The sequence below is a fragment of the Staurois parvus genome, unplaced genomic scaffold (assembly GCF_062004578.1).
Source record: "Staurois parvus isolate SC_StPar_1 unplaced genomic scaffold, SC_StPar_1.0 ptg000422l, whole genome shotgun sequence".
NCBI lineage: Eukaryota > Metazoa > Chordata > Amphibia > Anura > Ranidae > Staurois > Staurois parvus.
The window spans coordinates 3,338,097-3,459,992 of NW_028318218.1; the positions used below are offsets into that span (position 1 = coordinate 3,338,097).

The following is a 121,896-nucleotide window of genomic DNA, read 5'->3' on the forward strand; positions in this document are numbered from 1 at the left end:
AGAGAAGACTTCACCAGAGTGAATACAGAGGGTTCACCACAAGATGGAAACCATTGGTGAGCCTCAAAAACAGGAAGGCCAGATTAGCGTTTGCCAAACATCTAAAAAAGCCTTCACAGTTCTGGAACAACATCCTATGGACAGATGAGACCAAGATCAACTTGTACCAGAGTGATGGGAAGAGAAGAGTATGGAGAAGGAAAGGAACTGCTCATGATTCTAAGCATACCACCTCATCAGTGAAGCATGGTGGTGGTAGTGTCATAGCGTGGGCATGTATGGTTGCCAATGGAACTGGTTCTCTTGTATTTATTGATGATGTGACTGCTGACAAAAGCAGCAGGATGAATTCTGAAGTGTTTCGGGCAATGTTATCTGCTCATATTCAGCCAAATGCTTCACAACTCATTGGACGCCGCTTCACAGTGCAGATGGACAATGACCCAAAGCATACTGCAAAAGCAACCAAAGAGTTTTTTAAGGGAAAGAAGTGGAATGTTATGCAATGGCCAAGTCAATCACCTGACCTGAATCCGATTGAGCATGCATTTCACTTGCTGAAGACAAAACTGAAGGGAAAATGCCCCAAGAACAAGCAGGAACTGAAGACAGTTGCAGTAGAGGAGCATCACCAGGGATGAAACCCAGCGTCTGGTGATGTCTATGTGTTCCAGACTTCAGGCTGTAATTCACTGCAAAGGATTTGCAACCAAGTATTAAAAAGTGAAAGTTTGATTTATGATTATTATTCTGTCCCATTACTTTTGGTCCCTTAACAAGTGGGAGGCACATATGCAAACTGTTGTATTTCCTACACTGTTCACCTGATTTGGATGTAAATACCCTCAAATTAAAGCTGACAGTCTGCAGTTAAAGCACATCTTGTTCATTTCATTTCAAATTCATTGTGGTGGTGTATAGAGCCAAAAATGTTAGAATTGTGTCGATGTCCCAATATTTATGGACCTGACTGTAAGTTGTACCTGTCTATCTCTTCTCTACATCTATTTAAAATGCTGAATTTATAAAGCTTGTCTAAGAGTTCAGAAAAAAGGGGGTGGAGAGCTGAAATTACACTCTGCAGAGCTCAAGGAAGGAGAGCTGATTGGAGAGAAGAAACACCCCCTCCACACAGCATACTGGAACAGAGCTGAGGCTGTCAATCTGCTGGAGGTCCCTCCCCTGTCACAATTTTGATCAGTTTTTTCAATGGAGCAGTGATAAAATAGCCTTAATGTTCTTTAACAAAAAAACAAACATTCCACATTTAATAATTACGATTCCAAAACCAGTGTGCGCTGTAAATTGCCTCCAGCATTGCTCCTGTTTCTTCTTGCTGGAGGCTGCCACTTTGTTGAAGACCAGAGCTGTCACTTCCTTACTAAGAACACTCCCCCCCTTTCCTTGGTCTTAAAAACTACTGTATATGTCACTTTCTGTAATTAAAATGTGTGCATTTCCAGCCTTGATTGTATGTCTAGGCCCAGTTAAAGAGGAAGGCTGAAAGAAGCGTTACAGTGCTGAAGCTCACAGGCTGCTGGCCAGAGAGAAAGAAGAGACTATCAGGAAGATAAGATGCTATCATTGTAAGTTTAATGCTGGGTTCACACTATAAGAAAATCGGGTAAGCGATCGTCCGGTTTGCCTCGATGTTTTACAGCAAGTCAAACCCAAGGATGGTACTAATTGTATGAAAATTCTTGTTCATCAAAGGCTTTTGTTTTTGTTTGACGTAGAAACATTGTGTCCTAAATTATTGTTGTTTATGGGTTTCCGATCATGCAGTCTTATGTATCCAATTTTTCTCGTACAAAAACAGTACTCATTAACCACTTGCCCTCCTGAGGATTCCCCCCAACCCCCCCCTTCCTGACCAGGCCATTTTTTATGCTACGGAGTTGAGTTAATTCAACTGACAATGGCGCGGTCATGCAATGCTGCACCCAAATGAAATTTACGTCCTTTTTTCCCCACTAATTGAGCTTTCTTTTGGTGGTATTTGATTGCCTGTGCATTTATTATTTTTTGTGCTATGAAAAAAAAAAAAAGTGACAATTTTGAGAAAAAAAAAACAATAATTTTGACTTTTTGCTATTAAACATGTCCAGTAAAAAAATTAAAAATCAAATTTTGTCATATATTTATGCCAAAATGTATTCTGCTAAGTCTTTGCTGAAAAAAAAATCCCAATACATGTAAATTAATTGGTTTACATGAAAGTTATAGCGTTTACAAATGGCGGTATATTTACACTCGGATTTAGTTTTTTAATTTTTACTAGTAATGGTGGCAATCAGTGACTTATAGCAGGACTGTGGTGCACATTCTGACACTGGGGGGAACTGACTTGGTGTCACTGACATCCCCAGTGACAACAATACAGTGATCAGTGCTAATAAAAAAACTCTGACACTGTACTATGGCACTGGGCAGGAAGGGGTAAACATGAGGGGTGATCAAAGGGTTGTGTGCAGAGAGTGTTTTACTAGGGGGCGGTGTCAGTGTGCTTCACTGTAATCACACTGCTCTGGATGGCTGTGCTGTGCACAGCTATCCACAGCAGTGTGCCCGAGCTGACAGGGAGGAGAACTGTTAACAAAACAATTCTCCTCCACATTGGAGATCATCGGAAATGACTTGGTGCCAGCGAGTAATCACCGGCCGGGACCTAGTGATTGACAGCCGCGGCTGCGAATGGTGGCGCGGGTACGGTGCTCACGTGGTCCGCACACGCCCCCTATGCAGAAATGCAAAATCACGTATATGTATATGTGATTTTGCACACTTGTGCCACCCTGTAGCAGTATTTCTGCTATAGGGTGGTTGGGAAGCAGTTAAACTAATACCAATAGTTCTCTTCACGTATGAGAAAAATGTTGGAGTTTGCCCCTTTGGAAATTTTTGTTTGGAAAGTCTGAATCGGATGTTAAAAAGTTGTGTACACAGTATACGAAGTCCTCACACTGATTTTGTTTCTTCCAATTTTCTCATAGGGTGTGCCACTTTTACTCTTTTATGTCTCACTGCCAGCAGAGTTTGTCCTGTCGCCTCTTCTGCTTTTCTCCCTCCCTAATCTGTGTTCCCTCCGCACTGTGTCATTCCTGTTGCTTTTTTCCCCTTCAGCAACAGTAAATCTTAAAGCTGTCAGCTAATTGGCCTCTAATGGCTCTGATATTGTGCACATTGCCAAGAATAGAGAGCAACTGAGCATGTGCAAAGCAGGGTGAGAAAATGCATTACTGGATTTTAAACAATACCAAAGGCATTTATTTTGAATGTTTTACAGCGATTTTTAAGTCTTGCCACAGATTCTCAATTGGATTTAGGTCTGGACTTTGACTGGGCCATTCGAACACATCAATATGCTTTGATCTAAACCATTCCATTGTAGCTCTGGCTGTATGTTTAGGGTCGTTGTCCTGCTGGAAGGTGAACCTCTGCCCCAGTCTCAAGTCTTTTGCAGGTTTTCGTCTACGACTGCCCTGTATTTGGCTCCATCCATCTTCCCATCAACTCTGACCAGCTTCCCTGTCCTTGCTGAATAAAAGCATCCCCACAACATGATGCTGCCACCACCATGTTTCACAGTGTGGATGGTGTGCTCAGGGTGATGTGCAGTGTTAGTTTTCCGCCTCACATAGAGTTTTGGTTTTAGGCCAAAAAGTTCCATTTTGGTCTCATCGGACCAGAGCACCTTCTTCCACGTTTGTTGTGTCCCCCACATGGCTTCTCGCAAACTGCAAATGGGACTTCTTATGGCTTTCTTTAAACAATGGCTTTCTTCTTGCCACTCTTCCATAAAGGCCAGATTTGTAGAGTGCATGACTAATAGTTGTCCTGTGGTCAGATTCTCCCACCTGAACTGTGGATCTCTGCAGCTCCTCCAGAGTTACCAAGGGCCTCCTGGCTGCTTCTTCTGATTAATGCTGTCCTTGCCCAACCTGTCAGTTTAGGTGGACGGCCATGTTCTCGTAGGTTTGCAGTTGTGCTATACTTTTTTGTTTAATAAAATAACCCTGCTTTAAACCTCTCCACAATTTTATCCCTAACCTGTCCAGTGTGTTCTTTGGCCTTCATGATGCTGTTTGATCACTAATGTTCCCTAGCAAACCTCTGAGGGCTTCAAAGAACAACTGTATTTATACTGAGATTAAATTACACACAGGTGGACTCTATTTACTAATTAGGTGACTTCTGAAAGCAAATGGTTCCACTAGACTTTAGTTAGGGGTATCAGAGTAAAGGGGATTAAATACAAATGCACACCACACTTTTCAGATATTGTAAGACATTGTGAAAACCATTTATCATTTTCCTTCCACTTCACAATTATGTGCCACTTTGTGTTGGTCTATCACATAAAATCCCACTAAAATACATTTATTTTGTGGGTGGAACATGACAAAATGTGTAAAAACTTTCAAAGTGTCATGTTTCACATGACTGTCATATGCCTTTAAGTGTTCTTGGTATTTTGTCTCTGCTCCTCCCCTTCCTTTGGTTTAGTTCATGCTGTATAGATAGCTCCACCTCTTTGTTCATATTCCCAGTAATGCAGCTCAGCTTCAAGCCTCATGTCTCATGGAGTAGATCACATTATGATCTTATGACCTATCCCATGTTCATTGTTGTAAGATTCCCTCAGTTTATGGAATAAACTTCACAAGATCTACAAGGTGTTGTCTGAATCGAGTCACTGCCTGTTTATTCAAATAAGATTGGAGTTATCGCTATCTCATCAAAGCTCTAAGTTACAGAGATCACACTTTCAATGCTTAAACTGGAAAGACAGAACAGTCAAAAGATCTGTGAAAGGTCTTCATAGGATCCTTGCTAACTTTGGATACACAGTGCAATGTTATATGGACACTGGAAATAGCAACTAACACAGTGCAGCCATCTCTACACAAGCCTGTACATATCTGCAAGTATATCTCAGCATAACACTCATCAGTATCATGACAAATTATTGATGTGAATGTCTTACAACTGCAAGTTTATTCACTGCATCTGTATGCAGTAGCACATGGCTTTGTCTGTGAAATATTATAAGAAAGTGAATGAAAACTTTTCTGCAACCGTTGCTTAGGAAACCTGAGCTCACCCACAGAAAAATCAATACATTTTTCTGCTGGTTGGAAGTGTCACGATCGCGGCTTCAGACCCCAGCCCTTCTCACCAAACTCGTGACCGAAGGACTAGCCGATCTAATACCGTGATGTCACATGCGTAAAAATGCCACACCCAGCTGCACCCTGCACAACGATTTTCCAGCTAATTGGACCACAATCGATGTACCGGCAGCCTGAGCGATTGTTACTGGGTCAGGTTAATTACGCAATTAACCCTTCACACTGCCACCACGTCCTTTTTGTACCGAGAAAGAGGAAACTCGGCAATCTCAGCAATAACACTATAATGGTTGAGGTAATCGTCTGCATAACACGGTTATACAGAGGGTTACACACACAGTAATGTCTCTTTAGAGGCAGGAATTCGTAAATTGCAATAAAGCGCTATAGAAACAGTTCAACACTTCCAGAAGGAAAGATTTATTACTAAAAGGTCAAACGGGTGCAATAAAAATATTTACAGAAAAGATGCAACTGATATAGATTATATATATATATATATAAATAAAAACATACAGAGACCAACAGCACAGCAAAGAGATATCAGAGAGAGGTGAAAGGGTTAAGGTACTTGCCAAAGGCCTGGGTTAGCAGATCCAAGTTTCAGAGCAAAAGGGAACGAGTCTCCCCAGGTGGTATTGATGTTAAAATGGGAGACGTCTTCAACTTCCTCTTCTCAGGCCTGACAGCCTAATTTGTAGTCCCCAGCAGGGGTTTCCCTGAAGTCAAGGACCAATACCCCACTTAGGGCATGGAGATATGGGTGGATACCTCAACTAGAGCCAAAATCTCCCATAACTCATATTTTGGCTCATAATTTTCCATCTGCACAAGTGACATTCCACCCGCGGGTAGATTATTATGCAGACAAGTCTGAGAATTGATTAGATATGAATTATGAAATTATACACTGGTTCACGAGATCTATTTTTCTGCTTTCCTATGTGTCCGAGACAAGGCAAGTGACCCATCAAACTGTTCGCCTGCTCATTGCCCATCTGAAGATATGCCTGGTTTTTATGTAAGTCTCTCATATTCCAAGATATAAGACATAGGGGAAAGATGGATTTTAACAAAGTTTATCTGATTCTGTCACCTACGCTGAGTTAGGTTTATTAGGTTGGAATCTCTCAACTCCTGGGAAAGCTTGCCTTATCTCTTCCGAGGTGTTACAATTTGCAGGTTCTTTGGACAGGGAGGCCCCAGCTCCCTTGGGGGTCTTTATAGCTCCTATGTCCCTCCTGTGACATTCCTAACTCACACACATCTGGCCAAATGTCGCTGGGCCTCTCCAATAGGGAGGGGGGAAGAATGAGGAATATGAAGATTCTTAAAATGGAGGCTGCGTCAGTCTCTGGGTATACACTTGTTACAGGAAGAACTTTCTATCAACCCCTTTCCTTGCTAACAATGTTTCAGGAAAGTAATATACAGTCTGGGGAAACTAATACAAAACCAGAATCAGAACTTCTTCCAGATCAGGAATTAAACCCTGAATCAGACAAAGGAGAAAAACTCTTAACAAAACCAACCTGGAAGATGCAAGAGAATCTTAATGCGGACAAGGAAGAACTGCTGTCTAATATTAATGAACTATGGTCCAATACTGTTAAATGCATATCTGCTCTCTCCCAACAATCTCATGAGCCAATACAACTAGAGAGTGCTATCCAGCAATTGAATGTTGCTTATGAGAATTATCAAAGACTGTGTGTTAAATATATTGCTCTCTTAAAGCGGTACAACACTCAAGGGTCATTGGAAGAATTAATGGGTTTTGAGGAGCTCAAAATTGAAAGAGACAATTTAGTGGGGCAAACAAAGACAAAGGCAGAAGTGAGAATAACACAGCTCCATGAGTCCAGATATTATCGCTCTGCAGCTACTAGACGCTTCTCAAGATCTTCCAAATCCCTACAATCAAGGTCTTCTACATTCAGTCAACAACTAATAAAAGCCCGTGCTGATGCTGAAGCTTCTAAAACTCAAGCAGCTTTCACCCAAAAGAAAGCAGAAAAGGAGGCTCAGGCCGCACATCAGAAAGCAGAGAAAGAAGCTGAAGCCAAAAGGCAGAAGTTGAAGTTTTGGAATAAAAATGTGAGCATGCCATAGCCATGGCAAGGTTAAGAGTCTTAGAACAAGCCGCTAGTGAAAACGAAAGGAGACAACAGTTCCAGACACTCAGTTGTATCTTATGTCTCAGATTATTCCACACCTCTCCAGAACGTCAACTCCCTGTCACAGCAGCCAAGGTACCCAAAGTCTCTTCTCTGCACCTACTGTACCTCAAGATGATTTGCCTTTATATCCTCCAATACATCAGACTACAACATCTCAGCTAGCCGCTGACACTGGTATGTATTTAATAGACCATCCACCTCCTTTTGGCACCAACAGAGTACCTCCTAGCAAAACGCACTACTCTACAAACCAACATGCCAATGGACATTAAACCAGTTACGGCATTGAATGTCTTAGCAGCAACATATGTTCCCAAGTCACTCCACGTAAGTCCACCAACAGTCACAACCAACTCTGTTCCACCTGCAGTAATGCACCCAAAATCTGAAAACACGGACATGTCACAGTTTGCTAAATACATGCTCTGCAGAGAGCTTGTTAAGACAGGCCTCACCAAGTTTGATGACAAGCCTGAAAATTACAAAGGCTGGAAATCCACTTTTAAGGCCACAATGAGTGGCCTAGACATCAATGCCACAGAGTAATTAGATCTACTCATCAGATGGCTAGGTTCCCTGTCTACTGAACGCATCAAGAGGCTCAAAGTAATTCATATTGACAATCCTGCTGCAGGCCTTAAAGCTGCTTGGGGCAGACTTGAACATACCTTTGGCAGCCCAGAGGCCATTGAAGAAGCTTTATTCAAAAGGTTGCAAAGCTTCCCAAGGATTTCTGCTAGCGACAATCTAAAGTTTCAAGAACTCAGCAATGTTCTATTAGAGCTTCAACTTGCTAAGGCTGACATCAACTTACCTGGTCTCAGTTACCTTGACACCTCTCATGGTATCAATCTATTGTTCTGAAGCTACCATATGGAATTCAAAAAAGATGGGCATCGATTGGATCAAAGTATAAGGAAGAACATATAGTTGCCTTTCCTCCTTTTTCCGACTTCTGCGAGTTCATCAAAAGAATTGCAGACACTAAGAATGACCCAAGTTTCAGCCACCATAGAAGACAAAGAATTCTTGAAAACCACGAGTAAAAAGTTCTACCAAGATGATTCCAACAGTTGGGTAGCACCTCTACCATTTCGTACCCCAAGAAAGACTACCAAACAACAGGGTACACGCAGAATCACGGTTTGCTTCTTTAAATCGCAGTTTGAACCTGAAGCCCGAGATGAAAAAGCACTTTGTGAACTTTATGCAGAAGGTGTTTGAGAGAGAGAGCATGCTGAGCCTGCACCTCCTCTTATGGAAGGAGAAGAATGTTGGTAACTACCATGTGAGGATGGTAACAGTCTACTATCCTTGCAAGCCTGATCAGATTAGGGTGGTCTTTGACTCAAGTGCTCATCATGAAGGCGTCTCCCTCAAAGACAATCTTCTCATTGGGCCTAATCTGAACAATCTCATAGGAGTTTTACTTCACTTCAGAAAAGAGCCAATTGCCGTTATGGCTGACATTCAGCAGATGTTCATCGTCCGTGAAGACTACAGAAACTTCCTCAGGTTCCGATGGTACCGCAATAATGATATCAGTGATGAAGTCATAGACTACCGGATGAAGGTACATGTTTTCGGTAACAGTCCTTTTCCTGCAGTAGCAATTTATGGACTAAGGAAAACAGCTCAAGAGGGTGAGAAAGAATTTGGATCTGATGCAAGACAGTTCGTCGAAAGGAATTTCTATGTAGACAACGGACTCAAATCTCTGCTCAAGGAAGAAGCCATTGACCTTCTTCTTACTAGAACCCAGAACATGCTTGCCACTGCAAACCTCAGACTTCACAAAATCATCTCTAACAGCGACAAGGTCATGATAGCCTTTCCTTCAGATGACCATGCTGTCAGTGTGAAGAAATTCCAACTAGGATCTGACCTTTCTGTTACACAACGTAGTCTTGGATTGCTTTGGAGTGTTAAACAAGACACATTTAAAGGATCAGCCTGTGACAAGCCCTTCACAAAGCGAGGAGTTTTGTCTACAGTGAACAGCATTTATGATCCCTTAGGTTTCATTACACCTCTCACCATTCAGGGTAAGATACTCCTGAGACAACTTACTTCTGAAAGTTCAGACTGGGATACCCCCTTACCCAAGGAGAAACAACAAAGGTGGGAATCCTGGAAACAGTCTCTAAAAGCATTAGAACAACTCCAGATACCACACTTACACCCAAGCATCCTTAAAGAATGCCACTAGAAGAGAGATTCATGTCTTCTCTGATGCATCCAACGAAGCCATTGCTGCAGGGTCTTATCTTCGAGCTGCGGATCCTAGCAGTGAAGTGGGTGTAGGATTTATCATGGGAAAGACCAAGCTCACACCAAACCCTGTACATACTATTCCAAGGCTTGAACTTTGTGCAGTTGTGTTAGCTGTGGAAATTGCTGAGCTTATAGAACTTGAAACAGATGTTGAAATAGACTCCTTTGACTTTTATACAGACAGCAAAATAATGCTAGGATATATACACAATCAAACAAGACAGTTCTACGTGTATGTTGGCAACAGAGTGGAACGCATAAGGAAGTTCTCTACGCCTGAACAATGGCACTATGTTCCCACTAGCCTCAACCCTGCTGACTGCGGCAGTCGTGTTGTACCTACTACTGCATTTCTGGACACATCTTGGCTACATCCACCATGAAAGAAGGTTCTGGACACCTTTACGTCAGGCCTATAAAAGGAACTAGTACTTCTTTTGCCCACAGAGGAAGCCAAGTCATCAACTTGATTTAAAGGGAGGTAAGAAGGAATGGTGCATGTTGCTGTCTTCCCCTTTGAATATAGATTTCCATGTCTCAGCCTGGACTTTCGAGACCAACATCTGCAAGTATTATCCTAAATGTTTGCATTGTTTTCCTTTGTTCTTCCCTTCCCTCTTGTTTTGCAGATGTTCCTGGAAAGAATTTGCATTACTTGTATTGGACTTGGACTAAAGTTTGTTATAATAGAAATCATAGATTTCGAAGGGGAGTGTTATGTTTCACATGACTGTCATACGCCTTTAAGTGTTCTTTGTATTTTGTCTCTGTTCCTCCCATTCCTTTGGTTTAGTTCATGCTGTATAGATAGCTCCCCCTCTTTGTTCATGTTCCCAGTAATGCACCTCAGATTCAAGCCTAATGGAGTAGATCACATTATGATCTTTTGACCTATCCGATGTTCATTGTTGTAAGATTCTCCCAGGTTTATGGAATAAACTTCACAAGATCTACAAGGTGTCATCTGGATCGAGTCACTGCCTGTGTTATTCAAATAAGATTGGAGTTATCGTTCGCTATCTCATCACAACTGTAAATTACAGAGATCACACTTTCAATGCTTAGATTGGAGTGAGAGAACACAGAGTATGAATACTTTTTAAAGGCACTGTAGCTGTACCTTCAAAAGGGAAGGGCCTGAAGTAATCTATCAGGACTTAATTTCCTGACTAAAGTTTCACTTTGACCACTTGCCCTCCAGAGGATTTACCCCCCCCCCCCCCCCGATCAGGCCATTTTCTCCAATACGGCACTGTGTTACTTTAACAGACATTTGCGTGGTTATGCAACGCTGCACCCAAATGAAATTTATGGCCTTTTTTCCCCCCATGAATAGAGCTTTCTTTCGATGGTAATTGATCCCCTGTGCATTTTTTTTTTTGCACTATAAAAAAAAAAAATACCGACAATTTTGAGAAAAAAAACAAACAATATTTTTTACTTTTCTGTTACGTTTTTGCTTAAAAAAATTCCAATATTTGTAAATTAATTGGTTTATGTGAAAAGTTATAGTGTCTACAAATGGTGGTATATATACATTTTTTTTTTTACTAGTAATGGCAGCGATCAGCGATTTACAGTGGGACTGCGGAGGGCATTCTGACACTGGGGGAACTGACTTCGTGTCCAGTGACACCAATACAGTGATTAGTGCTAATAAAAAGCATTAACACTGTACTAATGGCACTGGGCAGGAAGGGGAGATCAAAGCGTTAACGGTGTGCTGTTTCACATTATGTGCCATTTGTGTACAGGAGCCGACATGGGAGAAAACTGTATTGTTTACATACAGTTCTCTCCCCCGTCGGTATTACGTGAAGATCACGGCGGTTGACAGCCAAGGCCGCAAATGGCGTCACGGTTAGGGCACGCGCCCCCTACCCAGAACTGCATAATCACAAGTAGATATATATATATATATACACACACACATATACATACATACATACATACATACAGTCATGGCCGAAATTGTTGGCACCCTTGATATTTTTCCTGAAAATCAAGTATTTCACACAAAAAAGGTATTGCATTAACACATGTTTTGCTATACACATGTTTATTCCCTTTGTATGTATTGGAACAAATATAAAACAGAGGCAGAAAAGCAAATATGACATAATGTCACACAAAACCCCAAAAATGGGCTGGACAAAAGTATTGGCACCCTTAACTTAATATTTGGTTGCACACCCTTTGGAAAACATAACTGAAATCAGTCGCTTCCTATAACCATCAATAAGCTTCTGACACCTCTCACCCGGAATTTTGGACCACTCTTCCTTTGCAAACAGCTCCAGGTCTCTCTTATTGGAAGGACACCTTTTCCCAACAGCAATTTTAAGATCTCTCCACAGGTGTTCAATGGGATTTAGATCTGGGCTCATTGCTGGCCACTTCAGAACTCTCCAGCGCTTCTTTGCCATCCATTTCTGAGTGCTTTTTGACGTATGTTTGGGGTCATTGTCCTGCTGGAAGACCCAGGATCTTGGACGCAAACCCAGCTTTCTGACACTGGGCCCTACAGTGCGACCCAAAATCCTTTGGTAATCCTCAGATTTCATGATGCCTTGCACACAGTCAAGGCACCCAGTGCCAGAGGCAGCAAAACAACCCCAAAACATCATTGAACCTCCACCATATTTTACCGTAGGTACTGTGTTTTGTTCTTTGTAGGCCTCATTCCGTTTTCGGTAAACAGTAGAATGATGTGCTTTACCGAAAAGCTCTATCTTGGTCTCATCTGTCCACAAGACGTTTTCCCAGAAGGCTTTTGGCTTACTCAAGTACATTTTGGCAAACTGTAGTCTTGCTTTTTTATGTCTCTGTGTCAGCAGTGGGGTCCTCCTGGGTCTCCTGCCATAGCGTTTCATTTCATTTAAATGTCGACGGATAGTTCGCGCTGACACTGATGCTCCCTGAGCCTGCAGGACAGCTTGAATGTCTTTGGAACATGTTTGGGGCTGCTTATCCACCATCCGGACTATTCTGCGTTGCAATCTTTCATCAATTTTCCTCATCCGTCCACGACCAGGGAGATTAGCTACAGTGCCATGGGTTGCAAACTTCTTGATAATGTTGCGCACTGTGGACAAAGGCAAATCTAGTTCTCTGGAGATGGACTTGTAACCTTGAGATTGTTGATATTTTGCCACAATTTTGGTTCTCAGGTCCTCAGACAGTTCTCGTCTCCTCTTTCTGTTGTCCATGCTTAGTGTGGCACAGACAGACACACAATGCAAAGGTTAAGTGAACGTCTCTCCTTTTTATCTGCTTTCAGGTGTGATTTCTATATTGCCCACACCTGTTACTTGCCCCAGGTGAGTTTACAGGAGCATCACATGCTTGTAACATTCTTATTTATCCGCAGTTGTGAAAGGGTGCCAATACTTTTGTCCAGCCCATTTTTGGAGGTTTGTGTGACATTATGTCGAATTTGCTTTCTTTCCTCCCTTTTTTTGTTTTGTCCCAATACACACAAAGGGAATAAACATGTGTATAGCAAAACATGTGTTAATGCAATACGTTTCGTGAGAAATACATGATTTCCTGGAGAAATATCAAGGGTGCCAACAATTTCGGCCATGACTGTACATACACACACACACACACACACACACGATTTTGTACACCCCTACCGCCCTGTAGCAGTATTTCTGCTATAGGGCAGATGACAAGCGGGTAACCACTTCCCTACTGGGCAATTTCACCCCCTTCCTGCCCAGGACAATTTTCAGCTTTCAGCACTGTTGCACTTTGAATGATAATTTTAGCCGGCTGTTCAATGTGGAAATCGGAACAAACATCCCAGTTATAAACAATACATGTAAGAGAAAGATTAAGGGATGTTCAAGGCACCAATGAAAAGTCACAATGTACTTACAGTGTAATATGAATTAATAGCTGTTATTTGAAGTTATGAAATTGTGTAAACCGAGCCCAATACAACAAGATTGGCACATAGTAAAATATCTTAATGACACCACCATGACCATGGTGCCTGTTTAATATTCTAATTAATGAGAACACCATCTTCTACGAGAACATTGTCTACAGAATAAGCCCAACATTATTGGAAATAGAGGTGAGCAACTGACGCATTTTGCTGCATTCTTCCAGCCTCTTCAGGAGTTAACAGAGGGGTAGTAGCTACAAAAATCAGCTGATGCTTACTTCAGAGCCAAGACACTTTCAGTTATATGATGTAACACCAGCAATGGAGGTGATGTGACCCACAGCATGTGACACCATCAGCAGATTAATCACACTTCGCAGACATCAAAGGCCTAACATAGGTGGTGAGTAAGCAATAGAGTGCTTCCTCACGGTCAAATGCCTTCTGAAAAGTGATCCACCAAGGGTCACTTTTCAAAGGGTGACAAGTGTACACCCTTCCAAAGCAATAGTGCCCCCCCCCCCCCCCCCATAAGGTCTAATTCCAAGAAAGCAGTCATCAGGCTCTGACAGTCGCTGGACTCCCTGCAGTGAACAGGAGGCAGAATTTAGCAAATAAGCAAATTTTCTTCTTCACTGATGGGCAATGACAGGCTGCACTGATGGGCAATGACAGGCTGCACTGATGGGCAATGACAGGCTGCACTGATGCAGAGGGGACTCCCTACTTGTGGAAGACTAATCCAACAGTGTGCAGCACCCATTGCTGCCATCAGTGAGAACAGTACCCCATCGTCGGTGTCAGTGAGAGGAACAGTGCCATGTCGTCGGTGTCAGTGGAAGAAATAGTGCCCCATTGTCAGGGGGGGAAAATCGTAAATCTGTAGCAGGAATAGTGCCCCATCGCTGGCATCAGTGATATCAGTACCGTCATTCGTGTCAGTGAGAGGAATAGTGCCCTGTCATTAGTGTCAGTGGGAAAAATAGTGCCCCATTGTTGGGGGGGTTGGGCCAATAGTAAATCTGTGGCAGGAATAGTGCCCCGTCGCTGGTGTCAGTGAGAACACTACCCCGTCATTGGTGTCAGTGAGAGGAATAGTGCCGTTGTCGGTGTTAGTGGGAGAAACAGTGCCCCATTGTCGGGGGGATTAGTATAACTATGGCAGGAATAGTGCTCCATTGCTGGCTTCAGTGAGAACAGTACCCTGTCATTGGTGTCAGTGAGAGGAATAGTGCCCTGTTATTGGTGTCAGTGGGAGAAATAGTGCCCCATTGTCAAGGGGGGAGGGGGGGCGTTGGGAGGGATTAGTAAATCTTGGCAGGAATAATGCCCCATCGCTGGCATCAGTGAGAACAGTACCCCGTCGTTGGTGTCAGTGAGAGGAATAGTGCCCTGTCATTGGTGTCAATGGGAGAAAAAAAAAAATAGTGCCCCATTGTCGGGAGAGGGGGGGGGGGGGGATTAGTATATCTGTGGCAGGAATAATGCCCCATTGCTGGCATCAGTGAGATTAGTACCCCGACATTGGTGTCAGTGAGAGGAATAGTGCCCTGTCATTGGTGTCAGCAGGAGAAATAGTGCCCCATTGTGGGGGGGGGGGGGGGGGGGGGGGGGGGGGGGGGGGAGTGGGGGAGGGAGGAATAGTATATCTGTGACAGGAAAGTGCCCCAAGGGCAAAATAAAGGCAATCAAGGGGCTGCATCTGGCCCCCAGGCCACAGTTTGGAGACCACTGACTTATTGCGTAGAATGCCCTTATGTAAAAAAAAAAAATTAAAGGGTTAGTTCACCTTTGTGGGAAAAAAAAAAAAAGTGAATCCCGGACACCCATCCTCCCCGGTCCCTGGAGTGCTCACCTGTGGGGTCGCCATGCTGTCAGTACAGCCACTGCGGGGATTTGGAACCCCCACTCTTCACTATCAGCGCTGTCAGGACAGACCGGATGGGTTCCGATTGCTCAATGCCATCACTGTGACGGTGCCGACTAATCAGGACTCATCTGGTCTGTCCTGGCAGCGCTGATAGAGAAGAGTGGGGGTTGCAAATCCCCGCAGTGGCTGTACTGACAGCATGGCGACCCCACAAGTGAGCACTCCGGAGCCCTGGTGCCTGCCACTTGTTGGTGGCTCTGCATGTGGACATAAATGCACCAATGTCTGGCCTCCACGCATTTCAGCCAGACGCGGCATTGGACAGCCCGACGCGGCATTGGACAGTCGGACGCGGCATTGGACAGTCGGACGCGGCATTGGACAGCCCGACGCGGCATTGGACAGCCCGACGCGGCATTGGACAGCCCGACGGGGCATTGGACAGCCCGACGCGGCATTGGACAGCCCGACGCGGCATTGGACAGCCCGACGCGGCATTGGACAGTCGGACGGGGCATTGGACAGCCCGACGCGGCATTGGACAGCCCGACGCGGCATTGGACAGCCCGACGCGGCATTGGACAGTCGGACGGGGCATTGGACAGTCGGACGGGGCATTGGACAGCCCGACGCGGCATTGGACAGTCGGACGGGGCATTGGACAGCCCGACGCGGCACCTTTGCATCCTGGGAGACCAGAAATTCCAGGATATAATACATGCAGGCCAAAGGTAGACGGGTCAGCAGAAAGAAACCCCCCACTTCACTTCTGAATTCCCCTATAGTCATGACTTCTGGGAAATGCTAGGAAGCGTTTGTTATTAATAGGCGGAAAAGAATCGGGGACTTTTCTGGGCGTGTCTGTGGTTACACAATACCAAGCTGGTACTTTCCACTGTATATGTTTCGCCACGCTCGCATTCCTTATCGCGGGTTAGGTTTCGTTACGCTTCGCACGCCAACACCTCGTCTATAACATTAGAAAAACACCGAAATATGGCGAATGAAGATTTCCATTGCAATAAAAAATTAGAATACAAAAAAAAATAACACCCCTTCCCTCCGTTCAGTTGAGCTTTCCCGGTGTCGGCTATTGGCTGAACAGAGACTGAGGTCTCGGATAAGCTTCAGGCAGAGGAGCGCCATGTCGCGGTCCCGGTAAGTATCCGAGCGGTGAGGAGAGCGGGAGATACCACCATGAGAGCCGGAGATGGGGGGGGATACTCCTGAGGTGGGAGAAGTGTCTTCCTCTCTGCCACAGTGCAGTCTGAGCCATTTGTCTCCGCTACAGAGCAGTCATTTGTTAATAACCACTTCACAGCTGAATGTGACGCCCTGTGGGGGGTGGGACTTTGTACGTAATATCAACGTCACGGGACTTTTTTTTAAAGTGGCGTGTCTTGGAGATCTATCTTTATAAGTAGCACCATAGAGGACGGCAGATCCTTCTACTTGTTCAATGCTGGAGGAGGGGATGCTGGAGGAGTCACTGAGCTGGCTGTGTGGCCGAGGACAGCTGTAAAGGTAGGAGACCTGCGAGATGGCAGGGGCTGGACATGATGCAATCTGATTGTACAATCTCCTCTAAGATGGCCGTACACTGTGCAATCCGGTTGTACAATCTCCTCTGAGATGGACATACACTGTGCAATCTGATTGCACAATCTCCTCTAAGATGGATGTATACTATACAATCTGATTGCACAATCTCCTCTGAGATGGACATACAGTACAATCTCCTATAAGATGGACATACACTATACAATCTCCTCTGAGATGGTCATACCGTACAATCTCCTATAAGATGGACATACACTATACAATCTGGTTGTACAATCTTCTTTAAGCTCATCACATAGAAATCGAGATGAATGAAAAAAGATCAAGTAGTCCATTGTGTGTGTGTATATATATATAAATGGTTAGCACTTCTGCCTGGCAGTACTAGGGTCGTTGGTTTGAATCCCAACCACAGCACTGCCTGCCTGAAGTTTGCATGTTCTCCCTGTGCCTGCTTGGGTTTCCTCCGGGTACTCCAGTTTCCTCCCACACTACAAAGACATGCTGGTAGGTTAATTGGCTCCTGTATAAATTGTCCCTAGTATGTATATGTATGAATGTGAATTAGGAACCTTAGATTGTACGCCCCTTGAGGGTTAGGGACTGATGTGAATGTACAATATATATGTAAAGCGCTGTGAAAATTGATGGCGCTATATAAGTACCTGAAATAAATAAAATAAAAACAAAATGGAGCTGACAGGCAAAGCATTTGTGTCTATAATATTCATATATTCTTGATCACATTCCCTTTGTTCTCAGAGGTGAGGGAGCAGAAACAAAAGCTCACTGATCTCCCCAGTGAATGCCTGTGCACAAGCCTGACCTTTGGTTTAGCTCCCAGCACAGCTAGAAAACTGACCATGCTGTGCTCTCATGCCTAGTGTGGTCAGTGTTTAATAGGAAAGCGGAGGGACTGGCAGGGATTTCACACAAAGGAAGCAATACAAAGAACAGGAGCCTGTTTCATTCCAGTACATGGTACAACAGGCACAGATCGGGAACTGTTGGGTGTACATGTTCTGTAACCGACTCACTAGCTCTGCTGGAAGTGTAATCCAAGCTTCAGGGTCCAATCTGATTGTACAATTTCCTTTACCAAATACGGTGTAATCGAGGACCAATCTAAACCATGCTTTCCGTTTGCCTCCTGTCAGGCAGACTCTCACACTTCATAGATGGTGGATCTAAAGTGGATTGTATAGAGTGTATGATCTGCCTGAAGGAGATTCGAGATTGCCTAGGTTTAGTCTGGCCATACATTCTACAATCTGGTTGTACAGTGTCTTCTGCTAATGGGAGGACACACCTGAACACATCCAACAAGCGCCTGTCCCACAACCACAGGTGACCTGTCAGCTGGGAAGATCTAATTTGGTGCGTGTATGTGATTGTATGTGAGGGTGTGGGATCTCTGGGTGTGTATGGTGCTAGAAGGGATAGGCCCTGTACACGAGATCTCCACCCCATGATTGACCTTTGGTCTCTTTAATGGAAATGAGAGGGTTAAAGAAGGGGTTTGCATACCAGAAACCATGGGGGAGGGGAGGCTGTGGGTTGCACCTCTCCAGTGCAGTGACTGAGATCTTCTTGTTCTGCTGAGAGATGTGTATGGGATTTACAAAGAGTCTGGGATGGCCGTGCATAGTGACTACGTCTACTAGATTGCATTTCATAGATGACCTGAACAACCTGATTGGTTACTGTCAACAGCTGCTCCAGTTATAGTAATCCCACCCCCCCCATGTACAAAGTACAATGTTTAGAAACTGAACCTTGCACCATATTGGAGATTGCTGTGTCATGCATGCATGTATGTGGTGGGGGGATGGGTACTCGATGCCCAGCTGCTGTACATACACCATGGGCACCTGAGGTTGTGGTCATGCTCCCTGAACACGGATTGAGCTGTCACTGACAGCTCGTGGGATGGGCTTCTGTGAGCCAATCACAGCAATCATGTAGTCAGGACACCACATCCCTGCTTCCTAGCGCTAACACCCACCTTAAGTCTAGGTTCACATCTCTGCGATTTGCAGAAACACACAGCAGTCCATTTCACTTGATTTCCTATAAGACAGGTTCATATCTTGACCCACTTAACCCACTTGCCTACCGGGCACTTATACCCCCTTCCTTACCAGGCCAATTTTCAGCTTTCAGCGCTGCTGCACTTTGACAATTGTGCAGTCATGCAACATTCTTTATTTTGGTGGTATTTACATGCGCTGGGTGTTTTTTACTTTTTGTGCTATAAACAAAAAAAAGAGCAAAACAAAAAAAAAGTTTGTTTCTATTATAAAATTTTGCAGACAGGTAATTTTTATCCTTCACTCATGTGCATTGATGAGGCTGCACTGACTAGCGCAACTGCTGGGTGCAGGTGGGTGGCACTGCTGGGTGCAGGTGGGTGGCACTGCTGGGCGCAGGTGGGCGGCACTGGTGGGTGGCACTGCTGGGTGCAGGTGGGTGGCACTGCTGGGCACAATTGGGTGGCACTGCTGGGTGCCGATCCCTGCTTGGATAACTGCCGGTTCTCGGCAGTACTTTCCTCACACTCTGACAGCATGAGGAAAGTGCAGCCGAGAATCTGCAATTGCATTTCACGGTGATCAGTGTGTCATTGGGCCTGGGCTTTTACCACATCACGTGATCAGCTGTGCCCGTAGGACACAGGGATCAGAGATCGCTGGGGGTGCGAGTTCACCAAATTCTGATCATGTCTGATGGCCAGTATGGTGGCCCCCTCATAGTGATAAGACAAGAGGAATGTGTGTGCTTCATGGAAATGTGATAAGGGGGAGAGCAGAGTGGTGTTTTAGTCTGCTGCTCCTTCACTGACCAGCCACAGGCCTTTTACATTCTTTAAAAGCTTAGGGGGAACTTCACCCAAAGGGGTATGTTCTGCTTGATTGCATCCGCCACCACATTTGACTTTTTTTTTTTTTTTTTTTTTTTTTTTTTTGGGGGGGGGGGGGGGTGTCTGGTTTTGAAAAGTACCCACTCCCATCTCTGGGTCAGGTGGCGGCAGCATCTGTAAGGAAGTCCAGCCTCCTCCCCCCTGCAGCCTTCTGGGACACATCACCACTGTGACAGTAGACTGGCTTCACTGGCACTTTCCCTTACCTAAGATGCTGGCGTCTGCACTCAAAGCTGATTGGGTGAGGACATCAGTGGATGCCTGGACAGGTAAATGTCCTTTTGTTAAGTCAGCAGCTACAGTATGTTCACTGGTAGCCTATCGGCTTGTTCAATAAGCTTTGACAATAAAACCTGGAAGCTGATTGGTTTCTATGCAGAGCTGCACCAGATTTTGCATCAGGAAGTTTTAGTAAATGACCCTACGGGGTCACTAATGTCACACATATCCACACCTTTGTGTACATCCAGCTGCAGGGTGGGGATTCCCCTGCCTGCAGCACATTGGCCCAGCACTGACAGCTGGTTTCTGGGTTTGGCTGAATCCAAGCTCATCCTGAAATCTCCTGCGGTAGCCATGTTGCATGTCAGAGGTCATCCGCTTCTCCACAGCGGCCAGAGAAGGAAGAACCTGGTGGGCTTCATCAGGGGTGCAACTGCAGGAAGAGACAGTCGGCTCCCAATGACATAAGGAAGAAAAATGGCCTCATGGGACCCGGCATGTGGTGGATTACAGCAGAGCAATGCTGGACTTGCTAGGCATGAGAGTCGGGGAGGGTTTATATTTGCAGTACAGGTTGTAATATTTGGGATCCTGAGTAATGAGGGCATTCTGGGCTGCTTCCTGGTCTCTGAGCTCTCTAGATGAGGAAGGAAATGGGTGCATCATTCAAATTCATTGTTTCATATGGTACATCCCCACAGCCAGTATTAACAGATGGTGGGTGTGGACTCCATGAACTACCCACCTCTTTGGAATATGATCTTTGGTTGCTGTGAGCAAACATAAAGTTCAGCAAACAAAGACAGTAAGGTGAGCCCATCACAAGCCTAATAAAGCAGCCATTATCTTAGAGCAGAACCTAACAGTGCCCCCACCCCCACCCAGAATCCTACGCCACATAGGGAAGGGAGGGACAACATAACAAACATTACAAACTTGTTTTACTGAGCTGAGTTCTGTTTTGTCTATGACCAGAGCTGACGTTTATTATTTTCTAATACTTGGTTCCTCTTTTTTTTTTCTTTTTTATGCTTACCATCTCATCAGCGTGCTAATGAAATGTTTGTTTTTTTTAAATAAAACCTTTCAATTTTCATTACAAGCCTTTTTTAGACACATTGACATTATCACTGGGTCTCTATGCTTCTCTATGAAATACAAGCAGATCATGGCTGGTGGGTGGGGTTGCTATACATGGCTTCCTGAAAACATCCGAGCACCCTGCCTCAGTACTCTACTCAATAGCCCTCAGCCCTGATGCAAGCAGCAGGCCGGCTCTTGGGAGGAGTTTTGCAAACCATAAAATGCTTTGATGGGGGGGATGTTAGTCTGGAGGAGGGGGTGTCTTGAGGAAGGGTGTATATGAATGCCGACAGTCCTAGGTAACTCCTATGTGGGATTTTTAGACGCCCTGATTGAAAGACCTTAAATCCAGTGAATGATAGGAGGGAGACAGGGACAGCAGAGCTGGGGAAGAAAGGACTAGATGATGCTGGACATCCAGTCTGGAAGTGAGGAGGGATCGATCTGACTTTTCTGCAGCTTCTAATGTACATTGTGAGAAGCTCAGAATAAGCAGTTTTGGTACAAGAGAGGAGCCTGAACCATGCAAGACTGAAGGAAAGGCCGGAGTTCTGCTTTAAGCCGATTCCCAACACCGACTCACTGCACTGTTGGTGATGCTGAGTTGGAGCTTCACCACTTGTGGTTTATGGACAATGGCAGCCTGTAATATACATGTTGTGCTGCAGCTCATTCCAATATGTATAGCACTGGTACCCAACACGTGACTCGCCAGCACCCTGTGTGGCCTGCGGCATCTGCTTATTGGGCACCTCTAACAGGAATATGTGACAACCACATGGGAGTGGAGGAACCGCAATGGCTTGTACTTGATTCCAGGGTCCCCCGATCACCCGGCTGCAATATAATAATACTGGACTGATAGTGGGGTACAGACTGGTGAACCATATCTTGTGTCCACCGATTAGTGTGTGTACACATTTGTACATGATTTGGGAGCACATTGGAGGGGGAGCAGTATTTGTAAGTGATATGGAAGCACACTAGAGGGGGACAGGGTGAATGGGTTTGTAGGTGATTGTGGGGGGGGGAGTGGTATAATGTCCAAAAAAAAAAAAACACGGCTAAATTTTTCTGCAGTGAACTGGATGGCTCTGAATGTCACCTGAGACATGACTGGAGTGTCACTTCAAATAAAGTTAGGAAAAAAGTAAACCATGTGCTGCGCTTTAACACTGCAGGGCAAAAGAACTATAGGCAAAACTTTTTCTCTTTTTTTTTTTTTTTTCCCGTTTTCATTATGGATAGAGTGGGGGGGGGGGGGTGTATATAACACCTGTCAGATTTTATTTATTTTTGCCCTTGTCTCATTGTGGAGATTTCCCTTCACTTCCTGTCCCATAGTCAAAACAAAGTGAGAGGAAATCCCTGAAAATTCCTTTGGTCCCCAGAACTAGTGTCCCCATTGGCAGATTTCCCCACTATTACTTTTCTGGACACAATCCAAAATTTGGTATTTACTTTCACTTTCAATGATGATGGTAAACAGGACAAATAGAGGGTGAATCTTCCTAACGGGGACACTGACCGCAATAAACCCTGACAGGTGCTCTAGTCTCTCGGCTCTCTATCCAAAACAAAAAAAAGTTTTGCGTTTTAGTTTACTTCAAGGTCTGATCTCCTGCAGCCCCACTTAGACATTGGGGATTCTGCGTTTGAATGCTGATGAGGATTTTAATACATTGATCTGTATGGAGTCCTGCATTCTCTTGATGAAGTGGATTATCGGTCTAAATGCGTAGTGCTCAGTGTCCCTGACAGCAGTGTGCAGCAGCACAGATGACATCTCACCGACATGACACATCCCCTCCTGAGTCAGTGACAATCTCTCTCCACTGGTTTCTTCAGTGCAAACAGCACTGACAGTCCCACTCCTGACTGCCTTGCTCCCATCCTGCAGACCCCCACACGAGGCTTCCTCCACTCAGTTCCCTGCACAATGACATCACACAACACACAGACCCACCCCCTGCTGGTGCCACCTGAATACACTGTAGCAGGCACTCAGATGGTCCTGGCTGGCTCTGGACTGGAACTGTGCATGCGCAGTTCTGAGCCAAGGGTCACAGCCATATTTTTACCTGGCAACCTTTTCCTTTTAATGGCAGGAGAAAAGTGCCCTTTTTTGACTGGCTGTCAGTAAAATTACAACACTGGTATCTGTAAACATTGTGTACAAAAATCATCAGCATATTCTATGTTTGTAACAATGACTTGTAATAAAATCCAGACAGATTTAATGACTGTTTGGTAACCATCTTTGGTACCCCAAAGTCCTTTTTTTTTTTTTTTTTTTTTTTTTTTTTTTTTTTTGTCTTTCTAGGTGTTAGTTTGTGCCAATTAGAATGCATTACCTAGAACTATTTTTTGTATAAGTTGTAAACAAAAAAAAAAATGTAGCTGTGGAGAATGACTTTTGTAAATTTTTTCTTTTCTCTTAGATTGTGACACCTTGCAGCTTCTCTTCTGACCGTCTTAATAGAATTTTTCTTTTTTTTTTCGTTTTGTCTACTCGCTCATCATGCAAGGCTAAGCACCCCAGGAGGGGAAGTCTTTCTCTAGGAGGTAGTTTTTGCAGCCATAGTTTTGTAGAAAGTAAAATGTTCAGCCAAGTATCCTCTATGGAGTCATTCCATTCAATGCCTAACATCTGTACGAAAACAACTAATGTACAGACTAATTTGGAATTTCCCCTGCAAAATCTGTATGGAAGTCTTTTACACCAAGCTATTCACATCTCGCCAGGATAAGTTTTTAGATGCAGGATAGTTACTTTACTGCCTTGTGGTTTGAGTTTTTATTTTAGCCACTTAGATTCCAGCCCTGTGCTGTGACTTCATGTGCCAGCGGGCATTGAAAGGTTGGAGAATACGAGCCTGCATTCACTATAGCAAAGGCCTGTAAGTGTTAGGTGCCAGCTGTTGCTGTTAAGGCCATTGGTCCATTACTCTGAAAGTGTCATCCTCCATGCTTTGAATAGGTGGAGTGATCCTAAATTTTAATGCTTTTAATTGTAGAACACCACAAGAATAACAGCAGAAAGGCAGCAATTTCACAACTGAATTTCAGTATCGCAAAGGGTATTGGTCTTTATGTGACCTGTAACATCCTATTTTACTGGCAGCTTGAATTTGTGAATTGGTTTTTAGTAAGGGCTTTAGTACAGGGCTACCTCCTAGAGAAGGACTTCCCCGACTTTTTTTTAAGCTCCTATAATGGAAGAATTAAACAGCAGTGCCTATTTGGCAAAGCTGCTGAATTCCAGCCCATCCGTGGGCTTGATTACCTTGGAATTGTCATGTGAACTTTACCGCATGTCGACGTTTTCTAAATTTCCTGCTAATCCGCCTGTTTCCGAGCGAAGTCTTGCTAAAGCTGGTTTTTACTATACTGGTGTGGATGACAAAGTCAAATGCTTCACATGTGGACTAATGCTAGATAACTGGAAAAGGGGAGACAGTGCATTTGATAAACACAAGCGGTTATATCCAAGCTGCAGCTTCATCCAGAACGCATCTCCTGTCAATCTTGGAGCATCCTTATATTCTGCATTCTCGCCTCCAAGTTCTCTGAGCAGTCAGACACAGTCATCGTCTTCTGAAGAAAGTGTTATAAGTAAATCCTACACAAGTATTCCTCATGATTCAGTTACATCAAGGGCCGTGGAAGACCTGTCTCATCTAAGGAGCAATGACAACTCTTGCATGTACACCGAAGAAGCCAGGCTTCACACGTTCTCAAACTGGACTGTGACCTTTCTTAGTCCTAGTGATCTTGCTAAAGCTGGATTCTACTACATAGGTCCAGGAGATAAAGTTGCTTGTTTTGCCTGTGATGGAAAGTTAAATAATTGGGAACCAAATGATAATGCCTTAGCAGAACATCGCAGACACTTCCCAGATTGTTCCTTTGTGGGTGCTAGTGCCAAGCTGTCATTGAGATCCAACGTTTCTAATGTCTGCATGCAAACCACATCATCTCGACTAAAAACTTTCATAAATTGGCCCTCCAGGATCCCGGTGACACCCAAAAAACTAGCAGAAGCTGGCTTTTACTATGTTGGTAAGTGTAGTAGGTTTACTTGGGTAAAAATGGCTTGAAGTGGAACTTTATCCATAACAATTTAATGAAATAAAAGTTCTTTAGCAAGGAATATACATCCCACATTAATAATTATGCTACCAAAATGTAGTGTGTGCAGTAAATTGCCTCTGGTATGAATCCTGTTTCTTCTTCCTGGAGGCTGCCATTTGGTTGAAGCCCAGAGCACTGAGCAGCATTAAATCTTTAGGCTGTCAGCAGATCAGCCTCTACAAATTTTGGCACAGTGCCAAAAAATAGAGCAACTGAGCATGTGGAGAGTTGGGGAAACCGTGTATTACTGGATTTTAAAGTGGGTTTTAAAGGCTCAAGGTTTTTTATTTTCATGCATTCTTTGCATGAAGGTAAAACCTGTGTGCAGCAGCACCGTGAGCCCCCTCTTGATGCTCTCCAGGGACTCTTAACTCCTACTTGGCTGAGGCAGCAGTGGGAGTCATTGGCTTTTTATTTTTTAATGTCTTGCATAGCTCTACCTTCAAAAGGGGCCAGCCTGAAGTGATCTTGCAGAACTCTTTAATAGAGTTGCAGACTAAATAAAACTGTACCAGAAGGAGTTGCGCTGGTGCAATCTATAATCCGAATCAATTGACATTTAACGTGGAATTTCCACCCCCTCCCCTTGTGCATGGGCAGATGTGCCACAGGGCTCAGACATTGAGAGCCCTGTGACACATCTGCAAAACCTCCAGGCCCCCCAGGCATCTGTGCCATGGTCACTGTTCACTCCTGTTGATGGCTTGGCACTCCTTTTTATTAATAGTATACAGGATTTATATAGCGCCAACAGTTTGCTCAGCACTTTACAATCTAACGGGAGACAATACAGCAACAATACAGTTCAATACAAGAGGGATAGGAGGGCCCTGCTCCATGGAGCTTACAATCTAGGATGTACAGATTTATCCATAGATATGAATGTGGTGTGCAGATTTTTTTTCAGTATTTCAGTTTTTCTAGTGATCTGTAAATAGGCCACTAGAAGAAGAGAGAGATGCAATTACTTGCAGTCACTGTAGTAACTAACGTTTTGGGTATCTGGCACACACGGGGTATGTTTTATTGAGTTGGTTGACAGTAGACTTGCATTGAGAAGGAGCAGTAAAGCACAACCTTTGGCAATTTTTTTACAAAAGAATACTATTATACAGTCATTTAAAATAACAGCATTTTTTTTTTTCTTTTTTAATCAGTCTGCTTGTTTTATTACAGGACGGAATGATGACGTAAAGTGCTTTTGTTGTGATGGTGGTTTGAGGTGCTGGGAGTCTGGAGATGACCCCTGGGTTGAACATGCAAAATGGTTTCCAAGGTACAATATTTCTTGTGGTTTATGTAGTATTTAGGCAAAAGAGAGGATAGCTAGTTAAACTTGCAACCAAAACTGCAAAACATTTTTTGAACAAGGAAATGTGCACATTTTTATATGCTTCTGCCAGTCCATTGTTCTAATCTGCAGACTTCTTAGTCTCTTATCTTTGCCATTCCCAACTGTCCTAGTGTCATGTTACTGCTTTCTAATGTCAACAAAGCAGTGATAGGCGCAGAAAGAACAAGATGTTGGTAGGGAAGTATCCTAATCGGGTCTAAATTATATAGATTATTACACACTTAAACTAACCTGTATGAAATTAGTTCTTGTCCATGATATTCTCAATGATCGTCTTGCCAGGCACACCAGGTGCCAGTGTCTCTGGGGCCCATCCACATTCCCTGAGAAGGCAGTGACAGAAAAGAAACTACACAATAATAATGTCACAAACTCCAAACTATGTGTTTAGCCATACAGGCTATGTTGCATGTTGAGGTATGGAGGCCCTTACTGACGTGCTTCACTCATATGACCCTAATTGTAAAGATAGCAATTTTGACCCATTTTTGATTGAAGTGGATCCACAGCTAGCATGGTTCTCTATCAGAGCAACATGGTCAACAGCATGAAGCTGCTGACTGCTCCTGAAAATGCTGTTTGCCTGGCTGTCATACTGCCCCTTTGTACTTCATTGCCTAAATCAGGCTTGCATATCGGGAATTCTAACTTCACTGACTTTCCTGGTCTGCTTACTTGTTTCAAGCCTGTGGTTTGGAAATCTGAAGCTTTTGGGTAAGCATAATGGACCCTTTCTGAATCATGTTTAGAGTCCGTGATAGTATGAAGCCACATAGAAAACTGCAAGCACTGATATACCCAAAACCAGTTCTTTATGCCCTGTATACTACTTTATTAAACTTGAATAAAATGTTTTGATGTGCTTTGGATTCTAAGAAGCTTGTTTGCTGCTATTACACATGTGCAAAGTGCTGCTTTTAATACCAGAGATTACACTTGTTCTGGTTGGACCCATGAACTGAATATCACAGCTGCCGGTAACCCTCCTCTGGGGGTGAGTTGTCTGTATTCATCTACACATGGTTGCCTGGACAGAGGATAATGGTGGCACCTGTATTCCCCCTCAGATTTACTTTAGGTTAGGGTCTTTACTGGAGGCTTTTGTCACACTACTTGTGAACACGCTACTTTCTTTACTTGTATGATTTCTTCTATTTTTAACCTTCTTTTTTTTTTTTTTCTTTTTCTTTTTTTCTTTCCTCCTAGGTGCGAATATTTATTACACATTAAAGGTCAAAGTTTTGTCCAGAACATTCAAGAGCGGTATCCACATCTTCTAGATCAGGTGGGTTGGGGAAAATTGTGATTGTTATGGAAATCATTCTTCTTTCTAGGTGGGAAAGATTAGAACCTTTTTTGTTTGGTTTTAATACTGTTTCTGGTTTTGTTCGGATGAGTAATTTGGGCATCTTCTGAGTATTGGATATCAATAGCAAGACCCACACCAAGCATGGACAGTTTTGGGTGGAGGCTCTCTTCTAAAGGGATGATTATTACCCCCTTGGAGAGCCTCTACTCAAAACTATACATGATTTGTGTGGGTATTACATGCAGGCAATTAGGTTTGCAGCCTTGCTTTTTCATATCTAATATCCAGAAGATGCCCATGTGACTCCCTGGGGTCAGAAACTTAAGGTTTGGCACTACAGAGAAATCTCTAAATGATAGTGTTAGAAGATGTAAATGACCTTTTCGGTTGTTGTATTATACATGGGTTATAAGTGATTAGATCAATGAAAGACTGTTGTCTTGAAGTAACTTAAGTGAAGGCAGACCAGGCCTTGAAACGGTGTGCTTCATGGTTGTGGTGTCTTGGACTTCATTTAGCTTTTCCCATCCTGCGGAAGTGCCCCAGGATTTTCTTCTGCACTTGTATGCCCATGGTACCATCATCTGAACAGTTGTTCAGCTGATGTATCATTAGAAGGTAATACATATTTCTTGTACGTCTGGATAGGCAGGGCATTGATAGTTCAAAGCTGAACCAGTTCAGCAGGGATCGGCTGAGATCCGAACCATCTATGGGCAGGTTGATTGAACCCAATTCGATTGTTGTAAGATTTCAGTACAACCAGCCTGTCCAATTGTTGCATGCGACTTTTGCCAGCAGCTGTAGCCGCTAGCAACAATCGCTGTTCGCCCAGCAGGGATGCCTCCCCTCTGGGAGAACACAATGGCTCGGCTGAAGGGAATCCCCTATCAACACTAACTGTATTGATGGGAGAATAGACTAATTTTTCTTTTCTGCAGGAAAGAAAATTGCATAGTCTGTGGCCTGCCTTAGGCAGATTCAGTTAAGACTAATGAATGTCTTGAGGGGGAAAAAGTCTTTTTAGGGGAGACGACAATAAAATAAGGGCTAGAAATGGTGAATTGGCTACATTTGGTCAGCATATATTGCATCTGCTAATAACTTTATTTTCTTTATATTTCTAGTTGCTGTCAAATTCAGAATCTCAAAATAATGAAGCCCAGTATCCACCTAGTGAGTATATTTTATCATTTAAAAAAAAAAAAAAAAAACGGCGAGAGATTAAAAAAAGTAAAAGCATGACATACACACAATCCATTGTAATCTGTTAGGATTACATTATTGTATCAAACCATTTCACATACATCTTGTCCTGTGCCCTGCCTGCACTTTTTACCGTTCTTTCTGCTTGGAAAGTTGAACGGCCATGGCATCCAAAAAGCGTCCCTTTTTTTTTTTTTTTTTTGGTTAAAAGCAGTTTTAGACCAGCTAGAAAACAGATGGTGCATTAGAATCACTTGCAGAATTGAGCGACAGTGATTCTTGGGGAATTTTGTCATCACACTGAAAGTGACGACCGCAACGATTCTGTGACTGAGCTCAGTGATGTGCAAACTTTGTGTTCTATTTCAAATTTCAGTGTTTTTGGTTTGATTACATTATTGAATTTTATTATAATATTTATGATTTCGTGTTTCAAACTTTAACATACCCGGGATGTTTACTAGACTTGTTTTGGACAGATTTAAGTGAGTTATTCCTAAGAATTACAGGCCTACAATATAAAACAACAAATTTTACCGCTTTGACATTCAAAAATATTGACATAATCAGACCGCCAAAGAGGTTAAACTTAGTCCTTCTGGCTGTACAAGGATACTTCCCAGCTGTGGTACAAACATTACTGTACCTTTTGTTATTACATGTAATGGCATTCTTATTCATATGATACAAAATCGCCATTTTCCATAATAAATGGCATTCGTTTATTACAGCAGGGCAGCTGTTCTATCATCCACAGGCTAAAACATAGCCCTGGTTCAGATGTGGTTTGTGTCTTTTGCAGAAATGAACTACAGTTATTTAACATGGTTTCCTATGGGATATGTTCACATTTTTTATTATAGCGCCAACAGTTTGCACAGCGCTCTACAAAATGAAGGTAGACATTACAGTTACAATACAAGTTGGTAAAAGAGGAAACAGGGCCCTGCTCCTTAGAGCTTACAATCTAGGAGGAAATCAATATATTTTCAGCCACTGCATTTTTGAAAAGGGTTGGACTTTTTTTTTCCCACAGCGTTTTATGGTTCAATAGACTTCAATGGAACTGCACCAAAAAAGCAAATGTTGCGTTTTTTTTTTGCATTTATTTATATTTTTGCCCAATAGGAAAGTACTGCGTGCAACTTTGATGCAACTTTACGCTTTCTGGGACTCGGGTTGCATCAAAGTAGTGCAGGAGCATTTTCAAAGTCAATGCGATTTTGAAAAGGTTCCTGCACTACCGTGATGCAACTTTGAAAGCCAGAGTGTGTACAGTCACATTCAATACTTTCCTACTGGGGAAAAAAACACACAATATGTGCCAAACGTATGTTCAAAAAAACACAACGCTCAGGGAAAAAACGCAGCAGTTGCAACATGCATAGGTGTGAGCCAGGCCTCTTGGTGCTTGGAATCAGATGATTAGAACATTGCAAGCAGGTGTTCAGATTAAATTTACTGTGTTTTTGGTAAACTGTTTCAAGAAAGGAAGTCAAATATCATGTTCTAATACTGTGGGGGTTTTTTTTTTTTCAGTTATTCGCTTGGATAAGGAGTGTAACCAGGATGATGAGACTTGCATGAACACCACAGTGGTCCAAGATGTTCTATCTATGGGCTTCTTGCGCAGATTGGTCAAAGAAACCATTTTTAATAAAATACTGACCACGGGGGAGAATTACAAGGAAACTGCTGACTTGGTGAATGATTTAGTGACTGCCCAGAAAGAGCAGACCGAAGAGGAGAGAGACCGACAGTCAGAGCAAAATTCAGCAGGTAACTCTTAAGGTGCAGTTAGCATGTGAATTGTTACCTATTACAGAGGATGCAGCAGGCTAAATAGTGAGTTTTGCCTATACTGACACTTTTTATCTTAAAATTTTGGATGGTAAAAGGAAGGGTTAATACCTCTGCTGTTTTATCCCCCCCCCCCCCCACTCGCCAAGATCCTTTTGATCTGAAAATCTATGCAGCAAGCTGGAAAATTTGGCCGTAGTACATCCAATCAGATGCAGCCGCTGTTTGGATATTCTGACAGCCGCAAGTACTGGCTGTCAGAATACAATAGCTGGCAGGGGAGATTTGCTAGATTCTGCATTCCAGTATTTTTCAGCTTATTCAGCAGATATAATGCAAGTTAAATCTGAGACCAATGAGTCTAATAAAGCCACAGATACAAAGTACGTTTGATAACAACTTGCACAAGTTAAATCTGAGACCAATGAGTCTAATAAAGCCACAGATACAAAGTACGTTTGATAACCACTTGCACATTTATCTTCTGTAACCTACTGTATGCCTGGACATGTTTTTTTCATTTGGCCTAAAGTTGGCGTGTATGCAGTCTTTAACTGCCTCTCTCCCGCTATATAGTCCAATGATGAGCGCAAGGCGGTTCTCTTGTATGACGTCCTCCCATTCTCAATGCGCATGCGCGGCTCTGGGAGCGTGCAGCAATCTGCTGTGCACTGTCCCTCGGACACAGCAGATCACCGATCCACGGAAAGAGCTGAAGATGTCTGCTCGGTCATGTGATCAGCTGTGTCCAATCACAGCTGATGGCATGTAAACACGCTGACAGCTCGTGAGGAGAGGAGAGCCGGTAATCGGCATTCCTCGGAGGGGACGTGCACTGATCATCAGGGCACTGATGATCAGTGTAGCCCCAGCAGTAGTACCACCTATCAGTTTCAGCAGTTTATCACATCAATAGCACAGCGCTTTGCTTCAACGCTAAGCATACGAAATGAATGTTGGTTCATAATGCAATGATCCTGTTTTAATAGTTTGGCAGACAACTTGAGAAATGTCACTAAAATTGACTTTTTTTTTTTTTCTTTGCAGATGAGATCAATATAATAAAGAGAAGCTGCCCTGTGCTTTTACAGCAAATGACATCTGTTCTCTGCATGGCAATTATGGATGATCTTCATGTTGCACAAGGTTTAAGTTATGAGGAATGTGAGATGATAAAGAACAAGAAAACCTCTATTCTACAAGCCCAGGATCTGATTGATAAAGTTCTGACCAAGGGAAAAAATGTACCAGAAATGTTCAAACAGAGCCTTAATGTCCACGACCCAGTGCTTTACAAAGAGTTATTCAGTAAGTGTTTAAGTGGACTGTGCTTACTATAAGAAAAATGTCAGGAGCTAATGCGGATCTTAAAAATAGTGGGTGACTTCTGGACACCCATATGTATTGAGTTCAGTTTTTTATGGGAGCACTATATTTTAGGGAGCAGGATACAGGGGGAGCACTTGATTTATGTATACATTAGTGGGTGAAGGTATGTGGTACTAAAGAATGTATGTAGTTTCAGCAGCATAGCAGTGAGTGACCAGCAGGCCATGTCTGGGTCCACTTTTTAGTGCAGATGGGGGAATCTTACTTGTGCAAATGAAAAGAAACAAAAGTGATATCAGAAGTGAACATTAATCTATATATGGCACTGACCACATTCTTCTGAATGTTGAGTGTGAGATCTGTGGCGTTGTGACCTCATGTATGTGTTCTTACTTTGGGCATTAAGATCATATCTCTTCATCCTGCAATCACTGCCTCTCTGTGGGCCTTCATCTCTTAATATGGGATGCATCAGCACAGGTTCACGAATCCTTGGCCAGGAGCAAAGTTTTCTGCAATTTGGATTTGTGGACCTTCTGAAATGTGGTATGTGGTGGCCACAGATTGTTACACACTTTCTATGAGCCCTGTGAAAGTTTTTTTGCTTTTAATTATTTTAGACTTTCGGTCAGCTTTTTAATGCGGTCTGTGTCCCCATTGGTGAGGATGACAATCCTATTTGTACTGGTGACTTTGTCACCAAGGAACAACATTTTTAAAGTTGTCACCAGAATAAGCTGCGAGGCAAAAGCTCTCATTGTGGGGACATATGTCTAAGAGGAGAATTCCCCTCACTTTGGGAGATTTCCTGTTGGACCTCCAGGACAGCAAATGTAGAGACATTTCCCCAATAGTACATAGGCAGCAAAAAAGTAACCTGGCAGGAATTTTAATTTTTGTTCTTTCAATCTGAAGGGGAAAAAAAAATTGGTTATACATAAGTGTGTAGTGTACAAAGTTAATGTCGACATCCCCTTCCTTTTTGTTGTGATAAAACTCATTGACTTTTTCCCTTTTTTCAGTTGAACAATCTTTGGGAAGTCAAGCATCAGATGACTATTCAGGTAAACATTTATGACTCTACACTTGAAGATTAATTTTCTGAAGTGTAAAATGCACAGTATGTTCTATCTACAAACTCAAGTGACACATTAACAAAATAGAAAAGTGTTACTACATGAGTCTAAATTTCAAGCTATTCTATTGGTCTGGCACAGTGGATTGTTTGACTCAGTATGAATAAGTACCATACTTATTGAACAATTTACACACCCATGACTGGATTATCAGGATATGACTAATGTTACCACTGGACTTGGGTTTTAGCTGTAGAAACACATCTTTCTTTGATTAGATTATGGAAAAATTAGTACTACTATAAGGCTTTTATTGCAGTTTGTATTCCCACTGGGGAGGTTCTGTTTGTCTTGGTGACCATTGTCTCTGGGACAGGAAGTGATGGTGGGGAAATTCCAAATTTCCAATTGTCACCTGAACAAAAGATGAGGGGAAATCTTCCAATGGGTGCACCCATTTTGGATGACCAATAAGAGGGGATTTCTTTTCTGTGTCCTGGATAGGAAGTAAAGTGGACTTAAAAGAATAAATAAAAGGGGGTTTGAACCATTTCATACTCTTTACAAAAGAAGAGAAACTATTCTTGGCAACTTTCTTGCATTACAGATATGTGCAATTATTCTTAGATTAAAACATTTGCCTTGAAATCCTCAATTTCTTTGGACTGTTTTTTTTGGAGGAAATCTGTCAGGATAAAAGTATAGGAGCTGCCATTACTGACCAGTTTAGGGCACAGGTTCCAATGCTGTTTGTGGTTTTCCTTCCTTTACAAACAATTTTAAATGTGAACTGGACAAGCCTGAGCATATCCAAGTCCAGGTCACTGCTCACAAAGTAGTGAAGAAAGTATACAGTTGCAAGAAAAAGTATGTGAACCCCTTGGGATTACGTGGAGTTTTGCATGAATTGGGCATAAAATGTGCTCTGAACGTCATCTAAGTCACAACAATAGAAGAACACAGTCTGCTGAACATAATACTACACAAACATTGGATGTTGCCATGGTTTAATTGCACATAACATGTAAACATTCACAGTGCAGGGAGGAAAAAGTATGTGAACCTTTGGACTTAATAACTGGTTGACCCTCCTTTGGCAGCAATAACCTCAACCAAACGTTTCCTGTAGTTGCAGATCAGACCTGCACAACGATCTGGAGTCATTTTGGACCACTCCTCTTCACAAAACTGTTTCAGTGTAGCAATATTCTTGGGATGTCTGGTGTGAATCGCTCTCTTAAGGTCATGCCACAGCATTTCAATCGGGTTGCGGTCAGGACTCTGACTGGGCCACTCCAGAAGGCGTATTCTGTGCTGTTGCAGCCATTTTGTTGAATTACTTGTATGCTTTGGGTCATTGTCCTGTTGCATCCCCCATCCTCTGCGGAGCTTCAGTTGGCGGACAGATGGTCGTACGTTTTCCTGCAAAATGTCTTGATAAACTCTGGAATTCATTTTCCCATCAATGACAACAATCCGTCCAGGCCCTGAGGCAGCAAAGCAGCCCCAAACCATGATGCTCCCTCCGCCATGTTTTACAGTGGGGATGAGGTTTTGATGTTGGTGTGCTGTGCCTTTTTTTTCTCCACACATAGTGTTGTGTGTTCTTCCCAAACAACTCAATCTTGGTTTCATCTGTCCACAGTATATTTTGCCAGTAGTGCTGTGGAACATCCAGGTGCTCTTTTGCAAACTTTAAACGTGCTGCAATATTCTTTTTGGACAGCAATGGCTTCCTCCGTGGTGTCCTCCCATGTACTCCATTCTTGTTTAATGTTTTCCTTATTGTAGATGTGTCAACAAAAATGTTAGCATGTGCCAGAGATTTCTGTAGGTCTTTAGCTGACACTCTGGGATTCTTCTTTACCTCGTGCAGCATTCTGCGCTGTGCTCTTGCAGTCATTTTTACAGGACGACCAAGCCTAGGGAGAGTAGCAACAGTGCTAAACTTTCTCCATTTGTAGACAGTCTGTCTTACCGTGGACACATGAACATCAAGGTTTTTGGAGATACTTTTGTAACCCTTTCCAGCTTCATGTAAGTCAACAATTCTTGATCGTAGGTCTTCTGAGAGCTCTTTTCTGCGAGGCATGGTTCACATCAGACAGTGCTTCTTGAAACCAGTAAACCCAAAACAGGTGTGTGTTTTTTAAGGGCAGGACAGCTGTCAGCAACACATCCAATGTCATCACACTGATTGGAGTTAAGGTTGGCTCACTCCTGGCTCCAATTAGCTCTGGGAGAAGTCCTTAAGCTAGGGCCTCACATACTTTTTCCACCCTGCACTGTGAATGTTTACATGTTATGTGCAATTAAACCATGGCAACATCTAATGTTTGTGTAGTATTATGTTCAGCAGACTGTGTTCTTCTATTGTTGTGACTTAGATGACATTCAGAGGACATTTTATGCCCAATTCATGCAAAACTCCACGTAATCCCAAGGGGTTCACATACTTTTTCTTGCAACTGTAACTAGTTATAAATGACACGTTCAGTATAACCACACCTGATACTTTTTAACAAACGCCTCCACTAATATTTTTCATTTTTTTTCTTTTTTTCAGATTTGCCAATGGAAGAGCAGTTAAGAAGGTTGCAAGAAGAGCGGACTTGTAAAATTTGCATGGACCAAGAAGTGTCCATCGTCTTTATCCCATGTGGGCATCTGGTAGTATGCAAGGATTGTGCACCATCCCTACGGAAATGTCCCATTTGCAGAGGAATAATTAAAGGCACAGTTCGCACATTTCTTTCATGAAGTTGGAGAAGAAAAATTTAAACAAGCTATGTTTACTGTCTCACTTTATGTGCACTATGTATGAATAAAGTTTCAGTTGACTCATATTTTGTATGGTTGTCTTCCTGGGCTGCTCGATCTGTTCCCCAGTGAAATAGGCCTTCCATTGCTGGGTGTTCAATCTGCCTTTTTTTTTTTTTTTTTTTGGTGCATGGAGCATTTACATTTGTTTGTGGTTAGTGTGAATAGCATTTGGAACTGATGCTGTATGATTTTCCTGTTCTCCCCACCTCCATCACTTCAAGGCCAAATGGATTATATCTTTTCCATGCTAAATTAAAGGGAACCTATTAAGTCGCTGACTTGATGGGAGTTCAAGCTTTTCAGACCTCATTGACGTAGGCTGGACTTGCGCATGCTTTGGTTTGAAGGTCAATTTTCACAGCAAATTAGCAAACCGTTGTTCAGGACAGAATTTTGAAGCAAGAACTGCTTAAAGCTTCTTTCAGGTCTGGCTTACTAGGTAATCAGATTAAAATGTGGATAACCGCCCCAATCCCTGTGCAAAAAAATCAGCTCCTATGCTTTATGGTTGCCATCCTTTGCTTCCACATTTTGGTGGATCTTTGACCTGGAACAAGTGATGCATATCAGGTGGTGATGAGCACGTGCTTATTATAATTAACTACTTCAAGTCTGGACACTTTTACTCCCTTCCTGTCCAGGCCAATTTTCAGCTTTCAGTGCTATCACATTTTGAATGACAATTGTGTGGTCATGCAACACTACCCATATGATTTTTTTTTTTTTTTTTTTTTTTTGAGACTGATAAAGGTTTATTTTGGTGGTATTTATTCACCACTGGGATTTTTATATTTTTTTGCTATGTAAATGAAAGTCCAAATTCTGAAAATTTTTTTCTTATAAAATTTTGAAAATATTTCATCAAATCTTGGCCAAAATTTATTCCATTATCTTTTTAGTAAAAAAAAATAACCCAAATTAGTTTAACCAAAAATTTTATTTTTTAAATATTTTTTTTTTATTACTTTTTATATTTTTTTACCTACTGTCACCCTAGCAGTACAGTCACCATGGTGACACTGTACTACTTGTGGGGGGTGATGAAGATTTTTTTTTTTTTTTACACTGATTGCTTTTACACCCATAAGGGTTGTAAAAGCAATCAATTCTACTCTCTGGCTGCATTCTTGCAGCCATTGAGAACTACTGTGTGAGCTGTGATTTGTCACATGGTACAAGGCTGTTGTGAATAGCCTTGTACTATGTGACCTCTGATCATTCACAGATTTCACACGTAGTAAACAATGATGTCAGAAGTGACATCTTGCTTTACTACTCTGCATGTGATTACTGATTGGCCAGTCAGTGATCACATGATTGGGAACTCACACAGAGGTCCTGCATGACGATCTGTGTTCCACTGTGTCTGGATCACGGTGCTGCATGCTCCCAGGGAGCGCACACAAGCAGGGGGCGGGGAGGCGTTTATAAACAGCCACCCGCCCTTGCACTGCCACCCACCCCTGCACTGCCACCGTCCGGCCGTTTTATATACAACGGCCGGATGGGAGGTGATTAAGGAAGGGGTATTCAGCATAAGCCTCTTTTTACAATTAAACCATAGACTAGGCTTGATTTTCTGTTTTCTCACACCTGGGGTTCAAGTTGGCTGCACAAACTAGCATTTTCTACCATCAGATAGTTTGGCATTTTGTGAAGGTCAGCATTGGCGGTAGACCTCATTTACACTTGTGCGACTTGTCATGCAACTTTGGACATCAAAGTTGCATGTTAAGTCGTACCCCATGTTTTCCAATTATAACCATTCATATACACTCACTGGACACTTATTAGGTACACTTGTTCAATTGCTAGGTAACACAAATTGCTAATCAGTCAATCATATGGCAGCAACTCTGTGAATTGGGTATCTAGATGTGGTGAAGACTTGCTGAAGATCAAACCAAGCATCAGAATGGGGAAGAAAGGGGATTTAGGTGACTTTGAACATGGCATGGCTGTTGGTGCCAGACAAATGGTCTGAGTATTTAAAAAAATTGCTGATCTACTGGGATTTTCACGCACAACCATCTCTAGGGTTTACAGAGCATGGTCTAAAAAAGAGAAAATATACAGTGAGTGGCAGTTGTGTGGACGAAAATGCCTTCAAAAGAATGGTCAGATTGGTTGCTGCAACCATTCAGATGGTAGGGTCAGATTTTGGCATAAACATGAAAGCATGGATCCATTCTGCCTTGTATCAACGGTTCAGGCTGGTGGTGATGTAATGGTGTGGGGGATATTTTCTTGGCATTTGCAAGCTGTATCTAAAAGTGGCCGGTGAGTGTGTGTGAAACCTCTTGGTACTCTTCCATAAAGGCCAGATTTGTGGAGTGCACGACTACTAGTTGTCCTGTGGACAGATTCTCCCACCTGAGCTGGGGATCTCTGCAGCTCCTCCAGAGTTACCATGGGCCTCTTGGCTGCTTCTCTGATTAATGCTCTCCTTGCCTGGTCTGTCAGTTTAGGTGGACGGCCATGTCTTGGTAGGTTTGCCATTGTGTCATACGCTTTCCATTTTCAGATGATGGATTGAACAGTGCTCTGTGATATGTTCAAAACTTGGGAGATTTTTTTTTTTAATAACAACCCTGCTTTAAACTTCTCCACGACTTTATCCCTGACCTGTCTGTGTTCCTTGACCTTCATGATGCTGTGTTTTCACTAATGTTCTCTAACCTCCAAGGCCTTCACAGAACAGCTATATTTGTACCAAGTTGTATTGTAATTTATGTCTCTACCTTAATTCTGTAAAGTGCTGAGCAAACTGGTGCTATATAAATCCTGTATAATAATAATATTTATACTGAGATTAACCAATTGCCTACTGGACACTTTTACTCCCTTTGTGCCGAGGCCAATTTTCAGCTTTCAGTGCCGTTGCACTTTGACAATTGCGTGGTCATGCAACATTGTGTACACATGAAATTTTTTATTTTTTCACACAGAGCTATCTTGGCGGTATTTTTGTTTTTTGCACAATAAACAAATTGCAAAATGTTATATTATACAGTATATAGCACCAACAGTTTGCTCAGCGCTGTACATTACAATAGACCATACATGAGACAGTACAATAACAATACAGTGCGATACACGAGGGATTTGAGGGCCCTGCTCCTTTGGAGCTTACAATGTAGGAGGGAGGGGATAGTGGTACGGGAGGAAAAGCTGTGGGGGGGATGGAGTGGTAGGAAGAGATCGGCAGTTAGCAGAGGGTGGGGTAGGCTTCCCTGAAGAGGTGGGTTTTTAGGGTGCACCTAAAGGAGAGGAGAGTGGATAATAGTCTGATGGATTGGGGTAGGGAGTTCCAGAGGATGGGTGATGTCCTGGAGGTGGGCATGGGAGGAGGAGATCAGGGAACTAGAGAGAAGGAGGTCTTGTGAAGAGCGGAGAGTGCATTTTGGGTGGTATTTGGATATTGGGTCGGTGAGGTAGTTTGGGGCAGAATTATGGACAGCTTTGTATGTCAGTGTTAGCAGTTTGAATTTGATCCGTTGGGCAATCGGAAGCCAGTGGAGGGATCGGCAGAGGGGGGTAGTGGATACGGAGCAGGTGGTAAGGTGGATGAGTCTGGCCAGCGTATTCAGGATCGACTGAAGCGGGGATAGCCTGTGGTGAGGCAGGCCAGTGAGGAGGGAGTTGCAGTAATCGAGTCGTGATATGATGAGGGAGTGCATGAGCTGCTTAGTAGTTTCTGGGGTTAGGAACGTGCGTATTTTGGTGATGTTGCGGAGGTGGAGTCTGCATGAGTTTGTTAGCGATTGGATAATAGAAACAAAACTGCCTATCCATGCACTGATGAGGTGGCATGGATAGGCAGCACTGACTGGTGGCACTGATGATTGTGCAGATGTCTTTGTGTCATTTGCCGGTTATCGGCAGCACTTTCCTCATGCTGTGACAGCGTGAGGAAAGTGCTGCCGATAACTGGCAACTGTATTTACATTGTGATCTGCTGTGTTATTGGACACAGCTGATCACATGCTATAAGGCCACTGTGATTTGGCCATTTACCTCGGCATATGATCAGCTGTGTCCATAGGATCATGAAGAGCGCTGGGGGCAGACGGGAGGGCGCGTTCTGGGAGGACATCATATGACGCCCTCCCAGAACTGGACAACCATTCTGTTGCCAACCACGCTATAGCCAAATTATGGCAAGTGGTTACAGGTGGACTTTACTTAATAGGTGACTTCTGAAGGCAATTTGTTCCACTAGATTTTAGTTAGGGGTATCAGAGTAAAGTGATATGAATACAAATGCACACTACACTTTTCAGATATTTATTTGTAAAAAATTGTGAAAACCATTTATCATCTTTCTTCCATTTGTGCCACTTTATATTGGTCTATCACATAAAATCAATTTACGTTTTTGGTTGTAACATGACAAAGTGTGGAAACTTTCAAGGGGGTATGAATACTTTTTCAAGACACTGTATATTCACACAGAAAAGCTCTAGTCTGAATACAATCAAGGTTCTTATTTTAACTGAAGCGCTGATGAAGGTTTTTTCCTGACCCCTGAAATGTGTTGGATTTTTTTTTTTTTGTATTTGCTAATAAACTTGGACTCTTATCCTTTGGTCTGGTGTTCCTTTCATTAGTGCGTAAATTTTTATTTTTTTTTCCTCTTTTCTGGTAACCTGCTGGTATACCCACTGGCAGGTAGCCTTGTGTGTTGTGAGCAGCCTAACCTGAGCCAGTGAGCTTTCCAAATGTTTTTGTCAAAGTACCAGCACTTCCTGGATGTTTTGTTTTTTTTTTCTTTTTTTTTTTTCCCCCCCCCCCCTTCATTATTGTCCAGCAAAAGGCATGGAAAGGTGGGCATTTACCAATGCAAATTAAACAAAAAAAAATAAAATCTTGGGAACCTGGAACTTGTCCATTATACCTAATACTCCTCTGATATAAAAGTGATTGTAAATAAGAAATACTTACCTGCTCTGTGCAATAGTTTTGCACAGAGCAGCCCTGATCATCCTTTTTTTGGGTCCCCCACCAGCACTCCTGGTCCCTCCTTCCTGCCACATTCCCCCATAATACCAAGCCGCTGCTCTGTGTCCATTCACACAAAGAGGTGGCTCAACCCCACCCCCACTCACTTATTGACTCACTGCTGTGATTGACAGTAGCGGGAGCCAATGACTCTTGCTGCTTTCTCAGCCAATAAGGAGGGAGAGACCTGGGGGAGCCGAGGCTCTCATGCACCTTGCTGGATTAACATGGGCCTCAGGTAAGTATTAGGGGATCTGGAGGGGCTGCTGCACACAGGAGAATGCATAAGGGTGAAAAACCTTGAGCCTTTACAACCACTTAAAGGAAACTATTCAAGAGAGAAACATGAAGGTTACAATTGGTTTCATTCTGCAAACGTTTGAGTCATTTACCCAATTCAAGGAAGATCTTGCTTTTAAACTCCTGATCAGCAAAGTCTAGTGACTCTAATGCCCCTTTCACACTGACAGTCCGATCGGATCTGCCTGTCAGTTTTTCAGGTGGACCCAATCGGATCATCCATAGACCTCTATGGATCGGCAGGTGTCAGCTGACACCTGCTAGCATCTGATCCAATGCTGTATGCCAAAAACAGATGGACGGAGATCCGTTCCCCATCCGTGTGGTAGATCGGATGGAAACGGACAGGTGGTCCATTTCCATCTGACTGCCCCATAGAAGACAGTGGGAAGTGTCTGTGTTCACCCTGCAGTAGCAGACTGGACACAGACCTATCATCCGCCTGCTCAGTGGGGATCAGATAGATAGATCCCCCCACTGAGCAGGCGGATCAACTGACGGGTTTGCCTTGTCTGAAAGGGGCCTAAAAGCAGTGCGTCTGAGGTCATTGCGTAACTTATTGTCGAAAATTACGGTCTGTTGAAATGCTGTTGCAATTCATCTGCATCCTGCCTCCAATTTACACAACCTGTATAACTGCAGCCAAAACCAGCCATCATTTTTGAAAGTGAGGAAGAAGTTGATTATCTTTGGGAAGATTTCTCTTGACTTTCGGGGCCAATTAATCTCTCCAACAGGAACATAGACAGCAATGGAACCTTCTGTACCATAGAAAGAAAGACCAGTGAGAGGTACTCACTGGGAAAGAAGTCCTCAAGAGAACAAACTGCGGCTTAAAACATCATGTTTATTGACATTGTAATAGCACATGACACACAGTAAAAACACCCAATACTCGTAAAAACAATGACAACGTTGCCATGAAAATTAAAACACCCGTACCGGGGTCCCGGTCACTCCACGCACATGCATGCAGACAACACACACTGAACAGATAGGCCTACATCAAATGTCAAGAGACCATGGAGGTCATGTTGTCATGGAAAAATCAGAACAACTGGCATGACATGCTGTAGATGTCGGTGGGCCTGATAGACCTGGATGGCAGGATCAACAGTGTGAGCTGTGGATAATGAGACCCAACCTGCGGAATGATCCAAAATTGCAATAAATCAAAAAAAGAAATCAAAAACCAAAACGGTTTGGTTTTTGCTTTCTTTGATTTTGTGATTTATTGCAATTTTAGATCATGGTCTTGGTCTCTTGATATTTGATGTAGGCCTATCTGTTCAGTGTGTGTTGTCTGCATTCATGTGCGTGGAGTGACCGGGACCCCGGCACGGGTGTTTTCATGGCAACGTTGTCATTGTTTTTACAAGTATCTGGTGCTTCTACTGTGGGTCGTTTGTTATTACAATGGCAATAAACATGATGTTTTAAGCCGCAATTTGTTCTCTTGGGGACTTCTTTCCCAGTGAGCACCTCTCACTGGTCATTCTTTCTACTATATGTGTCTGGACCTGAGAGCACCACCGTTATTTATGGTGAGTCGGCATTATTAGAGGTATTGATACAATTTTTGTGCCACGGGATCCCAATTGTAACTGTTGTACAATTGTAATTGTAACCTTCTGTACCCTTCTAAATACTACCGCCCCCCAAAAATGGATTTGTCTTGGTGAAAAATGTCACTGGGACATATGCCAGACAGCAATAAAAACTTTACAAAGGTTCTAATCCCTTCTTAAATAATGTAGCTGGAGTGTGTTTTGTCTCCATGCCCTGTAGATTATTTTTATTATTATACAGGATTTATATAGTCCCTACAGTTTGCGCAGTGCTTTAGTATATGTATAATTACTAATATCTTGTACATAGTGACTTGCTAATTTTTAAGGTCACATGAGTAAGGTGAAGTCAGTGACATGTGCCTATTGTGACAAAGCATTGTGACAAAGCATGAGGGTGTTTACAACATACATGTGACATACTGCTGGCAATAACTTGAACTATGCAGTATGACATTGCATTTGTGTATATTAATGACTGTAGATTTCTTCATCTCATTACTGCCCACACATAAACATAAAGGTCAGTTGTGTGTATTAGACATTTTAAGGGTTCATTTAAAGGGTTAGTTCACCTTTGCAGAAAAAATGTAAAGGCACCAGACATCCTTCTGGCCAGTGTTAGTTTGCCTTCACATTTTTTATGTAACCCTTTAAAATGTCTAATGTCTGGGGTTGCCAAGCTGTTAGATTCCATCTGGTCTGTCCTGGAAATGTTGACTGAAAAGAGAGAGAAAAGCAGGGATTTCAACTCCCTGCACCCCTGGAGCAGCTGCGGGATTGTTGACAGCTAGACAACCCCAGAGGTGGGTGTCAGGGGGGTGGGGAGGGTGTCTGGTGATTTCTGTTAATTTTTTTTCTGTACAGGTGACCTAACACTTTAAAACAATTTCTTGTTCCTTCAGACTCCAGGAACTGTAAGTTGCTGCACTGGTGATTGCTTGGGTTTCCCCCATCAAAGCCACATGGGCAATCCACTAGTATGTCATCACGGGTTACAGGAATTACAGTATTAAGCAGAAAAAACTTTCCCTTTCCTTTTATATTATATTAAAAAAAGAATAGAACTATAGAAATGATGTCGTACAGAACAAGTGGGAAGGTTCATGGAAATAATGCAGCATAAAAAGAAGAAGGTGCAGCATGATGGATTAGTAGTTAGAACTGGTTTAACAGGTTAGTGGGGGATGGGGAAAGTTACGTCAAAGGGAAGAGCTTCCGGGTAGTTAGTTAGGTCTCCTATGGAGGCAGTTGTTATGGAGGCAGCAAGGGGGGTATGCTCTGGGGTATGTGTCCTGGCTTTACAGTCAGGCAGGTACCCTAACTAGAACTAGACCAATATCTGCCATACTGTATATTCCAATGGGACACTTGTCTAGCTAGTGAGACAGTGCTTTATAGGAAGAGAGGCTGCCCAGATCAAGTTGAGTTACCAAATAGCCCAAAGATACATATTGCTTTGTATCCTTGAGAGGCTATTTTTTGCTGATCCTTAGATTATGCACTTCCTAAACATGTAGAAATAAAGATAATTACTTCTTTTTTTTGTTTCATTTATTGTGATTATGTGACCTCTTCCAGTAAGCCGGCCATAGATGGATCGAATCTCAGCTGATTCAGCAGGGACCAGCCAAATTTCGATCCAAGTATGGGCAGACTGGTTGTACTGAAGTCGATCCATCGATTAAATTCTATACAACCAGCCTGTCAGATTTTTTGCATGCGATCACTTTAGCCTTCAGCAGCTATCATTGTGTTGTGCCATCCAGGAAGGCTCACTACTGGCAAAACACAATAGTGCTGCAGGAGGCATTTCCCCATCAGCTTTGTGTTGATAGGGGAATCAAGCAGTTTTCTTTTCTTCAACCCATGGTGGAAGGAAAGAAAATTGTATCATCTACGGCTCGCTTTAGCCTCTGTTTCGTTCTCTTCCTGCAGGGCTGGTGGGCAGGCACTTGTGCCACAAACCCCACTAGAAAGATTCACCATCCATCCTGATGGATCTAGCTCTTGAAGTGAAATGAACAAAGGATTGACACCAGGCTTTAGCTCCTATGGAGTAGATTTATTTGGCCAGCTAGGAACAAGTAATTTTGGCAAGCTCAAAGAAAATTGGCTCACAGGTCCAATTTATAATAAATTTAACAATAGATCAGTGTTACCTGGAATGATCTCCAAAAATCAGATAGTAACGCCTCCATGAGCCTGTAGTAGGCTGGGTACACACATACTGAAAATAGGCCAGTTCAGCAGGAATCGTTCACATTTTGATACATATGCACCACTGTCTGTTCAACAGAAGCTGGTATAATGAATGGCTTCTGTCAAACAGTCCTGGAAAACCAGCATTTGATCAACGCTTGCTGCCAATAGCTGCAGCGCTGATCAGTGTATTATGATGGGGGAGGGGAGTCAGAATACAATAGCACAACAGGACAGATCCCTGCATGCACATCACTTTTTTGGATACAGGGCTTGGATACAGAGTTTTTTTGTTCAATCCACTGGTTGAGGGAGAAAACACTCATGTATACCCTGCTTTAAACTTTGTCAAGAACAGTATAGTTTTTCTTGCTTTGACTCGACTTTCCTATATCAGGGTTTGAAGACGGCTGTCTTGACATTGGACCTATTGCTTTGTATGCACGAGTCAGAAAATATGTTAAAGAATATGTAAACCCAACATTTTTCTATTCTTGATATGTGCCCGCTGTACCATGTACTTGTATGAAAATGTATGCTGTTCTCTTTGTATTGCTTCCTTTGTGTGATCCATGCTGTTCCTGCCAGTCCTTCTGCTTTCTTATTCAAAACTGACCACATTAGGCAGGAGCGCAAATCATGGTCAGTTTTCTAGCTATTGTGGGAACTCAGCCTGCTCTTCTCCAGTGATCAGACTTTTGCCCACACCCCCCCTTTCACAGCCATTCACTGGGAAGTTCAGTGTTCTGCTGTTTCCCCTCCCCCAGCTCTCTGTTGTCAGCTGCATAAGGAGCTTAGAGGGTACTGTTTGTGATCATTTATAAAATGGAAAAAAAAGGTTTTTGTGGTTTTTTTAATATCTATACATAAATGTTTTGCTTTTCATTTCTATTTTAAACTGAAAACTGGGTTTATTTACAAGGTGAGGGTTTACATTTTGTGTCATTAAATCCTTGTTACCTTGACCCACACAAGATGTGCTTATGACTTTCTGTCACCGAATTATTGTTACCTCTAATAAGATACACCATGCAGTAATATGTAAGGGTAATGCAATACATTGGTAAAATATTAATATCTCCCTACACTCTCATTTGACTATAGTGATTCATGGGGTAGTGTTTTCGGGTGAAGATGAAAACACTGCTGCAAGATGACAAGCGCTTGGTGACCCTCTTTGGTTTTACATTGGCCATCCTATGTCATTAGAGATGGTGGGACCCTACAGCAGTGAGTCAGTGTGAGAGAGCAAGTAGACGTTTGCTAGAAAATGGCAGCATGGAATAAACGTGTTTGTAGAAAACCACCACGGTAGATGACACATGGAATAAATGTGTGTGTAGGAAGCCACCACGGTAGATGACACATGGAATAAATGTGTGTGTAGGAAGCCACCACGGTAGATGACACATGGAATAAATGTGTGTGTAGGAAGCCACCATGGTAGATGACACATGGAATAAATGGTTGTGTAGGATGACTCTAAAGTGGTTGACAATTTATAAGGTAAAGCAAGCCCTGACAGCACCAAGGAGCCACACATAATAGTTAAAGTGATATCAAAGGTTCATTTTTTTTTCTTTTTAAATAACAAACACATCATACTTACCTGTTCTGCAGTGGTTTTTCACAGAGCAGACCCAATCCTCCTTTTCTCAGGTCCCCCGCTAGCACTTCTGCCCCCCCCCCCTTGACCAGTGCCCCCTATATCAAGCCACTTACTATGGGGGCACTGGTGCATGCAGTGGGAGCCAATCGCTCCCGCTGGTGTGTCTCAGCCAACAAGGAGAGAGAGACCCAGAACATCCAAGGCTCCCTTGCAGATCACTGGATCGAGAGGGGGCTCAGGTGAGTATTGGGGGGGGGGCTGTGGCAGGAGTAGCACACAGAAGGGTTTTTATCTTCATACATCGAATGCAGGAAGGTAAAACACCTTCAGCCTCTATAACCACTTTAATGTAATGCTGCAGAAGACTGGATACATACCACAGGAGACTGTCAATAGACACGCATGTTACAGGTGTGGTTGTAGACTGGAGACATGATACACAAGACAGTAAGAGACTAAGGACCTGTTACATGGGACTGCTAAAGATCACAGCTCATTCACAATTCAATGCTCTCATGTCCACTGCTGAGGTCTGCAAAAGGCATGTAGCAAATACCAAGGGGTTACAGGTTGACATCAGTTGTCCTGTCCCCTTAGCAGAAAAAACACCCCCAAAGCAGAATGTTTCCACCACCATGTTTGACAGTTGGGATGGTGTTCTTGGGGTCATAGGCAGCATTCCTCCTCCTCCTCCTCCTCCAAACATGGTGAGTTGAGTTGATGCCAAAGAGCTTGATTTTGGTCTCATCTGACCACAGCACTTTCAACCAGTTCTCCTCTGCATCATTCAGATGTTCAGTGGCAAACTTCAGACAGGCCTGGACATGTGCTTTCTTGAGCAGAGGGACCTTGAAGGCACTGCGGGATTTCAATCCTTGTCGGCGTAGTGTGTTATCAATTGTTTGCTTGGTGACTGTGGTCCCAGCTGCCTGGAGATCATTGACAAGATCCTCACGTGTAGTTCTGGGATGATTCCTCACTGTTCTCATGATCATTGACACTCCATGTGGTGAGATCTTGCATGGTGCACCAGACCTAGGGAGACTGACAGTTGTTTCGTGTTTCTTCCCTTTGCGAATGATTGCACCAACTGTTGTCACCTTCTCACCAAGCTGCTTGGCGATAGTTTGGTAGCCCAGTCCAGCCTTGTGTAGGTCTACAATCTTATCCCTGACATGCTTGGACAGCTCTTTGGTCTTTGCCATGGTGGAGAGTTTGGAATCTGATTGCTCCTGTGGACAGGTGTCTTTTATACAGGTAACAAAATGAGATTAGCAGCACTCCCTTCAAGAGACTGCTTTTAATCTCAGCTTGTTACCTGTATGAAAGACAACTGGTAGCCAGAAATCCTGCTGAATGATAGGGGATCAAATACTTATTTCCCTCATGAACATGCAAATCAGTGCATCATTTGTTAAACATGCATTTCTTTTGAATTTTTTGTTGCTATTCTGTCTCTCAGTGTTACAATACACCTGCCATTCAATTTTTAGACTGATCATTTCTTTGTGAGTGGGCAAACATTCAAAATCAGCAGAGGATCAAATACTTATTTCCTTCACTGTATGAGCTCTACTGGGTATAACATAACATCTTGCAATAAATTTATAATTCATCACCACTGTGTTCATATCAACAACCCCAAGTGCAAGCCTAAAAAATTTCTGCTGCTCACTCAACTGTCTTCAGCTATTTTTCCCATATACAGTGGTACAATCGGTTCAGCTATTACAGAAAGTTTCCTATAAATGCGCAAAGTGCAATGTTTTTGTGTTCCCTTTAAATTCAATAATTGCTCTAGTGGATACAAATGTTTAACCTTTCTCAATGGCTGTGGGAGTGATACATCGAAATCTCTTAGTTGACAATACCGCCATTCATCCATAGTCTGAAACATTTCCTTTTTCAGTTTCAATTCTTGTAAAGTGATTAACTCCCCTTCCTTTACAATATCCTTTAACTGCATTCCCATCTATAATCGGTGTTCCTGCAATAAAGCTCATCCCTGGTGGGAAATAGTTTGCTCCCACCAATGGTATTAATGGACAATTACATCCCATATCCTAAATACATTTAAAGTGCTAGTATTTTCAGAAAGCATTCAATACGGTTGTAGAACCCAAATAACTTTGTCTAATTGTGCTTCACGCAGCTGTGCTGGGTTTTTTTTTTTGCCTTCCTCTGGATCAACTGTGGGTGTAGAATTTTAACTTTTTTTTTATGGTTGAACTGGATGGACTTTTGTCTTTTTTCAGCCAGACTAACTATGTAACTATGTTAGTTCAATCTCTACCCTACTTTTCCCTTGTGGATTATACACCCATTCCATTATTCGTGACATAATTACTGCACAGTAGTAGCTTTTAATCTCTGGCATATTTAGTCCCCCATTTATTTTATCCTTACATAGGACCTCATATTTCACCCTTGGTTTTTTATTTGCCCATAGATAGATCTATCTATATATATATCATATATATAGATATCCATCTCTATCTCATTATCATTCCTTTTAATACCCAGAAATATGCTTGCAGCAAATAAATTGGAATTTGAAATTTATACAAGATTTAAGGGAGTATCACCATTTTAACCATATTAATTCAGCCTATCCAGGATAATGATCCTTTTGAAATTTTCTTCAACTCCTCTTTTATTTCATTCAATAGTGGTATATAGTTCGCTGGGTATACACTCTTAATTGACTGGGTTAACTTTACTCCTAAATACTTTCTTTATCCTGCAATTTAACAGGAAATTTTTCTTGTAATACTTGTCTTTCTACTTCCAATATATTGGTATCTAAAATCTCTGATTTTACAAGAATCATTTTGAAATTTGATAATTCTCCATAATATTTTACCCCTTTGTGCCCAGGCCAATTTTCAGCTTTCCGGCTGCTTGCCTGCCACCCTATAGTAGAAGTACTGCACAGCATAGAAACACATAGCACACAGTTAACCCTTTGATTGCCCCAGATGTTAACCCCTTCCTTCCCAGTGTCATTAATACAGTGATCAGTGCTAATAAAAAGCATTGATGCTGTATTAGTGTCATTGGGATGTCAGTGGCAGCTAGTCCGTTCCCACCCAGCGTCAGAATGCCCATCGCAGTCCCACTAGAAGTACCTGATCACTGCCATTACTAGAATAAAAAAAGTAAAAACAATTCCAGTATATATACACCGCCATTTGTAAACGCTATAACTATCATGTAAACTAAATAATTTACATGTACTGGAAATTATTTTTTGTTTAGCAAAGACATGTAGCAGAATACATTTTGGCCTAAATTTATGATTTTTTATTTTTTTATTTTTTTGTACTAGATATGTTTTATAGCAAAAAGTCAAAAATGGTTTTTTTCAAAATGGTCAGTCTTTTTGTTTATAGCTCAAATAACACCAAAAGAAAGCACTATTTGCGGGGGGAAAAAAAAAAAAAAAAAGAAAAGACAAATCGCATTTATATATCCAGCGTTGCATGACCATGCAATTGTCAGTTGAAGTTACGCAGCACTGTAACACAAAAAAATGGCCTGGTCAGGAAGGGGGGGGGTAAATCCTCTGGAGGGCAAGTGGTTAATGGTATGTTTTACATTAACAGTGTACCCTAACCAAATCCCTGAAGAAGCCTACCCTGGGAAACACATTGGAAGGCACCTTCCTGTTTTGCTTATGCTCATCAATACAATATACTATGTGAAGTATTTGAGGAAGGTGCTATGGGGTTCTCTGTACTGATTGTTTCATGAGATACTGTACAGTATATTCAGTTTTATGGATGTAATTCTGGGTTTTAATATTTTGTAATAAAACCATTATGTTTTATAAACGTATGCACATGTATTTATTCCTGAGGGAGAAATAGCCCCCCAAAAACCCTTTATTTCTTGTATCATTGGGAGGAATAGTGCGCCATTATTGTTGTCAGTGGGAGGAATAATGCCTCATTGCCGGTGTCAGTGGTAGAAATGGTGCCCCATTCTTGGTGTCAGTTGGCAGAATAGTGCCTCATATCAGGAGGAGGAATTGTGCCCCAAGGGCCAGATAAAGGCAAGCAAAGGGCAGCATCTGGCCCCCAGGCTCCAGTTTGGAGACCACTGTCATAGGGAAGCTTGCACATCATGCAATGCACAACTGAGACTGTTAATTACAGGCTGTGTGCACTTCTCCCTGTTCCTCTTAATCTCTTGGAGTGGCTTTGGATTGAGCAAGGTACAACCCTATAAAAGTTAACAACCACTATAATTACTAGCAGTTGTCAGGATCATTGCACAAGTACTCATATTTCAGAAATCCCAGACTAATGCAATAGATCAGATTAAATGTCCGCATTGCTTTGTTATCGATACTGCAGGACTAACGCTGTTTCAGTTGGCTTGCTCAGATCTTACATACCAAAAACACCCTCACACCAAACATTCAGAATTCATGAGGCATGCATCCTTGAAATATCTGAGGCGAGTCTGTTTGGGCTTTAAAGTGATTTTTTTTTTAATTTTGACACAGAAAAGTCCCTTAACGAGTACCCGCCAGCGTCCTCTGCTGCTCTAGGTGCCTCCTTAGGGCCCTTTCACATTGATCAATTTTTGGCCTCTTTATTACGGACCAGATCCAATGTGCTCATCAGGGATTCTGTCCGCTGATCCCCTGCCGTGTTGAGTGGCCAGCTGACAGATCTAGGTCTGCTTATGCAGAGCAGACATGATCACAGCTCACTCTGCTATATGGGAAGTAGGATGTAAATGGCTCCGGCTGTCCACAGATCCAATCAGATAGAGGGGAACAGATCTCCCTTACATTTGTTTTTGCCTGACTGGAGGTAGTTAGGTGTAAACGGACACAAGTCTTTTTACATGTGGCAACCCATAGAGAACGGAGAGTTCAATTGGGTCCACCTGACAGATAGGCAGACCTGACCGAACTGCTCATGTGAAAGAGGCCTTTGAGTTAAAAAGAAGCAGAAAAAAAATGCATCCCTTTAAAATCCTATGGAACTCTTCACACTGGTCAATTGTTTATTTTTTTTTTTATTGAAACACTGATCAAAAACAGATTAGGGTGTTAAGGAGGCACCTATGCACATGCTCCTGAGCAAGGCTGTGTGCATCCATAGACACACACACACACACACACACACACACACACAAATACTGGCAAGCCACGCCCCTTCCTCCTCTCAGGAGTTTGACTGACAGCAGCAGTAACATACAGCTACCACTGTCCTCAGTGTCTCCAGTGAAAGCAGGACGTGAGGAGAGAGGTGCTGCAGCTGAGGCAGCACTGGAGCAATGACAAGAGGCAGGTAAGTCCTTTAGGATGGGGGTGAGTAGAGCAGGTAGTGGGGCGGTCTATGGTAAAAAATAAATAAATAAAAAAAATAAATAAAAACAAAATTTGACTTTAGAACCACTTTAAGGACAATTCTTACTGTATTATATTCACATGCCAACACTTTTACTTTACCTGCCACAAAAAAAACTTGTCCAATAAAAATGTACTACAACAGAGAAATGGTAACTCTGCACAAGAGAGCAAAGAATACAACAAAATCAGAATTAAAATAGTGCAAATCATTCTTTTTATTTGTACAGAAAATTCAGATCAACAATGTATTTGAAACATTTCTAGCAATTTAAAGGCACATTAAAAATATAAATTTTTAAACATAAGCAAAAGGTCATGAGAGTTTATTACAATGTATGTGACCTGACCGATATTTTCAGTGTAACCATACACTTTACAACAGTAACAAAAGCACTTTAAAAACAGCATTACATTCCCATATAAAAACAACCTACTCCCTAAAATCAGTACGGTTCTTAGAAATTTTCACAACGGTGTTTTGGCATCAGCTGGAAAGCTTTTTAAATGCAGCCATAACTAGTAAATAGATTCATCCTGAAGTTACTTTATTTTGGCATTGGGCAGTGTAAGAACCAGGTACGGTACCTAAGTTAGGAAGGAAAAGGAGTAAATGACACCTACCAAGCAGATTCCTTGTCCAAGGTCTACCAGAAATGGCTTGAAGAATTCCACATATGGATATTTTATGTATATTTCCATTGCTACTGTTTGGATCAATGTAACGATGTATATACCATACCTGCAGGATCCCTCTGGAAGCTGGAAATCACAGCAGTAAGCCCCACTTGCTTCTGGATCTGGTGCCTATTGTCTGCCCTTCCACATTCTGAACACAGGAGTTTGCCTAATCGGCATGGGTGCCGCTTGGAGAACACTTTGATCAGAGAGAGCTTTAAATTAATTGAGAAAATACAAACAAGGTGGGGATTGGGACTCCACTGCCCCACTTCGTCCAATCAGAGAATGTGTTCTTGCCTGTGCCAAATGGGCAACTCCTGTGTTCACAATGGAGCAGGGCAGCCTGCTTGGCTGTGACTTGGAACCGGTGGCTACTACAGGGTTTTCCAGCTTCCACAGGGTTCCCACAGGTATGGCGCATACAGGCAGACATCAGGGACACCGCTCTCTCAACTCGATCAGTTTGTAGTAAAGGTGACAGGTGGTCTCAGCCAGCACTACTCCACCAACCACGCCCTCTGACGTGTTTCGTCCCACCCTCCGGGCTTAGTCATAGAGGTTGCATTCATACTTACATTGGTCCAAGTGGGACCATAGTAACTATGTTAATATATCCACACCTGGAATTCATTTTTAAACTTTTCTTGCTGCAGTTTTTACACCCTAACCCTTACAGGATGAAGATACAGTAAGGTTTTTTTTTTTTTTTTTTTTTTTTAAGAGTTATGACTCATGGGCCCTTAGACCTATAGGTAGTAAGAAATCCAGGGTCCACAAGTTTGAAAAAAAATGGAGCATCCTACGTGTGTTGCTAAGTTACTGATCACTTTAAAAATGGAAATCTTCACTTTCTTTGTATTAAAACTGTAAACTTGCTTTGTGCTGCACTTTTAAGGCCCCTTTTATGTATGTCCAGTGCATTAAGGGAGAATGTTTATTTTAATTGGGTAGGAACAAACACTGCCATCCGAAAATTGGACAGACACCCTCACCCCCCCTAAAATCAGCACACCACAATGCAGAGGCGCTTTGTGAGCGAGCTGTGATGTGCTAAAACTAATGTAGGTTGAGGTGCACTTGCAAAGTATGTTGACGTGTCAAATAAAAAAATGGAACACAACACCGCAGAATTGTGAGGCTATGCTTGAGCTCTGGAATATTTTACCCCCTTCATGACCAGGCCATTTTTTGTTGTTCAGCACTGTGCTACTTTAACTGGTAATTGCGCGGTCATGAAATGCTGTACGCAATTAAAATTTATAGCTTTTTTTTTCTTCTTTTGGTGGTATTTGATCACCACTTATTTTTTGCGATAGACAAAGAAAAAAAAAAAAAAAAAAACTAAAAATTTGGAAAAAAAATATTTTTACTTTCTACAAAACCTATCCAAAAAAAAAACTAATTTCTTCATAAATTTTGGCAAAAATGTATTCTGCTACATGTTTTTGATGAAAAAAAACAAAACAAAATCTCAATAAATGTATATTGATTGGTTTGCGTGAACGTTATAGCGCCTACTAATCTGATATACATACTGGAATTTTTTTTTTTTTTTTTTAATACTACTAATGGCGGTGATCAATGACTTATAAAAAGGGACTGGGATAGTGTGTCAGCCAATCTGACACTGGGCGGCCAATCTGGGGGAACTGAATGCCACTGACATTAGTGATCAGTGATAATATTATACATTGGTCCATATACTAATGGCACTGGCTGGGAAGGGGTTAACACATCTAGTGTGATCAAGGTGTTAAATCTGCTTCTGTGTGTAATATGTGTTGCTTTTTATAAATGTTCTCTTTGCAGGGACGAGAAACAGAGAGATTGTTCCCTCTGTACAGAGCTCTGTGTCGAATGTCAACACTGAGCTCTGGGCTGTGATTGTACACAGCTAATCAGCAGGTCCAGGTTATGAATCATTGGCTGGAACTTGCCGACAGGCTCCTGCTGTGTACATTCACAGCGGGAGTAGGTGGGCCTGAAACCTGGAAACGGGCAGCAATGTATGGGTACGTCACTTTTCCTGTGTGGGCTACTCATCCGCAGTAGATTGCAGGAGGGTGGTCTACAAGTGGTTATGGTGGATTTAAAGTCTAAACTTATATAAATTGTGGATGAACCGAGGAAGGGTTAAAGTTTTTTTTTTTTTTTTTTACTGCTGTTCATTTAGGCTCCATTAGAGAAATTTTGGGAATTTGGCTTCTGGTGACAATGGTTTGATGGAGTATGGAATGAGAGCGAATCTCCAACGGCGATACAGAAATACATTTTTTTTATTTTTGTAGACTACAGGAACATTAGAACCTCTGTTACTTTTTTTTTTCATCACCTATGTGCCTTTAGTAGTTTCCCCCACCCCTCCTGACTTATAAAACCATTGACAATAGAAGAAAATCTCTCTAACAGAGTCCTGCGTAGTAATAAAAGCCACGCAGAGGTTCTAGTATTGTTCCATTCTATCCAAAAACTAGAATAACATTTTTGGCTGGACTTGCAAAAAAAAAAAAAAAAAAGTGCTTGCTCTTCCTAGCCCTCTGTACAGTAAAATTGAGGGGCCCCTTTCTCTTACTAGAGGCTATCTTGTTTGTAAATGTCAAGTGTCACGTCAGCCTGGAAACTCCCCTGTGAATGTACCTGTAATTTATCTCCTAGCTGGTATCAAATTTTTAACAGCAAGAGCTCTCAAATATCCTCGTCTCACCGATGGCTGCAAACACATTTTAGAGAGCTCCTACTCCTCTAACACATTCTCAGTAATGATCTTATGTTGAAGTAATGCAAATTAAAAAAAAGAAAAAAAAAAAAAGAAGAAGATTATAGGAGACATCATGGCCATTGTCACATAACTGGATTTGCTGCCAAGTGTGATATTTAAGTAAGGGACTACAATAAGCTCATTGGAGAAGTTCGCTCAGAGCACACTTGTTGAAGTAGCATTACCCACAGATTGTTTTCATTAGTACATCCTGATAAACTTATTCTCCAACTATTTATGCCCGACCACTCACAGTTTACATTTCACCCAGCCGCTACGTCTTGCTCCTTCAGCACTGCTTACACAAACTTCCTGTCGGGAAGAGAATGCACTGGCTATGTCACATAGGGCCGGGCACAAGAGACTGAGCAGTCTAGAGCTGCAGTTAATCAATTTGCTTAGAAGCAGGTGGAGTAAGGGCGTAGCATGTCGTCCCCTAGGCTTTGCATGACAAAACAGTGTAGGGACAGTTGGCCATGCACAAGGGTGGCTCCATAGGATCCTTCAAGGCAATGAAGCCGCCCTAAAACATGAAACTTGTGCTGGTGATCTTTGCAGCACTCCGTTAAGAAGATATATATGATTTTAAAACTAATGAAGGAGCACAAAAAGGTAAGTGATGTTAACTGCTGCAATAATTAATAAAATTCAGTACCTAGCATATGGCGCCACTCAAAGCTGGACATAATATACAATCACCCCACCGGCAGAGGAAGAGAGGGGAGCAGCATCTCAAGTAGTACTAGAGACATACCAAATGTAACGAGAGGAAGGGTGGACGCCACTCATACCAGTCCCCAGGAGTCGGACAAAGACAATGTATTCTAGCTGGCCTCAACCATAGCCATCACTCCGGCCTCTGTGACCAAGCCCCCTATGGGCCAGCAATATGCGTTAACGCATGGCTGGAGTGACGGCTGAGGCCAGCTAGAACACACTCTTTGTCAGACTCCTGGAGACAGGTATGAGCGGTGTCCACCCTTTCTCTCAAATAAAATTCAGTGTTTACTACAACTTTAAACCAGCCACACAGGGCTCAAATTTCAGAACTGGAGGAACTTCAAGCCATGGGTGGCCCCTCTCAACACCACAAGATTCGACAGAAAAATGGAAAGAGCTGGGTAGACAATTATCAGCTGAACAGTGACTGCATTCATTCAGATGAGGTCGCTGTTTGGGTATTCAGACAGCCACAGGTGCTGCATCTGTAACTACAACAGCCTGTAAAGGAGATTCCAACAGGAGAGAAATCTTGGTGTGTATGATTAGCATTATAATGGATACCAGCTTTTATGATCTTGGATTGAATAGGTAAGAAAATAGCTAGTTTAGTCAACAGTGAATATTGTGTGCCGTTTTCCTTTAAATGTTTTTTTCCCAACATTAATTTAAAAACTTTGAAAAACTTGTGGGAACCTTTAAAAAATAAATACAAAAATAGTGGACATCCTCTAAAGGCACTCATTTATGCATTTTAAAAATGCTGATCCTTTTTGCACAATTGAGCAAAATCAATTGCGTTGCTGCGGACTGAAAATTTGCCGTGCAAGCTTTGGCCCAAGCATTAAGTGCTACACCAACGTGACTAGTAATAATATGTACAATAACTGGCTCTGGGCTTGGGTTCCATTTAAATCACATTTGTACTAGGTGAATGAAGTTCAGCTGGTGTTACAGTAAGCCCCGCAGAGAAGGTGCACGACAATGAATATTTAATTACATTTGCTTTACTTTCTGTAGAAAGTGGATTGAGAATACCCAACATACAGCCTTGCGGAGACCCATTCACCATGTGAGGTGAAGCACAAATGGAACAAAAATGCAGGGAAATCACCTATGTATATGAACCGGGTACGTAGTTCTGGGAGTTTCATTAGAAGCAGGAACCCTATGAAGAAGCAAGCCCTCGAAATATAGCACAATGCAAACTGATAAAACTGCAAAAAGCACAATTTCTTTACATTAATTACAACTTCTAGGGCAATAAAGTGGTAAAAAAAAGCAAAAACAATATTGTTAAAGAGCTTATTTGCACCTATTTTAAGTTGGTATATGTATATGTGAGAAGTGAATAACTCCCTCCTTCCCCCCCAGATTACTCATGAACTGGCTCTTTAGGGGCCGATCGACCACTCTTCTGCAATAGGCAAGCATAAATCATTAGGGTGGCCTTAGGGGCCCCAAATCCAATAAACAGAACCTGATTAAAATGCAATATTTTTACATCTTAAGTCGGCCATACAATGAAATCCGGGCCAGTTCAGCAGGGACTCAATGAATTTCGATCCATATATGTGCTGGCTAGCTGTACACAAGGTTGATCAATCGACTTGTGTACAACCAGCCTGTTGGGTTTTTCCCCAAATGATTACTGCCGCCACCTACAGCCGGTGACAATAATCATTGTGTTCTGCTGACAAGGAAGGCTCTCTGCTGGCAGAACACAATAGTGCTGTGGGAGGGATTTCCCCACCAACACTGACCGCGTTGATGGGGGAATCAAGCAATTTTCTTTCCACCCATAGTGGAAGGTAAGAATATTGCATAATCTAACACCTGCCTTACACATGAAGCATGGCAAAGGAATCTACTGATTATCAATGTTCCTGAGCTACACAGTAGTAGTACCCAATAATAATGGGACTCTCAACACGGAGCACACAGGTGCTTTTGACAGCTTAAAAAATGTCTATTAGATGAATATTTAGGCCACCAATAACCTCCTTCAGAAAATGCTAACTGCTTGTCCAGTGTTGGCTGTAGTACTAATAAATCACAGACCTGGAACAAGCATGCAGAAGTGTAAGTAATAGAAAAGCTGAAATTCCTTCCGCGGAAGTACACCTTCCGGGAAAAAAAAAAAATCTGCAAATGATCCTGCAGTGGATCACGGGTACAAAGCACAGGCTCCTGTAGATACTTCTTCCAGCTCCTTGTACTGACTTTCAAATACTGAGCTGGAGGAAGTGTCAATGGATTCTGAGTGCTGCAACCATTCCACTTGTGTTCCATTGAGAAATACAAGTTTGTCTGCTGCAGTGGAAGATGGGACTTGCAGTTCATTCATTTATATATCTTAATGAATGAATGACGTGGCTTTGAGGGTGGCATACTGCACAACCATACAAAATTAAAAAATGATGGCTGCTGCTGGGGAGAGAAACCCCCCCCCCCCCAAAAAAAAAAAAAAAAATTATGGGTGTAACATGGTCTACAATAGCAAAATTAGGGGGTGTGCACACCACGTGGATCAACCATATCCTCTGATAAGCTAACAGAGGCTTCAGCTACAGTTCCCACATCTCGGCCATGCCTCTCTGACACATTTCACCCTGACTGTGGTTAGACAGACTGCAACTTCGCTTATCAGTAGATGTGGTTGATGTGTGATGTGAAGTGTGTCCCTTCATTTTGCTATTGTGAAATCAAGTGAGACATGCTCCTAGGGGGCTTGGCACCCATTGTGGGAAGAGAACTGTACAAACAGGAGGTGTTGGAGCAGGGCTATTTTTTTTTACATGTAGTCACATCTACCAAGGTCTAAATGGTGGAGTTAGCCTTTAAATCTAGACTTGCTCTAGGTAAGTACTGTGGAAAGCCAGGTGAGTAGCGTTTCAGGAGACACATGTCTGAAACCAGTTTAAGAATACGCTCTACCCTGGAGATGTAAGTGCACCACTACCACAGCCTAGAGTGCAAGCCCTACCAACCAACATAGGACCAGAAAGATTTCCACTGACCTTCCTGGAATATGAATTCTTCCCTAGAAATGTTATTTCTGAAGCTGTGCTGGTTTTTTTTGTGGTCAGCTTAGAGTTCATGGAGTTGATCTGCTTTCTCATGAGTCAGTAGGCAGATTTAATGTCCCACAGAGACTAGGCTCTGGTCATAAGGCTGAAGGTTCTCCAACAACCAACTCAATTCATTACTGTAGGTGGGCAGGACAACTCCTAAAGACCAAAAGGTCAGGCTAGGGATTGTAGCCTGTGCAATAAAGATCAGCTGTTTCATATAGTAACTTTTGGAGAATAAACAAGGCACACTTTATTGTCACAACATCCATTAATCCCAACTGTGACATGAATGACTCTAAAACCGAAACAGTGGTTGGTGGCAAAGACTTCAAGGAAAGGCTGATGACCCAACTGTCTATGACCAGAGATGAGAGAATCAATCATTTATATACCATGGATCAGGTGAATCAAGCTGGATTCATAGGTTAGACCTACTACAGTACGATTGCCTAGGCACTTCTGCAGCTTCTCCCATCTCCATCAGTGAAAACTACCCATCCCCAGGAACTCTATCTAGCTCTGATGCTGCTGCTGCTCCAATGCCCAGGCAAAGTATGGTGGGACTTGCAGTTTTACTACAGACAATAACAGTTACTTGACCTTCATTACTTACAAATTCTGCCTGTCCTAATTAGTGGTTCAGTCCAATTAGATCATTTGCTGGTTTTCAGAGAACTAAATCAAGCTGGTGTTCCATTCCAGGAAGAACAATAAGTATAAAAAAATCTTCTAGCTCTATGGAGAATAGGAAGGAGGAGATGGAAGAGGATGAATGTTCGCTGTTCTACTGAACAGCTTTAGAATGTTTTTTTTTTTTTTTTATGATTTGCAAAATTCTTGAGAAAAACAAAAATTCCTCTGTATTCTGTTGTTGCTCATTTAAAAAAACAAAACAAAAAAAAAAAAACACGTAATCTTATTCAATTCTTCTTCAAGCTTATGTTTGCATATCTTCACTTTCCCAAGAAGCAAGCAGATTCCGTAGAAAGATTATTGCACAGCGTTCTGCTATCAGCCAAGTTAAATGATCGCCTCGTGTTCATCGCTGCAACACAGAGAACAAGCGTTACAACAGGAAACAAAAGCTGAAACTTTTCAATGTTGTGTTCCTCTCCTGTCCAGAGCTGGGCCCATACAGAGCAGAAGGATGCACCCCCATACAATGTTCCCTTTTGGCCAGTTCTAATGAACAATCTGAAATTTGTGTACAGCATGGCCTTGTATGATGCCCTTGCCTGACAACAGAAGAGGCAGGCAGAAAATTGTTGGCCGAATAGCATCTGCATCCAATTAGATGTGGCCGGTAATCAGGTATCTGGCTGTCCGTATACAATAGCCTATCAAGGGGATTCATCCATCTACACTGTATAGTGTGGATGGGGGAATCTGTTATGTGTATGACCAGCTTTACCTACACACCAGGCATGACTACAACAGAGCTTTTTACCCCTTTCTATGTCCAGGCATTTACTTTCGCTCAACACCAGCTTCCTAACTGGCGTTAAGTGGTTGACTTAACATTGTAATTTGTAACACTTTCTGAATGTTCAGTGAAAACATCTGTAGAGGTGTATGTAAGTCCCCTTTAAATTACAAACATAGTGACAGAGGAAGACATCAGCTTATGATGAAACGCGTCGGCCAGAGCCTTCCTGTGACATTATCGCGTACAGAATATTTGATTTTATGTTTGTAAGTCTGGCTCTATATTTAATCATTTGTTTGTACGATATTTACACTATGTGGAGGGTATATGTGCTCTCTTTACATGATATGGATTGCATGAAATTCTACTGGTGGAGTGGCATCCCTGGGAACGGCACATAGAGACGTGACTGAGGCTGTGCCAATTTGAGCTCATGCTGACTAAGGGGGTCAAACACATTTGGTAAGCCCGCATATTATTCACTATTCCTGATGGACGGCACTGGTGATATTGCACTGTTCGGAAATTACTTCAGGAGTTCATATTAAATCTTAGGTGGACCTTTTTCTTCTCGGTCACTACATATTTATTAAAAGGGGACTCTCTTTAATATATACTTTCACATTTTTCTGTCACTTTAGGGGTTACATTTTGGTTATAGGTTATATATCACTGTGGATTCTGATATACTCAAAATATTTTATAATTGCACTTAAGTTGAAAAGTTACATTGCTTTAGGTGTAAGATATTTACATACCTTCTACAGACTGACTGGAATACTCCCAGGTTGTTGCCAAGTGAGGCCTAGCACTTACTGCTCATGTCCTCCATCACAGGAGTGAGCTTTCTCGGATTCAAGCCCCTTCACATGCCCTCTCTCTCCCCTGATGCAGTAGATCTGAGCTCGTCATTTGAGAGTTCACTCCTGGGATGGAGGCGGTTAGCAGTAATGACTAGGACTCACTAAGCAACATCCTAGCTACATCCTGGGAGGCTTTGGGAGATATGTAAATGGCCTACACCTATAGCAATGGCATTATTCAGAGCTTCAGAGTTTGTTTTTATATACAGGCACCCATTGGCGGCAAAAGCAGTTTTTTTTAGGTAAAGGTGAACTAACCCTTTAATGTATATCTAAACCCAAAGTCCTTGGATGTGGTGGCAGCAGTATTTTATTCACCTGGTGATCCTACTGGTAACACATTTCCTGTCCTACAGTGACAACACTCCCTGTACTTTGTCTATGGAGGAGCAGCACTGTCACCCTAGAACAAGAGATGTGTTAGGACTACAGAACTACCCCTTTCCTCATTTCCATAACATAGGAGAGGGGACGTGTATTTCACAGAGCTGGGCAGGGCAGATAACATTGCAGAAAGCACAGGGCTGCACTGGATTTTTGGCAGGATCAACTGGTATTTCTTAATATTAAAAAAAAAAACCTTCATAAAATAATCTGGGAGTGGGTGACTGTGGAAAAAGAGAAGGCAAATGTATTAAATACCTTCTTCAGCTCTGTGTATACAAAGGAGCATGGGGGAGCTCTTGTCCATATACAAATCCTGTATAATAATAATAATAATGGGCATGGTATTGACACAGCTCCAGATGATCCACATTGGCTCACATCTGATATGATCCAAAAATATTTAGACAGAATAAAGCACCTGAACTGGATGGCATACACCCACAGGTCCTTAAGGAATTGAGTTCTGTCCTTTCAAAGCCATTGTTTTTCATTTTTATGGACTCTTTAATGACTGGCATAGTACCACTGGATTGGCGTAAGGCCAATGTGTTGCCTATATTTAAAAAGGGGTCAAAATCTTTACCAAGTAATTATAGACCTGTTAGTGTAACTTCTATAGTTGGGAAGATATTGGAGAGTTTAATAAAAGACCACATAGATGAGTTCTTGCTGGAAAAAAATATTTTAAGCAACAGACAGCATGGATTCATGAAAGACAGAAGTTGTCAAACAAATCTGATTTTGTTTTAGGAGGAGGTGAGCAAAACCTTGGACAGAGGGGTGGCGGTGGACGTGGTATACTTGGATTTTACAAAAGTGTTTGACAAAGTTCCCCACATACGGCTAATGTGTAAGGTAAAGTCTACAGGCTTGGAAAAATCCGTATGTAAATGGATAGAAAACTGGCTAAAAGATGGTATTCAGAGAGTAGTGGTTAGTGATTCATACTCTGAATGGTCTAGGGTTGTCAGTGGGGTACCCCAAGGTTCAGTGTTGGGACCCTTACTGTTTAATATATTTATAAATGATATAGGGTCTGGATTAGAAAATCCCATTTCAGTCTTTGCAGATGACACCAAGCTGTGCAGTGGAATAACGTCCTTACAGGATGTCTTCAATTTACAAGCCGACCTCAATGCACTGTTTAATTGGGCAACTATGTGGCAAATGAGGTTTAATGTTGATAAATGTAAGGTTCTGCACTTGGGGGCAGAGAATATACATGCATCATACATACTAGGGGGGGTACAACTGGGGGAATCAATGGTGAAGGATCTGGGGGTTCTGGTAGATCACAAGCTTAATAATGGCATGCAATGCCAAGCTGCGGTTTCTAAAGCGAGCAAAATCCTCTCTTGTATTAAAAGAGGTATAGACCCAGAGAGAGATATCATATTACCCCTGTAAAAGATAAGTTCACTTTTTTAAAAGAGATAATAAATGCACTTTTTTTTTTTTTTGAAGCCTGGAAAGCATTGTACCAGCGATCAGCAGATCGCAGGTGCCAAGCAGGCCTCCTGTAGACCTGTCAGTGTGTCTGTGTGCTCGTACGGGCAAGCAGATACACTATGACAGGAAGAATCATTGAACTATCACAGCGCTCAACAGCACCTTGGTAGTTCATTGAAAACTACAAGCCCACAGAACTCTGAATGAATGACGCGACTGTGAGGGCGAATCATCACGCGGCCGCGCTGTTTTCAAAAAGTAGCAGCTAGTGTATGGAACTTCTCCCAATACTGCTATCACAGGGAGAGAGGACAGCTGGCAGCAGTGGGAACATGTTACATGTTCCACCCTTACAAATGGGCAGAACATGTAAAATGTTTCCTTAAAAGGATAAGTTCAACTTTAGGAAAAAAAAAAAAAAAAATGCCAATATTTTTATAGTGAAAAAAATGTGCATTTATTATTTTCTTCCCCAGGAGCCTGAAAAGTGTTGCACTGGCGATCAGAGGACTGTCAATGCAATGTCAGGCTCCTGCAGACACGTCCAGCTTTCTTGCCGGTACCTCTGTACAAGCTTCGGTTAAAAAGCTGGAGGAAGTGTCAATGGACTACAAAGGTGATCATCATTAAGGAGGTGCTGGAGGAGGTCACATGCTAAATACAGATGTAATATGCTCCAAGAGTGATCTTGGCCTTTAAAATCTCACAAAGACAATTACCTTGCTCTGTCGTGTACATCTTAATTTTTAAGAATGAATAAATATAGGTACCGCCAGAACAATAACAGTGATAAATATTACAGTCAAAATTGTATATCAATAATACCAGCTGCAAAATCTACCCTGTAATAAGGTGCATATAAGTACAAAAATACAGACTGCGCTAGTAAAAAAAAAAAAAAAAAAAAAAATTCAAATAACCATGACAAAAATATATTAAAATATAATAAATCATGTAAAACTCCCAAAAAACAAAATCATATCAAACCTATAAAGTCCCAAAAATATATAATAATAATGATGAAAAAATTCAAATGAAATCCACCAAGTGTGTCCACCGCCGAATAAAATGAATAAACTCACCAGAGCAATATGCCGATCATATTATAAACACTTTTCTGCTCTGTTAGCAATGATCAATGATGATGTTTTATGCTGGTTTATAATATGATCAGCATATTGCTCTGGTGAGTTTATTCATTTTATTCGGTGGTGGACACACTTGATGGATTTCGTTTGAATTTGTTCATCATTACCATTATATATTTTTGGGACTTTATAGGTTTGATATGATTTTGTTTTGATATTTTTGTTTTTTGGGAGTTTTACATGATTTATTATATTTTAATATATTTTTGTCACGGTTATTTATTTTAATATGTTTGTATTTTTTTTTTTACTAGCGCAGTCTGTATTTTTGAATCTTAATTTTTAAACCTAGCAGCAGATGTAAATCACATACCAACTACTTTGCAGTAACCAGATACCCAAGCTAAATACATAGGGGTGTATTTAAAAACAACGCAAGGTTATTTGTCCTGTTACTGCATTTACGATTATTCTGTGCCAAAATAAATGTGATTAGGCCAATTTATCTCCAGGTTGAATGTTATTCTACATACAGATCAAAAAGAATCAGAAAACGAGGCATCATGGCCACTAAATGAACATGTATTGTCCCCCCTCTATTGTACAGCGCTGAGCAAACCCTTTGGCGCTATATAAACTATTGTCCCCCCCTCTATTGTACAGCGCTGAGCAAACCCTTTGGCGCTATATAAACTATTGTCCCCCCCTCTATTGTACAGCGCTGAGCAAACCCTTTGGCGCTATATAAACTATTGTCCCCCCCTCTATTGTACAGCGCTGAGCAAACCCTTTGGCGCCATATAAACTCGAAGTAATAATAATAATGTATGAACAAAAATGTATTTTCTCTGTTCACCAGCTCCATCTAGTGGCCACAATGTTGCATTTTCCTTACTCCTCTATTCTTAATAAAGAATAACAGTCTACCTGGACAAAAAAATGCCTTTTGCCCACATATACACCGAACAAATGTACATGCAGTTTCACAGGGTGAACAACTCTGCAAACTGTTTATAAATAAAGCCATTACATGCAGAAATGTCTGATTTCTGCAAGTTTCCCCACTTTGTATGAGCCATTTATTTAAAGAGGACTTGTACTTCTGTCAATTGTAAACAGACATTAACAAGTAATTGAATGCTCCAAGCAGTGTCTACACATAACCTCCATTCTTTTCTTGAATGACCTGGGAGCCCGAAAATCTAAGGCACTCCCAAATGCAATGTCAACTTCATAGCTGACATCTGTTCTTAGCCCTGTCATCTTTCTTGGTTTTCTCCAAGTCAGTCAGCTACAGCCCATGGAGATACCCAAAACTTCCAGCTATGGTGCAGCATACAACTGCCTCCCCTTCCTCCAACTATGCACTGTCAGACCCCAGCGCTATCACATGGGAGTAGGAGGGTGAGGTCCTCAGCCCTGTGTAGGCTCTGACACAGATATGGAGCTTTCTACTTTGCTGCTTTGGCAGATAAGCTATGAGAGCCTACAAAGAGAACCTGATACTTTGTACTGGACAAGCAAAGTGACAGGTTCCCTTTAAAGTATTACATATTAGCCTGAATTTTGCTTGTTTAGGCTCACATCTACATGGGAAGCACCCTGCCAGAAATTAAATCCAATGCTGCAGGATTAAACTGCGACCAATAAACCACAATGCTGCTCAGGCACACCGATCCTGCCTTGGTAAATAGAGATGAGCGAATTATTCAAAAATTCGATTCGGCTGATTCGCCGAATTTGCGGGAGAAATTCGATTCAATGCGAATTTATTCGCCGCGAATTTAACTTATTTAAAGGGTTTCTAGGCTTCAGAGAGCCTTTATATTAGTGCAGAACACTGTACCTTTAATTTAAATGCCCTTGGAGTCTGCTGGGGAAGAGAAATAATACTGTCAGTCAGAATGACATGCAGATGAGTGCCGTCGATCTTAGAATCACCGCACACTTCACTCATTTGGGCAGTCACGGGGCACGACGACGAAGAAGAAGAAGAATGAAAAGAAGACGAAGGATAAGAAGAATGAAAAGAAGATGAAGGATAAGAAGAATGAAAAGAAGATGAAGGATAAGAAGAATGAAAAGAAGATGAAGGATAAGAAGAATGAAAAGAAGATGAAGGATAAGAAGAATGAAAAGAAGATGAAGGATAAGAAGAAGGAAAAGAAGATGAAGGATAAGAAGAAGGAAAAGAAGATGAAGAAGATGAAGGAAAAGAATGAAAAGAAGAAGAAGAATGAAAAGAAGAAGAAGAATGAAAAGAAGAAGAAGAATGAAAAGAAGAAGAAGAATGAAAAGAAGAAGAAGAATGAAAAGAAGAAGAAGAATGAAAAGAAGAAGAAGAATGAAAAGAAGAAGAAGAATGAAAAGAAGAAGAAGAATGAAAAGAAGAAGAAGAATGAAAAGAAGAAGAAGAATGAAAAGAAGAAGAATGAAAAGATGAAAAGAAGAATGAAAAGAAGAAGAATGAAAAGATGAAAAGAAGAATGAAAAGAAGAATGAAAAGAAGAAGAATGAAAAGAAGAAGAAGAATGAAAAGAAGAAGAAGAAGAAGAAGAAGAAGAAGAATGAAAAGAAGAAGAAGAAGAAGAAGAAGAATGAAAAGAAGAAGAAGAAGAAGAATGAAAAGAAGAAGAAGAAGAATGAAAAGAAGAAGAAGAAGAATGAAAAGAAGAAGAAGAAGAAGAAGAATGAAAAGAAGAATGAAAAGAAGAAGAAGAATGAAAAGAAGAAGAAGAATGAAAAGAAGAAGAAGAATGAAAAGAAGAAGAAGAAGAATGAAAAGAAGAAGAAGAAGAATGAAAAGAAGAATGAAAAGAAGAAGGAAAAGAAGAATGAAAAGAAGAATGAAAAGAAGAAGAAGAAGAATGAAAAGAAGAAGAATGAAAAGAAGAAGAATGAAAAGAAGAAGAATGAAAAGAAGAAGAAGAAGAATGAAAAGAAGAAGAAGAATGAAAAGAAGAAGAAGAATGAAAAGAAGAAGAATTCCAGTACAGCAAAAAGTGTATCTGCAGAGAGCTCCGCTATTTCTGACAGTTCTCTGACAGTTCCTTCACATTTACAGCGGTTGAAACATTGTATCTATTTATTTCCGAATAAAAACATCTGTATCCTAAATGGAAACAAATAGATACAATGTTTCAACCGCTGTAAATGAACTGTCAGAACTGTCAGAAATAGCGGAGCTCTCTGCAGTGACACTTTTGCCGGCTGATCGGGAAAAATTCGATTCGTGCACCCGAAGTTTGCTAAAATTCGGATTCGATGCGAATCGAATTTTTCCTGATATTCGAAACGAATTCCACTTCGCCAGGTTCGATTCGCTCATCTCTATTGGTAAACTCTCCCATATTGCCGAAAAGAACAATCAGTTGTTTGCATTTGTTAACCTTTACTAAATAAAACGGGCAGCTAGATTTATTCAGGAATTGAATCAACAAGCAGATATTGTCCTTAAAACTGCATGAAGCAAATCATTGCAAGTATAAAGTGATACACAGCAATAATAATGAAGTTTCTACTTACATGGTGCGGTAGCGGACTCCCCTTCTGGAGTTATAAAATCTGCACCCAAAGTACACTGCTGCCAGGATGCCCAGAGTCAACACGATACCACCAATAAAACTACCCAAGTCAAATCCTGATATCTTCTGTGATCCCGAGGATACAGTACCTGTGTACAAAACACATCACATGTACAGTGTATATTTTTTTTCCATAACATGACCCACCAAAAAACACCCAAAATAAAAAATTGTCCTACTTCTGACATGAATAGGAGATTATTATTCAGGATACCACAGGTGTGCGTTCTTAGCCATTTGTACTTGTAAGCAGGGGCCAGAAACAACAGTGTGCTATCTATATATATCTCCACTTCCCTCCCGCCCGCCCAGAGTACATTTAGTACGGGTAGCACAGAACTTTTTTTTTTTAAATGTAATTTCTTCATTTTCAAAAAAAAAAAAAAAAAAAACCAAAAAACACTAAATTTTTACCTAATATGGTGTTGGACCACATCTGGCATCCAAGACGGCCTCAATTCTCCTGGGAGTTGACCAATTTAAGTCTTGGATGATGGAAAATGGAATCTTCATGGAAAAATCATTGCAGTTGTTGCAGACATGCTGGAGGTGGAAACGACTCTAAAATCATTCTCTAAAATGGACCATAGTGGCTCTATGATATCGAGGTCCAGCGACTGTGGCACCCAGGGAAGGTTCAAGACTTTTTTTTTTTTTTAAAAGGTTTGTCAAACCACAAAATTGATAACACCAGCTGTGTGAATCGGAGCATTATCGTCTTAGCAAATGGCACTCTCTTCGGGAAACAATGTCTGCACCGTGGGGTCACATGGTCAACCAAAGTCTGTACAAAGTTGCTGGCAGCGACTACCTTTCAAGGTGATGATGGGGCCTGCAGATTACCAAGATATGGCTGGCCAAACCATGATTGTGCCGCCACCATGCTTTAACATTGGCACAAGACAGTCCTGGTCGTAAGCTTGGGACGGAGTTCGCCACACAAAAACATGTCGGTGGAAGAGAACAGTGTGAAGCTCAATTCATTGGATCATATTACAATCTTCCATTGATCGACAGTCCATGATTTATGGGTGTTGCACCACTCTCTCCTCTTTGAAGCATTTATAAAATCGGTCACAAGTGGTTTGGCAATTGCAGCTCGCCCCCCGTGAATGCTTTGTTTATGGAGTTCCCTCCGCTCAGTTTTTGTGCACACAGATTTTGGAAGATTGAGATTGAGTTCTGCAGTCACTCTGGCAGCAGTTTTCTTATTCCGGGTCACAATCCTGCACAATGTCCTTTTGTCTCTTTCAGTCAGTTGACAAAGTCAACCGCGCCTATGCTTATCAGATGTTTGCAGGAAACTATTAATGCCATCAGAACTTCTGATACTGCACCTCGCGACACAGCAAATAAATTGGCAACTAATGTCACAGAGGCATCAGCTAAGCGGCACCAACAATTTGTCCTTTGCGCAGTAAGCTCTGACATGACTCCGTATTACTAGCAGCACACAGTGAATGAGTGTGAGGCTTCCCATCTATTAGCTAGGTGTCTCATCACACAGCGGAAGAAAAAGAGCGTTACATCACTTCCACACCTGCAAATCATGTAGTGTTTCCACACTTTTGTCCAACCTCAATGGGTTGCTCTCAGCAGCACAGTGAATTCAAGCATGGTACCGTGATAGGTTGCCACCTGTGCAATAAGTCCATTCGTGAAATTTTCTTGCTACTAAAATATTCCACGGTCAACTGTTAGTGGTATTATAACAAAGTGGAAGCAACTGGGAACAGCAGCAACTCAGCCATGAAGTAGTAGGCCACATAAAATGACAGAGCGGGGTCAGCGCATGCTGAAGAGAACAGTGCACAGAAGTCACCAACTGTCTGCAGAGTCATTAGCTAAAGACCTCCGAACTTCGTGTGGCCTTCAGATTAGCACAACAGTGCGTAGAATAGGTTTCCAGCTGCATCCGAGCCTTACATTACCAAGTGCAATGCAAAGCATTTGATGCAATGGTGTAAAGCACGGCACCACTGGAATCTAGAGCAGTGGAGACGCATTCTCTGGAGTGACGAATCACAATTCTCTGTCTGTCAATCTGATGGATGTATCTGGGTTTGGCAGTTGCCAAGAGAACCGTACTTGCCAGACTGCATTGTGCCAAGTGTAATGTTTGGCTTGGCCCCTTTGTTCCAGTGAAGGGAACTCTTAAGGTGTCAACATACCACGACATTTTGGACAATTTTATGCTCCTGACTTTGTGGGAACAGTTTAGGGATGACTCCTTCCTGTTCCAACAAGACTGTGCACCAGTGCACAAAGCAAGGTAAATAAAACACATGGATGAGCAAGTTTGGGGAGGAGGAACTTGACTGGCCTGCACAGAGACCTGACAGAACACCTTTGGGATGATTTACAGCGGAGACTACGAGCCAGGCCTTCATGTCCAACATCAGTGCCTGACCTCACAAATGTGCTTCTGGAAGAATGGTCAAGCATTCCCATAGACACAATCCTAAACCTTGTGGACAGCCTTCCCAGAAGAGTTGAAGCTGTTATAGCTGCAAAGGGTGGGCCAAGTCAATATTGAACCCTACAGACGAAGACTGGGATGCCATTAAAGTTCAAGTCCATGTAAAGGCAGGCCGACCAATACTTCAGGCAATATATTATATATATTTTTTTATTTATTTTATTGTCCATCATCTATCCAACCTGCTGCTGACGCCAACACTAACTTAGATCAAGTTGTGATATTAAACAAAGTTTTTTCACACACTTCACCTCTAGAAAGGAGAAAAAAAAAAAAAAAAAAGGGTAATTTACCAAAACTAGAGAATACATAATCTGGAGCAGCTGTGCATAGTAACCGATCAGCTTCTTTATTTCATATTCAAAGCTTAACTGAACACGTTTTAGCTAGATGCCGATTGGTTGCAATGCACAGCTGCTCCAGATTCTAAAAAATGCCTGCCAATGTCTAATTTTCTGCTCACAGTGGATATAGAGATTTATGCAGGCCATAGATGGGTCATTTATCGGCCAAATTTTTGTCCGCACGAAAAATCAGCCAATATTCACGCCGTTAGTGAGGCAATACCGTCGGCCGTTTTTCGCGGATCTTCTCATTTACTTTTATCGGTCATGCTATAAAATCCACAAAAAACGGCCGTTTTTCATGGACATTGGTGGCAGCATCGCTGCCAGCAACGACCAATATTTCGTTTATCGCCCAAAAATTCGTCCGATAAACGACCCATCTATGGCCAGCCTAAGGAGGTGTCTAAGCCAAGTGATCAATGTGATTGGATATAAGAGGGAGCCAGTCTTCCCAGCTACTGAGTGTTAGCTGTTGCCGACAGTTCTTGGTTTCCGACTGAGTCTTTATGCTGGGAGTACAGAAACAAATGCATTTCCACAACAAACAAGGCGCATACATGCTGTGCCGCAGGAAAACAAAGCTCATTTTTGTGATACCACATATAGGTGTTACATTGGCATCTGTTTCATCCCAATAAATGCCACACCGTGCTGCAACTGTGTGCAACCCATGCCACTGCAGAGCATTTGCAGTGTGTCCCCATTTGCTTGATTTTTGTTGCTGGAATGAAGCAACGCATTGCAAAATGAGAACACCCCCTTCCACTGCCTTAACCGTTTAAGGGGAGGGGGAGCAGTGCAAAAAACAGGGGCTCAACAGTGAGTTTTTAACACCTCCTACCCACAAGTCTAAAGAACCCTTAGTAATAGGGACAAAGGGAACCCAAAGCCCTCCATTCTAATAACCTCTCTGGCTATCTTGTCTTATAACATATTCAATACGCTTCTGAAAGTATTTTTACCACAATACATACTCGTCACAGGACTGACGGTGGTGGAAGATCCTGTGGTTGAAGATGCTGCTGTGGATGCCGACGTTCCTTTACTAGTCACAGTTGTAGAAGAGGTGCTACTTGCAGAAGTTGGGCCTGAGAATAAATATAAAAGACACCAGAATATCAGTAAAACATAAAAGCATCATATTTAAAGACTAGATTTGACTTTATAATATCTTCCACCTATGACAGTGCTATGTGGTTTTCATTTTATTCACGGTTCAGGTTGTTGGGTCATTTTGGCCCCATCCACTTTTCCAAGGCCAGCCGATTACCATGTATGATGGTCAGTCATGTGAACAAAACAAACTGTACATAATGAGCACTAAGAGAAAAACTGGGAGCAGCTAGCACAAATGCTGAACCCACTCATTATAATAAACACATAACAAAAGTGAACGTTCCGCCCTGCCCTCCTCTGTCCAGTCTATGCTGGGAATCTGGAACCTGTCATTGTAGGTGCCACACAGAGAACTCTTTTTTTTTTTTTTTAGGAGACACTACTGAAGGCCACGTACCAGCCCTGAGAGGAGGAGATATACATATCTTGGAGGATCCTGTATTACAAGCCGGTTTTACCTTAGTTCCGGTTAGTGCACAGTGGTGAAGGATTTCATGGATGTCTCCTTTTCACATTGGGATGTCACTTCACTCTACTTAGGACTGCGGTTCATATTAATTGTGGGTGCAGCCATTTCTTCCACTGAGCACCTTTGTTTGTGCACTGGATATCATTTGGATCAAGGACTTCTATTTACTTGGACTGTTTGTTGAGTCACCATTAACATTGATTGCACGTATCATATTATATTTTTTGTATACCTATTGTCTTGATATTTAGCAACATTTATGGGTTATTGTATCACTTTTCACCTTCATTGGTTGATTGTTCTTAGTTTTTAGGTAGACACACCTATTTTTTCATATAGTACAGCACTTTTGTTATGTTTATTATGATGGTCAGTCAGCAATCGGAGCCCCTGTGCTGGCAGACGTAATGGCTGCTGAACCCACCCTGGCCTGAATTTAATGTGCTAGGTATGTTCTGCCTCACAGTTTAGTAGAAGTGCCGTGTATAGTGGGACCTACGAATCCAGTTCAAGTGTCTCTCACCTCTCACGCTGCAAAAATCTGCAATCAATGTATGAAAAGCTGAAGTTTAGTAAACCCTAATAAAATGCTCCTATTCTCTCCATTTTGGTCTGTTAAAAAATAATATTAAAACAGTTTACACTGCATTATATTACATTTATGTTTTTGGGTTTCAATGCGCTTGAAACCAGGGGGTGATTTAAATCATCAGTAACTATTCAAAGCGGATACAGCCGTTCTAAGACCATGCAGCCTTTTAACCGCCTCCAGGCACCTATCAGTGCCCAGTGATGTCTGTGAATGCCCACCAGTGATGCCTGTCAATTGCCCATCAGTGCCACCTACCAGTGCCTCCTAAGTGCCCATCAGTGCAGCCTCATTAGCGCACATCAGTGGAGAAAAATTACTCATATACAAAATTTTAAAACTAAGAAAAAAACTTTTTTCTTCAAAATTATCAGGTTTTTGCTTTATCGAAAAATAAAAAACCCAGTGGTGATTAAATAACACCAAAAGAAAGATCTATTTGTGTGAAAAAAAGGGATGAAAATTTCATATGGGTACAGTGTTGCATGATCATGCAATTGTCATTCAAATTGTGACAGCGGTGAAAACTGGAAATTGGCCTGGGCAGGATGGGGGTATAAGTGCCCTGTAGGCAAGTGGTTAAACTAGTGCTTCTCAACCACGGCACCCTTTAAAAGTATGCAAAATCTCAATGCACCCCAGTCTAAAATGGGGTCCCTCCCTTTTGCATTCTCAGTCCTTCCCTTCGACATCAGAGTCTTCAATCTCCCCTTTCACATCAGAGTCCTTATCCATCCACCCCTTCATATTAGAGTCCACAGCCCCCCTCCCATACGTCTTTGGTCAGCTGGTCTGCACTATGAAATGCGTGACACTATGCAAAAATAAGGAAGGCAGGGTGGCACCCACCTGGTTGAGAAACGCTACTTTAGCCCCCATTTACAGTTGAGCGTAGAATATGTAGGCGATTTTTAGGATTTATTTTGTGCATTTCAAAGAGTCCCATACAGCATTCAGGAGCTCACACAATCCCACCTGGACTGTTTGAATTTCTAATCGAACAACATTTTTTTCAGCAATGAAAGCCCCAGAATTTATCAAAATGTCTTAAAATGTGGACAACCCCGGATGATGAAATGAATGGACTAGAAGGAATTGGGGTTTGCTGTGTTCACACTTACCTCTCTATTAACAACAGGGTGAAATCCTTTATGAAGCATGCACAAAACACAGATAACAGGCTGCAGGTCATCATTTGCCAAGCCTCAAAGGTTAACATTTTGCCCACAATGCACAGTGACAGACACAAACACTATGACAAATATGGGAGGGGTGGGGGTTACCTGGCCACCTACAGCTATTGTGGAGATGGAACTTTCATTTCTGGCATTCTGCTTCCATAAGCCCTGTGCTGGGTATTGTATCATGGCAGGCTTTCACCAATGTTCTCTATGTAAACCCCAACATTGACCACCTCTTACATACACCATTAAAAGGGTTTTGTTATATCAGATTGATAAAGTGCAAACAATACCTGTTGATACTGCCAGACATCTTGTGTGCTGAAAATTTGTTCTCTCAGTCAGCTTTTTTCCATGTTTTCTCTGTGGACTACTAACCCCCCCCCCCAATGCTATGTAGATGATGAAAGGAGAAGGTGTCCTGTCCTAGGGTGACAACACTGCTCCTTCATAAAAGCAGTAACAAAGAGGAAGCATCATGAGCCAAGGAGAGGAAGCCTGATACTGGCAGGACCACCGGGTGGAAATAAAAGGATAAAAGTCTGAATAAAAAACTAATGTAGCCACAACATCTAAGGACTGGAAGGGTGTGTCTCCAAGAAAAACCTATTTTTTTAGTTTTGGATAGAGTAGGGGAAGGATTAGACCTGTCAAGTTTTTGAGCTGTCCCAATTGAGGAGACCCAATACTCAGTATAGTGACTATTGTCACCACAACAGAAAGGGGGAAAATTAAATGTTTTGAAAGTGCCCCCGGAAATAAAGGTGAGTGGAATTTTTCCAAAGAGGATACCTCATTAGAAATTTCCCCAATGGCACACAGACAGCAAAATATAAGCTGTCGAAGGGTTTACCCTTCATCTAAAAATAAAGAAGAAAGTTTTGGTCATACATACGTATTCAATTTTATCAGGATTTCAAAGCGATATCTCCAGGAATTAACAAAAAAAAAAAAAACAAAAAAAAAAAAAAAAAACCTACCTTTGCTGTGGGGGCCCCTTGCACTGCAAGGGTTAACTGCTCATTATATTAAGGGGAATAGGGACAGACAGTATTACATTTCCCATCCCCCACTCTGCTGCTCCCTTCTTCCAGAGGCTCCTGTCTGTGGCTGTTCCCTCGGTGTCATCCTATACTATGCAGGGCTATTATCCTCATACTATTCCCCCCAGCCCGTGCCCCCTCCCCTGACTTCTCCATCAAGATCAATTATACAACCATCAGTCCCTCCCCTCATGCCAGGGTGCTAGGTGTAATCCTAGACTCCCATCTGTCCTTTCAGCCCCAAATCCAATCACTGACAAAATCATGTAGACTTCACCTCCGCAACATCTCCAAGATACGCCCGTTCCTAACCTCGGAAACCACTAAGCAACTTATTCACTCCCTTGTTATATCTCACCTTGACTATTGTAACTCCCTCCTCATTGGCCTACCTCATCGCAGGCTATCCCCTCTTCAGTCTATCATGAATGCTGCTGCCAGACTCATCCACCTTACTAACCGTTCTGTATCTGCCACCCCTCTCTGCCAATCCCTCCACTGGCTTCCCATTGCCCAACGGATAAAATTCAAAACACTAACAATAACGTATAAAGCCATTTATAACTCTGCCTCAAATTACATCACCGATCTTGTCTCTAAATATCACCCAAACCGTACTCTCCGCTCCTTGCATGACCTCCTGTTCCCTCTTTCCCTTGTCTCTTCCTCCCATGCTCATCTCCAGAACTTCTCCAGAGCCTTCCCCATCCTCTGGAACTCTCTACCCCAATCTATTAGACTATCGCCCACTTTGCCCACTTTTAGGCGATCCCTGAAAACCTCTCTTCAGGGATGCCTATCCTGCCTTCAGCTGATAACGGAATCTTCTATTCCTCCTACTAGTCCATCCCCCACAGTTACTACCTTTTGTACCTCCAGCCCCTCCCTCTTAGATTGTAAGCTCCAAGGAGCAGGGCCCTCCTAACCCTCTTGTATTGAACTGTATTGTTACTGTATTGTCTCCCGTTATATTGTGAAGCGCTGAGCAAACTGTTGGCGCTATATAAATCCTGTATAATAATAAACCTTGCATTGCACATGGTGGGGGTGACCGTGGCTGGAAGCTCCTAACAGCAGTGCTCCTTGACTTTTTTTTTTTTTAAAGTCATGGCACCCTTGTAAAGTCTGCAAAATCTCAAGGCACCCCAATCTAAAATGGGTTCCCTTTGTCACATCAAACGCCCCCTTTCAAATCACAGTACTCCTTTCACACTGGAATCCTTGGTCTTCCCCTCATTTCACATCAGAGATCTCAGCCCTCTACCTTTTACATCAGTGTCCTCTGTCCCTCTCCCTCCCACCGCCTTTCACAACAAAGCCCCTGCCTCCCACTTTTAAATCTCCAACCCAACACCCCTTCACATCAGAGTCCTCATCCTCCCCACTCCTTCACAACAGAGCCCTCTTCCCCCCATCTGTTTACAACAGAGTTCTTAGCACCTCCCCCATCCCTTCACATCAGAGTCCTCATCCCTGCATCCCTTCACATCGGGGCCCTCATCCACCTCACCATTTCACATCAGAATCCTCTTCCCCATCCCTTCACATCAGAGCCCTCATCCACCCCACTCCTTTACAATAGAGCCCTCTTTCCCCCATCCCTTTACATCAGAGTCCTTAGCCTCCATCAAGTCCTCTGGTAGGCCCATCTGCACCATGGACTGGTTGCACTGATGGAGGAACCTTGCTGGAGCAAGGAACAGGGTAATTCTCTTTGTTCTATTACCTAGACATAATGAGCATTTAAAGGATAAGTGCGCATTTCATAACATGTTACACCCAAATTCAGGGTGTAACATGCTACGAACGAACCATCATCCCCATTGTGACAGCTAGTGGGGGATCTTCTCCCCCCACTAGCTGTCACAATAAAAAAAAAAAAACCACCGCGGCCATGTGGGGCTACGCCTGCCCGACCATGTCACTCATTCACAATACCAGGTGAATGAGAAAACTACAAATTCAGGCAGCCTTTACAGCTGGTGCTGTGGTAGTTCATAGAGTCTTCCTGTCAGAATGTATCTGATTGTTTGTATGATGTATGGGCACACAGATACAGTGAGAGATCTGCAGGAGACCTGCATGACACCAGCTATCTGCTGATCACTGGTACAATGCTCTGAAGCAGACTCTCAACACAGGGGAGCCCTTTAAATAACTTCCTGGTCTCAGGGAAAACCCCTGCTAATAATTACTTTATCTATAACTCAAGATACATTTGTGTGATGGTAAATTGGGAAAAATGCGCCTTACACTTATAGCAACTGAGAAGAATTACCCCCTTACAGATGGCTAAAAAGATCAATAGTGTCAGTGGGAACTTATCTGAGGCAGAAATTACTCCTTGCTCAAGCAACCCCTAACAACCTCAGGAGGAACCCTAGGATTCCATGGAACTCTGAGAAACCCTGCTTTAGGGACTTCAGAAAAACAATTTACCTGCAAAAAAATGTGCATTTATTATGTTTTGTGAAAAGGTGACCTTATTACTTTATCCATTGCAGTGCAGGGGGTCAGACAGCCCACTGCCAGGGTAGATTTTCGATTTTCTGGAGTTGGGCTGTAACTATTCATATGGCCATAAAACAAACTACATTAAAAAAGTGAACCCCATCTAATGTCCAGTATGCTGGGATACATGAACAGTGCTGTATGAGAACAGCGTGTCACAAATCCCCAAATTGTCTATTCCAGTCCTTCATGACCCTTAGCACAATTGTAGCAGTAAAATAAAATATGGCATCTTAGTTTAACTATACATCTTCATAAACAGTCATACAAGCATAAACTTGTCACAAGGTCAATAATGTAACTAAGCAAAGAATTAAACACAACATGTTACTCAAGACCAAAGTTTACATTCTTCTAAAAGCTGGCTGATTCAGCATTCAGCTGGTGTTCTCTTCCTGCTCACCTGCACAACCTGACATAGACCATGAACAATGTAGATCTGATGGATAATCTGTTTGGTGTAAACATATTTGTGTGATTTGTATCACTATACTGCCATAGTAGAAGAACAAGGGGGCTAAGGATCAGGCTGCTTGCACAGGATTTGTGTCATCTGATCCAGCAGCAAGACACAATAAAGCTGGTTAGGAAAGCAGTCTGCGGTGAGGAGGGGTGATGCGTGGAGACAGGACGAGTCACTGGATGGAAATGGCATCAGATGGACAAACCAGTTTAAGATGGCAATAAATGGTCTGCTAAATGCAAGCATTGGAATCTTGCAGAAGCTCTTCCACCCATGAGGTTTTGCAGATGTATGGCAACAAGTGAATTCAATCATCTAAAAATTGGATTTTTTCTACATACTTGTCTGTAAATTCTTTATCGTACATCACGGGACACACAGCAGGCTATTTATGACTGTGGATTATAAGCCACCTATAGGTGAATGGACATTGGCCAACCCATCAGAGAGGAAGTCCTCCCCTATATAATATAAACAGAAGCACTTCAGTTTGCAAGCAATTCAATTCTAGAAAGAGGGGCGGGACCTCTGTGTCCCATGATGTACTCCAAGAAATGGATTTTACAGATATGTAGAAAAAAAAAAAAAATCAAATTTTCATTATCGTACATCACGGGACACAGAGCAGGCTATTCATGACTATGAGGGATGTCCTAAAACAATAAGAAATTTTGAGGGGAGGGTGACATGATAGCCACCACTAAACATCTCTCAAGACTTACGCAGCAGTTCGTAAGATGCTGCAGCCAAAAGGCAGAGTCCTCTGCGACTCGGACATTGACCTGGTTAAACCATGTGAACGTGTGAACCGAAGCCTATGTAGAGGCCTTGCAAATCTGAGCAACTGACGCTTGATGGTGGATAACCCAGGATGTCCCCATACTCCTGGCAGAGTGATTTCAACCAAAAGGGTGGGACCTTACCCTTCAAACCATAGGCTTGAATGATCAACTTGCGGATCCAATGTGAAATAGTCGCCTTAGATCCGCCTGCCCCTTCCTGGGCCTGTCAGGTAGCACAAAAAAGAGCTTCGGACTTCCTAACCAGTGCAGACAATTTCAGGAAGACCCTTATAGCACATACCACTTCCAGAGTATGCAGAGATCTCTCTCTTGCTGACAGAGGCCTAGCAAAGTATGAAGGCAGAATAATGTCCTGACTGAGGTGAAAACTAGAAACCACTTATGGTAAAAAAGCTGGTTGAGGTTGCAACACCACCTTATCCTGATGCAAAACCAGAAAAGGTTCTTTACAAGAAAGAGCTGCCAGCTCTGACACCCTTCTTGATGAAGTGATTGCCACTAGAAAAAAAACCTTCAGAGTCAACAAGACTAGTGGAATCTTCCTAATAGGTTCAAACAGTGGTTTCTGCAAAACCTCCTAGACCAAGTTCAGATCCCATGGACATAAAAGTAGTCTGACAGGAGGAGCTATATGCACTATTCTTTGCATAAAAGTACAGACTAGAGAGTGAGACGCAACGAGCCGTTGGAAAAAAAAAAATAGCCAATACTGAAACCTGACCCTTAATAGTATCAACAGCCAAATTATTTTCCAGACCTGACTGAAGAAACAACAGGACCCTACCAATCACATATTTCCGTGGATGCCATTTCCAGACCTCACAAAAAGGAAATGTAAGCCTTCCAAGTTCTGTAATAAATGTTTCTAGAAATTACCTTTCTAGCACTCAACACAACAGGGATGGCAGAATCGGATACTCCCCTATCCTTCAGGATCTGGTTTCTCAATAGCCATGCCACCAAATTTAGCGACCGTAAAAGCTGGGTGCAATATAGGTCCTTGAGACAGCAGGTCTGGCTGATACAGTAGAGACCACAGCCTGTCTAATGCCAGCTTAACTATGTCCTCCTGGGCCAGGTCAGAGCAATCAGTATCACTGGAATAGACTCCTCCAGAATCCTGCATAAGAAACATGGCAGCTAATCAGCATGCCAATTCTCTACTCCCAACACTGCTGACAAACTTGGAACATATCTCTCTGCCCAGGTCAAAATGTAATTCACCTCTTCCTAAGTCCTTCAGATGTCCAATACCTTGGAGCGAGCCTCACTGCTCAGAGTTCCAGGACATTGTTTGGTCGAACCCTTTCCCATGTAAGCCATGCTCCTTGAACTGATCTGTGGCCTCCTCCAGGACAGCCCCTCAACCTGAGAGGCTGGCATCAGTAGTTACCACTTTCCACACTACTGGCCGAAAGGATCTCCCACTCTCCACATTCGGAGTCATTAACCACCAATTCAGGCTTCGCAGTACCTTGGCAGACAGACAGAGACAAACAGTAATTCCAGGCCAGAACCTTCTTGTTCCAAACGGTCAGGATGTTCCTTTGCAGCAGTCTGGGGTGGAATTGCGCATAGGGAATTGCCTCGAATGAGGACACCATCATCCCCAACAACCTCATACAGAGGCAAACTGAAGGATACCTTTTAGCCCTTAAACTGCAGACCTCATTCCTCAGCGTGCAATGTTTCCCTGGAGGCAGAAATACCTTTGCCTGAACCGTGTCTAGGACCATCCCCAAATACTCCAGGCTCTGTACTGGTTCCAGGGGAGACTTCTCAAAGTTAAGCACCCAGCCCAGCTGTTCCAGGATCTGCATCATAAGGGTCACATCCTGCTTCCGACCTGGAACCGACCGACCTCTAACAGATAGTCTAGATAACCTATGACTAATACCCCACGAGTTCTGAGCAGTCCCAACACTGGAGCAAGATTTTTGTGAAAACTCGAGGAGCCATGGCCAGCCCAAACAGTGCTATGAACTTGAAATGCCGAGCCTCTACTGCAAACAGAAAGTTTGGTGAGGAATGAACATTGGCAAGTATGTGTCCTTGATGTCTATGGATGCAAAAAAAAAAATCTCCTTCCTCTAAAGAGGCCAGTACTGGCTGAATGTATTCCATACGAAAAGACCGGACATTCAGAAACCGATTCAGAACCTTGAGGTCCAAAAAGGGCCTTACATCTCCATTTGGGTTTGGGTCTGTGAACAGGTTTGAGTAAATCCTTGAAACCTTTAGTCTGCTGGAACCTCTGATTCCCCCCCCCCCCCCCCCAAGACAACAGGCGATTGAGTGCCTGTAACAATGCTCTTCTTTTCTCTGGATTCAGCGGAACATTTGACTTTAGAAACCAGGGAGGGGGGGGGGGGGGAATCCAAAATTCTAGTTTGTATCCTAGAGACACCTTGGAAACTACCCATAAGGAGGAGGACTTTGGTTCTGCCTTGGCTGCCTTTAGCACATAGGGCCTCCAGGGGTTCTGATTCGGAGTTCTACCCCTGGACGCTGGGGCTTGTGTGCAGCAAAAACGACTGTCTAGTAGTTGAGGAGCCAGCAACCAAAGCCACTGACCCTTTAAAAGAAGTGCATTTGGATTTCCTTTTAAAGGGCAGAAGATAACTCTTTCCCCCTGAAATCATTTGGATATTTTTGTCCAAATCTTCCCCAAACAGTTGCTCCTCATGAAAGAGAAAACCTAACAACATTTTGCACGGCAGTTCTGCCAACCAGCTCAGATTGTCCAGTCACTTCTGGCCTCTCAGGAGAGGATACTACAGCAGACATCCGGCTAGTTTCCTCAGGACTTGGCAGCAGTACATTAGTGCCCCTTCCTGCTGTGCCTCTCCCTCTCTGCTTTCTGGAAGACATTACTTCACTTTGCATTAAAACCTGTGCTCCTTCCAATAGGAACACAGAAAACAAGATACAGCTATGCAAGTAGAGTGCTAACAAAACACTTAATGCAATCTGCTGACCTCACGGGCTGCCAGAGGCAGCCTCCTGACTGGCCAATGCTCCTTCCCCCAGGGGAGTACTCACGTGCCCCACCGCATAGCCTGCTCTGTGTCCCAGCCACAGGAATCCACCAGAAGCAGCAGTCCACGTGTGCCCAGGCCCCCTAGTTGATAAACATGGCCAACTTCCGTTTCCGGCCCCTACTGCGCATGCGAGCACGATCCTTGTACATATGTTTTCCCAGGCTAAATGCTGTGAGCACACCCCCTGGTGGTAAATTGGCCAATTGCATCAATAACTTTTTTTCCCTCCAAAACCTGTGTTTTGTTTTTCCCCTTCTGAGGAGGAAAAAAAAAAAAAAAGGAAGTAGTTTACCAGTCCCATCGTGGGTCCCAGACTTTCATCAGCTACCAACTTTCACCCATCATGGTGGGCATTGTCATACAGACCTTCAAGAACTCGTCCCCATAATGTGGGGCCACCGCCTCAGACCTGAGTAGAACCCCGCTGGAAAAGCACCTTGGCCAGATATAAACTGCACAGGGTTCCATCTACACGGGGTCCAGTGCCATCAGACTGCATTACAGCCAAATCCCAGAGGATTCTTCTCCTTATCCAGCAAGGCTCAGCTACCATCCATTTCTTATCTATCTGAATGGATCTGATAGAACCGTATTAGACCTTAGGTATGCTCCAGAAGCACAAGCAACACTTTCAGGGACCATCCACCTTACAGACACTGGCAAAAAAAGTACTTCATGTGTAGGAGGGGTTATATAGGGGAGGACTTGTTCCGATTGGTCGGCCAGTGTCCATTCACCTAGAGGTGGCATATAACCCACATAGTCATGAATAGCCTGCTCTGTGTCTTGTGATATGAAAAATTGTATGTCAGAACATTCTATCTTGTCATTAAGTCAACTAACTTTTTTCAAAAACCCTTAAAATTTCCTTTTAGGCTTCATTTATATGGGTATACCAATCCATACACCAATATGAAGGACAGTTTTCTGCCCCCCTCAGGATACACAGGTGTTTCATGCAGGAAGCCTGTTGAAATCAATGACAGGTCTGCATCCTGATCTGTGCATTGGACCTGAACGGATGTGGAGGTCTGTACAGCCAGCCGCCTGGCATTTATTTCAACAGGCTACCATGTGCACCCATGTATGGAACACCTGTGTATCACGGGCAGCTGAAGACAACCCTCCGAATGGGCGTATGGTTCGGTATTGCTCATGTGAATGAAACCCTACAAATATTTATTGAAAAGTTAACCGAGAGAAAATAACATCACTGACACTGGCCATATATTAAACTGACATGGACAAATAGTCAACATTATAGGGCCCTCCATGATGCAGCGCAATCCCATCAAATAATGTGACAGTCCTTAAATGAAGAGAATAAAACAGTCCTTCAATATCCAATAAAGCTGTATTTGCTCCACCACCGTGATGTGATTTATCTCTTCCTTCCTCTTTTCTGAAGCTCTGTGACATATGCAAACACCCAGTGATAATAAGCGCTCAACTTGTGTAATGGACCTCAGATACAGATCAAGGTCATAACACACCTATTGCCCCACGTTGGGCATATGTGGCATCAGTTATTCCTCTCACTCCTTCCTCCTCAGTATTCATCGCCCCGAAAACATTACATGCAAGAACAGAATGGGACCACAAGAGTGATCTCTGAACAGTATCAATTTAATAAAAATCCTAAAATCAACACTTGCATTTGAAAAAGCATCAACAGTGCTACGTATCTCAGCATGAATATACATGGGTCATAGTGATTAGTACAGCCAGTGTTCCCATACCCACAGTGCAGCAAAGCTAAGGAAGATCTGGTACAGGAGCGCAACACATACAGCATTCGGAGCTGTGCTGTGGGTATGAGAACACTGGCTGTATATAGTGTACTACAGCATGCCACTGCTTTAAAGCAGAGCTAAAGCCCCAGTCAAGACTGATGCAGGCAAGCGCTGTATTGCACAAGAGATGTTCAATATCACTTCTGCAAAAACTAAACCTACCTGCCTGTCTCAGTCTGTGGACTGTACACTGAGATGTGCAAGTGCAGCTCCGTTTACATTTTGGCACAAATCCTGTGTACTGGGATGATTGAATTCCTGTGCATCCTGTGTCATTCATTCTGGGCCAACTGATGAACAGAGCCGCAGCTGATATTCGGAAGAAGCCTGGTAGTGGATGTCAGTGCCGGAGAGGGACACTGGACCGTTAAAAGGAAGGTAAGTATCAGCACTTTAGCTCCACTTTAAATGGAAAAAAAACAAAACGAAAAAAACAAAACAAAAAAAAAAAAAACTATAGAAAAATGCACTTTAACAAACACAGCAACCTAGAAGATTGACAGCAGAAAAAAAAAAAAAAAAGGACCAAGTGGTCCTTTGAGTCTGCCCCCCCCCCTTTTTTTTCCCTCAAACCTCATCTTATTGTAACCATTTTTGTCTGAACAGTAGTACAAATGTGCTTTGACATTCACTTCGGGCTTTAAAGTAAGTAGAGTGCCGAACAAATAACAGGAGGTAAAAAAAAAAAAAGGGGGGGCGAGGAGCCAACTTAGCCTGTTAAAGTCATGTGACCTGCCTCTCCTCCATTCACAGATTTCTCTTTTGCTGAAATAAACACAGAGGACTCTGCAGTACACTACCACAGGCATCTCCTTGCAGCATAAAATATAAATGTATATTATTTGCAGTGTCCAGGGGAGAGCAGTATTTACTCTCTGCTGCGCGCAGCAAATTCAGTTTACTAAGTGTGTGTCAATGACATTTAAAGATTACGTTCATTTTTGTAACATATTATACCCGTATTGAGTGAGTAACTTTTAACGTTACAGTGCAGCACCGGCTCTCACTCCCCTCAACCCCCCGTGACAGTGGGCAGGGGTTCTTCTCCTCACACCACTGTCACAGATCAAAATCAGAATGGCTGTGTGGGGCTCCGCCCACATAGCCAAGTCATTCATTCACAGTTCCCTATGAATGAATGAACTACAAGTGCTGTCTGCCACGATGGAAGATGGCTTGTAAATCTCCATGGACTGTGGAGGGTGCTGGGGAGCACTGTTGTAGTTCTTAGATTCTTCCTGCCATTCAGTAACCGGTTTCAAATGGGAGGTACGGGCTGACCATTGAATGAAAGTCTTCAGGATCCTGGCATTGCACCCGTGATCTGCTGATCGCAGGTGCAATACTTTCCAGTGTTAAAAATAAATAAATGCACATTTTTTTTACTTGCAAAAAGATGTACATTTATTTTATTTACAAAAAGGTGAACTTATCGGTTAACCCTGCCTCTAATAACAATTCATTCTTTGTACATTATAACATATATAAGAAATCAATTGTACCTTTTCATCAAACCCTAACCTCATAACCTTGATAGCATGAAATTAGTAAAGAGCAGTATAGAACTAGAAAAAAATCTTAAACATATTAACAAAAAAATAAAAAAAAGCAACAAAATGACTTTAAGAAATGATCACTGTCTACCATCTCAGCATTCTATATTATTATTATTATGCTAACTGCTATATTATTAGTGTCTTTTGCAGCCATTAATGAAATACCTTTACACAAATGGAGATGGTATTCTAAATATTTGGAATAGATATATAATCTAGTAGGGTGCACCAAGATACAAATACTGCGCACAGGTCATTTACCCTTTGTGGTGGGTGGAGCAGGAGGAGACGTAGGTGAGGGCTTTGTAGGTGTACTGGACGGAGTGGTCTTTGGCGCAGAAGATATTGTGGAATTAGTAATGTTGCTTGCTTTCGTTGTAGCAGCAGTTGTAGTTGCGTTTATAGTATCAATTGCGGTAGATGTGTTCGTAGATGTAGAAGGTATTACTGGACCATCTATGAAAAAGAAAAAACACAAGGGATTTAACAAATACAAAATAATTATAACTCTAGAGCATGTTACATAAAAGAATAAGGGGTTCATTCAGGCATAGGAGTATTTTATGCACAGGACACAGAGCTAGCAGAAGATTCTGCATCAAATATGCACCTGAAGTACTCACATTTAGAAGCATACAATTCTTAGATTCACTTTACACACATAGGCGGTTGTCACATAGATCCATGTGCATTTTTGCCACATTTGCAGTGTGTTTTACACAGGACATGCGACTCAAAAGCAGCACCAAAAACACAACACAGGTGCATTTTTTACCGCGTTTTTCATGCATTTCAGTGGGGAGATGCATTTTTTGTGCCTTTTTTCCTGCACCAAAAATGCAGCAAGCAGGATTTTACTAGACATAGCAGAGCCGCAATGGATCATGGTGAAGAGTTCCATAGGAATACACGATCACATGTTTTTCTTCAGTTTTTTGAAGCAAAAGCAGAAGAAAATCGGATCAGTGTGAAAATGGCCTTACACGTAAAATCTGTAGACACAGCTCTGGATGGTGTGCCCTACTTTTTTTTTGTTTGCACCTTATCTAGGCACACATTTGTGTTAGTACATGTATGTATGGCCCCACTAACCACTTACAGCCCGCCCGCAGTTAAACTTCACAGGCAGGCCAGACAATGTAATTGTACATCTCTGCCTGTCTTCCGAGTTTTTGGCCACACGACCCCTGCCGACCTGTGTTGTGATTGGACACAGCATAATTTAGTCAACAGATTTCAGCCAATGATTTTGTTCAAACACGCAGGACTCGGTGTTCACAGAACAGGATGAATGGTGTTCACACCTGTTTGCAGGGAGAATAAAAAGAAACTAGTCAGATCTGTAAGTGAAGCTGCACATACGACACTTGCTAGACACACAGTTAATCCCTTGATTATCCCTTTCCAGCTAGTGACATTAATACAGTGTACAGTATCAGATCTGAACACTGTATTAGTGATGTCAGTGTCCCTCCCAGCCTTCATGTTATTCCCTGGGGCCTCGGCTTTCAAAAAAAAATTAAATAATAAAAAAAAAAAATTATATATATATATATATATATATATATATATATATATATATATATATATATATTATATTGGGGGGGGGGTTCTATGTCATTTTCTAGCAAAAAAATTTAACATCACCGCGGACAGCAAGCGGTTGAAGCCATGTCATTTCTGCATTGCTAACAAACCCCAATGACTACGCAGACTAAAGAAGGCACCCTCATACAGATATCGGGTACTTCGAATATCAACAAGCCAAGAGAGAGTGTCTTCAGATGTACGCAGGAAGGCAAGAGAAATATTAAAATTGGAGACCAAGTTTGTTGGTGAATTTCTTTTTTTTTTTTGCCATTTTCATATTGAGGTTGTAGGTTGAAAATGATTATATTGAAGGTTCCTTTATCAGATTATTTTTTTTTTGTATAATGCAGAGAACAAAAATATTGCATGACTAGCTGCTACAGATTGTCACCAGTTCCCACCACCCAATCTCTCATGGTAAAATTGAATAACCATGGACACATTATGACTAGTAAAACATTAACAGATCTGATGTCGTATCAAAAGCTCTGTTCCAACATTAAAAAAAATTGTTAACACTAAACAATACTATCAACTGTAGCCTTCAAATTGAAAAACAAAAACAGCTAATGGTGATTTATGAGATAAGAAATGTAGCTTTTCTCATGCTAATTTCTTGTATGATGGCTGTGAGAAAAGTCCAAACATAAGGTAAGATTTCAATATTGTCACAAATGCAATTATCACACAGGGTTTGGACAATGATCATAAAAACAGATCTGAAAAGTGCAATACCAGAAGCTGAAAGGTATATTTCGGGTATATTTTTCTGAAATACCTCAAAACAGAAAATCAGAAGTCTCAAGCTGGGTACATGTAGGTTTTTTTCCCCCCATTCAGCCAGCAGGCAGAATAAAAAACAAAAACAAAATACAGACTGCTGCATTCACACAATTGAGGTGGATGCAGGAATCACTCTCGTCAGAACTTTCTGTATTCTGACAGTGGGGAGTCTGCGCTGTTCTAATACACTGATCAGTCCTGCAGCCGATTGCAAAAGGTTTCCCAGCAGATCCACCCTTTCTAATGATTAGCTTCTGTAAAGCTGAATGTGCTACATACAGATTGAAATTTGGTCAGTCCCTGCTGAACTGGCCAAATTTGTATCCGTGTGTACCCAGTTTTATAATTTTCTGACATGGAGATGCCTCCTACCAGGAATGCCTATTGGGAAGTTGTGGGTTTGGATCTGGTACCATCTGAAGGATGGTAAGCTGGGCTCCCTTGGAGGGGGGGGGGGGGGGGAAGGAAGGACAACCAGGTGCCACTGCAAACACTCTTGGTGGGATAGAGGCTTTGCCAGATTTCCACCAAAAAAGCTTTTGCAAACTCCGAGTGGGCTTTCATGTGTGTTGCACTGAGGAGAGGCTTCCGTCTAGCCACTCTGCCACAAAGCCCAGATCGGTGGAGAGCATCAGTGCTGGTTGTGCTTCTGGAACTGTCCCATCTCCACACAAGATCTCTGGAGCTCCATCAGAGTGACCATCTGGTTCTTGATCACCGCTCTTAGTAAGGCCCTTCTCACCTATTGGTCAATTTGGCCGTACAACCAGCTCTTCGAAGAATCTTCATTGTGCCAAACTTCTTCCATTTGAGAATTGTGGAGCTCACTGTGCTCTTGGGAAATATCAGGAAAGAAAACTGATCCCCAGATCTGTGCCTTGCAAACAATCCTGTTCTGCTGGCAGTTCCTTTGACCTGATGGCTTTGCTCTGACACAGTATGCATTGTCAGCTGTGAGGTCTTTCAAAGAGGTGTGTGTGTAGCAGCAAATGGCGGTGCGGGTAGGGCTGCGCACGTGCCCCCCTACCCGGAAGTTCAAATCACGTATGTATAGACGTGATTTTGCGCAGCCCTGCAGCAGTACTTCTGCTATAGGGCAGAGGGGAGCGGTTAAAGTAGTTCTAAAAGCTCAAGGTTTTTTTACCTTCATACGGTCTATGCATGAAGGTAAAACAAAAACACCTTCTGTGTGCAGCACCCCCCCAATCCTGCAATGTTCACAATACTCAGCTGTATGAGGACTCTCCCTCCTCATTGGCTGAGACAGTAGAGGGAGCCCATTGACTCCCACTGCTGTCAAGCACAGCCAGTGAGCCAATGAGGAGAGAGTGGGGGGGGGGGGGGATTGGGCAGGCCTGAGCCATGGCTCTATGTGTCTTTTGGACGCATAGAGCAGTGGTTCGGGAGCGAACACGTAGCAGTGCCCCAAGAGCAAGCAGCCTTCTCTGGGGGCACTGCTCAAGGGGAAGGAGACAGAGCACTGATGGGGGACCTGAAAAAAAAACCAAAGCTTTAGTATCACTTTAAGCTCTGGCTAGTTGACACTCCCCTTACGATTCATAAATAGACCCAAAATTCACTGTCTATGCGTTTGTGTATAGCAGTAGACGTGGCTGGGGAAATAAATAACACACCTGCATCTTCTGGTTTCAAGCAAAAACTACGTATCATGACATTTACAGTACAAAGCAAAGGTGTCAGAAGTGTGAGCAGAGATTTGCGTCTAACATCTAAACTTAGGCTATAGTGGAATTTCAGCTTTTTTTTTTTTTTTTTTTTTAAGTAACCCAGCATGGTAACAAAAAAAAAAAGAAAAGTCACACTTATCTCCTTTATGGTGCTTTCCCCTGCAAATCCACCACTATTCGGTCAAGCATTGCTCTTCTTCACAGACTATGCTCACTAAGGCTGGCCATACATTATACAATTTTCTTGAAAATTTTTCTTTAGATTTACCATAAACCATATAATATAAGGTCAACCTAAACAACACTTTCAATTGTATCCAATTAGGAAGGCCCTTGCACTACATAGTTGAAGATAAATCTAAAGGAAATTGGGCAGAAATTGTATAGTGTATGGCCAGCCTAACAAATTTGACAGCTGTTACCACAATAAAAGGACAGAGAAAATCATCCAATGGGGACAGGCCATGGCTTCTGGTGACATTTTCTCTCCTCACCTGTGGCTTCTCTATAATCTTCAACTTTTCCCAACTCTAAAAGGAAGATGTAAATTACCTTTACATACACTTTAAGGTGTAGATGTAAAAAACAACATTTCATATTCCTGATATGGTGTTTATAATTTGTTTTATATAGCTACACACAAAAAAAAGTTTTGCTTTTCACTTCTATTTCAAACTGAAAGGATTATTTTACAGGGTGAGGGTTCATGTATCCTTTTAATAATTTTATACATTTAAAAAAGAAAGTGCAGAAGGTGTGTTTGGGGGGAATGCGATTTTTGTACATCTACAAGAGATATGCTTTAATGTAAATAACCTGATGAGTGCTAATAAAGTTTTCTCTTTGTTTGTGCTTTGATAACATTAACCTTGCAGGTGAGAACCAGGAACACCTTCACCCAGTTCTCAGACCATAATGTTGAATGACAATGTTTGGTGTTAGCAACTGGAAACCAATCCACTTTGGCTTCACTCTCAATCATTTGATAACCATGAGAGCTGATTGTGGTGATCACACACCTGTGCGCATTATCAGACACAGACACACCAAAAAAAGATTAAAGGAACACTTTGAAAACACATCAGGTCTCAATGGGGAAAAATCTCATGCTGGATATCTAAACTGATATGGACTGGGTAATGTGTTAGGAACGTAAGGATGCCCCATCGTTTGATGGAAATGAAAATTATCAACCTACAGAGGACTGAATTCAAAAGGCACCCCGAAAATCAAAGTGGAAAAAACCCCTGAAAAAAACACTAGTCCGTTTTTCTGAAATTTCATTGTAGCAACTCAAAATGGTACTCAGTAGTTTGTATGGCCCCCACGTACTTGTATGCATGACTGACAACATCAGGGCATGCTCCTAATGAGACGACGGATGGTGTCCTGGGGTCTTTCTTCCCAAATCTGGACCAGGGCATCACTGAGCTCCTGGACAGTCTGAGGTGCAACCTGGCGGTGTCAGAAGGACCGAAACATGAGATCCCAGAGGTGTTCTATTGGATAAAGGTCAGGTGAGCGTAGGGGCCATTCAATGATATCAATTCCTTCATCCTCCAGGAACTGACTGCATACTCTCGCCACATGAGGCCGGGCATTGTCATGCATCAGGAGGAACCCAGGACCCACTGCACCAGCGTAGGGTCTGAAAATAGGTCTAACCTGTCATTCTGATACCGAATGGCAGTCAGGGTGTCATTGTCTATCCTGTAAAGGTCTGTGCGTCCCTCTATGCTTATGCCTCCCCAGACCATCACTGACCCACCACCAAAACAGTCATACTGAACGATGTTACAGGCAGCATAACGTTCTACACGGCTTCTCTAGACCCTTTCTTGTCTGTCAAAAGTGCTCAGGGTGAACCTGCTCTCATCTGTGAAAAGCAAAGGGTGCCAGTGGCGGACCTGCCAATTCTGGTGTTCAGTGGCAAATGCTAATCGAGCTCCATGGTGCTGGGCAGTGAGCACAGGGCCCACTAGAGGACGTCGGGCCCTCAGGCCACCCTCATGAAGTCTGTTTCTGATTGTTTGGTCAGAGACATTCACACCAGTGGCCTGCTGGAGGTCATTTTGTAGGGCTCTGGCAGTGCTCATCCTGTTCTTCCTTGCACAAAGAAGCAGATACCGGTCCTGCTGATGGGTTAAGGACCTTCTATGGCCCTGTCCAGCTCTCCTAGAGTAACTGCCTGTCTCCTGGAATCTCCTCCATGCTCTTGAGACTGTGCTGGGAGACACAGCAAACCTTCTGGCAATGGCATGTATTGATGTGCCATCCTGGAGGAGTTGGACTGCCTGTGCAACCTCTGTAGGGTCCAGGTATCGCCATATGCTACCAGTAGTGACATTGACCCTAGCCAATTGCAAAACTAGTGAAAAGCAGAAGAGATGAGCATGGAGAAAAAAAAAAAAAAAAAAGTCAGTGGCCTCAAACCTGTAAAACCATTCCGGTTTTGAGGGTCATCTCATTGTTGCCTATCTAGTGCACCTGTTAATTTCATTAACACCAAAGCAGCTGAAACTGATTAACAACCCCCTCTGCTACTTAATTGACCAGATCAATATCCCAGAAGGTTAACTGACTTGATGTTAGACTGATTAAGAAGTGTTCCTTTAATTTTTTTTAAAATATATATATATATATATATATATATATATATATATATATATATATATATATATATATATATATATATATATATATATATATATATATATATATATATATATATATATATATGTGCTACATCTTTTTCTGTAAATATTTTTATTGCACCATTTTGATCTTTTTAGTAATAAATCCTATTTTCTGAAAAGCGTTGAACTGTTTCTAAAGCTCTTTAATGCAAACTAAGAATCCCTGTCTCTGAAGAACGCTACTGTGTTTTAAACTTCTGCATACATCTGCCTGCGGTGACAGTGTGTATACAGACGCTTATTCAAACATCATAGTGTTACTGCTAAGATTGGTGCGTTTCCTCCTTCTCTGTACACAAAAAGGAGATGGTGGCAGTGTGAAGGGTGAATTGTGTAATTAACCTGACCCAGTAACAATCGCTCTCAGGCTGCGGCACATAGATTGTGGTCCAGTGAGCTGGAAAATCTTTGTGCAGGGTGCAGCTGAGCGTGGCATTGTTTTGAACGTGACAGCGCAGTTTTAGATTGGCTAGTCCTTCGGTTACAAGTTGGTGAGAAGGGCTGGGGGTCTGACGCCGCGCCCGTCAATACCCAGTGAAGTGAATGGCCTCAGATGATACAAAAGATGAAACAAATCCTACCATATAAGTTGTACCTGTTTGTCTGCAGCCGTCTCTTTTGTAGATTGCTCTAAAAAGACACAGATGAAAGGATTTTTTCTCGGCTCTGGCAGCAGGTGGCAGGATTCTGAAGTTTCACAGTGCAGATCTCAGTGACGGGAGCTCTGGGCCCTGATTGGAGGGGAGGCCTGTATTTCCTTCTCAAAGTAGAAAATACAGGCCTGAGGATACCAGTCACAGGCTGTGTGCTGGAGCTCTCCTACCTAGTCACTTTGTTATCTCGGTGGTGACCGGTAGAAATGGACCGAGCAGCAGAGTGAAATCCCACTCAGGGCTTTGGATATAGACAGGTACACAGTACAGAAGGATGTGCTTTGTTCATAATTCATATCTGAGATTTACAATCACTTACAGCCCAATGCTTACTGACGGTCATGTAAAAAAAATACCAATCTCTCACATGACATGTCCCCACTGTCACATAGCCTGATCTGATCTACTGCAGCAAACAAAACAAGAAGGTCACTGTCCTCCAGGACGCAAATGTTATAGAAGCAGATGGGGATGGGCGCAATTGGAGTCATGTGAACTCGTAGATATGTGCGTGCTCACATGAAGCAATGTAGCTGTTTTTTATGGTTGTCTGGGGTCATCTCAGACTATATGAATCCCAGCAGAGTCAATATGAAGCAATACTAATGCTGTATTACAAGACAGATGTAAAGAAATACTGCACCATTAGGGTAGTGCATCCAAAAACTCATACCTCATTTCATTATACAATATCAATTATATGAAGAAAGAGGCCCTATTAATGTGGTTGGAGGAAAGAAAATTGCATCATCTATGGCTTTCCTTAAGGATCTATTTATTAAAAAATGAGCTGGACGAATGTCCCAGGCATTCGCCCAGCTGTAACAGACATATTTTGTCCAATAGGTTTATTTCCTATGAGCACCGGCTCCATTTAGTGGCTATAATGCAGTATTTCCCTAATTGAGGTATTTCAGAAAAACACTACATCTTTCAACCGGACGCTTGATTTGGTGGAATAGAGGGTACATCTTTCAATCGGACGCTTGATTTGGTGGAACAGACAGTACATCTTTCAACCGGACGCTTGATTTGGTGGAATAGAGAGTACATCTTTCAATCAGACGCTTGATTTGGTGGAATAGAGAGTACATCTTTCAACCGGACGCTTGATTTGGTGGAATAGAGGGTACATCTTTCAACCAGACGCTTGATTTGGTGGAACAGACAGTACATCTTTCAACCGGACGCTTGATTTGGTGGAATAGAGAGTACATCTTTCAACCGGACACTTGATTTGGTGGAATAGAGGGTACATCTTTCAATCAGACGCTTGATTTGGTGGAATAGAGAGTACATCTTTCAACCGGACGCTTGATTTGGTGGAATAGAGGGTACATCTTTCAACCAGACGCTTGATTTGGTGGAACAGACAGTACATCTTTCAACCGGACGCTTGATTTGGTGGAATAGAGAGTACATCTTTCAACCGGACACTTGATTTGGTGGAATAGAGGGTACATCTTTCAATCAGACACTTGATTTGGTGGAATAGAGAGTACATCTTTCAACGGGACGCTTGATTTGGTGGAATAGAGGGTACATCTTTCAACCAGACGCTTGATTTGGTGGAACAGACAGTACATCTTTCAACCGGACGCTTGATTTGGTGGAATAGAGAGTACATCTTTCAACCGGACACTTGATTTGGTGGAATAGAGGGTACATCTTTCAACCGGACACTTGATTTGGTGGAATAGAGGGTACATCTTTCAATCAGACACTTGATTTGGTGGAATAGAGGGTACATCTTTCAACCGGACGCTTGATTTGGTGGAATAGAGGGTACATCTTTCAATCAGACACTTGATTTGGTGACAACTGTCTGAAGGATATTTTTAGTGAGCTCTCCTCCCTTAAGCCGCAAAGGGAAGGAAATTCTCCCTATTGGCCACAAACGAAAAAGGGGGCAAGGGGATATTCCTTCCCTTCTCCAAAGTCAAAAAATGTTTTATTTTTGTTTATGTTTTAGATATGATAAAACTGTGGGGCCGTTCACACCAGTGGGCGTATTATGCTGCATATAGCGTGCGCCGAAAGGATTCCAGGGTTTCCTTTTTTTACAACTTTACTGAAATGTCACAAAAGAACACTTTATTCAACGCCATACATAGCAGTGTGCTGTGACACGTTGATGTGCATTTTTGTGCGCTCCATGCTGCATTTTTACACAGCACAAACCAACGTACATGTATAGCCTGAACAAGAGGAATGTACACAACCTGGTCTTTGTGTCAAGAGCAACAATAGCAGATCCTTCCAACCATTCTACAATGAAACCTAGCCATATATTAGTATAACTTTGTCCAAAAAGCTTCATTTCAAGAACACTTGAAATACAGAATTTCTAACTGTTCGTGGGATGAGATTAACGTTCCTTTTTGACCAAAGTGAAGAAAGCCCACCACACACACACACACGTATGTCACCCGCACACCAAGGATCTCCATAGCAGGTCCAAAGCTTTATTCAGCCATAACCATCACATCATACTGACAGAAGCAACGTTTTGGCACTTCGCAGGACCCCTTCATCAGGCAGATCACATGATGTCCTAGGAGGCTCTGAAATGCTGCTACTGTCATTACCATGTGATCACGGAATAAAGCTTTGGACCAGCACTCACTTACATTTACAGACATTTTTCAGGATTGTGTTGGGAATATTGTGCTTGTCCCACACATAGAAGCGTCCTAAACTCACAGGGGCAGGAAATCTACACCTTGTCCTGAAGTGATGGAGCAAATAATACCACAATGTAAATTGTTGGTACAAGGAAACAGCCAAGCTTCCAGTAAATTGTTGTGTAAATACGGCACAATAGTAATTCTCTGTCACCTGATCAGACTAATCTGTGGCTACACAAAGGATGTTTGGTAGTTGCCCAGCTTTGGGATTTGCATTATAAACAAGCTGTGAAATGATTAATGACTTCCCTGTTCAGGAGCGAAGACCTTCCTGGCGTCACATTACTGGTAATCTACAGACCTGCATGAACAGGCCTCAGCACAAGGCAAACTCTGATCCTAGAGGCCCATTCCCACAAGTCCCCCCCCCCGTAGTGCAGTTATATGAAAGATCAATTATATAATTATGGATCAGACCATCATGCAGCTCACCGTTCAGTACATTTGTACTGACAGGAGTGTGGCCCCCAGCACTAACAGCAAGTGTGAATGCCGGAGACGCCCCCAAATCTCACCAAATGTGTCCTGAAAATGAAACCTAAAATGCCACTAAACAATATCCTTATTCTCCAAAAATACTCCATACACAGTCACTACTTAAAGGAGAAATCCTTCACAACCGTTTCTTGCCTCCCACCTACTGCTCTCTATCCCTCATCTCTACCTCCACATTCTCTGCTGCGCTGACCTCTTAAATGATGCCCCCCCAACACCTTCCTCTCCTACTGATCCCCCCCCCCCCCAGCACGGATCCCCTGTGGCTGGATACAATTGTCGGCTTCCCCCTGCTTACTGCATCCAGCCACAGTGCACAATCACTGACAAAAATCTCAAATAATACCCCCCCCCCTTAAGTGACCCCCTCTTCCTCACACTCTTCCCTCCAATCACTCCTGATGGCTGCATCTGCTGTCCAGGAGATCGGGGACTGTCAGGATGGATAGGTAACGTCTTTACCAGCCCCCTTTTTTCCTGAATGAACACAGCATTACTGATTGCTTCTGTTTATTCACTATTGAAGTATAGTAGGTTGCGGTTTTATACTACAGTTTGTGAATGAACAGGAGTCTCTATGCAGACTCCTAATCATTCATCTACAGTGCATATGAAGTTGCAGAGAAAGGGACTGTCTTTACTCCCTTCCTGTCAAAAAAAAAAAAACAAAAAAAAAAAAAACACATTAGGAGTCTGTTTAGACCCCTGATGTCTCTCTGAAATCACCCCCACCCCTCAAAAAAAAAGTAATAAATATTGGGCCTGTTAAAAAATAAAAAAATAAAACTGAAAAAACAAAAACAAAAAAACCCTAGTAATGCCCCTTTCACACATGCAGACTGAAAGGGTCTGCCTATCAGGTTTTTTTTTTAAATTCCTAATTTTCAAACTCCAGAGTTATGTCCATTTACACCCGCCTACATCCAATCCATTCCGCTAAAAATAGACAGATCGTAGTCAGGCGTAAACGGACAGGCGGTCCCGTTTACATTCCACCACCCACAGAGGACAGCAGGCTGTGTTTGTGTCCGCTCTGCAAAAGCAGTATGGACACGGACCAGTCATCCGCTTGCGCAGCAGGGATCAGAAGACAGATTCCCTGCTGAGCAAGCAGATTCCTGGGGGAGTCCGTCCCGTGTGCAAGGGGCCTAAGCGTAGATTTAGACAGGCATCTAAATCTCCTTTGCTTCTGAAGCCCAATCCGCATTAGGTTCAAGCTCCAGAAACTACTGATAGGCAGTGAGGAAGCATTGCACTGCTTCCTTACAGCCTGTTTTAATCAAATTTTTGCAGACAAATGCAGCACAAACATGTGTACCGCAGACGGTTGCGGGGCATCTGTGGTGCCTCCCCATTGACTTGAATTTGTAGTGGTCGGCGGGCGCAGAGCAATGCAACTTTGCCGTATGTGCAAAGCGAAGCTTTGCAGCTGCAGCATGGAAACCACCCTGTCTGCTGCCTTTTGCGCCTTAACCTCCTTGGAGGTCTAACTAATCAATATTTTTGATTGTCAAAGCGGTACATTGTTTTGCATGGAAATTTGTTGTTTTATATTGTAGGCCTGTAATTCTTAGGAATAACTCGCTTAAATCTGTCCAAACAAGAGTCTAGTAAACATCCCGGGTATGATAAAGTTTGAAACACGAAATCATAAAAATATAATAAATTATAAAAAATATAATACATTTAATTAAATAATGTAATCAAACCAAAAACACTGAAATTTGAAATAGAGCGCCAAGTTCGCACATCACTGAGCTCAGTCGAAGAATCGTTTTCAGTGTCTGATGACGAATTTCCCCACAAATCATCGCTCAATTCTGCAAGTGATTCTAATTTACTATCGCTGTTCTCTAGCTGGTCTAAAAACCGCTTTTCACCTAAGGGGATGCTTTTTGGACGCCATGGACGTTTCTCAGTTTCCAGGCAGAAAGAACGGTAAAAATGCAGGCAGCGCACAGGACAAAGCACTCGGGACAAAATTTAGGTGAAATGGTTTGATATAGTAATGTAATCCTAACATATTACAATGTAATGTGTGTGTCATATTTTTACTTTTTTGAATTCCCCGCTGGTTCTGCCCCCCCCCCACGTCCCAACACTTGCAGGTAACGGATCCCGGATTCCAGCATCGGCCGGCAGACGTGGCAGGGGGACACGGCAGGAGGACCTCGCGGGATCGTGGGACACTCGAGTCACACTCGGGATTACTGCCAGGAAGGTTAAAGTGTCACTAAACCTAGGACCCTGCATTCACTATACCGGGTCTCTCAGTACACAGAACATGGAAATGCAATTATTTTAGTAATTATAAACTGCTAAATACCTTTTCTCATTAGCACTTACAGCAGTCTTGTGACTTCTATCAGTGATCAGCCGAGCACTGGTTAAAGCTTGGAGTTTTCTTTCTGCTCTATGAAAATGCAGAACCCCTGACCCTCTGTCTGAAGAGTGCTGATTGGCCCTGTGCTGATCACATGCGCTCCCCCCCCCCCCAAAAAAAAACCAAAAACCTTCTCTAGCAATACACACTAAACTGAGCATGTGCAGAATGGCTACGGTTCAGTCTGTCTTATCAGGAGATAAGATGTGGACATTTGAACAGGAGGAGCAGAGAAGATAGGATCAAATGGCCTTTTTACATAATGCAGATTAACCCCTTAGATTCCACAGTGAATATAACAAGCACGCTTTACTGCATATACAGACTGATTTTACTGTTGTGGGTTTAGTAACACTTTAAAGGGGGAACGGTTGGTGGGTGGCAGAAACGTAGCTCAACAGCACATTTTTGCTGCCTCCCCAACCACAAGTCTAAACAAGGCCTAAGGTTTTCTGTCCATCCCCATGCAGGCAGTCTTATTGATGTCAATTAGGACGCAGCGGCTGCATGGGAATGCACAGGTGATTTTAGTGTATTTTTAGCAAAAATATTGTTTTGATAAATATTTGCGCAAATATCATAGGACCCTAAAACAAAGTCGCACCTTATTTTTATTGTACTGATCTTGTGCTTTCAGAAAATATATGGTTTGAGGGGTCTTTAACAATCTCTGCAATTGTAAGTGAAAAATGAAAACCTCCAGATTTTTAGAGAAATTTGGTTATTTATTATTATTATTATTATACAGTATTTATAAAGCGCCAATAGTTCGCTCAGCGTTGTACATTACAATGGGAGACAGAACATGTGACAGAACAATACCAATACAATGTGATAGAGCAGGGCCCTCAATCCCCTCATGTTTCGAGCTTACAATCTAGGAGGGAGGGGATAGTGGCACAGGAGGAGATAGCTGTGGGGGATGGAGTGGTAGGAAGAGTGGAGGAGGTTGGCAAGTTAGCAGGGGGTGGGGTAGGCTTCCCTGAAGAGGTGGGTTTTCAGGGTGTGCCTAAAGGAGAGGAGAGTAGGTGATAATCTGATGGGTTGGGGCAGGGAGTTCCAGAGGATGGGTGACACCCTGGAGAAGTCCTGGAGGCGGGCATGGGAGGAGGAAACCAGGGAACTAGAGAGAAGGAGGTCTTGTGAGGAGCGGAGTCTGTGTGTGCTGGGCGGCACTTGGATATTAGGTCAGTGATGTTGTACGGGGCAGTATGGTGGACAGCTTTGTACATCAGTGTTAGGATTTTGACTTTGATCCGTTGCTCAATCAGAAGCCAGTGGAGGGATTGGCAGAGGGGGGTGGCGGAGACGGAGCGGTTGGAAAGGTGAATGAGTCTGGCAGCCATATTCAGGATCAACTGAAGCAGGGATAGCCAGCGGCGAGGCAGGCCAGTGAGGAGGGAGTTGCAGTAGTCGAGATATGATGAGGGAGTAGATGAGCTGTTTAGTGGTTACTGGGGTTAGGAACGTGCGTATTTTGGCGATGTTGCAGAGGTGGAGTCTGCACGAGTTTGTTAAAGATTGGACTTGGGGCTGGAAGGATAGGTTGGAGTCCAGAATGACACCAAGTACTCTGGCCTGCGGGGAGGGTTTGATGGTGGCGTTGTTGGATGTGACGGAGAAGTCAATGGGGGGTGGTGTCCGGGCTGGGGGGAAGACAAGAAACTTGGTTTTGGAGAGGTTCAGTTTAAGGAAGTGGAGCGACATCCAATCTGATATGTCGTTCAGTAGGTGTGTGATTCGGGCGGAGACCGAGGGGGTGAGGTGGGGGATTGAGAGATAGATTTGTGTGTCGTCGGCATAGATGTGGTAGTTGAAGCCGTGAGAGTGTATGAGTTGGCCAAGGGAGGAGGTGTAGATGGAGAAGAGAAGGGGCCCGAGGACAGAGCCTTGAGGGACCCCAACAGAGAGGGGGAGTGAGGGGGAGGTGGTAGCATTATAGGTAACGCTGAAAGAGCGTTGTGACAGGTAGGATGAGAGCCAGGAGAGAGCAGAATCTCTGAGGCCGAGGGAGTGTAGTTTTTTGAGGAGGAGGGGGTGGTCGACTGTGTCGAAGGCCGCAGAGAGGTCAAGGAGTAGGAGCACTGAATAGTGGCCATTAGCTTTGGCGGTTAGCAGGTCGTTGGAGAGTTTGAGTAAGGCAGTTTCGGTGGAGTGTAGGGGACGGAAGCCGGAGTGTAGGGGATCGAGGAGGTTGTTGTCGTTGAGGTGAGAGATTATTTACAGTTTTGCGTACATTACATTTTCACCATTTTGCAAAAAGGTGAAATTTAAAATTTACAAAAATATTTGTTATTAACTCAATACAGATTTTATATTTACTGAGAATTTAGCAGGAATCTTGTAAAATTTGCAGTGTTTGCATTTGCTAATGATTTTAGTTTATTTTTAGCGAAAACAAAAATTGTTTTGATAAACCCAAGTGCAAATATCATGGGGCCCTAAAAATTAGAAGCACCTTATTTTTACTCTACTGGACATGTGCTTTTAGAAAATATATGGTTTGGGGGGACTTTTACAAACTCTGAAAGCTGTAAGGGAAAGATAAAAAAAGCAATAGAAAAATTGCAAAAATGATCTGGCCACCCGAGCTTAAAAGTGGAGCGCTGAGCCTGGAAGCGCAAGGGTTCAGAAAAAAAATACACACTTTTTTTTGAAGGTAAAAAAATGTGTGCATTTACAATTTTTTTTTGCAGGAGCCTGAAAAGCATTGCATCCACGATCAGCAGATCACAGGTCCAATGCAGACTGTCAGTGTATCTGTCTGCTTGTACCTCGTATGGGCAGGCACAATGACAAAAAAAATTACACAATGACAGGAAGACTCAATCAGTTACCTAGATACAGCACCCTGGTAGTTCATTGTCAAATACAAGCAGATAGCCGCAAAGGCTGTCAGAACCTATAGTTCATTCAAAGAACTGTGCAAACGTGCACATAGCTCCGGCATGCATATATAAACGGTGATTGTAACACACATCAGTTATCACCATGAACGTATGCGTGGGAGCAATAATTCTAGGTGCATAATTCATGATCAACTCTAAAATGATAAACTGTAGAGGGCTATGGACAATTTTTAGGTACTGTATTTTGATGCCATTTCTCAGGTGTGCGCAATTTTAAATCTTGACATGTTTAGGATCTATTTAATTGGCATATCATCTTTTATATTCTACTAAAATATTCGGTATTTTATGTGTGCACTAAATTTCACTGAAGTATTTTTTCCTGATAATCTGCATTTGATAAATGGCTACACAAATATCCTGCGACATAAAAAACTAACTACTACTACCATTATATTCTCCAGGGCCTCTGCTTTCAGAAAGTATATGTTTGTGGGTTCTAAGTAATTTTCCAGCATAAAAAGGTGATTTTAACATATATGTGAAAAATAAAAAATTGCCCCAGACAGCAATTGGTTTTAACTAAATTCCAGGATTGAAGAGCAGAACCATTTCCTGAGCTCCCTGTCTGTACCATGCGTGATCACATTAACCACCTCAATACTAGCAGGTTATGATGACAGTTTAACTGATAATTACGTGGTCATGCAACACTGTACGTAAATTAGTTTATCATTTTTTGAGATTGAATACACTTAGGCTGGCCATTTATTATATAATTTTTCCTTTAGATTTACCAAAACCATATGAGGTCAAACCTAAACACTTTAAATTTGTATGCAGGCAGGCCCTAGTTGAATGTAAATCTAAGGGAAATTGAATAAGAAAATTGTATAATGAATGGCCAGCTTTAGCCTTGTTCACCACAAGATTAGTTAAAACCTCCAAAACATCACATACAGTAGGTGACTGACAAGTACATGACGGGTCCTCTTTAGGGAGACATTTGGGGACTGTTAGACCTCTAATGTCACCTGGGGACCCCACTGAAGAGGATTAAGCCCAGTTGTGCGTGATCAGCTTCTTTCCCAGCAACTGCAGAAGTTATGAGAAGCCAATTGTCGTCTGCTCTTCCCACCGACACCTGCCATGGCCAAGAGACCCAGTGGAGTGATCCATCTCACTTTACATTGACACAGGCTGTGTATGTGCAAGTAAAATGCAAATACAAGTGGAAATCAACCAAAAAAAAGGAAATAAACATCAGCTGAATCTTGTGGGCAAATGTGCCTTAAAAATTGTTTAAAGCGGAGTTCTACCCAAAAGGGGAAGTTCCGCTTTTAAGCCTTTGTCCCCCACTCCCCATTAAGGATTAGCACCTTTTGGGAAGCGTGGGGGGGGGGGGGATGTATCTGGATTTGACAGTTACCCCCTCCCACTGTGGCTGCGGCTGCCTAGGCAATCAGAAGTTGTCCCCCCCCCCATATTCTTCTGGGACATGCGACAGGTCTCTTAAGACTACATGACCATTCACAGAGCGCAGCGCTACTCACGCATGATCAGTGGGCACCCGGCTATGAAGCCGCAAGCTGTCACAGCCGGGTGCCCACAATGAAGATGCCGGAGAGAGAAGATGCCGGTGAAACCAGCCGTGGTGAGGACACCGCTGGACCAAGGAACAGGTAAGCATCTGTATTTTAAAAGTCAGCAGCTGCAGGTTTTGTAGCTGCTGACTTTTAATTTTTTTGTCTTTTTTCAGCTGGAACTCCGTTTTAGGAACGTTTAACCCCTTCCCACCCACGTGTCCTTTTGAACAGTGCGGAATGCCAGGGGGCAGGAAGGATCGGCAATCATATGATCACTGTCACAGAGGTTACCTGATTGGAAGTCGGTTCTGCCAGTTACCGATCTGTAGTCTGGACTGATAGCGGTCTTTTACAGCTCAGTTTTTGTGCTGAGAGCGCACCCACAGCCCATAAACAACAGCTGGCTTTAAAACCCACACATACAGTTGCAAGAAAAAGTATGTGAACCCCTTGGGATTACGTGGAGTTTTGCATGAATTGGGCATAAAATGTGCTCTGAATGTCATCTAAGTCACAACAATAGAACAGTCTGCTGAACATAATACTACACAAACATTAGATGTTGCCATGGTTTAATTGCACATAACATGTAAACATTCACAGTGCAGGGAGGAAAAAGCATGTGAGGCCCTAGCTTAAAGACTTCTCCCAGAGCTAATTGGAGCCAGGAGTGAGCCAACCTTGACTCCAATCAGTGTGATATTGGATGTGTTGCTGACAGCTGTCCTGCCCTTAAAAAACACACACCTGTTTTTGGTTTACTGGTTTCAAGAAGCACTGTCTGATGTGAACCATGCCTCGCAGAAAAGAGCTCTCAGAAGACCTACGATCAAGAATTGTTGACTTGCATGAAGCTGGAAAGGGTTACAAAAGTATCTCCAAAAGCCTTGATGTTCATGTGTCCATGGTAAGACAGACTGTCTACAAATGGAGAAAGTTTAGCACTGTTGCTACTCTCCCTAGGCGTGGTCATCCTGTAAAAATGACTGCAAGAGCACAGCGCAGAATGCTGCATGAGGTAAAGAAGAATCCCAGAGTGTCAGCTAAAGACCTACAGAAATCTCTGGCACATGCTAACATTTTTGTTGACACATCTACAATAAGGAAAACATTAAACAAGAATGGAGTACATGGGGGGACACCACGGAGGAAGCCATTGCTGTCCAAAAAGAATATTGCAGCACGTTTGAAGTTTGCAAAAGAACACCTGGATGTTCCACAGCACTACTGGCAAAATATACTGTGGACAGATGAAACCAAGATTGAGATGTTTGGGAAGAACACACAACACTATGTGTGGAGAAAAAAAAGGCACAGCACACCAACATCAAAACCTCATCCCCACTGTAAAACATGGCGGAGGGAGCATCAAGGTTTGGGGCTGCTTTGCTGCCTCAGGGCCTGGACGGATTGTTGTCATTGATGGGAAAATGAATTCCAGAGTTTATCAAGACATTTTGCAGGAAAACGTACAACCATCTGTCCGCCAACTGAAGCTCCGCAGAGGATGGGTGATGCAACAGGACAATGACCCAAAGCATACAAGTAATTCAACAAAACAATGGCTGCAACAGCACAGAATACGCCTTCTGGAGTGGCCCAGTCAGAGTCCTGACCTCAACCCGATTGAAATGCTGTTGCATGACCTTACATGCAAAACTCCACGTAATCCCAAAGGGTTTCACATACTTTTTCTTGCAACTGTATACAGTATGTGTTGGGTGGTTGTAAAATGGCTAATAAACATATGTATAAGTTTTTGTATCAGTGGTGAACAGATTATCATATATTTCAGGAACCCGTCAGTCCAGTCTATCTGCCAGCACATCTTCAGAAACCAGTTGTCTGTGAAAAAAAAAAAATGCTGGCAGCAGCTTTAACACTGACTACCTGATTCCGGTTAGTGAATGCTAGCGGTGCCAATCTGTTATGAGAAAGCACAAAGCAATCTTTTGTAGCAAAGCACTAGCTAGTACAAACAATTATTGTTAAAGGTATTGTAAGTGACGTGACAAACATACCATAGCATACATCATTTATCAAAACTGGTGATATATAAACTATCAGCCTTGCCTTTTAATAACAAATAAAACTGTCATTTATAAAAGCAGAACAAAAAAAAAAAAAAAAACACATACAAATTAATGGTGGTTAGAATGGAAAAAAAAAATAAAATTCTGGAACTCTCAAATGAAGGCCAGTGTTTAAATAGAGGGAAAAGTGATCCATCTCACTTTACTGACCACACATTGCCCAAAACGTCCAATTCCATCACAATTAAATGGACAGACAGTTCCTAAAGCCACCCCCTCCACCTTGTAATGCAGATAAAGAGGGGAAGAAGGTTTCTTCACAGTGAGAGCTGTGAAAATGTGGAATAGAATCCCTCAAGAGTTGGTTCTGGCCAGCTCAGTGGATTGCTTTAAAAAAGTCCTGGATTGCTTCCTAGATACACAGAATATAACTGGATACTAACATTTATAGGTAAAGTTGATCCAGGGACTATCCGATTGTCTCTCGGGGGATCAGGAAGGAATTGTTTGTCCCAGCAGGAGCAAATTGGATCATGCTTTGCTGGGTTTTTTTGTGCCTTCCTCTGGATCAACTGTGGGTGTAGGATTATAACTTTTTTTTTCCTCTATGGTTGAACTGGAAGGACTTTTGTCTCTTCAGCCAGACTAGCTATGTAACACATTTAAAGTCCAGTCTGTGTGACAATCATTACTCCCTCCATTGATACAGTTGAGCAGTGAGCATAGTCGCTGTTATCTGCAGGATTACCAGATAAAAATTACAAATTTTACAGAAAAAAGGACTTGTTTTTTTCTGATGGTTCATACTGTATACCCAATTGCAGTAGAATGTTCTGACAGTGTCCATCCAGAAGATACATTCATTACAGCAGCACCAATCTGATTGCTCATAGTTCCAGCACATGGTTGAGGAGCAGGGTTCCCAGCTTCAAAAATACCAGAGATCCAGTATTTCTCCCCAACAGAGTACGCTAGCATCAGTCTAATGAGACATGCCATATACCAAATGTATCTACCCAAAATTGTTTAATCCCACTGAAATCACAGACTAAAACTCTGCTAACTTATTTCAACATATAACAATGGTTCAAATGTAGGGACTGACTGGTTTCAGTCATTACAATTTCCAGCAAAGAAGAAAAAATTACAGCAGCAGAAGAGAACGAATCCACCATACTAAAGATGACTTTATCAAACAATTGATCTTGATCTCTCTGCCCAAAGATAGGGGAGGCTTGTTCTACTGCAACAGAATCTCGTACTGCAATGTCCTGGTGTGGTGCTGTGCATAAGAGATCGCCACAAAAGACCACCACTATGAGACCTAGAACCTGTAGGCAGTGTCGAATAGATGACTAACTGTGGGCAGGAAAACTATGACCAAGTTCAGGCCAAGATATTCCAGGCAAAGTGATGGAACCAGTAATCGCTTCTTGAGATTTAAAACCCACCAAAATCCAAATAGTTTGAATGGTTATGGACAGGTTGAACTCCAGGTGCAGAGCAGGACTTGAATAGAAGGTCACCAGGTACCAAACAATTGGTAGCCCTCTCATCCTCAAGACAACTAACACTGACACCAATGTTTTGGTGTACACCCAAAGAGCCATGGTTAGGCCAAAATGTGCAACATCTTCAGTAAAAATTCTTAAAATTTCTGCAGCCAGAGCTGAAATCTGCAACCTATGGTCCAGGAGTAATTCATTGGCCAGACAGAAATCCAATAACCTCTGGAGAAGAGCAGGCTGAAAGGAAAAACAAAAAAAACTGTTTGTGTGATTTTTTTTTTTTTTTTACCTTTTGTCTGACACCTGGGTTAACCAACAATCTGAGAATATTAGTCCCCTCCCCCCACCTTGGGCTCAACAGATGGGGTAAAATATCACATGGAGGGCTGCTCCACAGCTTGGGCAGGAGGATTTCCTCCTGAATGAAAAAGCCACTTGTAAGCTGAAAATGAACGCTCAGATTTGCACTGGAAATTCTTGGCCTTCCTGAGCTGAGGCAAGGTGGTACTTTTGCCTTCAGTAACGCTCAATGTCATCCAGCATCGCTCAGAAAAGTCGATCCCCTGTGAATGACATATGTATAAGAGCCACCTTAGACGTTTGGTCAACTGACTCAACACTTCAGCTATGATCATCTGGGTTGCCAAGGCTGAAGTTCACAGACTAAAGACCAAGGATCCTGAATCCAGAGCTGCACTGAAAATGTACTTTAAGCCCTGCACCAGCTGAAAAGCCAATTCCACAAACATGTGAAACTTGTTCCTCTGCTGGGAAACAAGTACCGGAGTCAAAGTAAAGGATACTGTGACCGCATTCACAGACATGCAATGACCTCCAACTTCCTGTCTGCTGGATTTTTAAAGAAAGAAGAATCCTCCAATGAAAACCGTGGCTTGGTTAAGTCTAGATACAGACCAAGTATGGGATGTTCAGGTCCTCTACATCCACAAGGCAGGTAAGGAAGAGATGCATATTCAATGAGTCCTGGATTAGGACAAGGAATGAAATAGCAAACACGATGATGGCAGATATGAAGGTACCAATGTTCAAGAAGATACTTGGACACAGGATGCCCTCAGAAGGGATTTGCCCCATAAGCAAATAAGGCATCTATTGAATGGTCTTGTTCATAGGTTAGGTGTAACATGAATAGCAAATAGCGCAATAGTGGAGTAATTGCCCTTTAAGAAGGAGACCACCAGGAACTCAAAAGTGTGGCATGCTTCTAAAAGGGCAGGGGAGTCACCATGGACCTAGTGTGAAGTAAACCAAAGGAACTAGATTTCCAGGAGGAAAAGTCCTAACTCGTCGATGCTAGGCTAAGCACAGGGTTTGGGGGTTTTGGCAACCAGCAAGGGTGATCCTAGGGCTGGTTTTTGTTTTTAGTTGAACCTAGAATTTTACACCTGCTGGTACTATACCTAATGTTACCATTTGCCCTCCAGAAGATTTACTCTCCTTCCTGACCAGGCCATTTTTTTGCAATACGGCGCTGCAGTACTTTGACAAATGCGCGGACATGCAACACCGTATCAAAATTAAATTTATGTCCCTTTTTTCCCCCACAACTACAGGTTTCTTTTGGTGGTATTTGATCCCCTCTGCAGTTTTTACTTTTTGGTTTATAAAAAAAAAAAAAAAAAAAGCCGACAATTGTAGAAAAAAAACTTTTGTTTTCTACTATAAAACATCCAATTAAAAAAAAAAAAATTTAAAATCAAAGGTCTTCATAAATATAGGCCAAAATGTATTCTACTACATATATTTTGAAGAAAAAAAAAAAAATACCAATAAGCGTATATTGATTAGTTTGCGCAAACGTATCTAAAAACTATGGGACATACTGGAATATTTTTTTTCTGTTAAAACTAGTAATGACGGCGATCAGCGACTCTGTGATATTGCGGCAGACATTTTGACACTGACACTTTGTTGGAACAAGTGACATTAATACAGTGATCAGTGCAAAAAATATATACTGATCACTGTACTAATGACACTGGTTGGGAAGGGGTTAACATCTAGGAGTGATCAAAGGGTTAACCGTGTGCCTAGCTATGTGCTTGGTGTACACTAGATGGCACTGGTACAAGAGGAAGTGATGGATGTGTTCCCAGCTGTGAAGGGACACATGATGGATCACCTTCTCCTGTCACAACACAGTTCTGCCTATGTAAACATAGGCACAGAGGTGTTCTTCCTCCCTGCCAGACAATCTGCAGGTACCAGCAAGCATCGAATTGCCTGAACTCTCTGATCGGCTTCTGCTGTGACAGTTCACAGTAGAAGCACTCCTCCAGCGGTGCGCGCTTGCCCCCTTGATGCGGAAGTGCAAAATCATGTATATATACACATGACTATGCACAGGAGAGCTGCCCTGTAGCAGTAAAACTGCTATAGGGTGGAGGTAAACTGGTTAATCCACAGCAGAGGTGTGCTCTACAAAGTACAAAAAGGAAGAAAAATTTTATTTCTGCAAACTGGCACTATTGCATAAGGGGGTTATACTCAACCCAGTTGAGCATTGTGTCCATTGCCAGAGGACCTGTGACATTTCACAACCAGATTAAGGCTGGCCACACAATTTTTTTTTTTTTCAAAGAGCAGGTTAAATGAGAAAAAAAAAAAAAAAATTATCTGATTCTTCCACCCACGCACGCAATGTGGAAGGAGGGATCACTCCCATTGGACATTTGTATTCAACCAACAGTGGGCCTTCCCCGCCATCAGAATACAATGATCAGTGCTGTCGGCTATAGCCGGCGGCACCGATCGTTCAGGAAAAACGCGACAGGCTGATTATACACAAGTCGATTGACAGATCGACCTATTTACAACCAGCCCTGCCTTACAAGAAGCAAAATTTTGCAGGTCCCTGCTGGACCAGTCAAATTTAAATCCATGTATGGCTAGCTTAAGCCACTTGGGGAAAAACAAAGTATATGTACAGATTTCCAGCCCATTGCTGAAATATAGAGATATTAGCTGCCCAGCTGTCATGCAGATACGTTGACTTCAACAGACCTAGAACAAGTATGCAAATCAGAAGTTAGAAGATGAATTCCTCAAACTGTCTCAGAATGCAAACAGAACATATGCAGTTGTATGTTTGCTGTAAGGTGTAATGACCATATAGATTAAAAGCGTCACCTACTACTAACTTCTTGTTAGGTCTTCTAATAAGAATGTATAATCTTCTAGTTTAGGATTTCAGTTATTTTAGGTAACCGCAGCTCAGAGTGAGGAGGGGGAGAAACTTCCTTTCTTCTGTCTGCTTCCTGCTGCGTCTTGTCACTGCCTCAAGCACAGACATAACTTAGGAAATGTGCCTCGTAAAAAAAAAAAAAAAAAGAAAAAAAAGAAGGAATTTGCAGCTTCAACTGACATGATAAAGACCCTTCATGTACAGTAATAATGGTTTTACTTTTCCAAAAGCAGATGGAAACTGGTACTGAACAGCCTATGAAATTAAAGCCCAAAAACGACCTCCTTTCCACCCCTCTAACCCATCCTGCAAAAAAAAAAAAAAAAAAGTAATAGGTTACTGGTCCTTCAATGTGGTGGCTGCATTACATTTCTTTCTTCAGAAACCTTTCCTTTCACCTGGTGATCTTGTGAAGAACACAATACCTATCCCTCATGTCTTCACATTTTTCCCTCCATTGTATATATGGAGGGGGCCATGGTTGTCACACAGGCTGGACTTCAAACACATCTATCTTTGTCCATCTCCATTACATGGTGTATGGATAGGACGAATAGTTCACACAATAAACATTAGATACAGAGGCGGATTGACCATTTGGGCACTTCCCGAGGGCCCGGGGTCTGTAGGGGGCCCCATGAGATGCCCCTGGTACCTTTTATAGGCTTTTTTGGGTGTGGTTTGAGTGTGGGCTAGGACACAGGGGCCCCATGATCCCCTATTGCTCGGGGGCCCCATGAGTTGTCAGTCCACCCCTGATTACATATTTCATTAAAGTTCTTTAAAGCGGAACTAAAAGGCAAGACTATCATTTTATAGAGTAAATCCCCGTACAAACGGGCTGAATATCGGGCAGTATTGGCCAGTTCAACAGAAACCAGCCAACATTCAGCCATTCACGGCAGCCAGTCCAATATCTATCAAAGGGGCAGGACCGAAAAAGCTCTGCCAATCGGCTACAGATCAGCACTCTCAGCCAATAGCTGAGCGCTGACCGCTGTGTTCTTGCAGGGGGGGCAGTCCCTGTCAGAACATAATAGCACAGCGGGGCAGATGGCCGTACTAGCACTGCTTGTGTTAGTACAGCGATCTGTCACTAGTTTTTACTCGTTCAGCCCTCTGGGTTGAATGAAAATAACGACTAGTGTATACGGGGCATAAGAGGATTGTTCAACCTGCCACAAAGTGGGAGGAGATCCCTCCAAAGTGAGAGAAACCGCATTCCAGCATGTGTTCCAAATCCCGGAAGTGACGTCAGCGGAAGTTGTGTCATAAGCCCTCGACTAGTTTCGACCAATAGATCGTCCTCAGGAAGTACCTCAGGAATGCGGTGGCCATCTTAATTCCCATTCATAATATACAAAGCTGAATACACCTAGTGCCAGAAAAGGCACTGTTTTTGTGAGTGGCATTTCTATTGTTTGACCCCATATTAAAGTTTTATACAGTTTTACACTCTGGGATGTCTGGTTTGGTTTTGATTTATGCTGCAAATATGAAATACTGCCTGTGGAGGAGAGGAGTTGCCTAACATTGATGCAGATCTAGTGGAAAGTTATTGGCTACTACCAGCAACCACGGTTATAAGGGCGAAGGAATATCTGCCATCAGGACCGGATTGCAAACTGGGATAGTCCCAAAAAGCGAGTGTGACTTACCTAGAGATAGGTGGTCATGAAATGACGGTGAGTTTACATCTATGTGGGGCACCAGTGTGAACACAGTGAAGCACTTGTCATTTCAGTATGGAGTATCACCGATAAAGATACAGCACCATTGCACCAATTATTCACGTTAGGACTGAATATTAATATTGTATTTGTATTTTGCTCAGTGGTATCACTTTAGATTGCAGTTTATTTTGTCTATTTGTGACCTTAGCGCGGTCCATTTTTGAAATATATAAGATTTTGTGTTTAGAAATTCACATTTAGGACTGCTGCTATATAGGTATCTTATATATAAATTTTTTCACATATATGTTACATTTTTTTCCTAAGCGCAACAGCACCCCTTTTTTCTTTCAGTGTAAAACGAGGTACTGAGGTATAAGCCAATGACACCAACAGTCTGCAGGAGAACTGCATGGCACCTGCGAGATGTTAATCATTGCTGCAATGGTTACCAGGCTCCTAAAACAAAATACAGTAAATGCACATTTTTTTTACCTGCAAAATTATTTTTTGTTAAAAGATGAACTTATCCTTTAATGCCAACTCGTTGGGCAGTCAAACAAGTCTGTGTAATCCTCTGCATTGAGGGCTGTGCTACTGCCTGGGAAGCCATGGACCTGCATTTCTGTAGTTATAGATTGAAGGTAATTTAGAAGATCAAGCTATCAAACACAAGTGACGTGACTTGGTATTTGCAGTGCGGTTTAGTGCCGAAAGACCTGAACATTGAGGAGACAAAGCAACCGCTTAAACAAATGCCCCAACTTAGGTGGGCAAGTCCTACAGATCAAGGAAAAGGAACATTATTTTGAAGACAGAGGACAACTGGTTCACAAGAGGTGTGAAAGAAGCCATCTATGTCAAATGAAAACAACCATCACTGAACATGGGTGGTAGCCTTTGATCCCATCTGTCTTCCACATACAATGGGGGTTTTAACATTGCCGCCCCGGCAATTAACACCTTCAGCTAGGTAAATCCAAAGATTAGCATTTGTGAAGCCTTCCTATCACCAAGGATGGATTGAACTGACTAGGTGCTTCCACAGCTGTCACCCCTCCCATCCTGTCCTTTGACAGTAACATTTGCCTTTCTGTAGTAACTGGATCAAGGTGTTGGTGCTGCTTGTTTGGACATAAATTTTGAGGTATGTTCCCAACACTGAAGAAGTGGCATGTTCAATATAACTGAACAAGTCCAGATGAATCTAGCCAACTACAACGAACGACTATAGGGATTTCATTAGTGGGAAAGCAAGGAAAAAAGAGCAACGTCGACTGTTGGTGTGAATACAAGAACCTTTTAACATGTAGCTCAGGTTCCGGAGTTGGTTTAATAAATTAAAGCTTTTTTTTTGCGGTTGTAAACAGTTTTTTTAAATTTTACCTTCAGGTCAGCTTATAATAAATCTTACCTGTAGGTAAAATGAATATCTCCTAAACGGCATACCTGTGCATTTCCTTCAGAGCTGTGTGCGGTGGCCCAGGAGTGACGTCATCGTGGCCCGGCCTTTCAGATGGCCGGAGCTGGCAATCCTGGATGGAAGATCGGTGAAGATGGAAGCCTCTACAGAGGTGACAGCACGCTGCTGGAGGGCTTCATTTTAAGGTAAGTTTTACATAATGTGTTAGTATGTGATGCATATTAGCACATTATGACATTACCTTGCAGGGGACTTTCTTTTGTTTGCGGTTTACTACCGCTTTACTAGTTAAACTTTATTGAACGTTTATGAAGATAATTACAGCAAAAGCATAAAAGGAAATATTTATGTTTGACTGCAATATTTTATTAAAGGTCAACCTGACTTGTTTGGCTTAAAGTGGTTGTAAAGGCTTAAGGTTTTTTTATCTTTATGTATTCTATGCATGAAGGTAAAAAACCTTCTGTGTGCTGCAGTGCCCCCCCCCCCCCCCCTAGTAATAATACTAAGTACCAGAGCCCTATCTTGATCCAGTGATGTGCACAAGAGCTTCGGCTCTCCAGGGACTCTCCCTCCTCACTGACTGTCAATCACAACCAGTGATCCAATAAGGAGAGAGAGGGGGCGAGGCTGAGCCGCAGCTCTGTGTGTGAATGGACATGCAGAGCAGTGGCTCGGGAGCACGCCTGCTTGGGTGGCCCAATAGCAAACTACCTGCTCTGGGGGCACTCGGCAGGAGGGAGGGGCCAGGAGCACCGGTGGGGGACCCAAGAAGAGGAGGACTGGGGCTGCTCTGTGCAAAATCACTGCACAGAGCAGATAAGTATAACATGTTGGTTATGTATTTGTTTTGTTTTTTTAATTTCCTTTAATATCACTTTAATCATAGCTGAATGCAGACACCGGCAGTTCACTTCCTTCAATTTATTACAGCAGACAAATCATGGATTGAAGAAACACTTGGGCCAAGTTCACACTATGAACGGCTTGTGAATCGCACAGGAATTGCACCACATTCTTGTGCAATTCAGTGTGGTATGTTTTTAACCCATTTATTTTGAATGGGCTGAAATTGCACAAAAGAAGTGCAGACACCATTTTTGATTGTACTGGAACTGGACTGAACGGTTGTCATTTAATTAATGCGATCCGGTTCAGGCAAAACACTGTGCTTGCGACCTGCTTTTGGGGTGTCCTTAACTCTGAGTGGACACCCGCAGCAGATCGCAAAACAAAGTGCGTTTGCAGTGCATTGCAGGAAATGCACAGGGATCGCAGTGTTTCCCGCACCGCATGTGTGTGAACCAGGGCTTATCCAGCATCAAGCTGGTGAGACTGCATCTCACCAAGAAAAAAAACCCAAAAAACTTGCAACAGGTTGTTGTGCTTCTGGCACTTCTACACATAGAATCCTAGACAAATCATCTGTAACATCTATATAACAAATCATCTGCCATACATACATATCTGAGCCCTCCATTCCTCGCACTACCAGCAGCCGGCCTTGCACCCGGCTATACATAGTTCCCCCTGAACACTAGGGTTAATCCTGTAGGTTCCTTGAGAAAAGAGCAATGGTGAATTGACCTCCAACTTAAACTGGCCACCAATAAAAGGGGACAAATTTCCATGAATCACCAATGCAACAAGTCACTTCTAAACCAACCACTAACACAGGGGGACACCACAGCTGTAGGTTCTACCATTTCAGGCAGGTTCCCAAAGATATTACATTTTAAGGGTTCCCCTAAGCTAAAAATCTTGAGCTGATCTACACCAACAAATATCCACAGTACAAGTAGCCGGCAACTCAGAAAGCTTCTTAATGGAAATCTTTACTAGTTACAAAAATACAAAATCCATAAAGTTGACGTGTTTTGGCCTTATAAAGCCTTTATCATAGGATGCTATGAATAAGGCTTTGTGAAGCTGAGACGCATCAGATTTATGGATCCTGTATTTATGTAACCAATAAAGAGTTCCATTAAGAAGCTTTCCGAGTTTACTTGTACTGTGGATATTTGCTGTGAGGAGTGGACACCACAGCCAGTGCACCGGTCTCCTGTCTCCATGTGATGAATAGAGCAGTTGAGCTTGGGTAAGATTTGTGATCTACACCAACGCCTTCCATGTAAACTAGGCTTCTATAAAACAACAAGTTATGAGTCTGTCTCACTGCAGTGCCGATTGTGTCCATTCCAGTGGGAGTTTGGAATCCTCGTACTCTGATTTACATAAACAGAACATGCTGATCTTTTATATGCCCTCTTTGTGGCCTTTGCTTGTTAACTTTTCCTCATAGACTATCTTCATTTGGCTCTTGTAGAAACGTCCAAACGCCATATGCATTCTTACAAATTTCACAACTTGTAGGGTCATGTCCATTGTCTTTGAAGGGCAAATGTTAGTCCTCTCATGTCACATCTGGTATCATCTGATTGCCAATCATGTCTGCCTGTCCGACCAACTAGATTTATTACCAAATAAATTTACCCTTTCCTTTGCCCATGGAGGCTGAAGTATCAACTTAAAAGTAGAATGAAACTTCTAGGCTTTGGCATAGATACAGTGGTACATAGCAATTAAGCCGCAGACAAATGATTGCTAAAATAGAAGAAACTCATACAATTGTATTCTTCATCATCGCATCGCAGTTCCTATGTACCGCTTCCCTGAACTTCTGGCCAGGAATGCACAATCATTTCTCCGAATGCTCCTTGACCCCTTGAATGCTACATGTCCCATGAGGCCTATCACCACCATGCATGCAAATCTCATCCAACTGGCTCTGCCTGTCTTAGCATGTCAAGTGCACGTACCTCTTATAACTGGGGATTTAGCTGTGTTCAGAATTAGGCTCCATGCACACTGTGTTACAATAATGCTGGTAACGTTATCTGTGTAAAGTCATGTTAAAAACGTGCGTTTTTCAGCTTTTTTTTAGCATTTTTGCATTAGCAGCGTTTTCCTGCATTTGCGGTTTTTAACCAAAAAAACTTCCATAAACTCCGGTTTGCAGCATTTTACCACATTTTACAGCTAAAAACTCCTCTAGAAACTCACTAATCCTGGGGTTTTTTTTGCAGCCAAAAAAACGTTGATTACAGTCTATGTGTACATGGACACATAGGCTAACATGCGGGGGGGTTTACTAGTTGTAGAAAAAAAAAAAAGTCAAAAGCCAAAAACAGCTGCTGTAAAAACGTCCCGTGTACATGAGGACTTAAGCAATCGCAACTAAAATCATGTTAAACAGGAGTCAGTACACACCTGCCATCAGGAGCAGGTTGCTGTTGATAAACAGCACCCACATGTACAGCCTGTGCGTGCTCCCTGGGAGCGCGCAGCACCTTGATCGCTGTATGGGACCTCTGTGTGAGGTCCCGATCATGTGATCACCGACTGACCAATCAGTGATCATATAAAAACAGTAGTAAGCAAGATGTCAATGCCTGACATCGTTGCTTACTACATGTGAAATCTGTGAATGATCACAGAGGTTCACATGGTACAAAGCTATTCACAACAGCCTTGTACCGTGTGACCAATCACAGCTCTCAGTATTTCTCAATGGCTGGAAGAATGCAGCCAGAGAGAAGGAGAAATTATTGCTTTTACAGCCTTTATAAGTGTAAAAGCAATCAGTATTAAAATAATTTTGAAAAATGATTAATGTTTGGTTAAAAAATAATTTGGTTTTTTTTTTTTTTTTTTACTAAAAAGACAACTGAATACATTTTGTCCACATTTTATTTAGAAAGATTATTTATTTGCAAAATGTTATAAGAATTTTTTTTTCAAAATTTTTGGACTTTCATTTATACAGCAAAAAAAAGAAAAAAAAATCCCAGTGGTGAATACATACCACCAAAATAAAGTTTTATCTGTCTCAAAAAAAACTTTCATATGGGTACAGTGTTGCATGACCACGCAATTGTCAAAGTGTGATAGCACTGAAAGATGAAAATTGGCCTGGACAGGAAGGGGGTGAAAGTGTCTGGACTTGAAGTGGTTAAAGAGCCTCTGATTAACCCCAAATAAAGTTCAGCAGTTCTAGAAGGTCTTTCTTGACATTTTCTTAGTCGCATCCTACAGCAAAAGCCATGGTCCACAGAGAGCTTCCAAAGCATCAGAGGGAACTCATTGTTAAAAGCTATCAGTCAGGAGAAGGGTACAAAAGAATTTCCAAGGCATTAGATATACTGTGGAACACAGTGAAGACAGTCATCAAGTGCAAAAATATGGCGCAACAGTGACATTACCAAAAACTGGACATCCCTCCAAAATTGCTGAAAAGACAAGAAGAAAACTGGTCTGGGAGGCTGCCAAGAGGCCTACAGCAACATTAAAGGAGCTACAGGAATATATGGCAAGTACTGGCTGTGTGGTACATGTGACAATCTCCCATATTCTTCAGATGTCTGGGCTATGGGGTAGAGTGGCAAGATGGAAGCCTTTTCTTACAAAGAAAAACATTCCGGCTAAAGCATGTGGGAAAATGTTTTATGGTGTGATGACACCAAGGTTGAACTTTTGGGACATAATCCCAAAAGATATGTTTGGCGCAAAAACAAAACTGCACATCACTAAAAGAACACCATACCCACAGTGAAGCATGGTGGTGGCAGCATCATGTTTGGGGCTGTTTTTCTTCAGCTGGAACTGGGGCCTTAGTCAAGGTAGAGAGAATTATGAACAGTTCCAAACACCAGTCAATATTGGAGCAAAACCTTCAGGCTTCTGCTAGAAAGGTGAACATGAAGAGGACCATCATCTTTCAGCATGACAACGACCCAAAGCATACAACCAAATCAACAAAGAAATGGCTTCACCAGAAGAAGATAAAAGTTTTGGCATGACCCAGCTAGAGCCCAGACCTGAATCCGATGGCAAATCTGTGGGGTGATCTGAAGAGGGCTGTGCACAGGAGATGCCCTCACAATCTGACAGATTTGGAGTGTTTTTGCAAGGAAGAGTGGGCAAATATTGCCAAATCAAGATGTACCATGCTGATAGACTCATACCCAAAAAGATTGAGTGCTGGAATCAAATGGTGCTTCAACAAAGGATTAGTTTAAGGGTGTGCACACTTATGCAACCAGATTATTTTTGGTTTTTAATTTTTACTTCCCTCCACCTAAAAGGATTTCAGTTTGTTGTTCAACTGAGTTGTACAATTTATAGGTCACATTAAATGTGGAAAAAGTTCTGAAATGATTTATCTTTGTCTCATTTTTTTTTACATCACAGAAACCTGACATTTTAACAGGGGTGTGTAGACTTTTTATATCCACTGTATTTATCCTGTTTACTAATGCTAGCAGAAGAAAGATTAAACATAGTTAATATTGATTGAAAGGGTTTAGTTATGCCTTAATGACCTCTTATCAGATACATTCAGCCCCATCACATTACAGTCACTGCAGAGTTTGTGTGTGGTGTGAAATGCACAATAAAATACAGATACTACCAATCCAGATAATGCTGTTATCTCATGGCACAGCACCAGGTGTATCCTAGTAGAAGGGAAGGCTGTGATCTCATGGCACAGCACTACGTGTATCCAAGTAGAAGGGAAGGCTGTGATCTCATGGCACAGCACTACGTGTATCCAAGTAGAAGGGAAGGCTGTGATCTCATGGCACAGCACCACGTGTATTCAATAGAAGGGAAGGCTGTGATCTCATGGCACAGCACCAGGTGTATCCAAGTAGAAGGGAAGGCTGTGATCTCATGGCACAGCACCACGTGTATTCAATAGAAGGGAAGGCTGTTATCTCATGGCACAGCACCAGGTGTATCCAAGTAGAAGGGAAGGCTGTGATCTCATGGCACAGCACCAGGTGTATCCAAGTAGAAGGGAAGGCTGTGATCTCATGGCACAGCACCAGGTGTATCCAATAGAAGGGAAGGCTGTGATCTCATGGCACAGCACCAGGTGTATTAAATAGAAGGAAAGGCTGTGATCTCATGGCACAGCACCATGTGTATTCAATAGAAGGGAAGGCTGTGATCCCATGGCACAGCACCAAGTGTATTCAATAGAAGGGAAGGCTGTGATCTCATGGCACAGCACCAGGTGTATTCAATAGAAGGAAAGGCTGTGATCTCATGGCACAGCACCACGTGTATTCAATAGAAGGGAAGGCTGTGATCCCATGGCACAGCACCAGGTGTATTCAATAGAAGGGAAGGCTGTGATCTCATGGCACAGCACCAGGTGTATTCAATAGAAGGGAAGGCTCAACTACAAACCAACTTTTAAATGTTGCCTCCCCATTGCCCTGCATACATTTCCACCCAAGAATTGTATAATCTATGGCCTGCTTAACAAATGAAGGAATCCTTTGCTCATTAGCTCCTCCGCTGGAAGTGGCAGGCCCTGCAATGCAAAAACTATACTGTCTACATTTGTGATTGGTCATCACATGGTAGAGAGCGGCTTGAATCAGCTCTGTACACTGTGGGGTAGATTTACTAACACTAGTGCAGCTGTACATGGCAGCCAATCAGCTTACTTCAGCTTGTTCAATTAAGCTTTGGCAAAAAAAAAACCTAGAAGCGGATTGGTCTCTATGCAGAGCTGCACCAGATTTTGCAGCCTTCGTAAATAACCACCCATGTGTATGATCTGAGCCACCCAATGACAACTCAGTTCACAGCCATTCAAGGGGAACTAAACCCGCCTATTCTTTTCAGCCAAGGAAGCTGCCATCTTAGCCTCTGTGTGATCTGCAGCTGCCATGATGCTGCACATGTGATCCGTTATGACACCAGCCGTTTGATGGCTTGACAATTTATTTTAGAGCACAAGCAACTTAGTCATCATTCATGGCATACCTTGAATGTAAAGTGTTCTGGGAATCTGTTAAATCAATGGCACAGACCACCCAACCACCCAAGGAGGACTTCTGCAGAGCCATTTATAAACATCATCGCAAGTGTTCACTGCTCCACCATTCATGAATGCTAGACAAGTGGATAAAGTGAAACTAAACCCTCCTGTCCCTTTCAACCAAGGCGGGGGGGATTTGTGCCCCACCAGCAATGTCGGGGGGGGGGGTGTTAGATTTGTGCCCAGCCACTGGTGTCCGGGGCAGGATCTGTGCCCCAAGGACTGGATAAAGGCAAGCAAAAGGATGCAGTTTGGAGACCAATGCTGGAAAGGAGAGGAGGGGTTAGTTCCACTTTAAGTAATTAATTTCTGGCACTTTCCTCTCACTTGCTGTTACATCTCCAGGACAGGAAATAAAGAGGAATTCAAGCAAATGGAGACACATAAGAACTCTCAGGGGTTTTAATAACTGCCCTGGACTTTTATAAAGGGGATCTCCACACCCCCATCATGATAATCCCTCCCTCTCCTGTTCACATATTCCTATAAAATATATTCTTTTTTTCCCCAAATCCCCTCTTATGTGGCCCCTGCTTCCTGCCTAGGAATGACGTGTGGCCCCCACCTCCCGTCTAGGCGACAATGGCGAGGGACCCCCACCTCCCGCCTAGGCGACAATGGCAAGGGACCCCCACCTCCCGCCTAGGCGACAATGGCGAGGGACCCCCACCTCCCGCCTAGGCGACAATGGCGAGGGACCCCAAGCAGCCTGGAGCCCCCCAGAAGACAGGTCACCCCTCCTGGGAGGCCTGGAGTCAATCCATCCTACATGGTCATATGTGGGGGACATCACTGGGGGGGGGGGGGCATCCCAGTCCTCCCAGCTGCCCCCTAATGACACATGTGGGGGGCTCCTGATGACATCAGAGAGGAAGATGGTGGTGCGGTATCCGGTGTGCGTACCGGAGGAGGATCAGTCCAGGACGCCCCTGGAATCAGGTGTTTAGAGCACAGGGACTGCAAAGAAACATTAAAGAGAGGTCCTCCTTAACACTTTAAATCCCTCCCCCATGTGCACTATATGACGTCATACACCTACCAATGACGACATGAGATGGCAATACCATATGATCACAGGGCAGAAAAGATGAATTCCTAATGACACTCCCCATACCGGGCACAACTCACCGTCACCCTCCACACACGTGCTGACAGCAGCCAGGAGCAGAACGGCCGTACACAGCCATCCCCGGGACACCTCCATCCTCATCCCGCCCTGAGAGTAACAAGGAGCACACAATCACAGCCACACCGCCCACACCACACTTCCCGGAGCGCCTCGGGAGCGCGCAGCAGCTCTGGTTGTCAGCCTTCTGTCATGTGACCTCCTACTCCGGGGAGCGCGCACTGCCGTGCTCAGCTGACAGCTGGGCGGAGTCACGTGAGCTCCTTCAGCTGGTGTGGTTCTGGTATCAGAAGTCTGCAACCAATCACTGACCCAGCCTTCCCACATCGCCCCTCCTCCTTTGAAGTGTGCAGGGCGCTCACATGGATCAAAAGCCAGGAGTTATTGACCAAAGCTGGAGGGTAGATGGGATATGTGGTGCAGCTCTGCATAGTAACCAATCAGCTTCCAGGTTCTATTATCAAAGCTGAACTGAACAAGCTGAAGCTAGAAGCTGATTGGCTGCCATGCACAGCCGCACCAGATTCTGTGTGCTCCAGTTCTGATAAATCTTCCTCCTTGTGTTCCCTCCACCTGTGTACACTAAGCCCGGGTTCACACTGATGCGTTACGGCACATCGCATGTGATTCACGCTGAAACCGCACCGCATTCCTGTGCAAATCACATGCGATTTCTGTGTGGTGCAATTTGAGCCGTACATTTTGTATGGCTCAAATCACACCACATCCACACCAAAAAAGTGCAGGAACCCCTTTTAGGCTAGGTTCACACCTATGCAGGTTGCGTTTGAGCTGTTTCTGCATTGCGTTTTGCATTGCACGCTTTTCCACCTGCGTTTTTGATGCGTTTTGCGTTTTTTACATTTTTTTTTCTTGTTGCTAGGCAGATTTATAACACATCAAAAACGCACTACATACTTTTCTGCAGCATTTCCATTGAAGTCTATAGAACCAAAACCACAATTTTTTACGTTAAAAAAAAGTCCCCGA

The 121,896-nt window shown here is 42.6% G+C and overlaps 2 protein-coding genes across 3 annotated transcripts; one reads left to right on the forward strand and one right to left on the reverse strand.

Annotated features, from left to right (window-relative positions):
* The first annotated feature begins 16,396 nt into the window (after positions 1-16,396).
* On the forward strand, positions 16,397-36,190 carry BIRC2 (baculoviral IAP repeat containing 2). 2 transcript variants are annotated; one of them, XM_089687265.1, is made up of 9 exons: positions 16,397-16,509; positions 23,578-25,198; positions 26,447-26,546; positions 27,831-27,909; positions 29,061-29,109; positions 30,679-30,918; positions 31,987-32,247; positions 33,291-33,332; positions 35,911-36,190. In XM_089687265.1, exons 2-9 carry the CDS (start codon positions 24,352-24,354, stop codon positions 36,102-36,104), a joined length of 1,812 nt encoding a protein of 603 aa, XP_089543391.1. In that variant the 5' UTR covers positions 16,397-16,509; positions 23,578-24,351; the 3' UTR covers positions 36,105-36,190. The 2 variants fall into 2 exon arrangements, with proteins under 2 accessions (XP_089543391.1, XP_089543390.1); XM_089687264.1 differs by lacking the exon at positions 16,397-16,509 and adding an exon at positions 16,532-16,875.
* A 16,216-nt stretch (positions 36,191-52,406) lies between these two features.
* TMEM123 (transmembrane protein 123) lies at positions 52,407-121,105 on the reverse strand. The gene is made up of 5 exons (XM_089687266.1): positions 120,909-121,105; positions 85,895-86,089; positions 72,043-72,156; positions 68,184-68,331; positions 52,407-60,490 (listed from the first exon to the last, which is right to left on the reverse strand). Exons 1-5 carry the CDS (start codon positions 120,988-120,990, stop codon positions 60,466-60,468), a joined length of 564 nt encoding a protein of 187 aa, XP_089543392.1. The 5' UTR covers positions 120,991-121,105; the 3' UTR covers positions 52,407-60,465.
* Between the last annotated feature and the right edge of the window lie 791 nt (positions 121,106-121,896).

Excerpts from the sequence above, each read along its gene's own strand:
- BIRC2 (XM_089687265.1), top strand. The coding sequence starts at position 24,352 with ATGGAAGAATTAAACAGCAGTGCCTATTTGGCAAAGCTGCTGAATTCC. Across the intron at positions 30,919-31,986 it reads GTCAGAGCAAAATTCAGCAG|ATGAGATCAATATAATAAAG; the intron begins GTAACTCTTAAG and ends TTTTCTTTGCAG. Across the intron at positions 32,248-33,290 it reads GCTTTACAAAGAGTTATTCA|TTGAACAATCTTTGGGAAGT; the intron begins GTAAGTGTTTAA and ends CCCTTTTTTCAG.
- TMEM123 (XM_089687266.1), bottom strand. The coding sequence starts at position 120,990 with ATGAGGATGGAGGTGTCCCGGGGATGGCTGTGTACGGCCGTTCTGCTC. Across the intron at positions 86,090-120,908 it reads CACGTGTGTGGAGGGTGACG|ATGGTCCAGTAATACCTTCT; the intron begins GTGAGTTGTGCC and ends TCTTTTTCATAG. Across the intron at positions 72,157-85,894 it reads TGCTCCACCCACCACAAAGG|GCCCAACTTCTGCAAGTAGC; the intron begins GTAAATGACCTG and ends ATTTATTCTCAG.